The 137,097-nt window shown below is 44.0% G+C and overlaps 2 protein-coding genes across 3 annotated transcripts; one reads left to right on the top strand and one right to left on the bottom strand.

Moving 5' to 3' along the window:
* The first annotated feature begins 2,045 nt into the window (after positions 1-2,045).
* Positions 2,046-4,824, top strand: LOC147633280 (small ribosomal subunit protein eS26y-like). Its single transcript, XM_086806314.1, has 5 exons — positions 2,046-2,418; positions 2,506-2,598; positions 4,131-4,215; positions 4,299-4,429; positions 4,531-4,824. Exons 1-5 carry the CDS (start codon positions 2,416-2,418, stop codon positions 4,582-4,584), a joined length of 366 nt encoding a protein of 121 aa, XP_086662440.1. The 5' UTR covers positions 2,046-2,415; the 3' UTR covers positions 4,585-4,824.
* Positions 4,825-29,528: 24,704 nt separating this feature from the next.
* Positions 29,529-129,946, bottom strand: LOC147633279 (uncharacterized). 2 transcript variants are annotated; one of them, XM_086806313.1, is made up of 13 exons: positions 129,770-129,946; positions 81,609-81,697; positions 75,547-75,661; positions 74,649-74,854; positions 74,425-74,542; positions 73,120-73,293; positions 41,252-41,363; positions 40,756-40,841; positions 40,213-40,332; positions 39,958-40,089; positions 39,751-39,878; positions 39,527-39,662; positions 29,529-30,121 (listed from the first exon to the last, which is right to left on the bottom strand). In XM_086806313.1, exons 1-13 carry the CDS (start codon positions 129,827-129,829, stop codon positions 30,104-30,106), a joined length of 1,494 nt encoding a protein of 497 aa, XP_086662439.1. In that variant the 5' UTR covers positions 129,830-129,946; the 3' UTR covers positions 29,529-30,103. The 2 variants fall into 2 exon arrangements, with proteins under 2 accessions (XP_086662439.1, XP_086662438.1); XM_086806312.1 differs by having other exon boundaries at positions 39,399-39,662; positions 129,770-129,945.
* Positions 129,947-137,097: the final 7,151 nt, after the last annotated feature.

The following is a 137,097-nucleotide window of genomic DNA, read 5'->3' as shown; positions in this document are numbered from 1 at the left end:
TATATATATGTGTATATACATACATGTATGTATATATATATGTATACATATATATATATGTATATGTATATATATATATATATATATATATATATATATATATATATGTATGTATATATATATATATGTATGTATATATATACATGTATATGTATATATATACATGTATATATATATATATATATATATATGTATACATATATATATGTGTATATATATATATATATATATATATGTATGCATATATATGTGTGTATATACATACATGTATGTATATATATATATGTATACATATATATATATGTATATACACATATATATATGTATACATACATATATATATATATATATATATATATATATATATATATATATATATATATATAGATATATATATATATGTATACATATATATATATACACACATATACATATATATACATACATATACATATATATATATACACACACACACATATATATACATACATATACATATATATATATATACACACACACACACATATATATATATACATACATATACATATATATATATACATATATACATACATATACATATACATATACATACATACATACACACACACACACACACATATATATGTGTGTGTGTGTGTGTGTATAGCCTCATGTTTCAATTTATCACATTTCATGTTCTTTTCCATGGCACTGTATATGGTATCATTGTACTATTCATGTGTGTGTGTGTGTGTGTGTGTATATATATAGAGAGAGTGGCTCGGAGTCATTAGTGAGGAAAAGCTAGTACATCACATGGCGGCCATGTGGCCATTTGTAAAGTAACTTTGGTAATATATCTTCTATTACGCGCGCGCGCGCGCGAGAGAGAGAGAGAGAGAGAGAGAGAGAGAGAGAGAGAGATCTCAATGGCTACAAAAAAGACCTAAAGAGCCTATGAGGACATGAATAGTGCAATGACATCATACACAATGCCATGGAAAAGAACATGAAATGTGAAAAATTGAATCATGAGGCTATAGGCTTCCAGATGGTAGATCTGGCTATGGTGAGGGCATGTCATGTCATCAAAGAATCTTTTTTTTGGGTGGAGATCTTCAGTCTTTATCTAAGATGTGAATAGTGCACGGCAGGTATGAGTTGATGTCAATGCTCATGCCATCATGAAGAAATCAATGCAGGAGTGTTAGGCATGGGTGGCTAATGTGGATGCTTATGCCATGAAGAAATCAATGATGGATCTGTGGGCAACATCTTATATGGGATCTTAGCGTCTCCTTTAATACTATGTCCCTATGTTTTTTGAGCTCTATTAAGTACATCGTGTATGGGCTGGCCTTATCTCTCAGCATGTCTTTTAATACTTTGTCCCTATGTTGTTTAAACTCTATCAGGTACATCGGGAGATATATTTACTCCTCATACTGCACCACCTAGGCCAGTGGCTCGAACCCCTCCCAGAAGAGGTGAAATCTCCCTTGTATCTCATAATATGCTGGGCATATGAACATATAGTCGAGCCTCCATCCCATATGGTTTATACTCTTCGCTCCTCTAATGAGATGTTTTCATCTCTCCCAATGTTCTCTACTCGAAGGCAGTGGTGGGAGGATACTCTGAGTTGGTCAATTGCATAGCATGTGACATGTGGATGTGCATGTACCTTGGGATCTCAAAGGATCCATCCCTAGTGAGTCTAAAAAAATGCTCTCTGTAAAATTCATATTTCATCCCAATCTTTGATGATGACATCCAAGTCTAGCAATTTGGCATGTCTCTTCTACTCCTGCTCTCGCTTCCTCTCCCTCTCCTAACCTTTGATGATGACATCCACGTCTCGCATGTGTGTAGGCCCAATCCTGTTCGATCTCAAGTTGTGAGAGGTCGAGAAGTCGAGAGTCCGGGCTGTACTGAAATGGGGGAAGATGATCCATCTCTCACAACATGAGATCAATCGAATTATGGAAACCTTAGCAAATTATAGGTTATGGAAGCCTTAGTAAATTTTAGGTTATGAAAACCTTAGTAAACAAGAGTGCTCTACCTCTGCCCTTGACATTTCTACTCTAACGTCACTAAGAGAGGCACTGATCCATCTTCCCCTGCCTCCTCCCTGCCTCCTCCCTCCCTATGCAGATAACTATGAAAGCATGATGGTGAAAGGAGAGGCGGGTGAGAGAAATGCGTCCTCCACATCAGAATGAGAGGGGGAGGGAAGCATCCTCTATGGCGGGCAGAACGAGAGAAAGGGAGAGGGAGAGGGAGAGAGACGACGACTCCTCAAATTAGAAGAGACAGAGATCAAACAAAAAACTCACACCTAGCTTTAAAACCTTGAAAAACATTGACTCGTTCTTTTTATTTCGAAAGGGTATTACTAAGTATCACTTGAGTGAACCCACACACACAGCCATGGTGAGTCGCCGTCTTGCTCATGTGAAACCCTAACCCTAGCCTTAACCTTTGCTTTTTCTGATCTCGGCGTTTTGGGTCTTGTTTCAGACGGTGAAGCGTCGAAATGGAGGCCGCAACAAGCATGGGAGGGGCCACACGAATCCCATCAGGTGCTCCAACTGTGGGCGCTGCGTTCCCAAGGTGCACTTGTCTGCCTTCCGCCCAGTGTCTTTAGAGTCTTTTACGCAGTTTTGGGGTTGTGACTTTTCAAGCCTGCCAAGAATTAGGGTTTAGGTTTTTCTATTCTGACATGCAGGTTGCCAAGTCTGGCAAGAATGAGGGTTCCATCTATCAGTCTGACGGGAATAGGGGTTGGGGTTTACCAGGCTGAAAGAATTTAGGGTTAGGTTTTAGTGTATTTCTTTGTTTCTAGGGTTAGGGCTTACTTGCATCTGGACGCTTGATGGTTGCATTGGTAAGGGCAGTCACAACCCTTACGCCAACTGATGTCTGCAAAAGGTAAGCCGGGTTCGTTCATGCTACTAACAGGAAATTATGGTTAGGGTTTAGGGTGTGGCATTCCCTTTGTGTCATCGCATCGGCAAAGTTCAAGCATCAGCATTAGTTGCACTCTGATCGCTCTAGTTTCCATTGCTTAAGAAAATATTATCCATGTAATGCACACCTGCATTCACGGTATTCCCAGATTTACAGGAATTTCAAACGTGAGCATGGAGAAGCTGGGGTGGTTAACTAGACTTTGTAGGTCACTGGCTTGAATGTCAGGCGCAGGTGTCTCTTATATGACAGGATATGTATAACACTTGTGCCTATGTGCCAGGGTTTAAGAATAGAGAGAAAGGAGATAGCAGCGGAACCAAATAATGCACAGCAGACACGAGTTAAGAAAATACTGGTCTGTATTATGTACACGAAAGAAGCATTACAACTGAAATTCAAGAACAAATGATGGCTGTGAGTGAAGATGTCAACTCGCAGCCGACTCTGCTCAAAGATCCCCTTGGCTAGGCCATGCGGAGTAGAGAAATGCTATGTAGAGAGGCTAGCGCTGAGAAACCGCAGATGGATTTAACGATTTTCCAATATATGTATATATTGTACATACTGATGCAGGTTGGCCTGCTGCTGTCCTGTTGGCCAGGTCAGAGGACCGTCCACGACTGTGTCCAGTGGCTAACTGCCATGCAGCACCTGGGCCTGGGCTGCGCATGCCGCCCACTGGCCTTGTGCTTGGCTATAGGGCTGTATGTAGGTGAGTTGTGTTACAGGCTAGTTTTGTGGGTGGATCGTGCCTATCTTGTATGACCCTGTATGTGAATTGTAATGGTGGTCTTAACAGGCTGAAGGACGTGACATGGAGTCAATCACCGAATATGTTTTGTGACATAAATAACTTCATTAGTGTTAGCTATTTTCAAATGCAAACTACGTGGCAATGAGCTAGTGGCATGCCCTACTATTTGCATCTGATGTCCATTGTGGAGTCTTAAATGCTGTATGATTGTTGACCCCTCAGTGGTGGGTAGGAGTCTTCCTTAATTATTTGAGCTGCTGCATAAATGTTGAGTATGCATGGTCTTCTGTGTTTTTTGAGCTGAATGTTTCATGTGGTCGAACTAGTGAGAAAAGGTCCTTTGTCTATTAGTATGATTCAAGTGAAATCTGGTGGTGATGATCAGGCCTTCATTCTTTCGATTTGATGGTTGTCCCAGGACAAGGCAGTGAAACGGTTCCTTATCAGGAACATTGTGGAGCAAGCTGCTGTGCGTGATGTTCAAGAAGCTTGTGTTTATGATGGTGAGTGGCAACTGTATCTCTTTGGGGTTTAAAGCCAGACTGAACTGCTGCAAAAGGTTTACTAGAATACGCTGGTGTTTCAGGATACACTCTTCCTAAGCTTTATGCAAAGATGCAGTATTGTATCTCCTGTGCAATCCACTCTCATGTTGTGCGTGTAAGATCCCGGACTGCCCGGCGGGTCAGGGAGCCCCCACAGCGCTTCAGGCGCAAGGTATGTTTGGCTACAATTGTGTTTTATGGCATCTGTAGTTGGTTTTGATGTCATTGCTGAAGGTTTTCATGGCATTGCTGATTGTTTGACTGCTTTTACAGGAGGATACACAGAGCCAAAACCCTCGGCTTAATGTGCCTGCTGCCAAAAAGTGATAGTCATGCCAAATTTTTCAACAAATCTATGGCAGGAAATACTGGCCTTGGTCTTTTGACACATGCTTCTGCTTTTATCTAGTGCAGATAAACTTTTTGTCATGCGGCTCTTAAATAACTATATGATGAACCTTGAGCAAGCGCATTTAAAAAATGTTGTGCTACGGTTTCATATGCTCCGTAACAATATGGCTGCAGGTTGGTACAGCTCATTATTAAAAAATGACTGGATTTGTGTGATTGTGTGTTAGCTGATAAACTAGTTGTTAGGATCAAATGTGTGTATAGCTGAATTTTTGGCTTGTTCTGGGAGGTGCTCGTGTTAGTTGACAAACTTGTTCAAATTTAGGTGAGATGTGACTCCTTGGAGAGGCATTTCTAGTGCTCCAGCCCTGGTTGCTTTTTCTGCTCAGTAACATGTATGCATGTGACTGCTATGTTCCCAGTTTGTTCTAAAGATTCTGTCTTACAAGAGATTAATCTCCAATGGTTGTTTTGACATTTGTTATTGGTATGAGGGTCTTCAGCATTTCTTAGAAAATCAGGTTCATGTGTTTTTTTTTGTATTCAAATGGTTTGCAATTATGGCAATTTCTTTTGTTATGGTTTGTGTTTAACTACAGGTGTATGTTATGCTTACGTGATGCTTTTGAGCCAAAAGTTTTCTTTAGAAGGATATATTCTGTCTTCTAAATTCAATGATTGCAACTGATTGTTCATTGTGACAGTTTGTGGTTGTCTTTCCACATTGGTATTTTTGGGAGACTATTAAATGGTTTCTAAACCTGTTATTACTATGTGAACCCACCACTGGGCAACACAGCCTCTAAAGGGTGGTGGACTTGCGGTTGTAGTGTGTAGGACCAAGAGATCATCAAACATGTTTCACAGGGAATATACAGGTATGATGAGAAGAATAGCTTGAGAATTTGGGCAATCTGCAACGCTACACCAACTATTAGTATGGTAAGAAGTTAAGAACGTCTGCTGTGATACTCCAGACTCTACTTGAGCAATTGCATGGAAAATGTCGGTGGTAACAAAATGAAGAAAAAGTGGCAATCATGTAGTGCTTATGTAGGTATTACATACAATACAAGGTGGTCAACATACAACACAAGGTCCCATGGGTCATGGTAACCTTGGTCATGCTTACCGAAGAGAAAGTCCACATACAAACAACACAAGGTCTAGTAGGGTTGTAATCTTCGAGTAAACTAACAAGCATAAGAGTATGGATTTTAGAGTTGCTTATCCCCATATGTTAGTGTAAAAGCATTGAATTGGCTAAAATTCGGGTGGCGTGTGATAAAGGAAGATGGGTAGTTTACATGATGGAAAAGCCCTTCATTAAGATTAAAAGGCACATTTAATCTTTTGAATGTCACACAGCCTCACTAGTTATAGACTCGTAATTTTCGATAGTACCATTGATTGAACATGTTGGTGACCCGATTTTGAGATAAATAGACCTTTGTCATATGCAAGTGGAGAATAATTGTCGTGAAAAGGCCCTTTAAAAGATTACCTTTATAGGAGTTTTGTCACACCCAAGCTCAGTAAGTGGACTCGGGAGTTTGGAGTGTCCAAATTCAAACTATGTTAAAGTTTCACACCCAAGCTCATGTAGTGAACTTGGGAGTGTGAAGAGTGTAAACAAGGGTGAAATGTATGTCAGACATAATCTCATAATGAATGGGCACAATCTCTTTTCAGCCACACAAGTTTCTAGGCCTTTTGCTTGCTCTTTGCTCTTGTTGTACTTGTATGTGTGTGGAGTGTTAGTTCGCTTTTTAGTGTCTCTATTAATCAATGGTGTGAGTAGATGAGAGTGAGTCCTTACAACAAGAGTTGAAGTTGTTTCCTTGATGATAGCAAGGAAGAGAGCTTGTAGGAGTAGACAAGTTGGTAGTGATTGTTCGAGCTTGGATGGTTTTAGGAAACTTGAACTTTGAGGCAAGATAAGTTGCCCACAATTGTTGGTCGTTTTGTGCTATATTTAGTTGTGAAGGAAGGTGTTTTCAAGAGTTGCAATGGGCAATAAAATATTTGTTGCCAATGTTGGGATTCTTGCTTCCTCCACTCTTTTTATAGCATATGCTCTCTAATGTATGTATCTTAGTTGTGTAAGTTGAGATGATAAAAGAGATGATAAAAGTTAAATATTTGGTGTGATAAAAGAACAAAAAAGTTTGTTTTTTGTGTTTTGTCTAGGTTTAAGAGTACTTTGAATACCTTGAGGATTTGAAAATCTCTAATTTTTGTACACATCTGTGTACAAAAAGAGCGGCTCACATGGGACCAAATTTTTTTAAAAAGAGCGGCTCACATGGGACCAGTTTCCACTCTAGGTTCTACTCGGAAAACTTGGAGGAAAGAAAGCTTTTTATTTTCATATACGTGCATATTTTGATTTTTGTAAATTTACATTGTCAAAGTGAAGCTTTTCTACATTTTGTTTGTTCACAAAATCATTATCATTAAAAGGTATTAGATTGAGTTACATTGAAAGTAAAATTGGATAATTTATGCTTAGGAGACTAAATTTGGAAACTATGGATAGGAAAGGCACTCAAATATCTCTCAAAATTTAAATTTATTGTTTATTGATTTTTTTAATAAATTTTCATGCTCATGAAAATTGGTTTTCATGTTTGTGAAAAACTCCTTCAAATCATGTTGTGATTATCTTGCCAAAGTCCTTATCTTGAGAATCTTATCCTTCTCCCAAAAAATCCAAGTTTTCCACGATCACGAAAAAGTAAAACATTAGCCTTTGATTAAGAAAAGATTCATGATCTAAATCATCGTTGAACATCAAAGGATGTTAGCGTGCATAAATATAACCTGGATTAAGAAAAAAGAGAGTGCATAGTTTTTCATGTCGTGAAAATCTCACATTTGTGAAAAATCAAGTAAAAATTCGAGACCAAGTCCATATTTGGATTATTGGACTATAGTGCATCATACTTCCTACATTGTGAAAAACATCAATTTTGTTGGACTATAGTGTGTCGTACTTCCTACATTATGAAAAACATCAATTGAAAGGCAAAGTCATCACTATGAAAAACTTTGGATTTTTGCATATGTAAAATATCAAATAGTTTTTCACGATAATGAAAAACTCGCTTTTGTTAAAAACAAAAAGTCGATGAAACATTAAACTAGGTAGGTGAGTGAAATTTGGCTTATCTAGATGAATTTTCATGCGCTTAAAATATGGGAGAGTGATTGGTGACGATACTGCATCTAACCACCTAGGATTCTATTAGTTAGTGTCGAGTCTGTGGCCACTCATTAACGCATTGAAACTAGTAGAGCGGAATCTATGGAAAATGCTCTGAGGATTGAGGAGAAAGTGGATGAGAAGATTGTATCTTCTCCCACAAAATCTAGTAGCCTTTTGAAATATGCCAAAGGACTATTTGGGTTAAACAGAGACTAAACAAGAAGCTCAAGCATCTGACTAAGGTCAAGTAATGAGTAGGGGATCAATGTGTTGAGGGTAGAATAATTACTCAAATAGTATCTCCTTGAATAGTATTTATGCAAGGACAGACTCTTGCTAGTACCTCTAAACAACCATAATTCACTCCTTGCATTAGGAGAGATGTTACCAATGGTCTTAGAACTGGAGAAGCGTCCTTTTCTTCTAAAGAGGAAATAGAAGTAGAGAAGTACAATTGCAAATACAAGTGCTTAGTCATTGAAATGAAGGCTTAGATGTGTGAAGAGCCAATCTTGAGTGGAGAAACAATGAGAGACTACGAGCTTTAGAATCAATTGAGTTTCAGCTTGTGTCGACGAGAAGATGCGGCTACATAAGCCTCACGATTTGGCCCAAGCCCTAAGATGGTATGCTATCTTTAGAGCCAATTTTAGAAGGCACGAAGGGAGAGAGCTATGTAACCTGACATTGTGGAGCCTAACCTTGACATGATGAAAACACAAAGGAAGTTATTGTTTGACCTAAAGTTCCTTGCACACATACAAACAACGTTGTCACAAAATCATGCGACAATTCTAGTCAAGGATGTCCAAGAACTAATGGAACACACTCTTATTATGTAATAACCAATGGAGTATACTCTTATTATGCCTAGGGGCCTACACCTCTATACGTGCTTGACCCAAGAATGGGTAGAGGACAAGGAAGAGGGGTGTTTAACTTGGCAAGACTTGGTCAAAAACCCAACACATCTGGTCTTCTAGGACCAACCGTGCCAATGGCCACATTTACCCTAGCTGATTTATGGAGAATGGTTGTTGAAATAGGAAGGAGGGTGGCTACGGAATTGGGAACGTCTCATGTATCAAGGCTAACACAAATGAAGCCACATTGTAAGATTCCTCTCTCCAGCTTTTGAGGTGTGCAAGTGAAATAACCTCCCCTTCTGATCTTATAATTATTCCCCTCTCTGAAATAAAAGAAAGATCCTGTTTTACCCTGTTTTGGCCTGGAGAGAGAAAATATCTAGAGAGAGGTAATTCAAAATTGAGATATTTTTGGATATAAAAATCTTCCTAGTGTCTAAAATGGTTTCCCCTGAAACAGAAATTCAAAAAGAATTTTCCAATGTGCAATTGGAATTAATTGAAAATAGGTATAAAGGACCTTAGCCTAAGGGTCTAGATTTTCAAATTTTTTTGAATTATGGTCCAATTAAGGTTCCTATGGGGGCCAATAGGATCAATCCAAGTGTAGGGAGGAGATAAATTGAAGAACAAAAGAAAAACCTCCCAAAAATGAGTAAATGCTCACATAAGATGAAGAGTGGATTAACGACCAAAGAAAACAATTAAAAAAACTGAATTTCGACACCTCAGTGTGGGGATCTCCCCTCATGAAGTAGGTGCCTTTTTCTCATCATTATGCCCAATTCTTAATCAATAAAATGAGATATTTTTATCTCTCCTCTCTCCTATTTCAAAACTAGATCCAAAAAGTAAGTTGAACTGACCAAAAAATGGTCAAAAATTGACCAAACTAATTTGGAAAATTCTAGAATCAGTTTGCTTGGTTAGAGGCTCACTTTTTCCTATAAATAGAAGCCTCCCCCTTTGTAAAAGCTTAATGGTGTTTATGCACTGTTACTTTGCTCCTGTCCTGAGCCATCTACATTGAATTTTTTAATAATTCAATTGTTTTTGGCCTAATTCTCTCCAAAGTGGATTGGTGGCCACTCTTGCTTCAAACAAGAGTAGAACCCTCAATCCCTCAAGACAAAGGAGAGCTTACAAGCTCCATAAAAGCTATTTTTCTTACTTGTTTAATGAAGAATCTATGGTTTTCTTAATTTTTATGTTTTGCAGATATTGAATTAAATTCAAATGCTACGTCTTTGATAAAAAGGCCACCCCCTTCTCCTCTTTACATTCCAACCTTTCTCAATCCTAGAAAGATTAACTAAAGGATTAATTAAACTCTTTTTATTATTTACTCTCTTGAATTTAGAAAATTATATAGATTAGAGTTCTATAAATCTAATTTGGGTTAATTTAAGTTAAATAAAGAATGATAAAAATGAGAAATGGTCAGCCATACAAAGAAGGTTATGGTTAAATTTTTTAAAATTTTATGGAAAAGAAAGTTACTTTTATGTTATTTCAAAAGAGTAATTCCCACCATTTTTGCATCTAAAAGAAATATTCTAATTACTCCATGTACATATTCACCTATGAATATGCATGGATATCACTGATATTAATTATTAAATTTTATTTTTATGCATAGAAAGATACATAAAGGAATTTTTTTACTTACAAAAGTGTTATTCTCATTAAATTTGTTTTTTATGCATAGAAAGATGCATAAAGGAAATTTTTTTAATTACAAAAGTGTTATTCTCATTTAATTTGATTTTTATGCATAGAAAGATGCATAAAGGAATTTTATTTATTACAAAAGTATTATTCTCATTAAATTTGATTTTTACACATAGAAAGATGCATAAATAAAATTTTTCAATTACAAAAGTGTTATTCTCATTAAATTTGATTTTTATGCATAGAAAGATGCATAAAGGAATTTTTTTTAATTACAAAAAGTGTTATTCTCATTAAATTTAATTTTTATGCATAAAAAGATGCATAAAGAAATTTTTTATTGCAAAAGTGTTATTCTTATTAAATTTGATTTTTATGCATAGAAAGATGCATACAGAAAAATTTTTATTATAAAAGCACTATTTTTATAAAAATTAAATTTTATGCATAAATAGATGCATAAAGAAATTCTTTTTATTTTAAAAGTGTTATTCCTATTTAATTTGATTTTATGCATAAATAGATGCATAAAAGGATTTTTTATATATAAAAGAGTTATTCCCACTGAAGTTGATTTTTATGCATAAATAGATGCATAAAGAATTTTTATATCAAAATTAGAATTCTCTTAAATTCTATGAGTATTTGATAAATGAATAATTAAATACTCTAAGAGAGAAATTTCTATCGTTTTATATTCACTCGGATTATAAAAAGAGAATTCAAGAAATCTACCGAGATCGAAATATTCAGATAAATGATTAATCTATTTCTCATTGGAATTCGTAACTAATTTAGAAATCAGTTAAGTGAATATTCAAAGAAAGAAATTCAGTAAAATAGTAATTGAATTATCAAACCTTTTCGAGAAAGATAGATCAGGAAAAATCTTATCCGACTAGAACCTTGAATCAAACTATGACCAAGACCAAACTCTTTCCTCAGTTTTGAGGAAAGAAGGTGTGACTAGTTTAAAAAAATACACTCAAAACTCCTACCAAATTTGAAACTAAGTTTGAGACCCTTCGAATTGATCTATGGATTAAGGTTATAGAATTCGAGGAATTCTGGTATGAAATTCAAAACTCTGATCAAGAAGTTTTGGGGATATCGATTCAAGAAATACTCCTTGTATTCAAAAGAAAATCAAACTGAAAACTTGCATAAAAAATAGATGTGATGTGAATCAGATAGATGTGAATGAATGGATGTGTATGTGAAGAATGGATGTGAATGTGTATGTGAAGAATGGATATGGATGTGTATGTGAAGAATGGATGTGAATGTGTATGTGAAGAATGGATATAGATGTGTATGTGAAAGAATGGATGTGGATGTGTATGTGAAAGAATGGATGTGGATGTGTATGTGAAAGAATGTAATGTGATGTGACATGAATATATGTGGATGTGAAGTGATAGATATGAATGTATGGATAGATGTGGGTAGTCATACATGTGAACGATTGGATGGATGTGGATGAATGAGATGAGATGTGTATGAATGAGATATGATGTGGATAGATGTGATGTGATGTGAATCGGGATGTGAATGAATGAGATGTGATGTGAAATGGATGTGATATAAATTGGGATAGATGTGAATGGATGATATGTGACCTGAATGAATGTGATGTGATGTGATGTGAAATGGGATAGATGTGAATGAATGAGATGTGATGTGAATGGATGAGATGTGAATGAATGTGATGTGATGAGATGTGGATATGGGTAGATGCGGGTGGATGAGATCTGATGAGGATAAATGAAGAAAGATGCGGTGAGATGAAAATGATGTGATTGGATGAGGATGGGAATACATATGAAATGGATGTGGATTAAATAATGTGGATTGATGTGGAACACTGTGGAAAGACGAGAGTTCGTTATAGAAACTGTATTTATGACCTATTTTTAAATGACTGTTTTATGTCAAGAATGCTGGGGAAGCATTTTGATCGTCTTGTGAATGAGGTCGTGGAGACCTAACTGATAAAGTTGCAATAGCTGACAGAGAGTCAATGGAGGACGTCTCGCGTAGCAAGGTTGGCCGAGGTCTTGACCAGCCTTGGTTCGATTTAAATGGTGAGCTTCCGGTACGGTGGATGAGGGACCAAGGAAGCGGCCTATGAGTGAAGCGCTAGGTGACCTGCGAAGGATCCTAGAGCGTGCTGACCATACGGTGCTCGGGCTCTGGGTCGCCGAAGATACCCACACGTGCATCGTGGAAGATATTGGAACAAGGAGTAAGAGTTGTTTTCTGAATTCGGGCATGGATCTGGTTGATTGACCTTGCTGGTCCTCAACGGATGAGTCCATGGCTCTTTTATATGGATCTGTTGGTTGATCTTGCTGATCTTCAACGGAGATTCCATTTTGATTTTTATAAGTGAATATATTACCGGGTACTAGAGCTAGGAACTATCGAAAAGGCCCCTGAGTGGACAGGCCGTGAGTGTTCTGGTTGCCAATGATGCCATAGGTACACCGATGAAGGAAAAATTGGAAATTAGGATTCAACCGGATATTTTGGAGGATTATGATCAGTGATACTATAGTTTCATTAAAAGATTGTTTTAAAGACAGCTGAATGTGTGAAAAAGGCAATTTCATATTGGGTGTGTAAGTGGTGTGACTAGTTTTAAGTTTGCATAAATATCCGGCTAAGGGGCGTGGGAACTCTTTTCCCTGGTTCTCGAGACAAAACCTAACCAAATTCTTAAATGGATCCATCACTACAGTGGTTGGGCAGTTGGCTAACCCACAGGACTGGATGGGGTTAGGCTGGACTGATGGATCCCTAAAATGAGACTCAATTCTGTTATGGTACGATAGATGAAGTAAATCCCACATAAAAATTGTTCTATGGAAAAGAATCAACGGCTGTGCCTCTCAATGAGGAAAAAAGTGTTGGTCTCTATGATGTGCAAGTCTTTTCCTTGATCTGACTATGGGACTTACGGGTTCGGTCAAATCAGTTCAGTTAGTTAAGGCTCTTGACTACGTTAGAGTAAAAATATCCTGGAGGAATCGCCCGTGCTTTCCGGGCGAGGGAAGTTTTTCGAGTGTTCTGGAAGAACCGAGGGATTAGTCTCTTGTCCGGATATATGTGGGCGAGGCCTCGAGTGAGGGACCCTGTCCCGCGCAGCAAGAAGTGCTGCTTACGATGCTAGCACCCCAGAATTCGTTGCGGAGTGGGGACAGGAATCTTTTTGCTGGTATCAAAGCGAATTGGCTAAAGTGAATCAACCGAGAAGCCAAAAATGTCAAAAATTTATGAAGTAACAATAAAAAGTTAGAAATGTGTGATGAAATTCATATAGATTGATATTCAGACTGAAATTCATAAATTAGTAATTGGGTCTTCAGATGGAAGTACCGCAATTGCATGGAATCCTTGACTTGCTTGAGGCCTAGACATGATGGTATTTACCTTATAATTTCAAGGACCATGACTACCCGTATATACCGAGGGTATAATTGTAGCTCTTTACTGGCAGTATATACAAGTAAATCTAGGACCTTGAAATTATAAGCATAAATGCTATCTAGATAATGAATTCGAATGTGGTTGATATGATTTTAAAACTCTGGTTGAGAATTGATGAGTTGATTTGGATTCTGATTGAAAAATGATGATTTCTGAATTTTGGTTGAAAAGCGATAAGCTAAGCAAAACCACAATGAGGATCAATGGGACGAGTCCCTGTGATGATGTTCGTAACTGGAATGACGATAATGACTTCAACAAATCACTATGAGATTAGTGGATTGTGCTGACAGATTGCTACTATTAACACTTGTTGACCCAGTGGATCAAGTTAAGGGATGACAAATTAAAAACCTGTATAATTCAAATTCCCATGGAGGAATGTTCAGATGGAAATTTTGGTCTAATGGACCATTATTGTGTTAAGGATATGAATGATATGATCTAAAAGAATTGTTATCTGATGATGAGTTCTATATAAGGGATCTTTATCCCAGGATTCTGTTGGGTTCACCAGACTATAAGGAACCCCATAATCAGTTGGATCTTAAGGGAAAGAGTTGTTCTCTAGTTTGCGAGATGAGGACATCTTGCGTTTTTTAAGTGGGGTAGGATGTAAGATTCCTCCCTCTAGCTTTTGAGGTGTGCAGGTGTAAGAACCTCCCCTTTTGATCTTATAATTATTTTCCTCTCTGAAATAAAAGAAAGATCCTGTTTTACTCTATTTTGGCTTGGAGAGAGAAAATGTCTAGAGGGAGGTAATTCAAAATTGAGATATTTTTGGATATAAAAATCCTCCTAGTGTCTAAAATGGTTTCCCTTGAAATAGAAATTCAAAAAGAACTTTCCAATGTGCAATTGGAGTTAATTGAAAATAGGTATAAAGGACCTTAGCCTAAAAGGGTCTAGATTTTTAAAATTTTTTGGATTATGGTCCAATTAAGGTTCCTATGGGCCAATAGGATCAATCCAAGTGTAGGGAGGAGATAAATTGAAGAATAAAAGAAAAACCCCCCAAAAATGAGTAAATGCCCACATAAGACGAAGAGTGGATTAAGGACCAAAGAAAACAATTAAAAAAACTGAATTTTGACACTTCAGTGTGGGGATCTCCCCTCATGAAGTAGGCACCTTTTTCTCATCATTACCGTCAATTCTTAATCAATAAAATGAGATATTTTCATCTCTCCTCTCTCCTATTTCAAAACTAGATCCAAAAAGAACTGACCCAAAAATGGTCAAAAATTGACCAAACTGATCTGAAAAATTCTAGAATCAGTTTGCTTGGTTAGAGGCTCACTTTTTCCTATAAATAGAAGCCTCCTCCTTTGTAAAAGCTTAATGGTGTTTATGCACTGTTACTCTGCTCTTGTCCTGAGCCATCTACATTGAATTTTTTAATAATTCAATTATTTTTGGCCTAATCCTCTCCAAAGTTGATTGGTGGCCACTCTTGCTTTCAACAAGAGTAGAACCCTCAATCCCTCAAGCCAAAGGAGAGCTTATAAGCTCTATGTAAGCTAATTTTCTTACTTGTTTAATGAAGAATCTATGGTTTTCTTAATTTTTATGTTTTGCGGATGTTGAGTTAAATTCAAATGCTATGCCTTTGATAAAAAGGCCATCCCCTTCTCCTCTTTACATTCCAACCTTTCTCAATCCTAGAAAGATTAACTAAAGGATTAATTAAACTCTTTTTATTGTTTACTCTCTTGAATTTAGAAAATTATGTAGATTAGAGTTCTATAAATCTAATTTGGGTTAATTTAAGTTAAATAAAGAATGATAAAAATGAGAAATGGTCAGCCATACAAAGGAGGTTATGGTAAAATTTTTTAGAATTTTGTGGAAAAGAAAGTCGCTTTTATGTTATTCCAAAAGAGTAATTCCCACCATTTTTGCATCTAAAAGAAATATTCTAATTACTCCATGTATATATTCACCTATGAATATGCATGGATATCACTGATATTAATTATTAAATTTGATTTTTATGGATAGAAAGATGCATAAAGGATTTTTTTAATTACAAAAGTGTTATTCTCAATTTGATTTTTATGCATAGAAAGATGCATAAAGAAAATTTTTTATTACAAAAGTGTTATTCTCATTTAATTTGATTTTTATGCATAGAAAGATGCATAAAGGAATTTTTTAAATTACAAAAGTGTTATTCTCATTAAATTTGATTTTTATGCATAGAAAGATGCATAAAGAAAATTTTTTATTACAAAAGTGTTATTCTCATTAAATTTGATTTTTTTATGCATAGAAAGATGCATAAAGGAATTTTTTTATTACAAAAGTGTTATTCTTATTAAATTTGATTTTTATGCATAGAAAGATACATAAAGAAAAATTTTTATTATAAAAGCGTTATTTTTATAAAAATTAATTTTTATGCATGAATAGATGCATAAAGAAATTCTTTTTATTTTAAGTGTTATTCCTATTATATTTGATTTTATGCATAAATAGATGCGTAAAAGGATTTTTTAAATAAAAGAGTTATTCCCACTGAAGTTGATTTTTATGCATAAATCGATGCATAAAGAATTTTTATATCAAAATTAGAATTCTCTTAAATTCTATGAGTATTTGATAAATGAATAATTAAATTCTCTAACTGAGAAATTTCTATCGTTTTATATTCACTCGGATTGTAAAAAGAGAATTCAAGAAATCTATCGAGATCGAAATATTCAGATAAATGATTAATCTATTCCTCATTGGAATTCGTAACTAATTTAGAAATCAGTTAAGTGAATATTCAAAGAAAGAAATTCAGTAAAATAGTAATTGAATTATCAAACCTTTTCGAGAAAGATAGATCAGGAAAAATCTTATTCGACTAGAACCTTGAATCAGACTATGACCAAGACCAAACTCTTTCGTCAGTTTTGAGGAAAGAAGGTGTGACCAGTTTAAAAAAATACACTCAAAACTCCTGCCAAATCTGAAACTAAGTTTGAGACCCTTCGAATTGATCTGTGGATCAAGGTTATAGAATTTGAGGAATTCTGGTATGAAATTTAGAACTCCGATCAAGAAGTTTTGGGGATACTGATTCAAGAAATACTCCTTATCTTCAAAAGAAAATCAAACTGAAAACTTGCATAGAAAATAGATTTGATGAGATGTGATGTGAATCAAATAGATGTGAATGAATGGATGGATATGGATGTGTATGTGAAGAATGGATGTGAATGTGTGTGAAGAATGGATATGGATGTGTATGTGAAGAATGGATGTGTGTGTATGTGAAGAATGGATATAGATGTGTATGCGAAAGAATGGATGTGGATGTGTATGTGAAAGAATGGATGTGGATGTGTATGTGAAAGAATGTGATGTGATGTAAAGATATGTGATGTGACATGAATATATGTGGATGTGAAGTGATAGATATGAATGTATGGATAGATGTGGGTAGTCATACATGTGAACTATTGGATGGATGTGGATGAATGTGGATGAATGAGATGAGATGTGTATGAATGAGATATGATGTGGATAGATGTGATGTGATGTGAATCGGGATGTGAATGAATGAGATGTAATGTGAAATGGATGTGATATAAATTTGGATAGATGTGAATGGATGATATGTGATGTGAATGAATGTGATGTGATGTGATGTGAAATGGGATAGATGTGAATGAATGAGATGTGATGTGAATGGATGAGATGTGAATGAATGTGATGTGATGAGATGTGAATGAATGTGATGAGATGTGGATATGGGTAGATGCGAGTGGATGAGATCTGATGAGGATAAATGAGGAAAGATATGAGATGAAAATGATGTGATTGGATGAGGATGGGAATACATATGAAATGGTGGATGTGGATTAAATAATGTGGATTGATGTGGAAAGACAAGAGTTCGTTATAGAAATTGTATTTATGACCTGTTTAAATGGTGAGCTTCTGGTACGGTGGATGAGGGACCAAGGAAGCGGCCTATGAGTGAAGTGCTAGGTGACCTGCGAAGGATCCTAGAGCGTGTTGACCATACGGTGCTCAGGCTCTGGGTCACCAAAGATACCCACACGTGCATCGTGGAAGATATTGGAACAAGGAGTAAGAGTTGTTTTCTGAATTCAGGCATGGATCTGGTTGATTGACCTTGCTGGTCCTCAACGGATGAGTCCATGGCTCTTTTATATGGACATGTTGGTTGATCTTGCTGATCTTCAACGGAGATTCCATTTTGATTTTTATAAGTGAATATATTACCGGGTACTATGAGCTAGGAACTATCGAAAAGGCCCCTGAGTGGACAGGCCGTGAGTGTTCTGGTTGCCAATGATGCCATAGGTACACCGATGAAGGAAAAATTGGAAATTAGGATTCAACCGGATATTTTGGAGGATTATGATCAGTGATACTATAGTTTCATTAAAATATTGTTTTAAAGACAGCTGAATGTGTGAAAAAGGCAATTTCATATTGGGTGTGTAAGTGGTGTGTCTAGTTTTAAGTTTGCATGAATATCCGGCTAAGGGGCCTGGGAACTCTTTTCCCTAGTTCTCAAGACAAAACCTAACCAAATTCTTAAATGGATCCCATCACTACAGTGGTTGGGCAGTTGGCTAACCCACAGGACTGGATGGGGTTAGGCTGGACTGATGGATCCCTAAAATGAGACTCAATTCCGTTATGGTACGATAGATGAAGTAAATCCCGGATAAAAATTGTTCTATGGAAAAGAATCAATGGGCTGTGCCTCTCAATGAGGAAAAAAGCGTTGGTCTCTATGATCCAAGTGCAAGTCTTTTCCTTGATCTGACTATGGGACTTACGGGTTCGGTCAGATCAGTTCAGTTAGTTAAGGCTCTTGACTACAATCGCTCGTGCTTTTCGGGCGAGGGAAGTTTTTCGGGTTCGGTTCTGGAAGAACCGAGGGATTAGTCTCTTGTCCGGATATACGTGGGCGAGGCCCCGAGTGAGGGACCCTGTCCCGCGCAAGAAGTGCTACTTCCGCTGCTAGCACCCCAGAATTCGTTACGCCGTGGGGACTGGGATCTTTCACACATCACATTGCAAAGTCGATACAAATATTTACGGGTGGTGGAGACCCAATTCAATATATAGAAATCTTTGAGGGAACATGTGGTCCAATAGATGACCGAGGGATTAGTCTCTTGTCCGGATATACGTGGGCGAGGCCCCGAGTGAGGGACCCTGTCCCGCGCAAGAAGTGCTACTTCCGCTGCTAGCACCCCAGAATTCGTTACGCCGTGGGGACTGGGATCTTTCACACATCACATTGCAAAGTCGATACAAATATTTACGGGTGGTGGAGACCCAATTCAATATATAGAAATCTTTGAGGGAACATGTGGTCCAATAGATGACTTAATGAGGATTCATTTTTTTCCTAAGGTTAGATGTGAAGGCTCACCAATGGTATAGAACCTTGAAGCCTAAGGATAAAGTTAATTTCACTCCGCTTAAAAACGTATTCGTGTCAAGTTTTGCATGAAGTGATGAGAAATGGAGTTGAGTGACACATCTCCATAATATTAAGTAATAAGAGCATGAGTCAATGAGAGATCACGTTTCTTGATTAAAACATATGAACTCTTAGTGTAAACTTCGGGAGAGGTTGACCAATGATTAATTATTACCATGTTTCTATGAGAGAGTACGACAACCGAAGATGTATGATTATCTGCTCTTATCTAGACCAACTTCCCTGGATATTTGTTGCAAAATGGCCACATAATTTTGAAGGTAATATGTTGGAGTTACCCTAGACATTTGATAAAAAAAATTATCCAATGATTGTACTATCTCAGTTCTTGAGTCATCACTCATGACTCTAGAATACAAGAAAACTAAGTAAATAATATGATAGTTGATGAACTAAGCACGACCATACTAGAAAAGCTAAAGTTAAAAGACATAAGAGAGCCACCATGTAACACGCATCTTTACCCGCAAAGAGAGCTAATTTGGTTTTCAATATACAGATAGATTCACACAAGTCTTGAGTGCCCATGCCACCCAAAAAAATGCTAAATTATGCTCATTGCATGCATTTAGGGAATCATGATACCACCATGTGTGGGTTCTCTCAATCTTAACCATTAGTTTAATTTCCTACACCAAGGCAACCTTTAGCTTTTCCAACACCACTTGTTCATGCTAATAAGGCTAATGGCCATATACAAAAAGGTGCACAAAACTATCCAAGGGGTATGTATAGGGAGTACCCAATGTACCTATAACACCACCGATCTTACCACCATGACCACCTCCATCTAAGCTAGTATCGGTTAATCAAGTTTTGATATAATTACCAGCCCTAACAAATTACAAAGGAGTACAAAGATTTATGGACCACGTTGTGTATTATTGAAGGTTCATTATATTCTATGCCAAAATTGTAAGGCCATTTTATCGACTATTAATAGTCTTTGAATTTATACAAGAATGTAAAAAAATAAACTTAAGAATGCACTAGTAAGTGCACCTATCTTGAGACCACCTAACTAGGACTTGATCTTTCCATTGTTGATGTTCTAATTTTGTAATTGGAGGTGTGTTGGCACAACCAAGGAATAGAAATTGGACTATCCTATTTATTTTGCCAACATACAACTCTATGATGTCAAAATGAACTATACCACCACATAAAGGGGAATTATTCACCTTGTGAAGAAAAATAGTCATTATCTTTATGGCCAATACGTTATTTTCTTCGTAGATCATCAGACTTTATTGTATCTTTTAACCAAGCCTTGTACAGCAAGACATATCATGCATTGGTTGCTTTTACTATTGGAATTAGACGTTACGATCTCTATAAGAAAATGATCTCAACATGTTTTAGTTGTGACCATTTGTCTTGAATTACGAAGGATGAACCTACCATCGGTATTGATGATGACCTTCTAGATGCTTGTTTATTCAAGTTAGATTTGGATCTTAAATGGAGTGACGAAATATTGTAGTACCTTGCATATGGTTTTTCATAAGATCACCCATTGAATAAAGATAAAATGCGATGACTTATCAATATAGTAGCACCTTACCAATTAAAGTGGAATGAAATATTATAGTACCTTGCTTATGGTTTTTCATAAGATCACCCATTGAGTAAAGATAAGATGCCATGACTTATCAATATAGTAGCACCTTACCAATTAAAGTGGGACAACTATATAAGCTCGGTAAAGATAATGTGCAAAGAAGATGTGTACAAGAGGATGCATTTATGAATGTCTTATAAAGATAAGATGCGATGAATTATCAATATTGTAGCACCTTACCAATTAAAGTGGGACAAGTGTATAAGCTTGGTAGTAAAGATAATGTGCAAAGGAGATGTCTACGGGAGGATGAATTTATGAATGTCTTAGAAGAAGCACACTCTAGAATAGTTGGAGGACACTTTGTCGGGGGGAGGGGGGGGAGGTAACTGCTCACAAGGTTCTCTGAGAAAGATTATGGTGGCCAACATGAAGCTCACAGTAGTTTTAGTCACACAATCTTTTGAAAAATAGAGAATTGACTTTGTAAGACCTATCAATCCTACCACACATCAAACCCAAGCACGCTGCATCATTGTGGCAAATTGACTATTTGACAACCAGAAGCAGTTGCTTGCTTGCAAGTCATGACCTAGATGACCCAAAAAAAACTATCGAGGTCAAAACCTACAACTTCACGAGGTCAAAACTTGCAAATTCACAGAATTACAATTCACGGAGTTCCATCTCACGGCTTAAGAACCCGCACTTTCACAATTTAAGCCTCATCACACGGATTAAGCCATCTCACGCATTAACCTTTTCCAATAATCTTCAATAGCCATTATATATCTGTTAGCTTATTGCTTACTATTCTTTTGGCTAAATTAATGTAGCAATTGCTCCATGAGTAAATACCCATATTCATGCACTGGAGAACATTTGCACCAAAGCCCCACCACTTCCAGGTACATCTCTGGATGGGGGGACCATGGTGGGCGAAAGCCTGGGGCAATGGAATCGGAGTTGGACCGCCAACTCCAAGAATTGTTGCAATCTGGCTTCATCCGCCCCAACGTGTCACCATTTGGAGCACCGATCTTATTTGTCAAGAAGAAAGATGGGTCTTCCCGTTTGTGTGTCGATTATCGTGCACTCAACAAGCTGACTATCAAGAGCAAATTCTCGATGCCTCGAATTGACTATATTCTCGAGAGGCTGAATGGAGCAAAGGTGTTCTTGAAACTGGATTTAAAGAGTGGGTACCACCAGGTGCGGATTGTGGAGGGGGACATCCCCAAGACAGCCTTCCGTACGGAACGGGCACACTATGAATTTGTGGTCATGCCAGTATGTATAGTGGTTGTACAACCCATACATGTGTATAGACCTTTCGTATATTTGCAAATTTGATTATACATTATCCAAAACATGCCCACCTTGCTAGTTATATATCGACTATATATCGACGATATCTTCACCTTTCGTATCGCTCCTTTTATAAAACTATTAATTGATGTGCAATATCTATGAAGGATTGAAATAGGGCCAATCTAGTTATATGTGTTGTGGGTTATTTTTTTCCATTACTTTTCCTCTTGCATTTTTACTAATTGCTTTTCTTGTTGGTTGGTGGTGTTCCACAAAGCCCAAAGGGGATGGTACTATTGGGAGCCAGAAAGGTTTTCGGGCAATGGTCCCAAGGGAGGATTCTCCAAGGGGTGGAGTGAGAGTGCCAGACTCATTTCTCAGGAATGAAGACCAAGACGGTGTTCAGAGACAGGGCAAGAACGGATTGGAGACTAGATGGAACAGATGCATAGATCTTATTCAGAGTCAGACTGGATTTGGAGACCGGGCCGGGTTTTCAGTGAAAAGGGTTGCCAGAGATGGATGGGATGACAGCGGGACTTTGTGAACAGACTGGGATGATGACAGTCATCCAAGAACAGGTTGGAATCCCGTCATCAAGTTTAGTAGAGGGGGATGTCATGTGCAAGATTTGCCATGGACATTCTCTGAGGCTAGTCTTGAAGGGCAGCAGATAAAGAAGGAATTAAGAATCAATTAGAACCAGAATTTAGGAGCATGTTATGCTGTCTTGGGCAGGAGGATATCTGATGGAATTTGACCAAAATGTCAAGAACAAGGAACTTAAGAAAGGGGATCTAGACCTTATGTATAGGGTTGGTTCCAATAAGAAGAAAAAGTTAAAAGGCCGAGTAGATGCAGTGATGCCTATGGATACCTAGTATCAAAAGTTGAGTAGATGCGTGATGCCTATGGAATACCTAGTACCAAGTTGACTAGACGTAGTGATGTCTATGGAATACCTAGTACCAACAACAGGCTAAGTAGATGTAGTGATGCCTATGGAATACCTAGTACCAAGCTTGGTATTGCAGTTAGTGAAAACACAATGGCTAAAAGGTTGATAGATCGCAAGAAGTTAGATGAAACCATATTGGTATCATCACATGGGCTAATGGTAGAGTTCTGTAGGAAAAAGTAGTTTGACCAAAATGTCAAGAACAAGGAACTTAAGAAAGGGGATCTAGACCTTATGTATAGGGTTGGTTCCAATAAGAAGAAAAAGTTAAAATATCAGGTATGGGATCATTCAAAGTCGCGGAGGTCACTCCACCCAAGGATAGGTGAGAATTGAGACCCTTGATAGTGTTGAAATGGAAGGATATATCAATGGGAGTAAGCTAAAAAAGTAATAAAGACTTGATCCAAGATATGCTAGCCCGACTACATAGGAAAAGGTTATATTTTTTTTTTGAAAATAAGCTAAAGATGAAGCTAAAGCCAATGAGGCAAGGCTAAACAATGATTTCAAAACAAAATGCCATCCAATGGGTAAACAAAATTACTCAACTTAAGAGGGATGATGATACAATCATAGTACCACTCTAGAGCCCCATCAAAGTTGTGGACTAAGTTATCCTAAAATTCACAAGACACTACTTCTCCCTCATCCACAAGATGGTCAATAAACACAAGGGGAACTGCTTCCAAGATGCTAAAAAATTATAGCAAATGAAACATCACTCTTTAATCCAAAGCCTCGACCATCTCAAAAGTAAAGGGCTAGGAAATACTCAAGGATACTATGAAGGAGGAAAGAAGATGTGGATACCAAAATAGAAGGCCATCACCACATAGAACACATGGAGTACCAAATAGACCTCAACACCGACGATCAAGCCCATAACATGATCTACAACCACAAAAAAGTGCACATCTTCAAAAGAATAAATCAAGGTGGACTAAGCAATGCTAGGTGCGAGTGATGGTACTAGAAGCTCAAGGCTATGAAGCTAGACTAACCAATGTTGGGGGTGCTAATGATTGTACTAGAAGCTCAAGGCTATGAAGGTATCACTCAGTTCTTGATACCTAAGCATAAGAAAAATCAAATAAGGAGTCACTATAGCAAATGTACAACCAAGGAACCGAGACGTAAAGCCAACCTAGAAGAAAAGAAGAGTGTTGCCCACAAGAATGTACAACCAAGGAACTGAGACATAAAGCCAACCTAGAAGAAAAGAAGAGTGTTTTCCATAAGAATTCAAAAGATACAAAAGCTCACAAGAACCCTCTTGAACCTTCTTTTGCAGCAGACACAACAATAATCCATAATCAAAGATTGGAGTAAAATGGGTAATACCTTTAAAAACCTACTCCAAGGGAAAGAAAAAGGTAGCAGAAACACAGGAACCCATTGTAAACAAAGAGATGGATCCCCAAGAACCTACAACAATATCTATGGACATCCTCATACACTCGATAGGATGCCAAAGAGGCAATCTAGAAAAAAGAAAAATTCACATGTAAAACATACCAATAAGTTTTTACCACCGTAAAAAACTAGAGGATTTTCATGCCACAAGGAGGAACACTAAAAACCAATGTTGAAGGCCTCTATAACCTCTCCATCATATCCAAGCCACGTAGAAGCAAAAAATGAAGAAGATGTTCACACGTAAAAAACATTAGTTTTTTAGGCTATGAAAAACAAGGAGTTATTCACTCCCTAAAATACTATCTAACAACATAACTATAAAAACTCAAAATTTTTAAAAAACTGATGGTTTTTCATGTCATGAAAAACTCCTATGTAGTTTCACGTCTTCTCTTATTCATTTTGACACATGTGAGCTAATTGCACTTCTTGAACATCAAGGACAAGGTCAAGATGTGAAAGGAGCCAAACTCTTGAGTTTTTGATGCCGTGAAAAACTAGAGTTTTCCAAGGTTGTGAAAATACCTGGTTCCGAATGACCTATCACATCTGAGACATGTTAGCTATTTCAAAAAAAGCACCTACCATGCATTAAACCTAGCCACCCTATTTGCATCATCATTCCTAAATTTGGTTTTTTGGATTCTCCTTCTTCATTCTTCATTTTCTTTTTCTTGGCATATCCATCTTGCTTCATAGCTACTCATGATTTCTCGCTTTCTCATAAACTCCAATGCTGTCTTATAAAAGATAAGCTTTCACTAAAAAAAGAGGCATAATGCCTCTTACAAAAGTAGAACATGTAAGTCCATGTTAAACCAGAGTGGTTAACATCATTAAATCTCTATCCTTGCTCACAAGGCCATAACCACAAAGTTGGTAATTGCATCAAACCCATAAGTACTTTCCTTGGACATGCATCGAACACATCAGTACTTTCCAATGCTACCTATTTCCATTTGAAATTTACCTATAGCATTTTGTAAGGCATTTTAGGGAGGCATAAAGGTATAGCACTAGTAACTAAACACTTTATTAAGAAGAATACTATGAGTCAAGGTCTAGGACTTGATGAGTCCAAGACCACTTATTCAACTAAATTTGTAACTCCTCTTCTTAGAGACAAGGCTTGGGCCTTGAATCCAAGAACTACACTCCTCTTCTTAGGAAGAAGGTATGGGACTTGAATACAAGAACTATAGCCCAAGGAGACCTTTAACGATTAAGGTTTTGGACTCAAGTCCTAAACCTCTACTCCATAGTGTCTTGAACTAGCTCATGGACTTAAGAGCAAGAACTAGGGGACCATTAATTTTAGGACTTGAGCCTTGACCTATCCTCCACACATAAAGGTCTATGAATTTGAGGCACTTCTTATTTTTGACATAGGGAAAAACAAATGATGCCCATAATTATAGAGAGGAATAAGATGTTTGCATAGTTATAATAATACTTCCATGATTCGATCCAATATTGGCTCCATATAGACTCTATCAATTATTTGCACATAGTTTTCCCAATTCATGTCATGGGGGTAGAGATGGGATTAATATATATTTTTTTACTCCATGCTTCAATGGTCTATGAATTTGAGGCACTTCTTCTTCTTCTTGACATAGGGAAAAACAAATAATGACGATAATTATAGAGAGGAATAAGATGTTTGAATAATTATATTAATAATTTTCCATGATGAGATCCAATATTGCCTCCATATAAACTCTATCAATCATTTGCACATAGTTTTCCCAATTCATGTCATGGGGGGTAGAGAAGGGATTAATATATTTTTTGTATTTGAAATTTGGTTTATTTGTACATACAACACTCCAAGAAAATAACCAATGCTTAGCTATCCACATGGCATTTTGGTGGCCTTGTGTTTTCCAAGATTCAAGTTTTTACAATTGGGTTGTCCAAGTGGCCGTGCTATGATTTGTGTGTGATTTTTCATCATGAATAACAACCCCCAAATAATGTAGGAATAAGGTCATGAGAATTCAACCTATCCCACTGCTTGCAAGTAACACATGGAATAAATGTGCGCTTTTACATAGCATCAAGGCTCTTGGTTCATTAATCCTTAGAGAGTTAGGTGTGACCCTAAGGTTAGTATGAAACGTTAGCAATAAATTAATTAGCAAATGCGTATGTGGCCTCTAAGGTCACTTTTCAAAGGTAAAAGAAGCAAGAAGAAAATGGCATTGCTACTATAAGAAGTGGTCAAGCTAAAGAAGGGGGTCTTTGCAATACTTCCCTCCATGAGAAAGGGTCCTTGAAGAATTTCTAGTTAGAGAAGGGGGGTCTTGGAAGAATCCTAGCCTATGGAATGAGTCCTTTTTTATAATGAGTCTATACCCACTCATGTTTATAAAGGGTGGTTTACCCTGATGAGTTTATTCCCACTCATGTATATAAAGGTTGGTTTTTTAATGTCTATGAAAGACCCAAAGGGTTTACGAGACCAAAAACTTTGTTACCCATTATAGGAATTTACATATTACAAAGCTTTGAAATCAATTTACTCAAATGAAACATCACTTTGATTTGTTGACTGCACATTGTTGACATCCTACATACAATATCCCACTATTACTAGAAAAGAACTTTCTTTCAAGCCAACCATCGAAAAAAATAGAGGGCAAGGCTAGAATATAACCTCTTTAATGAACCCTTGATATTTGTGGTTTTATTGGCGAGAACCTTTTTAAAAAATAATTCTCATAAAGATAAGACTAAATTTCAAGCGACTTTATAATCAACCACATAAAACAAAATGTTATTTTTTCTCAACCATGTAATGTTGGAACAAGGAGGGGTACTCCTTTGTATAGGTTTTTGGCAAGAAAGAAGAATACATGGAGGACTGAAAGGGCTAGCGTTGGGGTAGTCCACCCCTAGTGTATATACATGATGTATGTAATGGTATGAAAAAGTGTATCTATGACTAAGGGGGAGACTCATCCAAGAAAATCTTATGTGGCACTCATGATGGCTTACTTTGGATCATGCCTGATAATGTCATCATTGTAGTGTTCCTAGATTTGTCTTCTAGAAAAGGGAATTTCAAAAAATGAGAGGAAAAATAGTCAAAGAAGTTCAACATTCATGTCCATTAAATTCTTGGACGAGAGAGAAAAGAAGTTGAATACGATTCAAAATTTTTAAGGTCGAGAAGTTATGTTCTATAGATTATTAAAAAATTGAAAGAGTATAGAGCGAAGAGACAACTCACCATGGCTCAAACGCTATAAAAGGATAGATTAGAATGTAAAAAAAAGGTGATTTATAAAGCAACTTAATATATGCTCAAAGGAAAAGCTTTACTCAATGCTTTTTGAGCAAAATCAATAAACAATGATTTGAATGTTGTAAAGAGAAATGATGTAAAAGCAACAATGGGGATGATTTTACATTTGAAAGTCTTTGGTTCTGACTTTGTACCTCTAATGATTGTCACAAAAACATGTTTTTGATTCTTTTCCATGCTATTTAAACCTAATGCAAAGGACCTTAACTTTATAGAACACCACCTAGGTAATCAATGCAACAAAGAATTTGATGTGACACCTACGATGGCACTCTAATTAAATTTATTATCAAGGCTGGGACCTTGATTCCAAGGTATGTACAGGTCTACAACTTGTCCCATGTGCGTGTGAGTGAGAGGTGGCAAGACAAGGATGAGTTATTATGCTAAACAAATTAGGAGTGGAGATGGATTGAAAGGTGTTAGGATAGAAGTGTATCTCCATGTGCACTTGTCAACTCTATAGCTAAATATACTAACTATACATTTGCATGTATACATATAATTCTGCTCATGCAATTTGTATTCAATGCATTCAAGTGTTTCTCAATTACATGTTCTGTCCTTCAAAAAAAGCGTCACAACAATTTCCTAGGTGCTCTTAGAACTTGTTGTCAAGAAGTTAGCATGTTCAATACACATATTGTTTGCAATGATGTTAACTCTATGAAATTACTTGTGTTTTCCTTACTTTGCTTATTAACAAGACACTTTCTTATCATCATTTTCTTGATAGATATTGAGTGATGTCCATGACAGCACACACAAGGATGCCATGACTTCTGTGTGGTAAAAACAATTGTTCTCCCCCATGTCTAGAGTCAATCCTGTAGTCTTTTGATTGTGTTTAAACTTTTGGTTGTATCATACTTATTTGCTACCACCTTTTGAGAGATTTGCTACACCGAGAGAAAAACAACAAAGCAAAACTTATTGCCGTGCCATTACCAACACTCAATGTTGGCAAGTTGCAAACTTGCAAACAAAGACTTAATAAATGAAAGATAGGCATAACAAAGCATACTGTCATGACGATATAAATGAAACAAACAACCTAGCTAAGGGGACGTTCCCATGGGGTATCATCCTGTCCAATGAAGCCACCCTCATCAAACTTTGCCAAAAAGGCACAGTTGAGAACCCGTGAAGAAAACAAAGCCTTCACATGCAATTTCCAGCACCTTTATCTCCTTCATTTCATGCTTGTACCCACATTAAATGCTTGAAGGCTTTGTTAAACAAAGCCTTTATGGGAACTTCCCCTAATTTGCTTAAACTTTATGATGCACTCTTTACACTTTAGCCTTCAAAACATGAGTGAAAGAAATTGGCCAATTACAGTAATTTAAAATGTTTTGCAAGTAGTAGTCACATGTTTGCATATAAGATGTTTTTGCAAAATTTCATTCATTTACATTAACAAGAATGTTTAACATTGCATTTTTATTAGAGCACTCACTAACCCTATAATAATGTGTTACATGAGCACCAACTGCAAAATTCATCTAGAAGGTCCCTTTCAATAATGTAAGATTACTTTAAAAGATCATTGTATCCTAAAAACTTGCTGTGATGTTGCCAACATCTGATGTCAACTTCATTTTCCTTGTCTCAAGTTCTAAATCAACACTTGCTGATACAGTATGAATGTACCAATGGGAAATTTAAATTATTTCTTAGACTTGACAAAAACTTTTAGAGCGAGAGGAATCTACTTACAAAGCTTCAAAATATCGACTACATCATGCACAGCATAGACTACATGCTATGACATCCCCAATCATGTCATCAATGCCTAAAAGTAGGAGCAAGTTCATGCACAAAAGATACATCACCATAGTAGACAAATCTTCACAGATACCATCAAACTGTATTCCTATCACTTCTCCGGAGGTGAAGAGCAGACTCAACTGTTATGAAGGCTAGCACTAAAGAGCGAAAACACGCACACGCACCTGCGGTAGCTGGCACTAAAGAGTACTTCAACTTCTCCTTTTTGTGGGGAGAAGATAACCACAACTACAATCACCCTCACAAGTGGCCAAATCGTGGACCACAATTGCAAATAATACAACTAAAGACCTTGTATCAAGTTGCAGAGACAGCGTAACACATTTCTTTAAACCCATAATTTCGACAATCAAGTGTACGCTTCATGTATATGGCCTCCCATCAACGCAGATCTCAACCAACGGTCTTTGAAGATGATAAGAATCCATTGCGCTAGTAGTTAATTTTGCCCTGAAAAGATTATAAGTTGGTAGGAAGACTAATCATACAGTAAGAAAATGCTTTTCCAAAAAAGAAACCAAGCTATAAAGTATTTACAAAACCAAATACCTCACAAGTAAATGTGCTCCCCCACCACAACCCTCTCTCTCTCTCTCTCTCTCTCTCTCTCTCGGCAGTGGATGTAGAGAGTCTCTATGAGGACATGCCGAGGAGACACATTGATCCCTATTCCCAAGATAAAGGAGACACATTGATCCCTATTCCCGAGATAAAGGGCATGTACCTAACATGCTGAGTCCTCTGTTTCTTATAGCTTGGCATTTTTTCTCACAACATGTTTCAGCTACTTCACGGATACATTGTAACATCGTCATACCCATAGATGTTCTGTTTTTTAGCTAATTTGTTTTATGTTTATGACATGATACAGTTACTTCATGGATGTAATGTAACACTTTTGGTCTCATAGACCCTTTGATCTTTTGTACGCATTCATATAGCTCTCTCTCTCTCTCTCATACTTCTTTGGCATGCATCAAACTGCCACAACATTAGAGACGACAGACAGTTCATGGGAGGGGCACTTCATGGGAGAGTACAACCCGAGCTTGAGGCGTCATGCTGGCCCTGTGTACATGTGGAGTCCAGAGAGAAGAAGAAGAAGAAGATATATTAATGTCTTGCAGAAGTCCCAACGGGTCTATGAGACAGAAGGCGTACAATGTGTCCATGGAATCTCATGATGGGAAAAAAAGAAGACAACATAACAAAAAGAACTAACACTAATCCCTAGGTAAATGTAGATATGTTGATCATCATCGTCATCCTCATCATGGAGGATCATCCTCATCATTGTGGATACAAGTGGGTGTCAAGGATACGGGGGTGTGAGTGTGGAGAGGGAGCTATCCATCGATGTGTGGTAGGGGTCCATAAAGGATGTCCCAGCATCGGCGAGGGGGTGAGGGCCCCTAGACTTGCAGGGCCGAGGAGAAGTGGGATGAGGTAGCAGCTACAGATGCTCAGTGGCGGGCGAGGATCTCATCAATCTGGGGCTGGTGAACCTGGAGTGCTTGAGGTCCAGGAAGGTGGCACGGTGCAGGGTAACTCTGGTTGAGGGGCGAGATGGTTGGTCCCTCCTCGCTAATGTCGTGGCTTCATCCATCTAAGTGTCCTCCTCACGTGGGCAAAAAAAACTGGTGATGGTAGACTGAGATGGGTGCTGGGGTCGAGCATCTCTGAGTAGTACCTCTCTATGTCGTCAGATCTCCAACAGGAAGAGTCCGAGACAACGCTGATCTGGATACTCCATAACCCGAGATTATGGCCCAAACCCCTCTCTGAACAGGCAGTGGAATCTCCCCCTGATCTCATAATACACTGGGCACTGATAAATATAACTGAGGCTCTACTCCATGGCACAATCTATAGAGTCTGCTCTCTCTAGGGATCCTTGCTCCATCCCGTTGTGAGTCTGTTGCTGAATCTACTACTCTTCTTGACTTGATTCTCTCTCTCTCTCTCTCTCTCTCTGTCTCTCTCGGCTACTCCCAAAAGGCTTGTAGAAGATTTGTAGAATGGGGAGAGAGGGGTCCTATTTTTAGGATAAGTACGCTAACTAGCTGGCTAACTTTGTGTTAATTTGCATAAGTTGCAGTAGCTTGCTTTCATGTGTTTTTTGCATAAATTGCCTTCATACATAGCCTCTTTTGTCCCTTTTTAGATTAGAGCTCACAACATGGGCTGATTTTTTACAAAACCTTGACTGATAGCCTACAGTACACATGCATCCAATGACTGAGGATGACGCATCTGACATCCATAGTTGCCAAAATGCTGATGCCAAATCTTTTGTAAATACCGTTGATTGTGTGGAAGATTCTTTTTGGATATTTGGTTGAAAATCATCATTCACCACTGCATGGAGACTATGGTTCTTTGCCAATAGCAATATCGCTAGCATAAGTTCACCTCAAATGACTCGTTGAAGTTTGGAAGCTTTAACATAGGTTAACAAGCAAGTACCACCTTTAGCTTCTCAAAACTACTTTGACATTTTGGTGCCCACATTGGAAGCGTAGCTCCTCCTTGAGCTAAGAAGTAAGTTGGTATACAAGATTCGACACCATCCTCTTAAATCCAAGTAACTTTGAATATCCTTGGTTGTAGCTTGGATCTTAGCAGGATCTGGAATCAACCCTTCCTTTGAAGCTACATGACGAAAATATTCAACCCTGTATGTGAAGAAGGTACATTTACTCTTCCTTGCATATAACTATACTACCTTGAGTGTCCAAAACCTTCCTCACATGCATTTCATGCTCCTATTCATCCTTTGAATACACCAAGATATCATCAAAGAAGACAAGCACAAAATCATCCAGTTGCTCATGCTTGTCTTATGGAGAAGCGCCCGTTGGAGCTCGTGAAAGTGATCCCCAAATAGACATGAGTTTGCTATGGGAAGTATAGAAAACCGTGACCTTGGTCTTCCAAAGGTTAACTAACAAGCCTCTCTGCAAACAAAAGTCCTGTAGGGCATCCATGTGCTTTTGTAGTCCCTCTTGTGAGTCTGCAAATAAGCACTATATCATCAGCATATAAGAGAATAGACATGAGTATGCCATACTAGGGATGTCTCTCCACCTCCCGCTTTGTCAATAAAGTCTGAGATCTCGTCAATGTATAGCCCGAAGAGGGCGGGGGATAGCGGGCAGCCCTGTTTCACCCCAATAATACTAGATATCTCCTCTGAGAGTCCTCCAGGGCATCTCACCCTCCCAATCACTAACTCATATAAAGCAATAATGCCCCAAATCATGTCTGATGGACCCCAAGGATATGTAGGCAATCACGTGGCACCGTATCAAAGGTGTTGCAGAAAATCCACAAAGCAACAGTAGAGGCGTCGGCCATCAGGCTTGGCCTACTCAATGAGGCTTTTGAGTGTGAAGATGTGATCCAGGGCGGAGAAGGTCCGCCTGAACCTTGCCTGGCCTCGTGTTCTATGCCCCTCTCTCTGCCAATGAGCTGAGCTCTGTCTCCAACATGGATCGATATAGCTTGGCCAAGGTATGGCCGATGATGATGGTCCTGTAGTTATTGGGCTCCATAATGTCTCCAACATTGTGTATGGGTGAGATGTTGTGTGATGACCAAGTGTGGGGAAAGCCTTCCGCCAATACCCTGCTTATATATGTAAGCCATGTTGACTCAAGAGCTATTGCGGGTGTGTGCGCAAGAGAGCAATGGCTAGAGAGAGAAGGAAGAGAGAGAGAAAGTACAAGATAAGACAGTAGCTTGGGCACAAAGTACATTGCTTGATTGATTAATTTGTGAGGACATTGGTGCCCCTTTTATGGGCTGAAAGTACCACCTCTTCTTTGACCTTATCAAATGAGGTGTGACATCACTGCTTACCTCAAGGGAATATTCCTAGGCTAAGAGACTGTTCCCACACTTAACTCCAGGTTTCCAACAAACCCCCCTTCCGAGTGAAGGAGTGGTGCGACCCTTACGCAAAAAAGTTTCATTACCTACTCTGCTTTCCAGTCCCCCCTCGGCTGATTCACCACTCAACACCTCCCGTGTTGTGGTAACAGAATCCCGAGTAAACCTAGGCAAAGTATAGCGACTAATCTTTGTCACCCCCCCTTACTCCTGGCTAGGATTTATCAAATCTTAGAGTTTGGAGCATACAAAATAAGGGAAAAATACACATTTTGGGGGATGACCCGGGCAGAGGACCCTTGTTGACTCAAACACACAAAGCTAAAACATAAAAATGTGGAAGTTGCAGGGATTTCCTATGCATGATGTTTTGCTAGTGTAGATCCTCTTTCGACAGCGATGCCAAGCAGTGGATGCTTGGCTCGTAATTTTAGGCCCGAGGACCAAGGCAAAGCACCTGACGGACTCTCAATGTTTGGTGGAGGCTTCAATTTGATAAAAGAAGAGTTAGATTAAAAAAGCCCTAAAATCTGTCAATTATAGTGGTTTCAATTGAGTGCCAATGCCTCAATTTCTCAGAAAGCCCCAAATGTGAGAGTATGCAGGTACCCTTAATTAGCCAATTTAGGCTTCAATTTTGAAAACCCCCAAATTTGGTATTTGCAAGGCCCTTAATTAGGGGTTAATGGTACAATTATCGAGCACATGGACAGGCTGGCTTCAGGAGAGGATTTACTACCTTGGATCACATACTGACACTTCGGGCACTTATTGAAGAGGGCAGGGCACAGAAGAGAACGATATACTGCTGCTTTGTGGACTTCCGCAAAGCCTTCGATACCGTACCACGTGCCAAGCTTATGCACAGATTGCATGACATTGAGGTACCCGAGGATATGTAGTGGGGGATATATGCTTTGTATGAGTCTGTGAGACAGGCAAAGTCCGAGCTCCAGGCGGACTATCTGATAGGGTGACCAGCACGATAGGGGTGAAGTAGGGATGCCCGCTATCGCCCACCCTCTTTGGACTGTACATTGATGCGGTCTCTGATTATGTAGACAAATTGGGAGGCCCAGGGGCATGCCTGGCAGGGGTGTTGATACCCATCTTGTTATATGCTGATGATATTGTTCTAATCTCAGACTCTCCAGGAGGACTACAAAGACACTTGGATGCATTACAGGCTTTCTGTGCAGATAGAGATTTGACAGTGAACCTTGGAAAAACCAAGGTTATGGTGTTTAACACCACACAGGCATGGGTGACGAGATCAGAGCCTCAGTTCACTTTTCGAGGGGAGCCGGTAGAGTACATCAGGTCATATGTCTACTTGGGAGTAACTTTCACAGGTCTGCGTTTCTCCCTGAAGGAGGCAGTAGCAACTAGATTAGCTCGAGGGCATGCAGCTTTGGGGGCACTTGAGAGGCAGTGTGCACACATACAGTTTCAGGAGCCACGCACCAAATTGTGGCTATTTGATACGCTTGTTACAATGACCCTCCTGTACAGAGCTCCAATTTGGGGGCCCAGTATACATCACAAATCTCAGAGAGGGACAGATGAGGGATGGAGGCAAATGGAGAGACCACTGATTATGATGATTGCCCGCATGATTCGGAGCAAATCATCAGTACCACATGAGATTGTTCGGGCTGAGTTGGGTGCCCCACCAGGAGTAACCGAGGCCCTATTCCAGGCAGTTACCTTTTTACAGCGGCTATGGGAGCTTCCTCAGCAGAGGTACTCTTGTTTGGCATTGACCTCATCCATACAGTTGGCAGAGGATGGAGATACTCATTGTTGGTATGCTCAGATGAGATCATGGTTTGACCTACATGGTTTGCGGATAGAGGCACTACCACCCTTTCAGTACAGTCTGGATTGTCCATTTTTGGATCTCACCCGCTCCGAGCAAAACCGCGTGATCAGGATGGATATCATCAGAGCGGACACAGAGAGGACATGGACTAGCCCCCTTGAGCCCTTGGGCACGAAAATGACTCATTACAAGAGCCATTTTCTACACCTCACACCGGATGATTTTATCATCCGCCCGGCGTACATGGATGTACACCTATCACATGGGATACGTTGTGCCATTGGACAGATCCGGACCTCATCACACCAGCTGCGGATTGAGACAGGGCGATATGTGCATCAGATCGTGGATGACCGCATTTGTCAGCTATGCTACCAGGAGGTAGAGACAGAGGAACACCACATTTGCCGATGTACAGTCTATTATGAGATCCGAGGAAAATATCATTGCCTCTTCCGAGAGGGTTTTGGGCCGTTACGTAGGGTCATGGAGTTTGAGGATCAGAGATGCCTCGGATTGTTTCTACTTGAGCTCAGGAGACATAGAGAGACCCTCTTGGCAGACAGGAGGCCGAGCCATGATGTACCTAGACAGAGGACCCTGACAGATTTCTTCGGCACCAGCACCAGCAACCCAACCCACACACCTCCTGATACCTCCTCCATTGGGCCATCAGAGCACCGACCACGCTCCCAGGGAGTCACCACTGATAGAGCAGTTATCTTATGTCGTGCTCGTCGGCCACGCCCACCAGGATCCCGACCACAGCATCCTCACCATCGCCAGATCAGAGCCATTATTGCTCGGCATCGGAGGCGCCTACCTCGCTTCTACGACCTCTCCATTCTAGACAGCCCCATGGCGGAGATACTTGATCTAAGGAGAGGGCAACACTTCAACTGATCAGCATACATGGATCTACCTGATATACATTTTCCAGTATTTTCTACTCAGTATCATCTCGGAGTCTTGTAGTTCTGTTCTTATAACTGTAGGACAATCAGTTTATTGTACTTTTTTAGTCTTGTTCTCTTTGATGAGACACCAACTTCAGATGTACTCTCAGTTTTGGTCTCATAGGCCATTATGGCCTCTTAGAGACGTTAATATATCATTTCATTTCATTTCAGTTCTCTCTCTCTCTCTCTCTCTCTCTCATAGGTCGAGTTCGGCCTCTAGTAGACGTTAATACAGCTTTCTCTCTCTCTCTCTCTCTCTCTCTCTCTTTCCCCCACCTTATTTGGGATGTATGTGGATGAGGTTTCGGACTATGTAGAGCGGGCGGGTGACAGAGGAGCACAGCTAGCAGGGACATGGATTCCGCTGTTATTGTATGCTGATGATATTGTGCTGATCTCAGATTCTCCAGAGGGGATGCAGCGTCATTTGGATGCATTGCACATGTTTGCAGAGGACAGTGGATTGTCTATTAACCTTGGTAAAACCAAGGTGATGGTGTTTAACACCACAGCACAGTGGGTTAGGAGGTCAATGCCCACCTTTACATATGGTCAGGAGATAGTGGAGTATACAGATGCATATACTTACCTTGGTGTGGTTTTTAGTGGCCCACTATTTTCCTTGAGGAGAGCAGCGGAGACCAGATTGACCAGAGCTTATGCAGCATTGGGGAGACTAGAGAGGATGTGTTCGCAGGTTCAGTTTCAGGAACCTCGAACAAAGCTCTGGCTCTTTGACACTTTGGTCACTTCAGCCATGCTGTATGGAGTGGAGATATGGGGACCCTCGGTGGATCACCACAGCCGAGCTGGTAGCACTGATGGATGGAGACGTATGGAGAGGTCCTTGGTTTCTATGATTTCCCGGATGATTAGGGCCAAGGCCTCCGTACCACATGATATTATCCGTGCAGAGATGGCTGCCCCCCCATTGGTAGTAGAGGCACTCACTCGATCAGTCTCCTTTATACATAGCACTTGGGCTCTCCCTAGAGACAGATATGCTCGCTTAGCCCTGGAGTCTTCACGACAGTTGGCATCACAGGGAGACGGATCATGTTGGTATGCACAGATGACAGCTTGGTTCCAACTGCATGGCTTTAGTATGGACAGGCTACCTCCATTTCAGTACTCCCTGGATGCACCCTCCCTCTCTCTCACACGGGCAGAGATTACCAGACTTATCAGGCTAGACTTGACTCAGCTGGACACTAGGAGGACATGGATACAGCCGACACACGAGCTTGGTACGAAGATGGCTTTCTATAGAGATCATCTTCTCCAGCTCACGGAGGATGGGTTTGTGATTAGACCCAGCTACATGGATACTCATCTTTCTCATGGGGTACGGTGTGCTATTGGTCAGATGCGCACATCCTCACACCAGCTAGAGATTGAGACTGGCAGATTCAGAGGAGTACCAGCTGAGGCCAGGATTTGTCAGCTGTGCCAGATGGAGCCAGAGACAGAGTTACATTACATATGTCACTGTCCGGTATATTATGAGATACGAGGCCGTTTTCACTGCCTGTTCAGAGAGGGCTTTGGACCACTTTCTAGAGTCATGAGATACCAGGATCAGAGATGCCTCGGATTGTACTTGCTAGAGCTGCGTAGACATAGAGAGGGTCTCCTGAGAGGGAGGGGATCAGAGAGGGAGAGACACCTACAGAGGCAGATTACAGACTTCTTTCGACCAGAGATTGAGCAGTCAGGTCAGCAGGCATTGCAGCTAGCCCCAGAGTACAGCCGCACCAGAGGTACACTGATTGATCGGGCTATAGAACTGGGGCGGTCCAGGCGCCCCAAGATGAGAGGTCCATCTCGACACCGGCGGAGACTACAACACAGGATCAGGACCATACTAGCACGGCATGGGAGACGTCCAGTCAGAGTACTCACCATGGAGGACATTGAGGATATCCGCCATCGACCGATGAGAGACATCTTTGGATAGTGATGTGTATGATGCTTACCTTTGTTGCTGGAGTTTTCCTCCCACATGTTATCCATTAGGAGCTCCTGGTACCGTACTTTTCCTCATAGTTGTTTCAGTTTCAGTTAGTTGTTTAATTGTTTTTAGCTTTCCTTACACAGACATTGTAATTTGTATCAGATCCACCAATTGTTGTAACCTTTTTGGTCTCATAGGTCATTTTGGCCTTTTGAAGACGTTAATATATCATTTCATTTCATTTTCATTTCTCTCTCTCTCTCTCTCTCTCTCTCTCTCTCTCTCTCTCTACCATTGCCTTTTCAGGGAGGGATTTGGACCACTGGCTAGAGTCACGGACTATTGTGATCAGCGATGCTTGGGTTTTTATCTCCTGGAGATCCACAGGCTTAGAGAGTCCATTATCAGGAGCAGACGCCTGACTGGCAGGGAGTCCACATAGAGACAAATTACTGACTTCTTTAGAGGGACTACCCGGGAGGACACACAGCCGCCAATAGCCCAGCAGTGGGCACCCCGTGGGACTCTAGTTGAGAGAGCTATCCAGTTGGGTAGATCCAGATGCCCGAGGGTTCGTGGATCCTCACATCGGTGACGGTGCCTACACCGGAGGATTCAGAGCATCATTGCGAGGCATCGGGCTCGTCCGACCAGGCATCTCACTATGGCAGATATCCAGGCCTATCGGTAGAGACCCATGCTAGAGCTCCTAGGATGATTACCACTCCAGCCATATACTGTTGTACTCACTGTCACTTTTGTACTCCCCCATATTCATGTATCCATGTACTCATGTACCCCATTTTGACTAGTAGCATTAGCTTCCCACTCTCCCTAGTTGCTGCTTCCGGATGCTCCCTACTACTGATGTATTGTAGGGCTAGATACTTACCTTCAGTTCTTTCTTTTCTTTTCCAGACAGTGTATCAGATGTCACATGGTTGTAACTTTGGTCTCATAGGTCACTTTAGCCTTTTGAAGACGTTAATATAACATTTCATTTCATTTCATTTCTCTCACACACACACAAACGCACGCACGCACATTGTTGTATTAAAAAGATAACCTAAGGCTCTTATGTATGATAGATGTCAACATTACCTTCCTAAATCAACAAATCTGAGAGACGGGGCAGACAGAAGATAACGAAATACGTCATCAGACAACTTCATACAATGTTGCATACTCAAATACCGCAACTTCTTATTTGTGATGGAAAGAATGCGCACAGATGGATTTGAAAGAAGGCGGCATCCATCCAGCCGAACCTTCAAAATCCTCGGGCACCCATTGGCCAATGCAATCACACCCGAGTCAGTTATATGCTCACAGTAGCTCAGAGAGATGTACCGAAGCATTGGACACCTACAAGTGAGCATCAAAAAATGCATAATTGTAAGATATATCTAATTTCCAACATGGAATTAAAAGTAGGCTTTAAAGGAATACAAACCCTTCTGCGATTTGCTTGAGCCCATAGTTTGTTATGCGTGAGCAGTTGTTCAAAGCAAGCTCTCGCATGTGTTTGCAAGTTGCAACAGATTTCAATGCTCTATCTGAGATTTGCCCATAGCCTGCAACCTACAGGATACATATGCAGTATCAATTCCAGAAGCCGCAGTCTCGGAGACCACTACATGTTGTACATGGCAATACAGACCAGAACTTTCAAGAGAGGGTTGCCACTACAGATGGCTATCAGAGCCCCGTCCGTCAACCCCGAGGCTTGTCCCAAGTTTATGGACACAAGGCTCCCACATTGATGCAGTGCCTTCAAACCTGTGTCCGTGAGCTGCACAGAGGAAAAGCTTTGTGTTAAATGCCCAGAAGCTGTTACAGGCACATGTCTGTTTCTCTCAGGTGTTATTTGACCTATAAATCCCTGTATAAGACAAAGTGCCTTATGATGGCCCACCTTTTTACAGCATTTCACTGAAATGCTTCGAAGATTTTTACAGTAGAGAGAGATAAGCTCCAGAGACGTGTCTGTGATTGGCGAATACTCCAAAGCGAGCTCAGTAAGATTTGTACATTTCTGTGATCAAAAAATTATGGATTCACTTTTGCAAGGGAGACAATCTACAGCATACAATTGTTTTTTCAAAAAAACTTGGCTCCACGACTGATAGCCTCTCCTATGCTCATTGAAGCCCTTGATTCATGAATTATCCTTCACCATGATATGTAGCGAAGATTTCTAGTAGAACTCAGGCTGGAACCATCCCCACCTGTCAATGGTGGGGAGCCATCATGGCTGACCACTAGCAGGTCCCACAGGCATACAGGGATGGGACAGGCAATCTTCGCCCATTTCAACTCCCTGCCGGTCCCACATTGAACCCTCCATATGCAAGTGCATATTTTATATTCAACCCAAGGAAGCCAAATTTTACCCCATATTTCACTATAAAAAATATGGCACCTCTCTCTACAACTGATGGACTAACGCAGAAGATACCTGGACTAGTTCGTAAATTGGAGGATCGCCAAGATGCCTGAAGTTGCTTAACTCCACCTGACTGAGGTTGCTGCAAAAATTTGCCACTGAAGCACATGGAAAACAAAAACTTACGCTGAGGACTTAAAAGTTGACTGGAGCTTCCTTTTAAATCCTTCAAATGTTGATACATGAATTGATAAAAATGTACACAGTGTGCAGCAGTAAAGAATCCCTTGCACACTTCCACCGCACAACCCCCCCCCCCCCCAAAAAAAAAAATAAAAATAAATAAATAAATAAAATTTGCAAGAGAGTGCAGTCAGGCTAGTCAAAACATGACCTCTAATGAGGTCCCTTGAGCCCTATTGTCTTTTCTATCATGATTCTCTCCTTTCTTGCACTTGAAAACACATGCCAAAAGTTGCCCCCAGCAACACAAATAAAGGTTCAATAACTGTCTTTGACATAAATACTATCACCAACACTTACATTGGTCTCTTTCATTTTAACCTACATTGCATGATGGCAACTTCAGAAGCCAGTGAGCATTGTGCTAGCTTCAGCTTAAGGATTCGAAGAGTGGATGATCTTTCAGCTAAATGTAAAAGTCCTGAATCAGTCACAACCTGCACCACAAAAACAAAATGCACTCAGCTAAAGCCCGAAACATTTGTTTCAAGCAAACGATTTTTTTCCCAAAGAAAGATCCTTCAATTAGTTATAAAGAAAAACCGTCCTATCCAGGGAGAACAGTGGAGCTACTTGGCACTATAGGTCCCCAATGTGGCTTTTCCCTCTGCCTTCAGTTGTGGCCTCCATCCAACAGAGCGGCCAGCTGAGAAGGGATCCCCCCTTATCTCATATGTATATTTGACTGCTTTTTAGAAGGAGAAAAAATCGTACAGCAGGGCCCGGGGTCCAGGCATGGAAGAAAGCCCCACGCTGCTGCTGCATACACTCTGAATCACCAGTCAAGCGTTCAAAATGGTCCCTGGAGGATGTGTATGAGATCCACCCAAATGGAACAGATGAAATCTGCTCTGGCACCGGCAGGGAAGGGGGGGGGGGGGATCAAGCCATCGATGGCCTCGCTGAATTGGGCTCACCAGATGTGCGAAGCTCCTATGCTGCTGATGATCTCCCATCCCGAGCTAGTGTGTGACTCTGGAGTCCAAGGCCGTATTATCAGAGCTGCTGCTAGTCATCACAGAGATGTCCATGTGAGTGAGACTCAAAGCAAAGCCTTGTCCATCATCCTTGTAAAGTAAGGCCTTGCCCGCCTCTGTAAACAAAGCTACAGCCCCCATGTGACAGTGTGGGCGGTGCTCAGATCAAAGGTGAATAGGTGAAAGATGCACGGCCATACCTGCAGTGCCTTGGGGCAGTCCCACAGGCAATGTCGCTGGCCTCCTCAAGGCTGCCGCAGCGGCAACAGCTCGCTGGTTTGTTTGGGATCGCTAGCCACGTGCCCACAGCTAAGCTCCAATGGGCTAAGAGCCAGAGAAAGAAGGAGATTTTCCGGGGAAGGAAGCTGCACCAGAGTATCCACCAGAAATCCTCAATGAAAGTTCCCGGGACTCCTACGCCTGTCAATGCTGCTGCATTTCTGGGGTGCCATTTGTGGTCTTGAGGAGCCAGAGAAAGAAGAAGAGCTTCCAGGGAAGGAACCTGCACCAGAATCTCCACCAGAAATCCTCGATGAAAGTTCCAGGGACTCCTGTGCCTGTCAATGCTGCTGCATTGCTGGGGTGCCATTTGTGGTCTCGAGGAGGATCTCACGGCCAAGCCGGGTAACTGGGAAGGCGTCCTCACGATCTTGAATTGATGGGTCTCTCCATTGCCACTCTCTGGGGTCCCACTATGTGGACCAACGGACTGTTCTCCCAAAGCCATAACTGCTAGGATGCGTCACGCCTCTGACTACAAGGGGCGGGGGGGGGGGGGTTCTTTCTGTTGCCCACTTCCTTCCCTTGCGGACCACCACACGGACCCCCTGAAGGGGGGGGAGGGAAGGTCATTACCAATCGACCACTGGGGCGCTGTCAGGAGGCCACCCAGTCTGAAACCATGAGTGTTGTTAAGGCTGCCATGTGAAAAATCAAAAACCACCAGAGGAACTCAGGTGTGGGTGAAAGAGGCCGTCCACGGGATATTGGGGGGATCATCAGGAGGAAGGAGCCAATCCGATGGAATGGCAGAGTCAATGTCATGGATCATAATGGAGGCTCCTCTTAGGGTGCCCAGGTGGTCCTCCTGTGTCAGCTTTGGGAGTCGATGGTGACTCAGCCAGGTGTCTAGAATCTAAGGTGCCCCACCCCCCCCCCCCCCCCCCCCCCCCCCCGAGCCGGCCCCAAGAGTGGTGAGATCGGGCACAGATCAGGTGTCCTGAGGGAAGGTGGAAATGAGGGTTCCAAGCCATGGGCCCTGGCAAGTGGGGGGAACCTGAACGAGGGTGGGAAGGAGAAGCTGCCAGGTGTGAAAGAGGCTCACTGCAAACCAGTCCTCAAAGCCAGTGTTAAAATTGCGGAGGGGGGCCTCCGAGAAGATCCATTGAATCCCCGATGTCCAAGCGCCAGAAGAGAGAGGAGATGGAAGCTCAAGCCATGACAATGATGCCTAGGGGGGAGAGAGAGAGAGAGAAAGAGAAAGAGAAAGCACAATGGAGAGTGATGGCACAACACAATGATGAATGAATTATGATAATACTTACACCATGTACATTGCTTTTATAGGCATCACTACTACACTCCGAAATACCCAACATGACCAACAAGACCCATATGAACAACAACATACTACGATCCCTATGGGTATCCTAAAGAGGCTTCACCCATTAACTATGCCTCTCTGTTCGAATCCATGGGTAACAAAGAGCAAGAACCTCCATAATATGGTACATAGGCCACCGATACAATGCTTCCAATGCTAAGGCCCACACCGCATTGCGGAGTGCCCTCATCATGTACATTGCTTTTATAGGCATCACTACTACACTCCGAAACACCCAACATGACCAATAAGACCCATATGAACAACAACATAGTATGATCCCTATGGGTATCTGTCAAATCCCCACCGGATCTCCTCATGATCGTTCCTGGTACGAGACTCGAAACCTGCAACAAACAAACAAACAACAAGGGGGTGCAGGCCTGACTCACCTCCCAACCATGACAGCCGTGGGCAAGCCCACAGTCTTGGCTGTCCCCACCGAGCCACGAGCTGAGCTAACTAGGTTGACGTACCGACCAATCTCCTCCTCGCGACATCCCATACCGCCACGAAGCTACCCTCGCGGGCCTCGAGATTGCTGCCGGCCTCGGCTGCGTAAAGCAGGTGCACGTCTGCACTAGATCCAAGCTCCAAGACCATAGAGCTCTCACAAACTCGCGAGACTCTCTATATCCCAATAACTAACCTTGGCCACCCTTTTATAGGCTCTTGGCCGGTCATCCGGCGTCCACACTTGGGCGCCCGCCCGTCAATACTTGGGTGCCTGCCCGTTAGTCTATCCCTAACTCAGCTCGCCAATCAGCCTGCATAGCTCCAAGCTTCCCCAAACCTCGAAGCTAGTCTTGTGTGCGTGTAGCACACGGTAGATACACAATGTGCACATGACATACTCCCCTTCCTCTAAGAGCTCACTAAAAAGCCAGGGTAATCTCTCTGAAGAGTAGTTAATGTCTCCCATGTAACGTCCTCCTCAACACGATCCTTCCACTTGATCTTGTATTCCGTGATAAGCGTATTACGCAATCTTCTTTCACGAAATCCAAGAATCTTTTCAGATTAGTGCGGAACAAACGTCATGTCCTCGACATCTATAATTTCTTGAGGAGTAACTAACTGATCTGTTCCACCCAGTACTTCCTTAAGTCTACTGACATGAAATACAGGATGAACTTTCACATGAGAAGGCAAATCCAATTCATATGCAACTGAACCAATCCGTCGAGTAATACGAAATGGTCCACAATATCTAGGGGATGATTTCGGAGATCGACCTGTCCGTAAAGTCTCGGAATCTTTCTGAACTCGCAAATACACCATCGTTCCTTCAGAGAACTCTCTGGGAGAACGATGTCTATTAGAATAAAACCTGTCTCGATCTTGAGCACTTCTAATAGATTCCTTTGCAACTTGTAACATTTCTTGCATATCTTGCAGAAAATTACGTGTTGCATCATGCTGAAGTCCTGAGAATCCTACTGTAACAGGTGATCTAGGTTGAAAACCATACATAAGCATAAAAGAACTAAAACCTCTACTCGTATGCTTAGTACTGTTATATGAAAATTCTAACATAGGAAGATAATCCTCCCATGAACTCTGTCTTTTGGAGACATATGCTCGAAGCATATCCTCCAAAATCTGATTAACTCTTTCAGTCTGGCCATCAGATTGAGGATGATCAGAGGAACTCAAATTCAAAGTTGTTTCCAACTTCTCAAAAACAAGTTTCCAAAAATCACTCCTAAACTTAGAGTCCCTATCACTAACTATGTCCTGCGGTAACTAGTACAGTCTACACAATTGCTCGATAAACTGCCCTGCTAATTGCGTAGCTGTAATAGTCTTCCGGGTCGGTAAAAATCTAGCCATTTTTGTCAAGCGATCTACCACAACCCAAATAGAATCGTGGCCTTGATGTGTTCTTGGCAATCCGGTAATAAAATCCATGGAAATACTTTCCCATTTATTACCTGGGATTTACAAAGGATGCAACAACCCAGCCTGTCTAAAGCGTTCAGCTTTATTTGCCTGACAAATTTGACACTTGAGAACATAATCTTCTACATACCCTTTCATCTTTGGCCAATAAAAAGTGTGCTTCACTAACGATAGCGTCCTGTGTATCCCAGGGTGTCCAGCAAAAGGGACGTCGTGACACTCCTTAAGAATCTTGGACCTAATGTCCGGGATCTGTGGTACACAAATTTTGTCATTACGGAATAGTAAACCATTTCGAATCATCCACTGGCCTCCTGCAGCCTGAATGGTAGACTGCTCAGTCATTGAGTCTTGGTCAATCAATGAGCTCCCGTCCTGGATCTTCTGCCAAAATGGACCAAAATAGCTATCAGTCCTGCAAAGCCCTCTCAATGACTGAAATAAGTTAGTAGAAATCTTGATGAACGACAAAGTATTCACCTCTCGAATTTGACTAAGTGCATCTGCAACACTATTCATGGACCCTTTCCGATAACGAATCTCAAAATCAAAATCTTGCATTAACTCAGCCCAACGAGCTTTCCTTCCTCTCAAATCATCCGCATCACACACATACTTGATTGACTGATGATCATTCAATACCACAAACTTGGAGCCATATAAGTAATGTCTCCAAACCTTGAGAGCATGAATCACAGCATAAAGCTCTTTCTCAAGGGTTTGCCAACGAGATTGAGTGTCGTCTAGCTTTTTACTTTCAAAAGCAACCGGTCTACCATCTTGAAATAGAGCAGCCCCGATGGCATAGTCACTGGCATCAGTTTCAAGAACATAAGGCTGACTAGGATCAAGTAATGCTAAGATAGGTGCTTCCTTGACTTTATCTTTCAAAAGTCTGAAGGCCATATCCAAATCGTTATTCCAAGAGATAGGCTAATTTGACTTACGTCCACGACCTTTCAATAAGTCGGTCATCGATAGTGTGAGCTGAGAGTACTCCCGCACAGATTTTCGAAGAAAAACAACAAAACCGAGAAAAGAACGAAGTTGTTTCACTGTTCGCGGTATAGGCCAGTCCAGAACCTTCTAAACTCGGTCATAGTCAATGCTGAATCCATCTCGAGTGATCTTGTGTCCCACGTAAATGATGTCGGTCATAAAGAACTCACATTTACTTAACTTAGCATATAGTCGATTCTGTCTTAAAATAGATAAGACAATCGTGAGGTGTCTAACATGATCCTCAAGAGTACGACTATATATCAAAATATCATCCAGGAACACCACCACAAATTTTCCCAAATGTTCACGAAAAAGATCGTTCATCATTTGCTCGAAAGTGGCTGGAGCATTGGTTAACCCAAAAGGTAATATGAGAAACTCGTAACCATACCTAGTCCGAAAGGCGGTTCTTTCGACATGCCTTTCATGAATACGTATCTAGTGATAGCCAGTACGTAAATCTATCTTCGTGAAATATTTCGCTCCTGTTAACCGGTCAATCAGGTCATCTGATCTAGGGAGAGGATAACGGTTCTTAATTGTCAGCTTGTTCAATCTCTTGTAATCTATACACATTCTCCAGGTATTGTCCTTCTTTCTCCTAAGCAACACAGGTGCACCCCAAGGTGATTTACTTGGATGGATTTGGCCCATCCTCAAATAATCTTCGAGTTGTTTAGCCAACTCATCTTCCTCAGCTTGGCTCATCCTGTAAGGTGAAATACTGACAGGATGAGCACCAGGGATCAAGTCAATACGATGATCTACGGCCCGTTCAGGTGGTAAACCCGATGGCAGTTCCTTAGGAAATACGTCTTGAAACGAATCAAGTATCTTCTGTAATTCTTTGCTTTCAAACACACTTAATTCATTTATATCCATGGAAGGGATGAGAAAGGAAGAAAGTGGAATCAATACACAATGGAAAGCGGTATACAAAGAAGAATCCATTATATTTCCAAAATCAATTGTATTTACAAGAGGTCCTTGAGAGGGATGTATACAATCACCTAAAATACTATATTGGGTGTCCCTATGCTGAAAAGAAAAAATATGACTAGACCAATCTATCTGGACTTAAAGAGTCTTAAACCACTCAATCCCTAATAACAAGTCTACATTTTCTAGGTGCATAACATAGCATTCTAGAGTATCTTTGTAGTCCTGAATCTGGATTGGAAGCATCTCCACCTTTCGATCCCATACTTGCCTTCCCACAGGTAGGCGTACCTCATAGGTATGATCGCTGGGTGTCGTATCAAGACCCAATTTCTGCACAAGTTTATAGTTAACAAAGTTGTGTGAGTTGCCAGGGTCTAGAAGAATGTGAATCTTATGGCCATTCACTTCTCCATAAACGCGGAGAAGATCATGCAAGCCAAATACTTTAGAGTTGAACAGACAATCAGAACAAGTACTAGGGCGAGAAAGTACAGTAATTGACGTACCTGTCAAAGACAATTGGTTAGCTGCCTTTGGCTTGGGTCCTGCGTTGGTCTTCGCACCCTTTTGCTTTGGGCACTCGTTACGCATGTGTCCTTTTTCTTCGCAGATAAAACGTCGTCCTTCCTTCTTGAGCTTTAAAGCCCTAAGGAGTCGTTTCTTCTTCGCTGGTGTCGAACTGGAATTCTTCGAAGGTTGGTCCGAAGACTTTCCTTCAGTCATGTTAGCCATAGGTGCCGAGAACTTTCTTTTATGCTTGTTCCCTTGCTCGGTAACGGGTTTCGACTTGGAAGAGACCATTGTATCATCATAGATACAAGCTAAATGAATGGCTTCGTCCAATGTTTTGCATTTGTTATTTTTAACCTGTAAACGGTATGAGTCTGGTAAACCAGCTACAAAGAACCCCAAAAGAGTAGTGGGATCCATCTTTGTAGCTTTCATCTACAAGTCCCTAAACTTCTCCAGGTAGACCTCATAAGTGAGGTGCTGCGAGGTTGGTCAAAGCTGAAAACCGGGCAACAACATTATAATCATCCTCTTTTTTTAGGAATTCTTTCCTGAAGACGTCTTCGAATTGTGCCCAAGTTGTTGGCTTAGGGTTGAGTTCCTTCCACCAAAGCAAAGATTTGCCGGAGAGGAAACCTGCTGCTAACTGGATCTTTTTTCCATCATCATATGGATGAAACTGAAAGTGAACTAACCACTTATGTAGCCATGTGTCCACGATCTCCTTGGTACGCTGCTTTTGCTCGCCTCCGAACGGTTCCGGAGTAATGTTGGGGCCTAAAGCAAAGGCCAAGGTATCCATACCCGATAGAGTAGAGAGGGTAGTGGTCAAGAGAGCGATGGAGTTTTGCAAAGCTTGCATCTGGGCTACGATTTGTGCCTGACGTTCCGACAAAGAAGCTTCGAGAGCTACTTTGAACTCTTGGAAATCTGATTTTGACACATAATCGTCAAAAAGATCGGCATCGGTATCTTCCGTAGCCGGCAAGCCAGTTCCAGAATGTGCTTCTGACGTGCTGCTGATTTCAGGCCCTCTCGCGTCATTCAACAAAGACGTACCACTCGAGGTGGTTGGTACATCATCTTCTCCTCTCTTTTTTCCACTTGATTCAAGAGATATCCTCTCTAAAACTAAAGCCACACCCGCACTCATATCCCGAGCGTGGGCTCCGAGGTCAGACATCCTGTTTTCTTGTGTTCGCAACCTCTAAAGCCTTTGGTTGTTCTGTTAAAAGTTTCCTTGTACCTGCATAAGAAGGGAATCAAAAATACACCCATGCTGACATGAAGGTGCAGGGCCTGGCTACATTGCACTCTCAAACATAACCACATGCACACACCCACCCACCTGGATGACGCCGCAGTAAAGCGTGACTTCAAGGACTCTGATATAGAAAGAATTTCAGGAGAATGCTGATCTTTGCTGATTTTCTTCCATATTCTCCGGATCTGTGCTGTATCTGTTGGTGAGAGCATACAATTACTTCTTGTCTCCACCAGCCCAAATATTCGCGTTCGACAAGGGGCTCCAACTCTGATTCTTGGGTTGACATCGTGAAGAGGACAAGTGGAGAGAAAATTCGATCTTTGCACAAGAAAAGTGCAAGGGAACTTGAGAGCTTGAGAGCTTGAAAACTTGAGAGATGTGTGGCAAGAAGCCCACTTAAGGGGTTTATAAAGGTTTCCCCAAAAGCTATCTTTAGCTTTTGCTTTTGTGTGTTTTTTTTTTTGGCTATATATATATATATATATACATATATATATATATTCTGTTGTCTTAAAAAAAACACCTTTAAGCATTAAGTAGGTTTTTTAAACCTTTTACTAAGGTTTAGGAAAAAAAACTCCTTGCTACGTTGCTTTTCGCTAAATCCATCGCCACCCTCCTGCCACCGTCGGACTGCGAGTATGGGCTTGGAAACTGCCGTCGCCTACGCATAGGCTTGGCTGCCCGCCCGTCCGCGTACCCCACATCGACTGCCCATGTGCGCCGCTTTCAGCGTGCCAGCGCACGAGGGGAACCTGTCGAATGCCCGAGTACACTCCTGCATCCGCCTAGCTGGTGCTGTCGCCTGCGCACTGGTCTTGCACACGTTTGTGTGCGTATGCGTATACTTGGCCGACTGCACCTCATAGGTGTGCCTGCCAGCTTGTGCACCAGCGCCTGGACACGTGCGTCGGATCATGCTAATCAGCCTGCCAGCGACTGTATAAGAGTACCCGCCCTAGCTGCGCATACAAGTGCTAAACAACACAACCGGCGACCTTCTCTCTCTCTCTTTCTCACAAAAAACAGCCAACATGTTTTTTTTAATGTTTTCTCTCTTCAATTCGTGCGACTGTATAAGAGTACCCGCCCTAGCTGCGCATACAAGTGCTAAACAACACAACCGGCGACCTTCTCTCTCTCTCTTTCTCACAAAAAACAGCCAACATGTTTTTTTTAATGTTTTCTCTCTTCAATTCGTGCGACTGCACAAACATCTTTCCTCTTCTTTGCAAAGCAAACAACCCTTTCTAGACCACAATAGCTATCATGACGGGTTCTTATGATGAAAAAAAAACATACTGAATCTGAAAACAGCAGCATGCACAGAAAAAACAGCAAGCTTTTTTTGAACACATACCTTTCTTCGACCTCATCTTCTCTACCTACCGACTTGCTCGTTCACGAGGCATGCTCTGATACCACTGTCAAATCCCCACCGGATCTCCTCGTGATCGTTCCTGGTACGAGACTCGAAACCTGCAACAAACAAACAAACAACAAGGGGGTGCAAGCCTGACTCACCTCCCAACCATGACAGCCGTGGGCAAGCCCACAGTCTTGGCTGTCCCAACTTATCACCCAAGTGCTCCAAGCACTCCGAATGCCATGCCAAATCCCAATGTAATTCCCTACAGAGGCACATGCTATAAATGCGGATTCAACCATGCTTACGCCCCCATGGCAAAAGCATTTGCTACCACTTCGGCAAGTCTTAACTTGTTAAGCATATAGGGAGAACTTATTCACATAGTCCCCCTTAATGCCATCACAAGGCTCCAAGCCAAGATGAGGGTGGTAGCCAAAGGAACACCCAAGGCTACCAATAACTAGAAAGCCCAAGGTTCAACTTCTTCGAAGCAAGCAGCCAAAGAGCTAGAAGCGCAAGCCCTACATTAGCCCCTCAAAATGATAATAAACCAAAACTAGAGGTCTAGAAGAAGACGACCTCTAAGAGTGTGTGTGAACGCAATGCACGATGAGTTGTCAAGGGCAATGACGTCATGAAAGTGGTTTGGACAAGATCTCCAAAACTGCCTCCCTTGCGAAGAAAGCGCGATCTCCCGCTCAGAACCACTCTTCCCAAGGAAAAGAAACCCATAGACTATGAAAACCTTTCAAAGAAACTCAAGGAGTATCCCAACCTTGTGTTGGAGAAAGAGAGAATGAGACAAGCCCAAGAGCTTGTAAGGAAGATACAAGCTGAACCAGAGCCAGCGTTAGATCAAGTGGTTGAGTGCAAACCACTAACCCTGCCTCAATGTATCCCAGACCCTATCCAAGTGCCGATCATAGACTTTACAAGGGAACCCCAGAGTTTGCCAAAGGCCTCAGATAGACCCATAACCATTCTTAAGAGATCGCAAACAGAACCAATACTGGGGAGCCTCAGCCTCTAGAACCAATCCATCCAAACCCCACATTGCTAGATGCAGTGAGGAAGGACTTAGAGAGAGATGAAAGTTGGCCTTCCATTGGTCATCATAGCTAGTGTAACATTTTCTCCAAGGTGATCGGCAACAACTTTATCCCGTCCCCTTTAAAGGCACCACCTCCTAGGGAAGAATCAATACACGTTCCTTACACATTAGCAGGTCCTAACCCGCCTCAGAGTGAGTATGAACCCAATAAGTGCAAGTGTCACCTGCGGAACATAGCAAGCTTCATAGCCTTCTTGTCGTAAGTTCAAGTTCCGATAAGTTCTCTTTTGCAAGGAAATTCATAACTTTGGAGAGACTTATCTCACTGGATGAATGGGAATTTAAGAGCCCACACAACTGAGCCTGAACCTGAGGAGAGGAGGACGAGCCATGCCCCATTGAGCATCCTCCCTCCATTACCAAAACCAAAGAATAGCCAAAAGTACCCATGAACAAGCTAGGACACTATTTTGAAAGCGATGAAATGAACGCCGTGTTACTTCTCATGTACAAGGACGTGACAACCTCCACAATCTTGGATGGTGGTGCTGGTGTTAGCATAATCACCCAAGGATTGTTGGGAGGCTTGGGGTGGTAGCCCACCACTCATAGGCACAAGCCTCGTGGTCAAGCTTGCCGACAGGAACACAACCAAACCCTTAGGCGTCCTACAAGATGCAAGAATCAAGACCTTTGGACTAAGCTTTGTGATGGATTTTCAAAGAAGAGGATCGTACACGATGATCCTCGGAAGGCCTTACATGAAAGAAGCAAGGCCGTCCATGATTGGAAAACCAATCACAATTATATATGCAAGGGCAACCAGTCCTTGAAGACACACCTCAAACAAAGAAGACGCATCCCATGGATCAAGGCATTCTCACCAATGAACTGCTTCAGCCAACATGTGTAAATGTTGTAACAAGGTGTAGGATAGTGAAGATGAGAACGAGGACTACGAGCCTCTCCCAAAGCATGACAACTCTAAGGATTGGGTACATATCTTGGCAACATGGACTCTCTTCCACAAAAGCTTGGAACAAAGTTTGCACGATTAGACAAGACGGAAATCACCTCCATGTTCATGCTTAGTGCAACAACCCTTTTGGGAGGTAACGATAACTTTGAACCAATAGTAGCTAGTGATTCATTTAGCAAGGAAGATCAACTTCTGTGTTATCCACAGTCACTCGGCCAAGAAGAAAACAACCACATAGAAAGCCTAAGAAGTATCTTCTCACCATGGAGATGGAACTTCATCGGCTTCGCTATGTTGAGGCCGTAGGTTCACATGAAACCTACACTTGATAGTGGGAAGCTAGCCTAGTAAGGTCACTATTCAAACAAAAACAATGGGAAACCCACCAGCTCCGAGCAAGCCACGCTCTACCGAGTTACCAGATGCAAGCTCGATAAGGTAAAGATTGAGTCAGAGAAGGAAGTGAAACTCAAAGAGCTCGCCAAGCCTCAAAAGGAAGATCTGAGGTAAGTGCTCGAGTATTTTAAGTCTTGCAATATTGGGGACAGAGTGGTACATGGCGAGGAGGTTCAAAAAAGCCAGGGCAGAGAGCCACATGCTTCATATGACGGCCCCACTGAAATCAAAGAAGTAAATCTTGCTAGCCTAGGTGAAGAACCAAAGCCCATGTTCATCGTCAAAGACCTCGCCCTTGAGCAAGAAGAAGAATAGATAGTCTTTCTCAAAGAATTTCAAGATGTGTTTCCCTAGAAATACACTGACATGAATGGAATTCCTCCGGAGGTGCTGAAACACACCAATCCTCTCCATGAAGGCGCAAAAGAAGAGCTAGACAAGCCCATTGATGTGGGATTTGTGTATGAAATCGAGCACACTGAGTAGGTGTCGCCAATAGTGATCGTTCCCAAAAAGAACGAAAAGCTTAGAGTGTGTGTTAACCTCAAAAAGGTTTTAATGCCACCACAATCCGCAATCACTACTCCTTGCCTTACACTGCCACATGTTGGAAAGAGTCACTAGAGCAGATGCTTGCGGTTGCTTGGATGGCTTCTGTGGCTACAATCATGTGACAATGGACCCACAGTGGCACCCGGTTCGCGCACTGCCTAGGCCGTCCAGTTCGATACGAACCGTTTTGTTCAATTCAGGCGGTTTGGTTCCAGTTTGGTCGAATCCAGGCGACCGTTTTTTTCCATGGTTTTTTTGGCCGTTTTTTTGACAGTTTTTTTTCCCCCTTTTTTGACAATTTTTCTCGCCGTTTCTTGGGCATTTTGGGGACTATTTGAGACTTAAGCCTTTGGCCCTTTGCTTGCAAAATGTGCATGATGCATGCAGGACACTTTTCCAGGGACATGACTGCCCACAGGTTTCTCCAAGATGGACTTTCGTGGCCTACACTCTTTGGAGACGTAGTTTGAGTTTGTCAAACGCTACAATGAATGCCAAAGGTACGCCATATTCTAGGTGATGGACCAGATGCCCCCAACCCTGGTAATTCCAGAACAACCATTTGAAAAATGGAATTTGGACTTTGTGGGTTCCATTAGCCTAGATGCTAAGGGAACCCAGGCGTGTTTCATCATCGTCGCCGCAGATTACTTCACGAAATGGACCAAGCCTAAAGCCACGCAAAAAGCTAACGCAATAGCTATCCCCAAGTTGCCCACTAGAAATAGTGAGTGATCACAGTACACATTTTATAAATGAAGTGGTGGAGTTCTTGATCAAAGAGTTTCTTGTGGTGCATAGAAAGTCGAAACCTTATTGCCCACAAGAGAACAGCCAGGCCAAGAGCACAAACAAGACGACGTGCACTATTCTCACCAAGACAATAGAAGCATCGAGGAGCAATTGGGAGCATAAGTTGCACTCTGCTCTATCCCTGACATAATGATAATGAATCTCGATGTGCTTAGTGCATGCATGAAACACTGGGTTTCGTGCCCTTGCTATAGCACTCTCACTGTCAGTGAGTGTGGTAGTGGGTGTCTGTTGACACTCATGAAGATCGGTCACTCATTAATCTCCTCAGCCATACACAATCAGGGTTTCCTAAAGATAACGAAAGATCCACTTCACTACTTGTCAATGCTTGCATAAATTTTCTACACTGGGAAACACCAAACTGAATATCTGAGCGCGTGTTGCATAAGTATATAAGGCAACCTACTGCTTGGCTGTAAACACTCATATCAAAAGGCTCTCCAACATCATGCATGCTCAATTTGAGCCTTGGTTCCATTGGAGTAAAGATGGGCTTACAATCTTCAAACCCAAACTTGTGCACCAGCTTGTTAATGTAGTTTGATTGTTGTATATATATCCCAACATATGTCTGCACAAATCGTATGTAATGACTATTCCAAAATCCCTAGCTGGTCAAATAAGTATGTATCTTCTCATACCAAGCTCGGGGTTTGAGACCATAAAGTGCTTTTCGAAGCCTGCATACTTTGTTTTCTTGACTAGGCATCTCAAAACCAATGGGCTGATTAACATAAATCACTTCTTGCAAATCCCCATTAAGAAAAGTTGATTTAATGTCCAACTAATGCACTTTCCATCCATGATGGGCAGCCAATGCAACAACACATCTAACTGTGGCCATACGAGAAGTAGGTGCGAAAGTCTCATCATAATCAATGCCCTTTTTCGGGGCATACCCTTTGGCCACAAGCCTGGCATTGTACCTGTCAATGGTACCGTCTGACTTTCTTTTCAACTTATACACCCACTTTGTGTCAATTGAGTTCTTGCCAGGAGGCAAGTCTACCAATCCCATGTGTTAGTTTTGTGGATAGGAATCATCTCATTTTACATGGCTTGCACCCAACGCTCATCTTTTTTTTTTTCCAGAAAAAAGATCCTTCTATTCGTTAAAGAAAAAAAAGGCACAAAGGGCTAGATACAACCACGAAGGGCTAAATACAAACTCGCCTCATTTAAGGATGGGAATCAAATGATCATAAGGGGAAGAGACGCTTCTCCTCCGGCTGGCTACTCTATGAGGAGAAGGCTATCTCATACAGGGGGAGGAGGGGGGAACAACCACACAGGTGGTCTATAATGCCAAATGGGGTCACCGCCTCTGTTTGTGAGGAAAGGGCTTGGCCTCCAAAGCCTCAAGAAAGCTTCCCACCGCTTCTGCATGCGGTCAGAACCTCCCTGTAACTTCCCCCACTAACCGCGGAGGTTGTGAATGATATCAAGCCATATGCTCCTAATGGTCTTAGCCGGCGGAGTGTGGGTACCCTCGATGGCCTCACTACATCTAGCATGCTAAATGTGCCAGGCTGCTATGCTACTGCAAATCTCCCATCTCTGGCATGAGCCTAGCTGCCAGTTGCCTGTAGGTGGAGCTGTGACTGGTACTGCTGCAATACGATGGTGAGAGACCTGACGGCCTAGCCCTCCCCCATCCTCCTCATAAGCCCTGACCACTCCAATCTCTGTGGTCCAAGCGACAATGCCCCATGTAATGATCCGGTCGGTGCCCTGTCCATAGCGAAGATGCGGAGAATCTGTTTGTCAAATCCCCAAAGGATCACCACGTAGAACGCTCCTGATACAAAACTCGCAACCTGCAAAACAAAGCCAAGCAACGTGAAGGGGGTGCAAGCCTGACTCACCTCCCTACCTTGTCAGCTGTGGGCAAAACTCACAAGTTTTGGCTGTCCCCACCGAGCCACGAGCTGAGCTAACTAGCTGGACGTACCAACCAATCTCTACCTCGTGACGTCCCATACCGCCATGAAGCTACCCTCCCAGGCCTCGAGACTGCTGCCGGCCTTGGCTGCATAAAGTAGGTGCACGTTTGCACTAGATCCAAGCCCCTGACCATAGAGCTCTCACAAAGACACGCGAGACTCTATGAACTATTGACTAACCTTGGCCACCCTTTTATAGGCTCTTGGCCAGTCACCGAGCGTCACTGGGCATCCATACTTGGGTGCCCGCCTGTTAGTCTATCCCTAGCCTAGCTCGCCAATCAGCTTGCCTGGCTCCAAGCTTCCCCAAGACTCGAAGCTAGTCTTGTGTAGCACACGGTAGATACACACTGTGCACATGACATACTCCCCTTCCTCTAAGAGCTCACTCCTGAGCTCACTAAAAACCCAAGGTAATCCCTCCGAAGGGTAGTCAATGTCTCCCATGTAGCGTCCTCCTCAACATGATCCTTCCACTTGATCTTGTATTCCGTGAGAAGCGTATTTCGCAATCATCTTTCACGAAATCCAAGGATCTTTTCCGGTTCGAGTGAAACAAATGTCATATCCTCAACATCTATGATTTCTTGAGGAGTTACTAATTGGTCTGTTTCACCCAGTACTTTCTTGAGCCTACTAACATGAAATACGGGATGAACTTTCACATGAGAAGGCAAATCCAGTTCATATGCAACTGAACCAATCCGTCGTGTAATCCGAAATGGTCCACAGTATCTAGGGGATAATTTCGGAGATCGACCTGTCCGTAAAGTCTCGGAATCTTTTGGAACTCGCAAATACACCATCGTTCCTTCAGAGAACTCTCTAGGTAAATAATGTCTATTAGAATAAAATCTGTCTCGGTCTTGAGCACTTCTAATAGATTCCTTCGCAACTTGTAACATTTCTTGCATATCTTGCAGAAAATTACGTGTTGCATCATGCTGAAGTCCTGAAAATCCCACGGTAACAGGTGATCTAGGTTGAAAACCATACATAAGCATAAAAGAACTAAAACCTCTACTCGTATGCTTAGTACTATTATATGCAAATTCTAACATAGGAAGATAATCCTCCCATGAACTCTGTCTTTTGGAGACATATGCTCGAAGCATATCCTCCAAAATCTGATTAACTCTTTCAGTCTGGCCATCAGATTGAGGATAATCTGAGAAACTCAAATTCAAAGTTATTTCCAACTTCTCAAAAACAAGCCTCCAAAAGTGACTTGTAAACTTAGAGTCCCTATCACTGACTATGTCCTGCGGTAACCCATACAGTCTAAACAATTGTTCGATAAATTGCCTTGCTAATTGCGTAGCTGTAATGGTCTTCCGTGTTGGTAAAAATCTAGCCATTTTTGTCAAGCGATCCACCACAACCCAAATAGAATCGTGGCCTTGACGTGTTCTTGGCAATCTAGTAATAAAATCCATGGAAATACTTTCCCATTTATTACTCGGGATTTGCAAAGGATGCAACATCCCAGCCTGTCTAAAGCGTTCAACTTTATTTGCTTGACAAACCTGACACTTGAGGACATAATCTTCTACATATCCTTTCATCTTTGGCCAATAAAAGGTGTGTTTCACTAAAGCTAATGTCCTGTGTACCCCAGGGTGTCCAGCAAAAGGGGTGTAGTGACACTCCTTAAGAATCTTGGACCTTATGTCCGGGATCTGTGGTACACAAATTTTGTCATTACAGAATAGTAAACCATTCCGAATCATCCCCACTGGCCTCCTGCAGCCTGAGTGGTAGGCTGCTCAATCACTGAGTCTTGGTCAATCAATGAGCTTCCGTCCTAGATCTTCTGCCAATATGGACCAAAATAACTATCAGTCCTGCAAAGCCCTCTCAATGACTGAAATAAGTCAGTTGAAATCTCGATGAACGACAAAGTATTCACCTCTCTAATTCGACTAAGCGCATCTGTGATACTATTCATGGACCCCTTTCGATAATGGATTTCAAAATCAAAATCTGGTATTAACTCGGCCCATCAAGCTTTCCTTCCTCTCAAATCATCTGCATCACACACATACTTGATTGACTGATGATCAGTCAATACCACAAACTTGGAGCCATATAAATAATGTCTCCAAACCTTGAGAGCGTGAATGACAGCATAAAGCTCCTTCTCAAGGGTTAGCCAACGAGATTGAGTGTCGTCTAGCTTTCTACTCTCGAAAGCAACAGGTCTACCATCTAAGATAGGTGCTTCCTTGACTTTATCTTTCAAAAGTTTGAAGGCCATATCCAGATCGTTATTCCAAGTAATACAAAGAATGAGCACCAAGGCTTGCGTAGCTCGCTGAAGCTCCCGCCTCCACCCTGCACTGCGCGCGCCCGCCTGTCCCCCCTCTCTCTCTCGCCTTTTCGCCCCCCTCCTCTCCGCCTTTTCGCCCCTCCACCCCCCGCTTGCCTTCTTCTCGCCGTTGCGCCCCCCCCCTCCTGCCTCGCTGCTGCGCCTCCCCCCTCATCGCCATTTCGTCCCCCCCTCCTAGCCGCCTCTTCGCATTTTCGCCCCCATCCTCCTCTTCGCCTGTTCGCCGCCTCCCACCTCTCCGCCTGTTCTCGCCCGCCTCCCCTCAGCAGCGCCCTCCCCTTTCGCTTCTTTTTTTGTTGCCGCCCCCCCCCCCCCCCCCCCTCAGGGCTTCTCCTCCGTTTTCCCCCCTCCCTCCTCTTTCGTGCTGCGTTTCACCCCCAGGGGGTTTTTGTTTTTCTTCATTTTCATCCGGTCTTCCGCCTCTTTGTGTGCAGCCCGTTTCTTGCAGGTTTCCCACATTCGCCTCGCCTTCGCCTGAGCTTCAGACTCTGATGGAGACTCCTCCCGCCTCGCCTCAGAGGGACTCATCCGCAGCCCCCTCGCCCGCCCCCGAGGACATCCCCATCAGGCTTTCTCTTTCGCCGGAAGAGGAAGCGAGCCTCACCGCAGAGGTGGAACGCCTCCAGGCTCATTCCACCATCTGCCGTATAGTCGGCACTCGCCCCAGCAGAGGGGAGATCAGGGATCTTCTTCAGGCTCGCCTTCTTGCAGATGTGGGCAAGATCCTGGATGTACAGCTCCTGGGCCGGGGCCATTATCAGATAGAATTCGAGGCCGCCCAGAGCGTTGCCAAGGTCCTTGCCATGAGTCCTCTGGACATCAGGGGTGCTCGGGCTTTCTTCAGACCTTGGCAGCATGGATTTGACCCAGCAGCGGCGGAGCAGGGAGAGCGCCTCTTCCATATTACAGTTTGTTTCCCTGGTCTCCGCCGGGAGTATCTTCCGCTCCTCTCTAGGCTCGGAGCATTGGTGGGCTCGATACTAGAGACGGGCCCCTCAGCAGCTTCAGTGGTGGCCAGAGCAGCTGGGCTACCTTCGGTCAGAGTGTTGGTGTCTGACATCTCCTCCCTTCCTAAGGTCATTCAGCTACCTAGGATAGGGGGGGGGGGGGGTGGATAGATCAGAGAGTGGAGTTTTCGGGGCTCCCGAACCAGTGCTTCATTTGCAGGCAGGTCGGTCATCTGGCCAAGGCCTGCCCTCGCAGGAGACCTCGACCCGCACCACAGCAGCAGGCTACTGATGGCCCGCCCACAGATTCGGCTCGGCAGGCTGCCTCAGGGACACCTGCTCAGGCCACAGAGACCTCGGAGTGGCAGCCTGGACAGGGGCGCCGCCGAGGGAGACAGCCACAGCAGCACGCACAGAGACCGCTGCAGCAGCAGCCACAGTCTCAGCCTCACTGGGTTCCTGTGAGGAACAGCTTTGCTCCCCTTCAGGAGGAGACCCCTGCAGCGACCGAGGACCAGGAGATGCCAGCTTCCCCTCCTTCACCTCCCCCACCCCCGTCCCCTCCCACTGCCTCGCTTCCACCTTCGCCTCCTCCCGCCCCCGCTCCGGTTTCGGCAGCGGCTCCCTCTCCACCTCCCTCGCCTCCCCCTCCTCCCGCTCCGCCCGCCTCACCTTCCCGGGAGACCCTCGCAGTTCCCTGGCGCTCACCTGCAGTCCGGAGAGCGCTGAGCACTGACCTCGCTCGAGCATCACAGAGGAGACCTATGCCGATTAGGGCCTCACGGATTTCATCTATTCGCAGTCGGCTGAGTCGCCTTGGCATTAGACAGCGCTCAGAGGCCTTTGATTATACCTTTACACGGCTTTTTGGAGCAGAGGGCCCCCATGAGCCAGCACCCATTCGAGTTCATGTAGTGATACCTCCGGCCCGCGGGGAGGAGGCACTAGACTCAGCGGTGGCCTTCTCGTTCCCTCTATGTGGACCTTGTGATCGGGAGTGGACTCTAGAGCTCGCTCTCAGCACTTTGAAGACTCAAGCAGTTGAGTTTTCTCACCACATGAGCGATCTGGAGGTGACTGATGTGATAGGCCGACTTTGGGAGTTGGCTCATTTTTTCTTGGATCCCGGGAGTGTGGATACCTCAGGGATTCGGCATTTGGTCGTGCGCATAGTGGCAGACTTGGCACGCGACCCTGGATATGTGAGTATACACGAGGTTTCTCTGTCAGAGCAGGAGGCAGTCGCCATGGGCCACAACCACTGGCGCCTGATCCGGGATTCTTGCAGTACAGCGGGTGGGCAGATTCGCAGCCGTTCGGATGGGGACTGCTCTCCATCCAAGCCGCTTGCGAAGGCCCGCCGTACAGCTGAGACAGCATCCACCTCAGCAGGGCATCCATGAGGATCATCTCATGGAATGTACAGGGCCTTGGCGGAGCACACTTTATACGCTATCGAGGTTGCTTGAGGCAGGAGCTTCAGAGATGCCTGGTTGGTGGCAGCATTGACATTTTGATGATGCAGGAGCACCACTTGGGTGAGAGCAGGATCCGGAGATATGGTTCGGTGATGCCTGGTAGATGGGACACTTTTTGGTCTGCAGGGTTTGGTCCTTTGGGTGGACAGGGAGGAGTATGCATGGTTATTGCAGATGTATGGCGGCAGGCCATTGTGGATCGAGGGATCATTGTGCCAGGTAGAGCACAGTATGTCATTCTGAGGATGCATGATGAGCTATTGGGTGTGCTCAACATCTATGCGCCCAATCATGCTAGTGCCAGAGCAGAGTTCTGGACTCAGGTTACAGATGCATTGCCAGAGGCCGCACATTGGTGTGTTGGGGGAGACTTCAACATGCTTGAGGACCCGGCAGATAGGGTGGGAGGCAGTCATGTTACAGTGCACGGCACGGAGCTTGCAGCTTGGGACCGGTTTTGCATGTCACTGAGGATCACTGATGCATGGCAGCATGGGGCTTTCTCCCGGTCTCAGGACAGTCTTAGTTTCTCTCGGTCGGATCGCCGGCAGGGAGGGACTAATCTATCACGGATTGATCGCTTTTATGTGGGCGATTGGTTAGGGGAGCGAGGGGGCTCCGTCGGCATTCTCGCTGGCACCTCATTTTCAGATCATGCACCAGTTATATTGACATTGGAGGAGGGGACACGGGAGCCCAGCTTGCAGTTGAGGATCCCAGAGAGGGTACTTGCAGATCCCAGTCTCGCTGAGGACATTGAGAGGATCTGGCATGATAGTCAGTGCTCTGACCAGGATGCAGCGGGCCAGTGTGCCCAGGGACTCATTGATCTTAGCTCTTTTCTACACGCTGCAGCTTTGACTCGACTGGGAGAGATTCGCGAGCGGGAGCAACGGCTGAGACGCAGCCTTGCTTCGCTACAGCGCCTTCAGGAGCAGCAGCCTGCATGTGAGTGGGTGGCGTCCCAGCTGAGCCAGGCACGCCAGGAGGTTAGAGAGATAGAGGAGCAGAGACATGAGTTTTACTTTCGTCGTCAGGCCTCTCAGTGGACGCAGCTTGGTGATAGAGTGACTGGGGAGTTTTTTGAGATCACTGGACCCCGTCATGCGCGAGCAGGAGTCCGTTAGCTTGGTAGACCGGATGGATCGGTAGCTACTGAGCTCGGGGAGATCAGAGCCATTGCCACTGCTTTTTATAGTGACCTGCTTTCAGCAGAGCCAGCCACTGAGGATCGAGATGTTTGCAGACAGACTGTGTGGGCCCATGTGCAGAGGAGGGTCACAGACCATATGCGTACAATTCTAGGTGCGCCTCTGTCAGAGATTGAGCTTGCCGAGGCCTTGAGGGTCCTACCGCGACATAGTTGCCCAGGGGAGGACGGACTGACGCCGGCCTTTTTTATGCGCTATTGGGACCTTTTGGGGCCAGGCCTCCGCAGGGGCTTTCAGCATGTTTTGGACACTGGGGTGATGCCACAGAGCTTTTCAGAGGGCTTGATCTATCTTATCCCCAAGGGGGAGGGAGCATCAGATGACATTTGGCATTGGAGGCCTATTACGATCCTCAATACTGTCTACAAGGTCTTAGCAAAGGCCTTGAGTTTGAGGATCCAGCCCTTCCTGGGGGAGTTGATTCATGCTACTCAGACAGGATTTGTCAAGGAGCGCAGTATCCTTGACAACATCTTTACTTTCTGGGAGGCGACGGCCCGAGCTAGGTTTCTTGGCGAGGACTTGGTCGTGATGCTTCTCGATTTTGAGAAGGCATACGATAGAGTTGATTGGGGATTCTTACAGGGCACTATGCTTCGCCTGGGCTTTGAGCCAGGATGGATCAGAGGGGTGGCAGCTCTGTATTCCACAGCTCGCAGCCAGGTGCTGATTGCAGGAGGTCGGGGGCCGAGTTTTGAGCTGACCAGATCAGTCCGTCAGGGGTGTCCTCTCGCCCCTTTCCTTTTTCTCTTCTTTGCGGAGGCTATGAGTATGTACTTGACGGCAGAGGAGGTTGGTTTGAGAGGACTTCAGCTCCCAGTCCGGGGGGAGGATTTGCTTGATGCTGAGTTTGCAGACGACACGGGCTTATTTTTGCATGGCCAAGAGGCCAATCTTATTCGGGCTGAGCAGTCGCTCCAGGTTTTTAGTGCAGCTTCGGGAGCATTGATCAATTGGCGCAAGACAGTGGCCTTTTGGATCAGTAGTGCTCCCACTCCGGCATGGAGCCCGGACCCCGGTTTTAGATGGATTCCTCCAGGCACAGCAGTGCGGTATTTGGGATGCCAGATTGGCCTCGATTTGTCACCTGAGCAGCAGATTGCCCCGCTTCTTCTGAGCATTCGGAAGAAGCTATTGTATTGGAGTACAGCTCGACTATCCTTGGCTGGGAGGGTGGTGGTGGCAAATCAGGTGCTGTTAGCGACCATGTGGTACATTACGTCTTGCTGGATTTTCTCGAGCTCTTGCATCAGCCAGGTACAGAGGCTGATCAGGAACTTTCTGTGGTCTGGGCGGGACGGTCAGCCAGCTCGGGCAAAGGTTGCATGGGCAGTTATTACACTTCCGCTGGCTCAGGGCGGTTTGGGCATTATAGATCCAGTCGATCAGAGTAGAGCCTTATTGGGGAAGCTTATTGTTCGGGGGTTGCTTCCAGGCGCTGAGCCTTGGAAAGAGCTCCTCTTGCAGCGACTGCAGGCTCGGGCGCCCCCTGCAGGGGGTACTTGGGCACCAGAGATTCGCTGGATCTTCATAGAGATGAGGAGGACAGGCCTCAGTAGAGGATAGGAGGACAGATTTGCTTTGAGTATCCTGAGAGCTTGGGAGCTGCTGAGACCGGGGCTCTCTCAGCGGCCTCCTTCTTGCGTTGAGGAGCGGGCCAGGCAGCCGCTCATCTGGAGCCCAGCGGTTCGTACGGAGCAGGGTCATATGCTGGGTTCTCGGCCTCGTCTAGCCTGGGGACCTTTAGCGGCAGGCCCAGCTCGTAGTTTTGGAGATTGGCAGGCTTTCTGCAGTCTACCAGAGGAGATCCAGGTGGAGAGGCTGAGTCACTTCAGAGGGGGGTTGATTATGAGGGATGATATTCAGGAGGCACTTACAGAGGAGTGGTTCACACCTCTCCAGCCAGTGGCCCCACGGTGGATGGGAGCCTTTACACAGTTGGAGATCCTGATTGCTGTCAGAGCTAGCACTGAGGATGGCAGATGCCTCTACTATGAGATTCAGGATGAGGGCAGACTCCAGAGAGTGGAGGTGGAGTCGCCTTTGGTTGCAGAGTGCACCTTTCAGAGGATTCGGGTAGTGGCTGCCGCTTCTCGGAAGTGGCATATTGACCCCGACCCTGCTGATGTGCTCTCGGATTGGCGCATATGGGCATATGCAGCGCGCCCCTTGGCCCGGCTACAGTGGGACCCCGGGGAGTACGAGTGGCATGATCCTTATGCATCTCTTGAGGCCACAGAGATCACCTTTTTCCAGTATACTGTTCGGCTGGGACGGCATATTTTGACGGCGAGGAGGGCGGTTTCTCCAGCGGCAGCGGGGCATTGGCGATTGCAGGGACTCTCACAGGAGTTCCTGGAGGATTTCTGGGCTCGGCTCTGGGCTAGTCGACAGGCCCGCAGGATCTCGGCTTTTTAGTGGCTGGTCGCCCACAGGGGCTCAGCAGTTGGCACTTGGCTTGTTTACAGCGGTCTTCCGGCGGCCTGCGTCCGATGCGGCCACCCTATGGAGACACAGAGACATTGCCTTTGGGACTGCGCTCAGGCACAGCAGATTTGGCTGCGGATGTTGCGTATTCTGGCCCCCCTCTCTCCAGAGGGTATGTTTACGTGGGGTGCCGCTGCTTGGTCGACTTCGTCAGGGCCTGCTATGGGCTATGAGATGGAGCAGGGCAGTCAGGCCATCAGATTTATTAGGGGCCAGCCTCGCCTGGTTCCGGCACCGGATTTCTCGTCCGCCAGCTGGACACAGGAGAGGGATTTACGATGGGAGCTCCTCAGCAGCCTCACCATCTGGTTCACCTGGAGGGCTCGGTGCTTTACGGCCTTCGAGGGGAGATTAGAGCCACCAGCAGAGACTGTTCGGGGGATTTGGCAGGAGTTGATCCACACCCTGCGAGGACAGTACGACCGCATCCGGGGAGACTCGGATGAGGCGATCTTACGACGCCAGGCCTTTCACACCACTTGGCGCTGCGGCCCGTTCTACACCCTACACACGGGATCCCCCGTTGGCACTACAGGCCACCTGTTTGGCTCTTCCCCCCCCCCTATTGTATGATTTAGCCGCTCAGTTCTTTATACTGATGCTTGTATTTTGCAGCACCTAGGGAGAGTCTCCCGGACTGCCATGATGTATTCACTGCTCTTCTCTCTCTCAGGAGCAGGAGAGATCTTTTGTAGCCCTACGGGCGTTTTTATATAACTAATGAAAGGATCTTTTCTCGGAAAAAAAGAAAAAAAGAAAAAAAAAAGATCGTTATTCCAAGTGATAGACTGATTCGACTTACGTCCACGACCTTTCAACAAGTCGGACATCGGTAGTGTGAACTAAGAGTACTCCCGTATAGATTTCCGAAGAAAAACAACAAAACCGAGAAAAGAACGAAGGTGTCTCACAGTCTGCGGTATAGGCCAAGCTAGAACCTTTTGAACTCGGTCATAGTCAATGCTGAACCCGTCTCTAGTGATCTTGTGTCCCAAGTAAATGATTTCTATCATAAAAAACTCACATTTACTTAATTTAGTATACAGTCGATTCTATCTTAAAATAGTTAAGACAATCGTGAGTTGTCTAACGTGATTCTCAAGAGTACAACTATATATTAAAATATCATCCAGGAACACAACCTAAAATTTCCCCAAATGTTCACGAAAAAGATCGTTCATCATTTGCTAGAAAGTGGCTGGAGCATTGGTTAATCCAAAAGGTAATACAAGAAACTCATAATGGCCATACCTAGTCCGAAAGACGGTTCTTTCAACGTGCCTTTCATGAATACGTATCTGGTGATAGCCAGTACGTAAATATATCTTTGTGAAATACTTCACTCCGGCTAAATGGTCAATCAAGTCATCTGATCTAGGGAGAGGATAACGGTTCTTCATTGTCAATTTGTTCAATCTCTTGTAATCTATACACATTCTCCAGGTGTTGTCCTTCTTTCTCCTAAGTAACACAGGCGCACTCCAAGGTGATTTACTTGGACGGATCTGGCCAATCCTCAAATAATCTGCGAGTTGTTTGGCCAACTCATCTTCCTTAGCTTGGCTCATCCTGTAAGGTGGAATACTAACAGGTTGAGCACTAGGGACCAGGTCAATACGATGATCGACTGCCCTTTCGGGTGGTAAGCCCGATGGCAGTTCCTTAGGAAATACATCTTGAAACGAATCAAGTATCTTTGTTAATTCTTTGCTTTCAGATACACTTAATTCATTGACATCCATAGTAGGTATGAGAAATCAAGAAATTGGAATCAAGACACAGTGGAAAGCATTATACAAAGAAGAATCCATTATATTTCCAAAATCAACGTTATTTACAAGAGGTCCTTGAGAGGGATATATACAATCACCTAAGATACAATACTGGGTGTTCCTATGTATTGTATGGTCTTAAACAAGCTCCCAAGGCTTGGAATCAGAAGATTGATTCTTTCTTTCTTAGAAAGGGTTTCCAGAGATCAGCTGCAGATCCGAACTTGTGTCTCTTTCGGGAATGCGGTATGGTCACCTAGATTATCCTCTATGTGGATGATCTTTTTCTCATTGGCGGTCATGTGGAGCATATAGCAGTGAAACGAAGGTTGCTTTGTCAAAGAAGTTTGAGATGACAGATTTGGGCTTACTCCATTTCTTTTTAGGATTAGAGATTTGGCAGACCCAGAGGGGGGTTCTTTGTTTTAAACAGTATGTTCATGAGTTGCTAGAGGCCTTTGGTATGGAGAACTGCAAGCATATTTCCTCTCCGACGGACCTTGGATAGAGCCAGAGATGGAGGAGCACTACATCTGTCACTGCACAACATATTATGAGATTCGAGGACGCTACCATTGCCTTTTGAGAGAGGGATCTGGACCACTGGCTAGAGTCATGGACTATTGTGATCAAAGATGCTTGGGTTTTTATCTCCTGGAGATCCGCAGGCTCAGAGAGTCCATTATCACGAGCAAACGCCCGACTGGCAAGGAGTCCACACAGAGACAGATTACTGACTTCTTTAGAGGGACTACCCGGGAGGACACAACCGATAGCCCAGCAACAGGCACCCCGTGGGATTCTAGTTAAGAGAGCTATCCAGTTGAGCACATCCAGATGCCCGAGGGTTCGCGGATCCTCACATCGGAGACAGTGCCTACACCGGAGGATTCAGAGCATCATTGCGAGGCATCGGGCTCGTCCGACTAGGCATCTCACTGTGGCAGATATCCAAGCCATCCGGCAGAGACCCATGCTAGAGCTCCTAGGATGATTACCACTCCAGCCATATATTGTTGTACTCACTGTCACTTTTGTACTCCCCTATATTCATGTATTCATGTATCCATGTACTCATGTACCCCATTCCCACTCTCCCTAGTGGCTACTACCGGATGCTCCCTATTGATGTATTGTAGGGCTAGATACTTACCTTCAGTTCTTTCTTTCTTTTCCAGACAGTGTCTTAGATGTCACATGGTTGTAACTTTGGTCTCATAGGTCACTTTGGCCTTTTGAAGACGTTAATATAACATTTCATTTCATTTCTCGGCCAAGAAAGGGAAAGGTAAAGAATCGCCACCCATCCCCACTCCCACCATCATCAACATGACCCTTGAAGAGGAGCAAAGGAGGAAGACCCGGGCCTTACATGTACGAGTGTCCGGTCTAAAAGACCGTGATGAGGCGGGGAAACCAAGGAGCTCTTCTCTATGATGGGCATTGAAGCCACGCACACAAAGGCATGGAGAGTGGGAAAGAAGAGAGAAGGTAGTGGTGGCGAATCTTCTAAGGAGAGAGCGCTTATCATTCGTTTCCCCTCCATGGAAGCGAAGAAGGACTTCTTGAAGAGACGTCCTACACTCAAGAAGATGGGAATATTTCTTGGAGATGACCTCACACTCTCGCAACTTGCCCACATGAAAGAAGTTATGCCAGAGATAAGGGCAGCCCGAGAGAAAGGGAAAGTGGCCTTCTATAGAGATGGTAGGGTGGTGATTATGGAGAGGCGCTCTTCATGACGGCGCGAGACCTATGGGACTACACTCAAAGTTGCTACTTGGAATTGTAATGGATCTCTACGTCTTGATGTAGGGGCTTTTGAGGATAGTTTCACTGGGAGGGACATCATCTTCTACTGTGAGACGCATCAGGCTCCTGGACAGTCCATGCCACATGTTAGTGGATACCGATGGGAGAGAGCTTGTAGACAGGAGACTCGTTCAGAGCATAGAGGACAGGGCTCAGGAGGAGTGGCAGTATTGTTTAGAGAGGAGCTACAGCCACTGATACATATAGTCCGCATAGATGAGCAGGCTAGGTACATGTCGGTTAGACTGAGGGCAGAGACGGGCAGATATCTCTACATTGCTATATGCTATTTTGGTAGTTCTCCAGGGATGGTGACATCATTCTCCTGGGGGACTTCAATGCCAAGACCGCCCATAACCAGACAATATTTTATGATACCTCAAAGGAGATGTTGAGGGAGCTTGATGTTAGGGATATAGGCCTATCTAGACTCTCACAGGATGAGAAACACACTGAGTATGGGCGCTATTTGATAGACATGGGGACTGCACATGGATTGGCCATCCTGAATGGCCTACAGAGATTCCCGGTAGCGGGCAGTTTCACGTGCTTTCCACATCGGCATGGTGCTAGTACAGTGGACTATGTTATGGCTCAGCCCAGTCTCATTCCCTCTTTTCAGGATTTTATGGTAGGCACTAGGCCGGTTGGAGTAGCAGTGGATCATGCTATCTTGTCCTTCACTCTCACATTTCAGTTCAGCACAGCTCCATTGGGACAGGTCTCCACACACACTCGTTATACCTTTACGAGGGAGACCGACACCGTGTACACGGATGAGATATACAGACGCTTATGTGCCGAGGAGCCAGGACGGCCATTAGATGAGCTCACTCAGATATTGATAGAGACGCTTCATGCTGCAGCATCAGCGGCATATCCCCATAGTCAGCCTACACGGAGACAATCTGGGAACATGCCCCATAATAGCTGGTATGATGAGGAGTGCAGAGAGATGAGGATCAGATTATAGAGAGAGGTGCTCATGGGTGTTACCACTCACAGACAGTCACGGATTACCTTCCGGCACCTAGTGCGACGGAAGAAGAGGGCTTATCTTGCTCAGTTAGAGAGGGATTTGTATCAGTTATTTATGAGTCAGGACTCAGGCGAGGCATGGAGACTATTCCATGAGCATTCACCATCACCAGCCATTACCTCCACATAGATTTGGGGTGAGTATGCAGCATCCCTGTACACAGCACTAGGACAGCCACCCCTGCCAGACCCATCGGAGCCATGCCGAGAGACATGTGCTTTCTTTACTGCTGAGATGGTAAGGAAAGCTATTGACAGGATGAGGACTGGGAGAGCATATGATCATGATGGTTTGGTAGCAAAGCACTTTATTCATGCCAGAGATATGCTTGCAGAGCTTATTGCCTTGATGTTTAACCGAGCCATGTGTGAGGGTTTTCCTGAGACTTAGAATATGTCCACGATTGTGCCTATCTTCAAGTCAAGGGATCCCATGCTTCTTGGGAATTATCGTACCATCATGATTGGTCACACATTGGCTAGATTATATGCATCTATTCTTGAGCAGGAGTTGAGTAGATGGGCAGAGAGAGAGGGCATACGTGCATCAGGGCAGGCAAGGTTCAGGAGAGGTTTCTCCACTCTTGACCATATCTTGACACTCAGAGCTATTATTGAGGAGGGCAGATCATATGGCAGGAGGATTTATTGTTGCTTTGTGGATTTCCGCAAAGCTTTTGACACAGTACCGAGAGCCAGACTGATGCGCAAACTACAGGAGATGGGAGTGCCCACAGAGCTGATTTGGGGAATCATGGCTGTTGTGGAGTAGGTACGTACTAGTATATCTGAGATGGTTCACTCCACTATTGGGGTGAAACAGGGCTGCCCCCTTTCTCCCACCTTATTTGGGATGTATGTGGATGAGGTTTCGGACTATGTAGAGCGGGAGGGTGACAGAGGAGCACAGCTAGCAAGGACATGGATTCCGCTGTTATTGTATGCCGATGATATTGTGTTGATCTCAGATTCTCCAGAGGGGATGCAGCGTCATTTGGATGCATTGCACACGTTTGCACAGGACAGTGGATTGTCTGTTAACCTTGGTAAAACCAAGGTGATGGTGTTTAACACCACAGCACAGTGGGTTAGGAGGTCAGCACCCACCTTTACATATGGTCAGGAGACAGTGGAGTATACAGATGCATATACTTACCTTGGTGTGGTTTTTAGTGGCCCACTATTTTCCTTGAGGAGAGCAGCGGAGACCAGATTGATCAGAGCTTATGCAGCATTGGGGAGACTACTGACATGAAAGATTGTATGAGCTTTCACATTCCAAGGCAACTCTAGTCTATAAGCAACCTCACTGATCTTATCTAAGATCTTGTAAGGTCGACACAATACCTAGGGAATAACTTCCCAACCTTCCCAGTACGTAATGTCTCAAAGCTCTTGGGAACTCTCAAATAAATTTAATTGACTCATGGTAGGACACTCTAAGTAGCTCTATATGGTTATAGGCATTTGAGACACCGGCCGATCCTGAAATTGTGTGCCTTGACGGCATGTCAACACGATACTGGTGATCACTTGGCTACATCTCCACTCCCTACTTCTGCACAAGCTTAGCATTCATGAAAATGTGAGTACTCCCAAGGTCATGGAAGCCCTCTTTTTATACTAAAAATTGAGGCCCCCATGATTTTTTATTTTATTTTTATTTTTTTGTGTTTTTTTCTTTGCTTGTGGCTTTCCTCGTTTTTAGCCTTTCTAAATATACAACATCGAATATTTTTAGTGGAAAAAGATCTTTAAAAATGGGTGCTTTTAGTCTCAAAAACATCCACTTTTTCTGTCCAAAAACGTATGAAGCTTTTCTCAAAAAAAAAGTTTCTACTGTTTTCCTACACACACGGCCTGTTGTTTTCCCTCCGCCATGAGGTTGTGCCAGTCATGGGCTGGTGTAGGCAGCTAGAGGCGGCCATGCTTGGCTGCCCTATGGCCTATGGCTGGTAGCCTGCTCAGCCCTCTACCCCACCACTTCCCCACCTTGGGTTTCCACCCACAAGCCCTTCTCTATGGGTGCTCGCCCCGAAGCCAACAACGCATTTAAGAAAAACAGCACTTCTCTCTCTTTCTTAACATCATGCATGCCTTTCACGCTAGCAAATCCTTGTAGCTATGAACTTCACCAGAGCAATTTCTTTAGGGATATAGAAACGATAAGAGTAATACCTAGAATCCCGACATCTACGCCTAGCCACGTATACCTCTTCAGCCTGTGTTTGATACCAACTTAAAGTACTCCACAAGATCTGCCCTAATCACACCTAAAACAAAGGTTAGCCAAGTCATGAGGTTGCAGGCTAGCTCACCTCCCAACCACGACTGGCATCCACCATCAGTCTCCCCCGAGCTAAGGCTAGCGCTCGGGCACAATCCCACAGGCCCATGTAATGTCCCATACCACAGAAGGCATTCGACACACCAACCTATGTACTCGCCATGTGAACGGCACGAGCATGTGTGCTCTCCTGCAGGCCTTTAATTGGGCATCGGCACAACTATGTCTCATAATAACCCAAGCCCTCACCTATATAATGATAACTATGCCATAAATAGCTAGCCTCCTATAAATAGCCATTAGACCTCTTTTATGAATCTAGGAACCCCAGCGAAGTATATGCCTATTAATCCCTAATCCCCGGCCGCCCTAGTTCCTAATCCGTAGATCAATGTCCAGGTATATAACATTTATAATTAGTGAGGCACCCGGGTACTTTAGTCTAAAAGACCGTCCACTATATTAATGTGTGTGGAAACCAAAGTTGTAATATTTGCTCAAGCTTTTGCTGTTATTGATGTGTAAAGACTATTTGGGGAAAAACTAATGCTTTTTGGCGTCTTTCTGCGTGGAGGACGAGGGTACGGTTGTTAGGGTGTATGTGACACTTGGGCTGCCAGGACATGGTTCCACAGTCCCAGAGAACAAGCCCAGGATTCTAAACAGGAACTGTTTGAAGATGTTGCTGTACTTTACATTTTGTACTTTGTACTTGGAAATCTCGTGACCCAGCGCACATGCTTGTAGTCCTTTTGTAATACAGAATTGGGACACGGCTCCAATGTGGTATCAAATTTCTTTTGTAATATGGAATCGGGAGGGGTCACCCCGTTCTGGCCCCAATGTGATGTCAAATTTCTTATGCCATTATGTTGTTTTTATTGTGCTGTGTGAATCGTATTTCAATGCTTTTGTTATTTTATTCAATTTAGTAGCTAAGTGGTTCACTATTATTCCCTAGACGGGGTTTCATGTGGGACTGCATTCCCAACCGTGCAAGTGCGCAAGGATGATCCAAATTAGTGGCTACCGTAATCTCTTCCTCTTTGCTAGGTGGCTCTGGAAGAAGGCTAGTTGAAATTCAACCCAGGCTAAAAGGAGGCTGGCCACAAACCATGAAGTGGAGAACTCAAGCTGTCGGAGCTTTTTAGCCTTGATGAATGATACTAACTCTCAATAGACATGCACAGGCCTTCGCGTATCATCTCAAGGAGTAAATCGCTCAGCAAAAGATGGTTGTGAGCAATATCTGTGTAGTAAATGTTTTGGGAGACAATTTAAAAGTTTTGCTACTAACCCAAAAGCACGATGGCTAATTTTCAATGGTCAATGCCCTCCTCTCATATAGAAAAACTTTCTTTTTCTCAAAATCAGTACATAAAAACTTTTCCATTCAAAATAAAAGAAATAAAAGCCTATTCCAAACAATAATAAAAACATATATAATTTTCTTCTCTTTGAAAATTTTTCGAGGGAGGAAGCATGCACATTTTCTTGGTAACATAAAATAAGCAGTGTCTTACCAAATGTTCATCTGCACTGGTCTTGTCAACAAGATGAAGTTCTTTAAGCAGTGGGCATTTCTCAGATATCAGAGTTAGAGTTGCGTCTGTGACATGGAAGCTGCTTCCCTGTCTTTGTTTATGGCGGAAACGTTGCAAGGAAATGCTGCAATCGAATATATAGAGCAAAGTCTCCTGTAAACAATTAGAAATACAGGTAAGCGCATTCAAATTTGGGACGGCAACATATCATCTTAGATTAACCACCTGAACTACTCTTCTCTGGCCAGCTTATCAAAGAATTGCTGCTAAAACACACATTTCAAGAGCAAGTTGCTTGCTAGAAGATTGTGGCTATGAACAAATGTCTTTAATAAGAATTCAATTTTGCGTCAACTCTGTCAGAAGAGGGACACCAATGGAAGGGAGGGAATGGGGCGTCCTGGCCTTTGGGTGGGGGCAAGAGAGGGGGAGTCCTGGCCATTAGGATCCAGCACCGGTGTCGTGTGTTGTATCTCTCTATATGTTTTAAGCAACTTCTTTCAAAATCATTCCGAGCATCAAGCACTTGTTTGAGAATAATAACTTCCACCAGAGTATCTAACATGTTTTCTCTTGGGGAGATATATGTTTCAATGGGGTTTTTCTAGAAACATTTTCAATGAGATTCTTTCTCATGCTCATCCAAGGAGCATGGAGGTACCCTTTTGCCATCTCCTATTCAGGGCATCACAACAGCAGCCTTGCCCCTTACCTGCCATGAGACTGTGGCGTGGAAATTGATATGATGTCATTCAGATTGCATACCATGCTTTCAAGGTTTCACGTTCTTCATTCACCAACTAAAGCACTATATTTCTCTTGCTATCCACTGCCTAAAAGTCTACTTCCATATCCCCTATATTCTCTACTCCAAATATGGCTGTGACTACAATTGTCAGGTATTGCAGTAGTATATGCCGAGTTGATTTGCTCCTCTGAAAAACTAAACATCCTTGCAAAGGGCATATCTTTATACAGTTCATACTTTGCCAAAAATTAATCTTGATATTCCCATTGACGAATGCAAGATATCAAAATCCTTTAATTGATCACTTGTCACTTGAGTATGCATGCATGTGTGCCTGTGCACGCACTGTATGCGCATACAGTGCGTGCGTGCGTGCGTGCGTGCGCTGCTTGTGTCCTTACCAAAGCAAGTGCAGGTTGATTTATGACCCTTAAGAATGCATGCCACATTAAAAACAACTTGTTAGTGAAGGTCCTGGTAAGTTCTCTTGTGTACATACCCAACCAGATTTTGGGTCATAAGGAGAAGAAATTCACCATTGTCAGATTACAAGCACTTAACTCCTTCAATGATGGGCAGTTCCTTGCAACAGTACAGACAGCTTGGTTTGTATCCACAGTAGGCCCACTATCAATCATAAAGGAGGTTAATGCCCTGCCAGAGAGAGGCACAGAAAGCTCTTCAGTAGAAGATAATAAAATTCTTCTGATAGTACTACTCCAAAATTGTAGCCCTTCGCACATGATAGTCAAACAAAAACCTGCTATTTAAGGCTAGATCTTCGAATCCTCTAGCTGAAATGGTTCCTCCAAATCCCGACCACGCAAATATCCGAAGCTTCCCATTCAATCGGTGAGAGACATGAGAGAGGATTTGATTGCTATGATGATCACATCCACACAGAACAAGCTCTTCCACACTTCCCGGAAGGCACTCCAATGATGAATCAGATAAATGCCAGCAATCCTGATCAAAAAACATTAGACTTTATTTAAAAAAAGAAACAATGAAGCTGCCTCATCAATTAGTTCAAAGCATGCAAAAGGTGCCTGCCAGCATGAAAAACCAGAGAAGTCCAATGTCACGTGCATGCCTTAATCGGAAATCCAGATGCACATGGACATGATCTTCTACTGCAGCCGCCTAAAGGGCAAGTTTTGACAAGTCGGGCAGCGTTTTGAGCACCCGAACAAGGGGCAGCCAGGCACCCATGGTCAGGACAGTGTGGACAACATACAAAGCACTTTATGGAGTCCTGGACCAGAGTCCTATTGACCGAACAAGTCCTACCAGCCGACCAGCTTTCAGATCCCTATTTAAGAGTAGATCAAGGGTCATTCTTGGTGCAGGAAGACCAGTATTGCAGAGCCAGATTCACAGGCAGCAGACAGGGCATCTCATCATCAGTTTGCAGCTTGCATGAGCATTACTCCTTGCTCAAGTGGAGGACAGCGTTACATCAGTTTTAGGATATGCATTATAGCAGGTCCTTGCAAAGCATACAATATAGACCTTTGTTTGGATATGTGTTCCCATTGCATATTCTCATTCACGCAATATAGCATAGTTAAAGTCATATCTTGCCTTGTCTTTCTGTGTTTGCATCAAGCACCAAAACTTTAAAACAATTTTTTACAACAACAAGAGGACGTATATACCAGCTCCAGCCTTCGAAGCCTTGTCCCAAGCCTCTTAGATAAGCTTGTAAAATAATGGTCATTCAACAAGAAACCACCGTTCTTTAGGTCCAAAAAATTTATTGTTTTCAGAGCACTGCCATCAAAACAATGTAAAAACAGAATCATCTTCCTTGCAAGCAAAACATACCTGGAAGAAGCTTTCAAAACATCTTAATTCACCTAAGGTCAACGGTTTTTTCATCTACATCAAAGCCTGGAATTTTACACCACATGTATGCACACATATATACATACACACATGCACACACGCACACACTCACATATATATGTTATGTGTGTGCACATATCTGATAAATGGCAGTGTGTGCACGAGCACGTGTACATGTGTGTGTGTGTGTGTGTGTGTGTGTGTACAAACACACACGCTCACACACACACACACATATGTATGTATGTATGTAAATCAAAAGTGTTGGCCGATAAACCAACACAAAGTTTGCAGTTTACGCACAGAACAAACATACAGAAATGAATAACGAAAAAAGACATTAACACTCACTAATGCAAAGCTTCATGACTGAATCGTAACTGTACTCTTTCATTTACATTCTCTTCTCTTATTGTAAGCGCTTAGTGCACAGTTATATATATTAGTTACCAAAATATGATTCAAAGCGTTTTCTTAGGATTAGAAATGACGATTCGTATCTAAGACTCCTGAACTACCCCTACCTAAGGTATTTTAAGAATACGATTGACTATTGGTATTCCCAATGTTACCTAAGCTAACACCTGCACACCCGATGGGTTGTCCGCCCCGCCCACAAAGATCAGACCCACATAGTTGCACGAGTCACCAGCAGGGTATGAAATAACATAGCCAGAATGGCCTGACCTTGATTTAGCATGTGAATGACTAACCTAAATATTTATGACATCATCATTTGGATGAAGATTTCTGTAAGAATAAAATTGACTATAAAGATAATTTGAAAAAGATTTTTTCTGATGTAGAGGTAAATGATCCGGTTCTGGATCTTCATTGATGTTCCTGACCTGGATCTTCAGTGATGTTCCGGAAAACTGCACGACATCAAGAAAACCCTAAGAGTGCAAGCAATACCAAAGAAGGTGAGGCACTACCTCTCTAGGATGGGAGCACCGCCTACAAGATGCAATCGCAATATGTCTCCATGCCAAAAGAGTTCCCGTTGGGAATACCCCAACCATACATCTCCATAGAAATAGACGTTGCTTGAGGGACAATCCGCTCTTCCAAATTCTTTTCCATGCAGCGTTCCACCAGGCAAGAGACCATTTTCATCCATTATGTCGCATATGTGACGAATCCCCAATGTAGACAGATTGTAGACCTTTCTTAGATGAGACAATTGGACTCTATAAGTATTTGGTGATGCCTTTTGGTCTTACCAATGCCCCGGCTACTTTCAACCGAATGATGGAAAGAATATTTCGAGCACATAGAAAGTTTGCAGCTACTTTCTTTGATGACATTATTGTGCATTCAAAGAATGAAGATGAGCATCGAAAGCACTTGGATATGGTATTTCAGGATTTGCGGAAGCACAAGTTATATGTGAATGGCAAGAAGAGTGGGTTCTTTTTGTCAGAGATTCACTACTTGGGCCATAAAGTGTCCAAGGAAGAGGTCAAGATGGACCCAGAAAAGGTCAAGGCTATTATGGAATGGCTAGAGTTAACTAGTGTGCATGTGTTGAACATATGCCCTACCAAAGCATTGAAAACCATCACGCCATATTAGGCCTGGCACGAAACTTCAGTGGCACCCGGTTCGTGCACTGCCCAGGCGGTCCGGTTCGATACGAACGGTTCCGTTTGATTCAATCGGTTCGGTTCCGGTTCGGTCGAATCCAGGCGACCGTTTTTTTCAATCGTTTTTTCCCCGTTTTTTTGACCATTTTTCTCGCCGTTTCTTGGGCATTTTGGGGACTGTTTGAGGCTCAAGCCTTTGGCCCTTTGCTTGCCTTTGCTTGCAATGTGCATCATACATGATGCATCCTATATAATAGCCCCTCCCCCAACCCCATCCTCACAAGTGCTCATTGCTCAACCCTCCCCTCACAAATGTTCATTGCTCAAGATCAATCCTCTCCCTCGAGCTTTCCTTCAAGGCTCAAGCCTCTCTCCCCTCTAGGCTCTCTCAAGCATCTCCCTCTTCCTCAAGACTCCCCCTCCCTCTCCCTCTCTCTCCCTCTTCCTCAAGCCTCTCTCCCTCTTCCTAAATTTCTATGTTTTGGGTAAGTTGTAACTTCTCTAAGTTTTGCATCTATGTGTATGTGTGTATAACAATATATATTTATTATTTATATTTTTAAGTAATTTTTTAAATAGGCCATACCTCCATGATATTTTTATTTTCAAAATCTAGCGATGCATTCCGAGACGTATTTGAACGTACCGTACCGAATCGAACTTTTTATACCTAACAACTATGCGTGACGAAAGGAAACCTAAAGTTAACCACTTTAGAGTTTTTGGATGTATAGCATATGCACATGTACCTCAGCAGTTGAGAGGTTAACTTGATGACAAAGCTACTAAGTGCATATTTGTGGGTTATAGCAGTGGCAGTAAAGGCTGCCGTCTCTTTAATCCTTCCACACAAAGGATTTTGGGCAACAAAGTTGTTGTATTTGCTGAAAATTCAGACCAGCCATTGGCTAAATTTTTTGGACAGCCACCTTCGGTCCCACATAACATGTTTGAAGGACTTCTCCCGTTGGGAATTGATGGCTCTACAGATCAGCCATCAACTTTGCCCAATGGACAACATTTGGGTGCTCCAAATCAGCCCATGAATGAGCTCATTACACCTCAAAATGTGGAGGATGTAGTGGAGCAAGAGCAGACAGCAACGGAGGAGGCTAGAGTTGTGCCTCGTTGACTGCTCCGTACTTTACAGGAGAGCAAACTTTCAGCTCCACCTGGTAGCAGGACACGGGCTGGTTCACGTAATGCAAGAGAACACGCACATGCATCACAAATGAGCCAGATTCATTTGAAGAGGCTCATGAGAATGAGCATTGCATACAAGCCATGCAAAATGAGATGGATTCGATCCATAAAAACAGCACTTGGGATTCGGTAGACTTGCCTTCTGGCAAGAAGCCCATTGGCTCAAAGTGGGTTTACAAGTTAAAAAGAAAGTCTGATGGTACCATTGATAGATACAAGGCGAGGATAGTGGCCAAAGGATATGCCCAGCAAAAAGGCATTGATTATGATGAGACTTTCGTACCCACTTCTCATATGGCCACGGTTAGATGTGTTGTTGCATTGGCTGCCCATCATGGATGGAAAGTGCATCAATTGGACATAAAATCAGCTTTTCTCAATGGGGATTTGCAAGAAGAAGTGTATGTACATCAGCCCATTGGTTTTGTGATGCATAGTCAAGAAAACAAAGTATGCAAGCTTCAAAAAGTACTTTATGGTCTCAAACAAGCTCCTCGAGCTTGGTATGAGAAGATACATACTTATTTGACCACGCAAGGATTTTGCAATAGTCCAACAGAGAGCACCCTCTATGTGAAAGAGGATCATGGGACTTTGATTATGCTCATTCTTTATGTGGATGACATGTTGCTAACTGGGAATGATATGGATAAAATTTCAGCATTCAAAGCTGAATTGCAATCGTCATTTGAGATGACAGATTACGGTTGTTGCATTATTATTTGGGCATACAATTTGTGCAGACAGATGTTGGGATTTATGTACACCAATCAAAGTACATTCAAAAGTTGTTGCACAAATTCGAGTTTCAAGATTGTAAGCCCATCTCTACTCCGATGGAGCCCGGGCTGAAATTGAGCATGTATGATGTTGGAGAGCCTTTTGATATGAGTGTTTACAGCCAAGCAGTGGGCTGCCTCATATATTTATGAGGCACACACCCAGATATTCAGTTTGGGGTTTCCCAGTGTAGCAAATTTATGCACAATCTAGGTACAAAGCATTGGCAAGCAGTGAAGCGGATCTTTTGCTATCTTCAAGGCTCCCTGGATGTTGCGTTGGTATATCCCAGGGGAGGTAGCTTGCAGTTACATGCTTACAGTGATTCAAACTGGGCTAGTGACTATGATACACAGCAGTCCACCAGTGGGAATTGTTTCTTTTTGAGGCATTCATGCATATCATGGCTAAGCAAAAAGCAGCCCACTGTTGCCACATCTACTTGTGAGGCTGAGTACAGGGCAGCCTTTACAGCCACAGTAGATTGTGTATGGCTGAGGAGATTGATGCCTGATCTTCGTGAGTGTCAGCAGACACCCACCACTATACTCACTGACAGTCAGAGTGCTATAGCCGTGGCACGAAACTCAATGTTTCATGCACGCATTAAGCACATAGAGATTCATTATCACTATGTCAAAGAGAGGATTCATGCAAGGGAGATCACATTATCTTACTGCTCTACACAAGACAATGTTGCAAATCTGTTCACGAAGGCGTTGCCTCAAGAGAAGTTTGAAGCTTTCCGTAAAGCTTTAGGCTTACTCTCCTACACAGAGTGATCTACTATCGACCTTGTACAGGTTCACATTGCCACTACAGGGGGGTTTATTGGAATATATGCTATAAGTTATGCCACATATGCTATGAGTACTGCCACACGTGAACATGGGCTAACCCAGGGCACTTTTCTCCCTTTGGGTTTTTCCCCTTGGATATTAGGTGTGAAAGGACACCACACTTATTTTATTGTATTATGATATTGTGGAGTCAACTCCCTTGCTCCACACATCTTGTATCTATCTACTTTGAGTAGCAATCACCATCTCTCTCTCTCTTGAGAGCTTGCTGCTGTGTACCATCTTTGTGTGTGTGTGTGTGTGGGTCTTTGTTGCTCTGAAACCCTAATCCCCAACAGTAAGTACAATAAGCTTGGACAACAAAATGAAACACAAAACCATTCATGTACACGACACATCCCACTTGCACAGTATTTGCTAACTGACATGGAAATGGTTTCACAAAAGCTAAATGTCATTGGATACCTCACTCGTGCTCTCACAATCACCAAACTGGGAACTTGTCCAAAAATTCCGTCCAGTGCCATGGGGCTACTTCCATCCATCATTGTACCTCTACTTCCATCCTGTTCCGTCCATCTACTCTAGTATGCTACTGATTTTCATCTACTAGGCTACTCTGTGCTCTCCACTGCTAGGTCTGCAGTGTGCACGTGAACAAGGGAGGCAAGAAAGAGATATGAAGAATAAGGGGATTTGAGGCCTATTTCTAGGAAAATTCTCCTCCAACTAACACTAAATCAACTAGCCCTTAAAAGGAGTGATGGAAGTCACTTAATGTGTTCATAATGGACAAAAAGGGTGCCCAACCCTTGGTCCCTTGACAGGTTGGTCTCCACTTGCTTACACATCCCAAAATAGGTCTAAAACTGCTCCAAACCTGTCCATTTCTGCTCCATTCGTCCTGGGCATAAATTAGGCCCTTCTGGCCTGATTCCCCTACTTTTAAGGGGTCTTTCACCTGCAGCCACGCCTTCCCGAAATGGAATCAATGGACAGCTGTCGGGTCTCTTCCATGGTATCTGAAAGTCCCTTCAAGTGCAAAGCACTCGGTCTAACATGATCTATTCTTTCCTTTGGTTTTTTTAATTTTGTCCTGCAAATCACTCCAGAATTTCAGTTTGTAAGGGTCATGAATTTCCACATAGAGAATAGTTCTGGCTTCATTTTGTCTTCTAGAGTTCCAGCTTGTCCATCTCCATATCGTCATGTACATTAGGGTGGCTATCTCCCATTACTGGCGTCCACCTGCTGCTAGCTAGTGTGTGCAAACCATAACTTTCTCTCACAGTCACTGAATCAACTGCATCCCTTCGTGAGAGCTCACAAAGGGTCTGCCTGCATATGTCCTCAATTGTCTTGGCACATGCATCTGAGGAATGATGCATGTGGCATGTACATATACATGTGTGTGTGCATGTGCATGTGTGTGTGTGCACACAAATTTTTCTACGACCCCAATTTTGATAAAATCACAGAACTTTGGAATCAGGACTTTCATACCTATTGCATTCTGCACGAAGAGCCTTGCATGTTTGTGCGACCTGGGCCCAATCATGTGGTTGCAAAAGGGCCAACACTCTCAACAGTATCTTCACAACACAGCACAAAAAGAATTAATTGGAGAGAAAAAAAAAAGCTGTTTATCTATCATTTTGTGAACATGCCTAGTAAAAGATCCAATTGATGATTTTACACCGAGGGTGTCACTCCCACGTGATCATAATTAAGCACATGAATATATTGCACAATAAATTGCTAAAGCAATGAAAACCTCACCACCATTTCTACATGCTTTAGGGCCCAAGAGTAGAAACACTCAATCTAAGAGTAAAACATGACCTAATAGATGTCCCCAAAAAAGGCTAACTCTGCATTTCAACCAGACCTATTTATACATGCAAAATAGCTTTACTTACTGCCACAGGCATGCTGTTATAAGATTGTGATATGTTACCAGGCTAGGAGTTGGTCTTCAACATATTCTCTAGGTATCCAGGGGGATATACTGTGAAAGTGGCCAAAAAAGTTGAGCGGAGGTTTGAGACACCTACCACCCCAAGCGGGAATGACCTTATAGAAACAAGCCAGGAAACAAGAACAGCAAGATCTATAGCACCAAAGCCTCTTCAAGAATCTCACGACTTCACAACCTTTTTTTTTCCTGGGAATCAGATCCTTCTATTAGTTAAAAATCAAACAGCCATAGGCTCAATGTACATTCTCAAAACCCTTCATAGAGGCAAAGTAAGAACTAGGGAGAGCGGTTTCCTCCGTGGCTGGCCACTCTCGGAGGGAAACTACCTCATACGAGAGAGAGGCGGGGAGGGGAGAAGAAAGGGGGGGGTTTTGTGTGCAAACAAGAGGCCTGTAATGCCAAGTGAAAAGGGAAGTGGATGGATGAGTGAATAATGGGGAACTCCTTCTATAGTCCATGTGTGAGCTGGCCAACTGCTCACAAGACAAATAAATAGGAGAAAAATATATAAAATACCCAATAATAGGTTCGACCCCAAAACATTGAGATGGATAAATTCTAACACCCCCTCTGCAGCTCATAGTGTGCAAGAGTCGAAAGAAGATAAGGCGATGAAGATGCAACCATGGACCCTCCAGCACCGCGAATACTAGAATCACCTCGGAGAGAGCACCCACCAACCTATTTCCTCAAAACAAAATGCCACCACGAACAGCAAGGAACTTTGCTTGGCCACGAATTCCTACACAAGTGTGCAATGAACTCCAAGAATAGATGATGAGCTGCTGGACACACCACGCCCATAATCCCCAACAGTGGACGGTGAACACATCACGTCCCAAAAGCCTCGAACAATGAACTCGGAACAGATCCAGTTCATAATCTCTACCATACAAAAGATAACCATGTCCTACCAAATGCCTAATGCTTGGAACTCCAAATCACGGTCCCCATGCACCAGTAAGTGGAGTTGCAATCAGCCCCCTCTCTCGCCCACAAGCCTCCTCTAGCTGGAAGCACATGGGGGAAAACTGCATGTGTACTAGAGAAGTACACCATTTGGGTTCTCCTGAGTTCGAAGCACCCTGGGAACCCTAGAAGTGGTACTAGAATCTGTATCACTATCCTGTGTCGTGTCTTTGCCTTTTCTCTGAGATGAAGCCTTGCCCTTGGTCTTGTCCACAAGCCTCCTCTAGCTGCATGTGTACTAGAGAAGTACACCATCTCTGTTCTCCTGAGTCGGATGCGCCCTAGGAGCCCTAGAAGTGGTACTAGAATCTGTATCACTATCCTGTGTCGTGTCTTTGCCTTTTCTCTAAGATGAAGCCTTGCCCTTGGTCTTGTCCTTCTTAGACAAACGATCCTTGGACAGATGTCCTCTTTTCCCGCAAGAGAAGCAATGACTCTGACCTTTCTTCTGAACTGAGGACAGTGCCTCGTTAGAACTGTTGTGACTGACACCTTCAACTTACCCTGTGAGACGAGAACGGAAATCACATCATAGTCCGGAGGAAGCTTGGTGAGGATAAGAGCAGCCAGCTCAACACCCATAGCCAGTAACTGGTCATGGATAACCTAGGCCTTCATGAGAAAAGACTCCATGGAATTGTTTTCAGGAAATAACAAGCCGTAGAGCTGCCCCTGCAAGGTAACTGTCCTCATCAATGAATCTCATGTAAAGAGATCCTCCAATTTTGACCATACTCCATGAGCACTGGTGAGAGTTTGGACTGTCGATGAGACCTCCTCGGTAATGGTCTGCACAAGCACAGAATGCACCAAGTCCCGATTCTCCCAGTCTTGTAATTCCACAGCAAATTCATCCCCCTGATCTTGAGTCCACCACCTAGAGTTATGAGGACGCTCAGGCTTCCTTTCAGTGCCCTGAACAATGTCCCACAAGCCCTTGTGGATGAATCAGATCTGCATTTGAAGCTTCCAATGAGCATAGTTGGGTCCTTTCAACTTGTCATCCTTGTTCATGCAGGGGGGGGGGGAGCCATATCCACAACAACAAGAGACACAGATCTCAGCTCTCAAAGACTTCTCTCAAGTGCTTTCCAACGAAGTGAGGCTCTAGAACCAATCAGCCCCCTCTCAAACTTGAGAGAGAAGAAGGCTGGACAGCAGCAAAACAGTCCAAGAAACCACCGGGAACCTCCTACCAGAAGGGTAGGGACTCGTGGAGGAAGAAGGAAATGTACAGCCACTTGTCTGGCAAGCCGCAACTCCACATGCAAGAGAACTCACCAACAACTAATGCCGATGCAGAATTTGCAGCCAAAATTCCAACGCTTGCCTCTTTAGAAGAAAACACAGCCAAGTACCTGGCCGGCTGGCCTCTATAGGAGAAAACGCAGCCACCAAACTGGCCGGCAGCAAGTGAAAGACTGGCTGGACCAGAAAACGCCGCAGTGTATGAAAACGCAGCCACTGTTTAGGATTGAATTGCAGCCAAGAGGAGGTAGGGCAGAAAACGCAAGGCACAGATGAGAAGGCAGGCAGATTTGCAGAAGATGGAGCAGCCTGAACCTAAGCGAATGATACCATGATTGAGAATGCACAGGCGGAAGTATAAACAAGAGGAGAGAGAGTAGAGAGCTTGTGGACAAGATCACCTTTTATATTAGCTTGAAGCTTTACAATGGCAATAGGCCAGCAACTGAGTGTTGAACAATGTGCAAGGGAAGTGGATGCATGAGTGAATATGTTAGAAATAATGTCCTGACATTATTATGGGCAGTGGCCAATGTATTAGGACCGGCCGGGCACTTTTTACTCACTTTAAGTGAGGTTTTTTCCCCGCGCCCAATAAGGCGCCCAACTTACCGTTATGTGAAACGGGCACCAGTTAGGGTTATTATATGCCCTAAGTTTTGTAACAAACTGATCTTCATTATTTTTGAGCTCCGTCGTTTTGCTGCTTGCCTCCACACGTTTTGTTCTGTTTCTTCGTGTGCTCCACACCGTCTCTCACACTCACAATTGGTATCAGAGCAGGTTATTGTTCCTGCTCCCGCCTTCCCTACTGCTGGTGAAGCACTTTCGTCGCGAAGAAACAGGTCTATTGTGCTGGTCGCCTGCTTCTGGTGCTGAAAAACAGGTCGCCCTCCTTCTACAGACCTGGGCGACTGCTTTCTGTGTGTCTCGGGCACTGATCTGGTGCAAAAAGCAGTGCTGGTCGTTTTTCTACAGGCCGTACAGCATCTGTGCAGCACGTGTGGCTGCTGGTTGCTGTTTTTCTATACGTACAGGTCTGTACGACCAGTTTTGGTGCTGTTTTCTGATAGTACAGCAGCCGTACAGCAGTCGTACAGCCCTATCTGCTGTTTTCTGTCCGTACAGTTCTGTACAGCACCTGCTGGTTGCTGTTTGCTGTCCGTACAGCCTTCTGTACCGTCTTCTGCATCAGTTCGTACCTCAGCAATCTGCAGCAGCAACTCGGGTGAGTCTACCTGCTGAATTTTGGAGCTTAACTGTGAATTTTGTCAGCAAATCAAGTCAGAAATTTGGGGCTTTTGCTGTTTTTGTGTTGCTGCACAATCTGTGACAGCTCCCACAGGTTTTTTGTGGGAATCAGAGAAATTTGAGCCACCAGAAATTTGGGGCTTTTGTTGCTGTGCTGTCTATCTGTGTGAAACAGACAGTCTCGAGCAATATTTGTGGACTCTTGTGCAGTCAGTCTCTTTTGCAGGTTACAGTTTGCTCTCATGGCACAGAATACCGCTGATGTGCTTGGGTTTTTAGCCCAGGAAGATAAGTTGGATGGAACCAACTATTCCCTGTGGAGCTTTATGATCAGGAATCTGCTAGTTGCAAAGAATTTGTGGAATTATGTAAGTGGAGCTGAGGCAAGGCCTATGCATGTGGCCCCAGCTACCCCTCCACAACATGGCAGGCAGCAGGTTGTACCACCAGCTCCTCAGGCACCTACACAGGAACAAACTAGGTGGGATTCCAGGGATGCTCAGGCACTCTCTTTGATTGCACTTTCAGTTAAGAGGTCCATTATTCCGCATATCCGTTCATGCAGGACATCTCAGGCTGCATGGGATACTTTGGAGCACATGTATCAGGCTCGCAATGAGGCTAGAGTTGCCTTTTTGAAGCGGGAACTATCACACTTGTGCATGGATGAGGGTGATTCTATGCAGGATCATCTTACGAAGATTCAGGATTTGAGAGAACAGCTCTTGAATATTGATGAAATCATTTCTGATGCTGAGATGGTCACCACTACACTTAACTCTTTACCGAGCTCTTATTTGGGTTTTCATACATCTCTTCACTTGTCCATGAGGGGTAATCCAGTCCCTCTATCCTTTCAGGATTTGGTTGGACTTTTGCTGCAGGAAGAGCAGACTCGGAAAAATGTCATGCAAAGAAGTGGTGAGCAAGCACTCTTTGCCAAGAACAAGGGCAAAGGAAAATCTGGTGCATATAAGCCTAAGTCAGAATCAGGACAGCCATCTAGTAAAGAGAAGGATGATGCACAGAAACCTAAAAAGAAGGGTAAGTGCCATTACTGCAAGAAAACAGGTCACTATATTCATGAATGTCCTAAGAGGATAGCCAAGGAAAAGAAGAAAGAGTCTGGTAATTCAGTTGAAGACTCTTCAGATGTGGATAACAAGAAAGATGATGCCACAGTCAATCTTGTGGAAGAGGATTGGTGCTTCTTCACTTGCAGCTATGATCCCTCAAATGAAGTTCATTCACTCAGTGTGAGTGAAAGTGGTGATGTATGGTTCTTTGACAGTGGTGCCTCAAGGCACATCATGTCCAGAAAGGATTTGTTTGGCAAGATGGTACCTTCTTCATGTGGCAGAAAGGTTACGTGTGCAAATAATGCTTCTTATCCAGTTCAGGGCACAGGGGATGTTATGCTTACAGCCATTAATGGCTCAGAATTTCTCCTTCAGGATGTATTGTATGTGCCTGGGATAAAGAAGAATCTTCTCTCAGTGTCTTCTTTTGCAAAGAGAGGGCTGGTTGTTTCCTTTGAGGATACTAAATGTATGGTCCGTGACAGGGAAAGTGACTTTGCTTTGGTTGCTACAGGGACCTTATGTCGCGGTTTGTACCGTCTTGATCCTTATGAGAGGCACAGTGCATGTGTTGTTTCTACCTTTACATCTGCTATGCAGGATGCAGAGTTATGGCATGCCAGGTTTGGGCATGTAAATTATGGCAGTCTCATGGCACTTCAGAAGCTGAAAATGGTAGATGCTCTACCTAATTTAGAGACTCCTCCTAGACATGTGTGTGAGGGATGTATTTTGGGAAAGATGCATCGTCAGGCTTTCAAAAAGGATAGAGTTGTTAGAGCTGTCCGCAAATTGCAGCTCATTCACAGTGATGTATGTGGTCCAATGAGGACACAATCCTTGGGAGGTCATTGGTATTTTGTTACTTTTATTGATGACTTTTCCAGATATGCCTGGGTGTATGCTTTGAAGAACAAATCTGATGTCTTTATGCATTTCCGACATTATGTCAACATGGTTGAAAATGCAACAGGACAAAAAGTGCAGACTCTCAGAACTGACAGAGGGGGGGAATACTTATCTAAAGTATTTGATGCTTTTTGTTTAGAAAAGGGCATAGTACACCAGTGTACTACACCATATACACCTCAGCAGAATGGTGTGGCCGAACGAAAGAATAGGTCACTCATGGAGATGGCCAGGTGTATGCTGAAAGCAAAGGGATTGCCACATAAGTTTTGGGTGGAAGCTCTTATGTGTGCCACTCATGTGTTGAACAGGTGCCCTACAAAGGCACTCAGATCTGTTACACCCTATGAAGCTTGGTTTGATCGGAAACCTAGTGTTGCTTATTTTCGTGTGTTTGGTTGCTTGGCTTATGCACATGTACCACAGGAGCTTCGTGGGAAGCTTGATGATAAAGCCATAAAGTGCATATTTGTTGGCTACAGCAGTCAAAGTAAAGGGTACCGTCTCTATAATCCACTCACACGGAGGATTTTTGTGAGCAGAGATGTTGTTTTTGCAGAGAATTCAGCACAACCCATTGCTGAATTTAAATTTCAGCAACCTCAGGAGTCTTTTGATGTATTTGAAGGGTTGATACCCATTGGCATAGGAACCACAGCTGATATACCGGCTGAATTTCAGAATTTGCAGCCACCACCTCGTGTGTTTGATGCTTTAAATCAGCCCCAGGCTGAGCCTGACATACAGCAAGCAGAAGAGGATATTGTTGTACAAGAGAGGACAGCTTTGCAAGAAGCTAGAACCATTCCTCGTTGGGCTATACAGACTCTTCAAGAGAGTAGACTTGCTGCTCCATTACCAGGTAGGACACGTAGGAGTACACGTGAGGCTGAAAGCTCTCACTTTTCAGAGTCAGCTTGGGTGAGTTCTATTATGGATGAAGAGGAACCTGAGAGTTTTGAAGATGCAAGTGAAAATCAGCATTGGATGCAGGCCATGCAAGCTGAATTGGATTCTATTGTTAAAAATCATACATGGGATTTGGTGGATTTGCCTCCTGGCAAGAAGGCAATTGGTACAAAGTGGGTTTATAAGGTTAAACGCAAACCAGATGGTACCATTGACAGGTACAAAGCAAGGCTGGTTGCTAAGGGCTATGCTCAGAAAAAGGGCATAGATTATGAAGAAACTTTTGCCCCCACTTCTCGGATGACCACCATCCGTGTTGTTGTTGCTATGGCTGCACATTATGGCTGGTTTCTACATCAGTTGGACATAAAAACAGCCTTTTTGAATGGTGATCTTGAGGAAGAGGTTTATGTGATACAACCTCTTGGTTTTGCTATGTCTGGTCAAGAGCACAAGGTGTGCAAGTTGAGGAAAGCTTTGTATGGCTTAAAACAAGCACCGCGTGCCTGGTATGCAAAGATTGATGCATTTTTGACTAGCCAGGGGTTCACCAACAGTCCAACTGAAAGCACCCTCTACATCAAGAAAGATGGGGGGGATATTTTGATAATCATTCTTTATGTAGATGATATGCTGCTCACAGGTACTGATGCGGATAAAATTTCAGATTTTAAGTCCGAACTCAAATCTGCTTTTGAGATGTCAGATATGGGTATGTTGCACTATTACTTGGGCATACAGTTCATACAAAGTGAGAAGGGTATCTTTATGTTACAGTCGAAGTATGTACAGAGACTGTTGGAAAGATTCAAATTTCAAGATTGTAAGCCTATTTCCACTCCTATGGAACCAGGGCTGAAACTAACAGTACATGATGGCAGTGAATCTTTTGATGCTATTCTCTATTGTCAGGCTGTTGGGTGCCTGATTTACTTGTGCAACACCAGACCGGATATTCAGTATGCAGTATCCCAGGTGAGCAGATATATGCACAGCCCACGGATGCTTCATTGGCAAGCTGTAAAGCGTGTGTTTCGTTACTTGCAAGGCACCAAGTCTTATGGCTTGATGTTTCCCAGGGGGGGTGACTTGCATTTACATGCATACAGTGATTCAGATTGGGCTGGTGACTTCGACACAAGGCAGTCTACCAGTGGTAATTGTTTCTTTTTGGGACACTCATGCATTTCATGGTTGAGCAAGAAACAATCTACAGTAGCTACCTCGTCTTGTGAAGCTAAGTACAGGGCAGCTTTCACAACGACAGTGGAATGTGTTTGGCTACGCAGACTCTTGGCAGATCTTCATCCTTTATTGGAGGAGCCTACTCCGATTCTCACTGACAGTCAGAGTGCTATTGCAGTAGCACGGAATCCTGTGTTTCATGCACGAACGAAACACATAGAGATACATTATCATTATGTCAGAGAAAGACTTCATGCAGGGGAGATCAGCATGATCTATTGTCCAACACATGACAATGTCGCAGACATTTTCACCAAAGCTTTACCTCGAGAAAAGTTTGAAGCTTTCCGCAAAGCTTTAGGCTTACTTTCTTTTGGTGATTGACATCATGCCTTGTACCCACATTGGCACTGCAGGGGGGTGTTAGAAATAATGTCCTGACATTATTATGGGCAGTGGCCAATGTATTAGGACCGGCCGGGCACTTTTTACTCACTTTAAGTGAGGTTTTTTCCCCGCGCCCAATAAGGCGCCCAACTTACCGTTATGTGAAACGGGCACCAGTTAGGGTTATTATATGCCCTAAGTTTTGTAACAAACTGATCTTCATTATTTTTGAGCTCCATCGTTTTGCTGCTTGCCTCCACACGTTTTGTTCTGTTTCTTCGTGTGCTCCACACCGTCTCTCACACTCACAGAATAATGGGGAACTCCTTATATAGTCCATGTGTGAGCTAGCCGACTGCCTCTAGGGCTGGCTGACTGCTCACAAGACAAATAAATAGGAGAAAAATATATAAAATACCCAATAATAGGTTCAACCCCAAAACATTGAGATGGATAAATTCTAACATCTGCTTGGGGGGGGGGGGGGGAGTGCCCTCAATGGCCTCGCTGCTCCAACGGGCCCTCCATATATGCCAAACAGCAACGATGCTGATGATCTCCCATCTCTAACTAGTTCTTGGAGACCAGGTCTCTAACAACAGGTCAGGAGTGGGTACTGCATCTATCCTACAATGAGATACTTGGAGAGCCTAACCTTCCGCTGCCTCCTCGTAGAAGCGGTCCGGGACAATCTCTGTCACCCACGCCACTCCCCCCAAGGTGATAATTAATGGCGAGCGCAAATCTCTAAAGGCTACCTTCCTCTCCTCAAAGATATGCAGTTGTGTTATCAACAAATTCAGAGTCAATACGGTCCTCCTAGGACCTGATGGGGAGACAAAGGACCTGACGTCCTGTCGCCTGCGCCTGCTTATCGCCTCGACAAGAAGCGGAAGAGGAAATGGGCTAAAGAGCAACCCTATCGAACTAATCTAGTGATCGGAGACCAGTCCCGTTTGGCCCCCTGAATGAGGACCTGACAGTGGGAGCTAAAATAAAGGTTGAGACTTCCCTAATCCAACTCACCGGGATTCCCATCCGAAGTATGGTGCCCTCGAGGAAATCCCAATCTACTCTGTTGTAGGCTTTCTCGAAGTCTAGGATGAGCACTACCATGTCCTCCCTCCAAACGATCACCTCCTTCCTTGGGAATCAAATACATGTGGCCAAAGGCCATGATCTTGTTGAAGGCAGCCGGAAACAAATTAATAAAGCAATGAAGAAGGGTCTTTTTGTGTACTTCATTTTTGTTCGTTATAATGTTGAACATAGTGATGTGAATATGAATACTCTTACTCAAGAGGCTGAATTTTCTTGTTGAGTTTAACGATTGTTTTGCCGATGTGTTGCCAAGGGAGCTACCTCCTCAAAGACCGAAGGATCATCCATTGATATAGTGCCGAATAGTTCGCCGCCTAATAGACCCGCATACCGTGTGAGTGCCCCGTAACAAGACGAGATTATGAAATAGGTAAACAAGCTTGTAGAGAAAGGTTTGGTTTGTTGGGATTCGGAGTCTCATGTGTCCCCCCTTGTGTGTGTGAACCTTTGTTTGTGGGGGTGTGTGTGAACAACCCCTGAGAGGGTTATTGTTCTAGTATTGTGTGAACACTCTCTTTTAAGTGAATGAGATAAGTGTACCATGTGGCATCCACCTATTAGAGATATTTGTATGGGTCAAAAGATAAGGTTGTAAGCCAACCATGCAAGTTCATGCAAGCCCATGCAACCATACAAGCAATGCAAGCTCATGCAACCTCATCTTTTTGCATGTAATCTCATCCACTAGCATGTAAAATACCACATGCACTTTGCACTACTGTAGTGCATGGGGACAAGATGGCTCATCATCATCAGTGCAACATTGTACGGTATTAGTACCCTTTAGGATGATAATTGTCGTACGCCATGACTCCAGAGTCCAAAATATGTCAGGCACGAGCTACATAGGTCATTCCTCAACCATAGTGAGTCAGTCAGTCAGTCAAGTCCCTTAACCCACTTGCAGAGATTCATTCATGCATGTAGAGTCAGTAGAAACCTTAGGGTTTGCATTAGAAAGCACTCTGCATATTGCATATCATTCATCCATTGCATATAGACCATTGCAAAAGCCTTGAAATAGCATCTCATATTTTTAGGATATTTATTAGCATTTATCTGGCATTTTTTCCATAATTTCCAACATTTAATACCATTTATCATCATGGACAAGTTGTGTAGCAAATTAGCTAGAACCGACCAGTTCTAGCAATCATATAAAAAGGCTTGCTTTTACACCCTTCTTTCAATCATATCATAATTCAGCAGTCAAGCATCAAGCATTGGAGCCTTCAGCCTAAGGAGCATCAACAATTGACCATTCAGCATCTAGAGTACTTCAGCCCTCTGCATTTTCAGCCAGCATTTCATCCTTCAGCAGCTAGGAGCATCAACACGTGCATTCAGCCTTCATCAACAAAACGCATCAGTATACAGCATTCAGCCCATCAGGAGACTTTGCGTTTTTTGCATAGAAGCAATTTTCAGCATACATTTAATCATTGTTTTGCTACAGCACTTCGGTGAAGGTAACTTGCATTCATTCATTCATTTTCAGCATTCAAACATAGCTTAGAACAGTCCCAAACAACCCATACCTCAGCCTCAAATTTGCAACCTTCCCTCATTCCATTGGGAAGAGTGCATAGGCTCGAGATTGGTCATCATTGGTGCTTCTACAGCCGTGTCCAGTTCAGCCCGACTCTTGGTCCTCTGAGATCTTGTGTTTGGCTTATCATCAGTCCAAAGTCATCTCTTCAAAGTAATAAAGCAAATACTATTCCGGTAACGGGATAGGGGGCCCTTCAGTGGGTAATTCAGGACCCCATACGGTGTACAGTTTATCTCTCTCTCTCTCTCTCTCTCTCTCTAAATCTCTTAAAGTTTGAAGTCATAAAAGTGGATTTCTAAACTCGCGAAAATCAAGATATAGAGGGCGGTGTGAGACTTGTGTGACAAGATCCTTAATTACCAATACTTCCGCTGCATGTTACATAAAGCTATCTACCCCATCCAAGTCTATAAAAGAGCACCTACCAGCTAAGAGAGACTCTTTCATTCCATTTTCCTCACGTCTACTTGATGCCTAGATCTGGGCGCCCTACTTCAGCCCTCTCCTCAGCTAGGCGCCCTGTTTTCAGCCCCCTTCTAGCGCACCAATAGCTGTACAACCTAATTTGGCATAGCTATTGCTGTACGACCTGTTTTCAGCCGTTTTCAGGCAGCCCAAAGCTGTGTGGCAGCATTAGAGCTGTACAACCAGTAAGTCCAACCGTTTCTCTACACATTTGCTATGCCTAGGAGCTCTCTATTGCTGCCAAACTGCTGCTGAACCTGATTTGTGCCCCTTTCTAGCATGAAACCACAAGAGAAGGATATTATCAAAGCCTGGAGGTGTACGAATCAAGCAGGGAGATTGAGAAGTGCTAGGCACTTGCCTAATGTGGTAATCAGCTATTGGATAGTTGGATCTTGGGAAGCTGGGCTTCCATCTCTTGAGGATTGCTGGGCAATCCTTGAGGGCAGTGTTGGGTACCTTGTTGCTTGTGGTAGTTGAGCTACTTGCAATCTAGCTGATTGATTGATTTGTTTTGATTCAAAGTTTTTGGAAGAAACGGTGGTGCATGGTTGGGCCAGGCTACGTGTTCAATGTACTTGTGTAAGAATACTCCCTTAAGGCAATAGAATTTAGCTTTGGGGGGGGGGGTTGCAGCCAATCGTCTAGTTCCTAATGTTGTGTCATCACTATAGTTTTGTGAAGAGTTTTCATGTGGATGCCTTGCTATGTTATCTTAGAGATGTGTTTCTTGATTCATGGCTATGTATATGGTAAATTAGCCATGCTTGATGAAGAATTCAATCTTTTAATTGTGTAAGCACACTTTCGTCTTGTGAAAGTTCACACCTAGATAGGTGTTCTATAACATCCGTTTTAGAAGCAAGTTCATGATTAACGCTAATCAAAGAAGATGAACGCTAATCCTATGTTTAGCAAAGACACAAAAGAGAAGGAGAGAGAGACCTAATCTACTGTATATTGTCAAAACATGCTATATATACAATGATCTTGCTGATTCATAGCTTCGTGCAAATGATCTTGCTGATTCACAGCTTCGTGCAAATAATCTTGCTAATTCACACCTTCATGATGCATACCAAAGAGCCCTGCAGCCCTCTACTTTTTGCAATCGAGCAAGAGAAGCTCCTGCTGATCCACCATTGTGTCCTTGTTGCCTTACAAACTCTGACAAATGGATCCTCTTGATCTTTAAATGATGATTCTAATGAATGCTTAATGATCTTATTTATAGGGAAAAGATCTGAATTCGAATCAAGTCGGTTTTGCCTATTTTTCCCATAGAACATTATCCAAAAAGTCATATTTTGTATCAAAACTATGCCCAAAAGGTGTCCCAACCATTGGGCTATGTCTTGGGCACTTCCGGAAGCCTGTAGGGCTGCAAAATCCGCTCGAAATCTGGCCCTAAATCTACCCGTATATTTGCTAATGAGAATATACACGTCTATGAGCATTGGGATTAATGGATGCACATGACATGTTCAAACCTATACACTTACACATTGGTGGACATACACAAGATGGACACAGGAGATCGACATGCACACATACAACTCCAAACCCCAACAGTCCCCGAAATTGAATACATAATTCTCTGTGTATTTTACATCTTGTAATGAAAGGCTTCATCAGGGGGGCTGTATTTTTCAGAGGGCTGATGTATGTTATAGATATATGGTGGTTCCCCCATGAATCGGACCCGCTTTGCTTTAATGTGGATGCCCAACATTATTAAAGTTTAATAATAATAATATAACATGTATTGTATAAAGAAATACTTCTTCCCCACACGTGGATGGTTGGGGAGAGGGTGATTGATGGAAAGTACCCGCCTGTAATTGTACCTGCCTCTGTTTTTGTTACCTGGTACCCGACTGTATCTGTTGCTGCTGTACCAGCCTGGATTGCCTGTACCCAACTGTACCTTCTGTCCTGTACCCGATTATACCTTCTATCATGTACCTGATTGTACTTGCAATTGTACCCGCCCTGCTGGTGTACCCGATTGTACGTGCAGTTGTACCAGCTGTTGTCCAGCACTTGTTGTTGCCAGTACCCGCCTACAAAGTTGTACTAGTTGCTGCCCTGTACCAGCTGCTGCACTATCCAACTGTACCTGTAGCCCATGTACTCGCCTACAGTTTTGGAGTGCATTAGAAAGGGGAAGAGCTACTCTACTGAGAATTGAATTTGAATCCTTGTCAGGTATTTATTTCTTTCAGATTCAGTTATTATTAAAATTAAATGTTGTTTGCACAAGTCTTGTCAGGTAAAACTATCACATTCTATTGCCTTCATCTAGTAAGGCCACCGAGATGGTGACTTTTCCTATGATTACCCTAAAAGCGCCCTCACATTTTGAGGAGCCAGTGAAGGTCATATGGGTATGAGCAAAACTGGGAGCCAAAATGACTCAGGAGCACCAGGTATTACTCCCTCCGTGGTGTTTCACCTTGCCAAGCGTTAGTACGAGCGTGTCTGTTGGTGCACGGTCCCGAAAGACCAGTGAGGACAGGTGTTCACCCAGTGAAGGTGGGAGACTACCTGTGACTTGGTCTACTTCGACAACTAATTCTTCATCGACAAAATCTTATTGTCTACCGGTTGTACTCACTCTTTGTTATGGAGAAATCTGGCCTAGGACCCGTGAACACTTGTATATATAAATACTCCAAGAAATACAACTGTATTGAGGGGGGAGCCAGCCCTTTCCGGCCCCAGTGATGGTGTCACGTGTTCTTTGTTATTTTCAGTTTTAATGTTTCAAGTATTGTCCATTGTTTGAATTAGTTAAATGATCTAAAATATGTGTATTTTATCTTCCGATTTGTAGGCCTCCTATAGGGAGTGGTTACATTGGTATCAGAGCTCAGTCGTCTCTCTTTCTCAAGAGGAGACACGGTGTTTTGAGATCGGAAGCAAACACAGACACTTGACTCAATGGACAGCCAAGGCAACCCTTTGGAAGTGCCAAATTCAAGAGGCCAGTCTAGTACTTCTCGCGATTCCAATGTATTGCATGGAAGGCACAAGCCTCTTGAGAGAGTTTATGACAGTGCATTCATGGGACAGCCATCCCGTGGAAAAGAGCCTGTGCATGAGGATGAGCCCAATGCATTGAGGGTTGAATTGGAGCACATGAAGAAGCTTTTGCAGTCAAAGGAGCAAGAGCTGAAATTTTTGCATGAAGATCCCCATGTACAAAGTGTCACTGAAGCAAGGAAAGCTGATGCTATGGTGGATATGACCTTTGAGTCTATGGCTTGTGAAGTGAGCAAGAAGCCAAGGGAGTTGGCACTCTCCTATCTCATCCAAAAGGGTGATCTCAAAGAAGGAGAGGATGGGGAGTTAGTATTCAAGAATTCGCCTCGTTTGAAGCATGGAGACCTAGCATCTCAACGGTTGAGGTCTTTTATACACAAGGAAGAGGTATCAGTCACTTCTCGCCATGCATCTACTCCTCATGGGACAAGAGGAAACAAGTATGTGCATGTTGGAGCTAGTGGGTGACATGATGGCCTTGTGGATTCAAAGAATGTATATCATGGAGAGAGTGGTCGGCATGCAAGCCGAAAGACTTTGCCCATTGAGTTGTCTCATGGTGAGACATTGCATCATTTGGGGAGGTCACATGCATCTGGGCCACATATTCATAATGCACATGCCACCATGCCTCATTAAACATCTTTGGTTGCCCATGCATAGAGGGCTGCCCCGTTGGATAAGTGGAAGAGAAAGAGAGAAGAACATGAATCACATCCCAAAAAGCTCAAGGAGTTCAAGGCAAGGGACAAGTCCGTGAAGTTTGATGCCTTTCATGGAGAGTATGATGCCTCCAAGGTGCTAGCTTTCGTGGCACACTTTGACATTCTTTTAGTAAATGAGGACTTCAATAAGAAGTCTAAAATTCGTCATGCAAGCATGTTTTTGAAGGGAACGGCTGCCCATTGGTGGATCACTAAAAAGACCACCAAAGATCCCATTTGCACTTGGAAAGAGTTCAAGGACAGATTTTACGCCCAATTTTTGCCTCCAAATGCAGAGCAAACTCTCACACAAAAGTGGGATAGACTTGAGCAAAAAGACAATGAGAGTGTGCAGTAATATGTCAACAAATTTTGGAAAGTCTTGCGTGAGGTAACTCCCTGTATGCAACTCTCCGAAGGTGAAAGAAAAAGGAAGTTTCGCTCCGGATTGCAACCAACTTATCGTTCGGGATCAAACTGCACCCGAAACACACCCTTCAGCAGCTCATAGCATCTACTCTTGCTACGGAGCAATTGGTGCTCAAAATTAAGCAAGACCAGGGAGGTTCTAAGGACAAAGAGAGGGCTGTCCCAAACCTGAAAAAAGGTGGACAACCACCTAAAAAGAGCTTTCGGGAAGCCCAAAAGGGAGGTAAAGCTGAAAGTACCCCATCCAAGGACATTGCACCAAAGAAGAATAAGTTTGGCTTGACCCCCGAGCAAAGGGAGCAATATACAAAAGAGGGAAAATGCTTTTCTTATGGCAGTAAAGAGTACATGTTTAGGTAATGCCCTACCCGCAAGCAAAAGCAAGAGGACAAGCCACCCAAGGCAAATGTGCATGCCATTCCCAATGTGCAAGGTAACACTGAGCATGATGGCAAAGAGAGAGTGGTATGCAAAGCTTGGGGACAAATCAAGGATCAGCCTGCCTTATTCATGTTTGATGATTCTGCAACAGATAACTTTATCTCTACACAGATGGCAGCCGCCTTGGGCATAGAGATTGGGGCCATGGGACCCCAGATTAAGGCATAGGCTGCTTTTGTTGGCAAAGAGGTGCAGGTCACTCCTCTTATCGGCAAGTTGCGCATACATATATAGGGTTATTTGGATCATGAGCATTTCTTGATTGCCCCTCTCAATGGATGTGATATATTGCTTGGCAAGTCTTGGCATCATAGGCTTGAGCCCCGCAAAGAATATAAAACTAACAGGATCACTTTTATGCATAAAGACCGCATGCATGTCATTGATGCTGGCAAAGAAGGGGATTCTATCCCAGTTGTATCTCACATCCAAATTAACAAGGCAATGAAAAAGAGTCTTTCCGCGTACTTGGTTTTTGTTCGTAACAAAATTGAACAAAGTAATGTGAATGTGGATGTGGATGTATTGACTCAAGCAACGCTGAATTTTCTTAATGCTTATAAAGATTGTTTTGCTGATGCATTGCCAGGAGAGCTACCTCTTGAGAGACCCGAGGATCATCGCATAGATCTTGTGCCAGGTAGTTCCTCACCTAATAAGCCCGCATATCGTGTGAGTGCCGCACAACAAGAGGAGATCATGAAGCAGGTTAATGAGCTTTTAGAGAAGGATTTGGTTTAACCAAGCTCCTCACCCTTTTGTTCTCCTGTGCTTGTTGTGCAAAAGAAGGATGGATCTTTCCGTATGTGTGTGGATTATCGAGCTCTAAACAAGCTCACCATCAAGAACAGGTTTCCAATCCCACGCATAGATAACATTTTGGATAAGCTTGATGGCTCGGCTTGTTTCAGCCGTATAGACTTGAAGAGTGGCTATCACCAGATTCGTGTGGTACCCCAGGATGTCCATAAAACCGCATTCAGAATAGCTTTTGGATTGTATGAGTTCTTGGTGATGCCTTTTGGCCTTACCAATGCCCCAGCAACATTCAATCGTATGATGGACAAGATATTTTGACCCCATCGTAAATTCACTGGTGTATTCTTTGATGATATCTTGGTTTTCTCCAAGAATGAGGATGTAACATGCAGCGGAAGTATTCGTAATTGAGGATCCTGTCACACAAATTCTCACACCGTCTTCTGTATCGTGAGTTTCGTGAGTTTAGCAATCCACTTTATGACTTCAAACTTTAAGAGATTTGAGAGAGAGAGAGAGAGAGAGAGAGAGAGAGAGAAACCATACACCGTATGGGGTCCCGAATTACCCACTAAAGGCCCCCTACCCCGTTACCGGAATAGTATTTGCTTTATTACTTTGAAGAGACTGACTGTGGACTGCTTTATTACTTTGAAGAGACTGACTGTGGACTGACGATAAGCCAAACGCAAGATCTCGGAGGACCAAGAGTCGAACTGAACTATACACGACTGTCGAAGCACCAATGATGACCAATCTCGAGCCTATGCACTCTTCCCAATGGATGTAGGAAGGCTGAAATCTTAGGCTCAGGTATGGGCTGATTGGGACTGTTCTAGGCTATGTATGAATGCTGAAAATGAATATGAATGCTGAGTTTTACCTTCACCAAGTGGCTGTAGCAAAACGATGCAGATAAGGATGCTGAAAACTGTATGTATGCTGAAAACGCAAGGTGATCTGTAGGGCTGAATGCTGTAGATGCTGCGTTTTGCTGAATGAAGGCTGAATGCTCAAGCGTTGATGCTCCTATATGCTGATGGATGAAAGTTGAAACTCTGATGGCTGATATGCTGAATGCTCCAATCACTTACGCTCCTTGGGTTGAAGGCTCCAAGCGTTGAGGTCTTCTTGGCTGAATATGATATGAATGATGGAATGGTGAAATGCTCAACTATTTATATGGACTCTAGGTGCTGGTCAATTGGCTGAAGGGCTGGCCGACTGTAGCTATTTATCCTACACGACTTGTGCATGATAAATAAATGGTATTACATGCTGGAAATTATGGGAAAAATGCCAGATAAATTCCAATAAATGCTAGATGTTATTTGAAGGCTTCTGCAATGGATGAATGATATGCATTATGCAGAGTGCTTTCTAATGCAAACCCTAAGGTTTCTACTGACTCTACATGCATGAATGCATCTCTTCAAGTGGGTTAAGGGACTTGGACTGACTAACTGACTGTCCAAGGTTGAGGAATGACCTACGTTGTCAGAATACACAGCGGAGATGATGACCAAATCTGGAAACACAAGAGCAAGTGCAGAAGATAGACAGCAATGGAGAGAGAGGCATATAACTCTACTATATATACACAAGAAGATCCCGAATACAATACAACAAGTGACAAGGGCTCTGGGGCCATTTTATATGGCCCCCAAGTGGCAGTCGGCCAGCTCCACAGGCAGCCGACTGGACCATATATCCCATGACCAGCAGAAATCACCAGTCGGCCAGCATCTAAAAAAAGGTCCACGATCTGTCTAAGACAGTTGGCCACCTCCAGCATAAACAGATGCAGTCGGCCAGCATCAGAGGTCCACCTACCACCACAGGACTGCCCCCCAAGCCACCAAAAAAATGGGAAAAATATGGGGAAAAATACGGGGAGTGAGGAAAAATGAGAACAACACCTACAAGGGCGAGCACACCCACAACAGAGGCCTTGGTGTCTCAGTAAAGACAGGCGATGACTTCTAACAACCCCTTTCAACTCCTGGCTGTGAAACCAACCACAAGGAGGTGGGGTGCCGCCTGAGCAAATCCTGAGATAGCGACTTCGTGAAGAGGTTCACCGTACTGTCCTCCGTCGAACAGAACTCTAGCAAGATGTCATCAGCCAACGAACTGTTCACGAACAAAGTGCCTCTGGATGACCATGGGTTCCTCTAGTGGAAGCCCAATCCTACCAAGCAACCTTTGCAACCTTACCACCTCACAAGCAGCATCACAAGCAGCCCGGTACTCTGCCTCTGTCGACGACAAGGCAAAAGATGACTGCCTCTTACTGCTCCGTAAAACTGCTCCTGGGCCTGAAGTAGATCTCCTCGTGTCCGGATCTCCTCCCCAATCTGAGTCACTCCAACCGTGGAGTCGGACTCCATCCAACAATCCCCCTCCTGTGTAAAAGAGTCCATGATCCTTCGCATGTTGCAGAAACCACAAGATACGCAATCCTGCCTCCCAAAGAGTCATCTGCAACAACCATGAGCTCAACTGCCTCATTAGGAAGCTCCCGTCCAATCTGGTATCCATCAACCAAATCAATGAACCATTCGGCTTCCGTGTTAAAGAGGCATCACACTGCTCACAAGGATCAACACCTGTTACGGTGAGAAGCCAAGTCCTGGAAACCTACTGAAGACCACGCAAGGCCTTCTGAAACCTGTCAACCACCCCCTCTAAATCTGGAACCACAAAGCCGCGAGAATCCACCTCCTTTTGCAAGTAATCAACTGCCACCTGCTTGGCTTTCCGAGAGGTCCCCGTGGAAAGAACATCCTCATCTGCAAGAATTTCTTTGCCCCGAATGCTACGAGACATCAGAGCATAAGTTACCTGTTCAGTTTCCTCTAACTGACGAACACAAGAACCACCAACATCAGTACTGAAAAGTTCCTGCCAACAGCTGCCTTCAACTAGCAAGCTATCCTCCATCTGGTCCCGGAAAGCCTACACCTGCAGCATATCCACACTTAAGTGGCCATTACCAGACTGCCACTCATCACAAACCTGACGACCTGGGAGAGAGAGTGCTGAAAGTTTGTAAGCTCCATTCTCCACTCCGCCTTCCCAAACCACCTGGCCTGTTGCCTTGTCCTGGAGAGCAACAAAATGCTCATCAAACTCCACCCTTGCAAACCTGATGCACTGAAACCAGATAAAAACCAAGTGACGGAACATACAACACCTCGGAGGAATCCTTCCCCCCTCTGCCATCGGGAACTATCTCCAACCTGCCCTCACTGTGAACTGGGATAGTGGATGTATCCCCAGTAAGAATGTGACCACAATACCTGCAGAGATCCTGTAAATCTGAACGGGAAGGAGAATTGTGCCTGGAAGCACCACTGTCTAGAATCCACTCCCGAGTATCCGTTGCGGCGAGTCCTCCAACCTCCTCCCTGCCTGAAGAAAATGAAACATCGGTGTCCATCACCTCCAAGTGCACAAAAGCCGGAGTCTTCATGATTGCTGCTGAGGAATCTTCACCCTTCTCGGTCTTCCGCTTGGGACACTGCCTCCAATAGTGGCCTTTCTCGCCACAATCATTACAGGTCCTCTCTGCCTTTAGTTTCTCGCGGTTAGCGTCGGACTTCTTCTCAGAAGACTTCTCCGATGAAGCCGTCCCTTTGCCCGTGTTACGGCCTTTCAACCGTTGGCCAGTTAAGGCCTCCAAACCTCCACCCTGAGGAGGGTTCGTGAATCGTTCCTCCTAGTCCAAGACCATGGGCACAAGCTCCTCCCACGTGATGGTGCTGAGCCTACCACTGGTAATCAAAGACAAGTAAAATGCTGAGTACTGAGAGGGCAAATGCGACAACAACGTTATGGCCATGTCCTCTGACGATATCTCCTTCCCAACCTAGAGAACTTCCTGCTGAAGAGCCTGCAACTTGTTAATATGCTCCCGCATCGTCGACGACTTTGCAGGGCTCACAACCCACATCTGTGCTTCCAAGGAAATCCTCTTGATGGGGGCGATACCCTGTTGTAAAGAGAAGCCAAATGCTGCCATATACCTCTGGCCAGCGTCATATGCTTTACATGATTGATCACCTGCGGTGTGCAGTTGAGGAAGATAAATGAACGGACCCTGGCGTTGACACGATCCCACAACTGTGCCTGTGCCTCCCGGTCCTTTCGGGTTGACGGTAACTCCCCTTCCTCTACTTCCGGCTGTGAAACCCCCACAACGATAAAATTAGCAAGGTCGTAAGACTCCAGAACAGATTCCATCATAACCTCCATACGCCGTAGTTGTTCCCGTCCAATTGACGGTCCACCGGGAACGTGGGGAGTGTAGGGATCTTCACATGCCTCTCAGCCATCTCTAACAAATCTGCCATTGCGGGGATGTAATCTGAAAAAGGGTGGGTGGGTGGGTGGGTGGGAACAAAGAAGAACTTACACCTGCAAACAAGTAGCTGTCCACCAATCAACAATACAACAGTCCCCCTCTTGCTCACACAAATCCCAAGAACTATCAAGAGCCTAGGGCTCTGATACCATGTCAGAATACGCAGTGGAGATGATGACCAAATCTGGAAACACAAGAGCAAGTGCAAATGATAGACAGCAATGAAGAGAGAGGCGTATAACTCTACTATATATACACAAGAAGATCCCGAATACAATACAACAAGTGGCAAGGGCTGTGGGGCCATTTTATATGGACCCCAAGTGGCAGTCGGCCAGCTCCAGAGGCAGCCGACTAGACCATATATCCCACGACCAGCAGAAATCAAGGCACACCCACAACAAAGGCCCTGGTGTCTCAGTAAAGACAGGAGATGACTTCTAACACGTAGCTCGTGCCTGACTTATCCTGGACTAAGGATTACAATGGGATCATGGCGTACGATAATTATCATCCTAAAGGGTACTAATAATATACAATGTTGCACTGATGATGATGAGCCATCTTGTCACCATACACTACAATGCAGAGTGCATGTGACATTCCCTCCTGCTTAGCTTGGCGGCAAGTTCATGACTTCCGAGTAGTCCGCCAACAACTGGGGGTACTCTTGAAAGAACTCCTCGTCTAGCGTATAGAATTGACGTATCCGTCTACCGGAACCATGCTTCAACGATGAAGAAGGATCTGCACAAGCTCGATGACTTCTGCTCCATCTACCACGTCTAGCTGCTGCTCATCTGAAACATCAAACACTTCTGGTTCAACATAAAGTTTTAGCCAAGAAACATGGAAAACATCGTGCATTGTCCAACTGCTAGGCAACTTCAACTTCATGGAGACATCACTTATCTTTTTAACTATTGGGAAAGGTCCAAAACTACTGAAAGAAAGCTTGGGACAACGTTTGCCCACTTGTTTCAATCTCTGTTTCATGATGAGCAGATAGACCCAATCCCCTTTCTTGAAGTGGATATCTCGTCTAAACTTACTTGCCTCTTTGTGAACTGAATAATGGCTAGGCTCAAAATTGAGGACCAAACTGGGTTGAGCACCAAACTCTGCGGAACTGACATGCGGATTAGTCATGCTATCCAAGTCTTTTCCAAAGATTTTGAGAACGGTAGACTCCTCAATGGTCTGGATGTTGGTCTTTCTACTAAGGAATGCTGGTCTTTCTACTAAGGACATCTGCTACTGGGTTATGCTGGGTTATGCTGACCAGGGATGTACTTGATCATTTCTCCAAATTGTTGGAAGAGTCGACTCCACCTGGCTCGCCGATCACTCCACTAGGCACTTGGCATGGTTTGAAGCCTTTTAAGCGCTTGGTGGTCTGTTTTGACTGTGAAAACCTCTCCATAAAGGAAAGGCTTCCAATGTTTGAGCGCTGTGATCACACCCAAAAGCTTTGTCATAAACCGAATAATTCTTTTCGGCAACATCCAACTTTCTATTGTAGTAGGCCACAGGTCTATTGTCCTGCTGGAGAACTGCACCTATGGCTACATTGCTTGCATCGGTAATGACCTCAAAAGGTTCATCCCAAGATGCTAACTTCAAAACATGCGCTTCTGAGGCAGCTTTCTAGAGTGCACAAAATGCATCAAGCGCCTTGCCTATGACTAAGACTTTTTGTCTACGAGTCTTCACCCCCTTGAGCAAGTCGGTGAGAGGTGCTGCAAGTTGGAAAACTGGTGAACATGGGTGCTGTAGGCTTGACAAAGACCTACGAAAGAACGGATCTCTTGGGCAATCTGAGGGATGTTCCAATCCAAGATCTCTTGAACCTTTGAGGGGTCCACCGTCCAATCGAATCCCATCGAAACCGATGATATAGCCCAAGTATTAAACCTCTTTAACGCCGAAGATGTTTATGTAGAGCCCGTTATCTTGCAAAAGTTACAAGACTTTCTCCACATCGTTCTCATGCTGCTCCGCAGTGGCTGAGAATACAAGTATGTCATCAAGAAAGATGAAGACACACTTACCAATGAGGACTGCGAAAATCCTGGACATCATTTTATTAAAGGTTGAGGGTGCATTTGTAAGCACAAAAGGCATGACTATGAACTCGTAGTGACAACGCTCTGTCCGGAAAGCTGTTTTTAAAATCCCAGCTTCGAAAATGTGGACCTGATGGTAACTACTCTTGAGGTCGATCTTAGTGAAAAAATTTGCACCGTAACTCCTCCAAAATGTACTCAATCCTTGGCATAGGAAACTTATTCTTACTGGTGAGTTTATTCAATGCCATGTAGTCTACACAAAGGCATGTAGACTTGTCCTTTTCGACAAATAGGATCGGTGCAGGAAATGGTGAGAAAGAAGGCCGAACGAATCCGGCTCGAAGGAGCTCGGATAACTATCTTTCTAGCTCGCCCTCTAAAGTCTTGGAAAGACGATAAGGGAACCTGCTGCTAGGAGGTTTTGATCCAGGGACCAAATCGATATGATGGTCTTCTGGACGTGATGGAGGGAGATTGGGCGAAAGATCGTCCCTAAGCATATTGTCCTGATGTCTGGACAGGAGGTCTGCTAACTGTGGGACTGAAGATGAGATAGGTGCTACCGATGAGATAAAGGCTATCTGAGCACGAACATAAAGTAGTGCCCCTTCCGCTCCCTTGCGAATAGCTCGTCGTCGGGCCTGGAGGTGTGAAATCAATGGGATGCCAAGAATGCTTCTATCCCCACGAATCATGACGGGCTCAGGAAAACCTTTATAGATAGTAAAAGTGTCATGCCCCCAATCGGGAATAGGCTCATATTGACGAAACCACTGGATTCCTAAGATCATGTCACACCCCAAAAGAGACGAGACAATGAAATCTCGTTGGAATGAGGCCTTCTGAACTTCAAAGGCAAACTGTTGTGCCTTCTGAGATATGTGGGTGCAAGATGGCGTCCTCAGAACTGCCCATGTTAAATAGAACTACAAACTGCTGGCCCTTGGTAGAGCCATAAGATCGGATGAGGCTTTTCTGTGCAGCATCGCTCTCACCCTCCTGCTTAGCATCAAATACCACAGATGGCATAGGATGCATAGAAGGTAAAAGCTGAACTGCATTTGTGGTAGTAGGTGGGACTAGAGGAGCTGGAGATGCAGTGGCAACTGTGGCAGAAGGAGCTTTGGAGGCTTGCTCCGCTTGCCATTTGTGGCAATCCTTCTTACCATGCCCTATGGTATACAGAAAAAGCATTTGTTTTCTTACTGGTATTTCCTTTGCTCCTCTGGAGGAAGACAGCCTCCAGTGATGCCTGCTGTAGCCTTTTCCTCAGGGGTTTTCTTAGGCTTGGATTCCTTATCCTTCTTACCCCCTTAACTAGAGCTATTACTGCCGTCCTTCTTAGCATCTTTAGACTGGCTACGCAGCAAATTGCTGTTGCTGGGGTTTGGTACTGGACTGTGACGTCTGCTTGGGCTTGCCTCCGTTCATCTTCATTTCTTCATTTTTGAGCAAGAGTCAAAGCCCGGTCATATGTACTAGGTTCAAAGCTGCGAACTGTGAACCGGATGTTGGGATCTAATCCACGAATGAATTGATCCATCTTGGCTTGCTCAAATAACCCTAACTGTTGTGCTAAAGTTATAACCTTTCCGGAAAACTGAAGCACTAGAGACCCGTTCTGTCTAAGTCCATAGAACTCATCTGCCAGGCCGGTCATATACTGGGGCGGGAGAAATCTGGTCTTAAGATCATGAACAAATGTATCCCAGCTAAAAGCTGTGACACCTATGGTCTGGTCTGTATGAAGACTAGACCAATGCTACCACCAAGTGACTGCCTCACCCGTAAGGTGGGGGAGCCGCTACGTGGACTCTGTCCTGAGGATCTGTAATCCTAGCTAATGGAAAATGAGCAGTAAATTGATGAATGAATTGATTAACTGCTAAATGATCACACTTACCATCATACTTACTAAAATTCGGTTGACTTCAAATGACGGTAGTTGATGTCGCCAGCTGTTGGCTGGTGGCACGTAAGGCTGGGAAAACTAAAAAGAGGTGTTGATATCTAAGATGCATGGCTTCCTTTTCCCTTTGGTGCTCAAGTAACATACATTCTCGATCAAGCTCTCGTTGGTGCTCTCGAGCGGCGAGTTCAACCTAATGCCGGTCTTCTTCGATCCTGTGTTGGGCTTCCTCATAGTCCCGTCTATCTGCTTTTTCTTGTTGCTTTCTTGCTTCAGCTTTTGCTTTTTCTTCTCTCCATCGAGCCTCGTCTTCTCTTCTTTGTTGTTCCTTCTGAAAGAAGAGGGAGATGTAGTCGGGGATTACTGGAGGCGGAGAAGGATGTGCTGTTGTTGTCTCCAAGAGTTGGAGACGCTCCATGAGAAGCTGGTTCTAAGCTCTGAGTGGAGCTATGGTGTCCACGGTAGTCGGAAGAGCAAGGTCTCCTTCAGGGGAGACGTCTTCCAGTTGATGGGTACTCTCCTCTGTAGACATGATACTGAAGTCGGTGGTCGTGCCGGAACACAATCTGACCATCCAAAGATGCCCTCACACTAGGACACGGTATGTGTGGACAAGCTGAATCTGATACCAATGTAACATGCAACGGAAGTATTCGTAATTGAGGATCCTGTCACGCAAATTCTCATGCCGTCTTCTGTTTCCTAAGTTTCACGAGTTTAGCAATCCACTTTATGACTTCAAACTTTAAGAGATTTGAGAGAGAGAGAGAGAGAGAGAGAGAGAGAGAGAGAGAGAGAGAGAAATTGTGAACCGTATGGGGTCCCGAATTACCCACTAAAGGCCCCCTATCCCGTTACCGAAATAGTATTTGCTTTATTACTTTGAAGAGACTGACTGTGGACTGACGATAAGCCAAACGCAAGATCTCGGAGAACCAAGAGTCAGGCTAAACTGTACACGGCTGTAGAAGCACCAATGATGACCAATCTCTAGCCTATGCACTCTTCCCAATGGATGTAGGAAGGTTACAAATCTGAGGCTGAGAGAAGGGGCTGATTGGGACTGTTCTAGGCTATGTATGAATGCTGAAAATGAATATGAATGCTGAGTTTTACCTTCACCAAGTGGCTGTAGCAAAACGATGCAAATAAGGATGCTGAAAACTGTATGTATGCTGAAAACGCAAGGTGATCTGTAGGGCTGAATGTTGTAGATGCTGCGTTTTGCTAAATGAAGGCTGAATGCTCAAGCGTTGATGCTCCTATACGCTGATGGTGGCTAATATGCTGAATGCTCCAATCGCTTATGCTCCTTGGGTTGAAGGCTCCAAGCGTTGAGGTCTTCTTGGCTGAATATGATATGAATGATGGAATGGTGAAATGCTCAACTATTTATATGGACTCTAGATGTTGGTCGGTAAGGGCTAGCCGACTGTAGCTATTTATCCTACACAACTTGCGCATGATAAATAAATGGTATTACATGCTGAAAATTATTGGAAAAAATGCCAGATAAATTCCAATAAATGCTAGATGTTATTTGAAGGCTTCTGCAATGGTCTATATGCAATGGATGAATGATATGCATTATGCAAAGTGCTTTCTAATGCAAACCCTAAGGTTTCTACGGACTCTACATGCATGAATGCATCTCTTCAAGTGGGTTAAGGGACTTGGACTGACTGATTGACTGTCTAAGGCTGAGGAATGACCTACGTAGTTCGTGCCTGACTTATCCTAGACCGAGGATTACAATGGGGTCACGGCATACGACAATTATCATCCTAAAGGGTACTAATAATGTACAATGTTGCACTGATGATGATGAGCCATCTTGTCACCATGCACTACAGTGCAGAGTACATGTGACAGAGGAGCATAAGATTCATTTGGCTACAGTGTTTGAAGAGTTCTTCCTCTCAAAGATACACTTTGGGGCATATCGTATCCAAAGAGGATGTAAGAATGGATCCTGCTCTAAGATTGAAACCATTCAGAATTGGCCAGAGTTGCAAAATGTACATCAAGTGCGTAGCTTTCTTGGGTTATGTTCATACTATAGGCGATTCATAAGGCATTTCGCTAAGAGCCATTGCATGATCTTACAAAGAAGAAAGCCACCTTCCAATGGACTTCGAATGAGCAAGATGCCTTCTTGCAACTCAAAAATGCTATCATTTGTGGGCCCGTTTTGATTGTTCTTGACTTGCAAAAACCATTCACAGTGGAATGTGATGCATGTGGGAATTGTATAGGAGTTGTCCTAAATGAAGAGGGTCATGCAGTTGCTTATGAGAGCCGTCGATTGCATGATGCCGAGATCCATATGGACATGAAAAAGAGCTCTTGGCTGTAATTCCTGCCTTAAAAATATGGAAGCATTATCTTCTTGGGGCTGAATTTGTAGTCAAGATAGATCACCAAAGCTTGAGGTACTTTCTATCTCAAACAAAGCTCACGGAGAAGCAAATGAGAATGGCAAACTTTCTTTCTATGTTTCATTTTCAGATTGTACATACTCCAGGAAAGAAGAATCTAGTGGCAGATGCTTTGTCCAAGAAGCCTTATATAGCTGCAGTTTCAGTGGCCTCTCATGGGGACTTATCATCTGCCATGCGTGATTTGTATCATTTCGATGTTGATTTTTCCCATATATGGACTGATTTGATGCCTGGTCAATCACATGCCTCTTATGTGATCAAAGAGGGTTATCTTATGAAGAATAATTGCCTGTGTGTGGTGAAGGATACGCGTCCAAAGGGTATGGAGGAACGTCACGTTCCACCTTATGCTAGTCATAGAGGTATTTTACCTACGACACGCATAAAAGAAAGATATTTCTTTTGGGCCAACATGCATAAAGACATTGAGGCTTATGTACACGCATGTATTACCTGTCAAAAGGTGAAATTTGATAGGCAAGAGCCTCCAGGTTTGCTTCAGCCATTGCCTATTCCCTCGCAACCGTGGGAAAGCATTACTATGGACTTCATTATGGATTTGCCTAGATCCCAGCACGGGAATGATGCTATTTGGACCATAGTTGACAGGTTTAGCAAGCAAGCTCACTTCTTGCCCGTCAAGAAAACCATTAAAGTTGATCATATGGTCAAGCTTTTCCTTGCTCACATATTCAAGCATCATGGTATACCTAAGTCCATTATTGGGGATAGAGATCCCAAGACTACAAGCCTCTTTTGGAGGGATTTATTTGATAGCATGGGCACTAAGCTTGAGTTCTCATCTGCTTATCACCCCTAAACAGATGGTCAAAGTGAGGCTGCAAATTCCGCTGTGTTGGATTTGTTGAAGTGTTATGTGGCAGATCAAAAGAGTGCCTGGGAAAAGTATCTTCCACTTGTAGAGTTTGCCTACAATAACACAGTACATGCCTCCACGGAAAAGGCCCCGTTTGAGATTATTTATGGTAGAGTGATCTTGCCACCCATCCTTCGTACAAAGGATGAGATTTTTGCAGCCGATGAGTATGTACGTGACTTGGATGTAGCCTTTGCTCAGGTGCGGACAGCCATTGCAAGGTCACAAGACAAGCATAAGAGCGCTGCCGACAAGCATAGAAGGGACATGCAAGTCAAGGAAGGTGATTGGGTATTGTTGAAATTTCAGAAAGCTAGGCTTCGGAAGAGGCCAGGACGAAAGGGATCGTATCCAAAGCTTTCTACTCGATATTATGGACCCTTCAAAGTGATTGAAAAGATCAATGAAGTGTCCTACAGGCTTGCTTTACCCAGCCATTGGAAGATTCACAATGCTTTTCACGTGAGTCTTTTACGGAAGTATATGAGGCCAAATCCGGAAGAGCCTATCACGGAAGATCTGCCCGAGATTGATGAGCTTGAGAAGATCCTCCAGCCAGAGCAGATTGTATTTCACAAGGAGAGAAAGCTACCACATGGGAAGCTTTCCAAGAGATACCTTGTGAAATTTAAGAACTACTTGCAAAGTGGGTAGATGAGGATTACTTCGTTGATTACTCCCAGCTTTTGCAAGCATATCTTGAGGCTTTTCAGTTGAGGTCAATTGTTTAGAAGCCGAAAGGGATCCCTACACGAGGCCTACAAATCGGAAGATAAAATACACATATTTTAGATCACCTAACTAATTCAAACAATGGACAATACTTGCAACATTAAAACTAAAAATAACAAAGAACACTTGACACCATGACTGGGGCCGGAAACTTGAAAGGGCCGCCCCTCCCCCTCAATACACGTGTATTTCTTGGAGTATTTATATGTACAAGTGTTCACGGGCCCTAGGCCAGATTTCTCCATAACAAGGAGTTAGACCAAGTCACGTGTAGTCTCCCACCTTCACTGGGTGAACACCTACCCTCACTGGTCTTCCAGGACAGTGCACCAACAGGCACGCCCATACTAACGCCTGGCAAGGTGGAACACCGCGGAGAGAGTAATACCTGGTGCTCCCGAGTCAGCTTTGCTCCCAGTTTTCCTCATACCCATATGACCTTCACTGACTCCTCAAAATGTGAGGGCGCATAGGGCACGGTCAGGGTAATCATGGGAAAAGTCACCATACCGGTGGCCTTACTAGATGAAGGCAACGGGATGTGATAGTTTTGCCTGGCAAGACTTGTGCGCAAACAACATTTGATTTTAATAATAACTGAATCTGAAAATACAGAAATAAATACTTGACAAGGATTCAAATTCAATCCTCAATAGAGTAGCTCTTCCCCTTTCTAATGCGCTCCAAAACTGTAGGTAGGTACAAGAGCTGCAGGTACAGCTGGTACAAGGCAACAACTAGTACAACTCTAGAGGCGGGTACTGGCAACAGCAAGTGCTGGACAGCAATTGGTACAACTACATGTACAATCAAGTGCACTAGCAGCAGGCGAGTACAATTGTAGGTACAATCGGGTACAAGACAGAAGGTACAATCAGGTACAGGCGGGTACAGTTAGTACATGCAATTCAGGCTGGTACAACAACAAATACAGTTGGGTACCAGGTAACAAAAACAGAGGCGGGTGCAATTACAGGTGGGTACAAGCTTCCAGGCGGGTACTTTCCATCAACCACCCTCCCCCCAACCATCCACGTGTGGGGAAGAAGTATTTCTTCATGCAATACATGTTATATTATTATTATTAAGCTTTAATAATGTTGGGCACCCACATGAAAGTAAATGTCCAGCCAATGTTTTAACTATGTGTGAACACCCAACCTTATAAACATTAAGGTTGACATTACTTAAGGGATTTTACATTTGAAAAGGCCAAAAAGGTTAATACTTACCACCTATTCACACGCCACACCAACTCGTCAGCAAACAGCACACCCACAGTACACTAGGGGCGTCCAAGTCCAGTGTACTGGCACGACATAGCAGGCAAACACACGAAAACAAGTCATGCGAAAACAAGTTTATGCATGCAAACATAAATGCATGTGATGTAATTGTCATGTGCATAAGCAATGCCATGGACCTTCTCAAGGATAAATCCAAAAGGGGGGCAAACAGATAAAGACCATAAACCTGTAGAAGATAGGTAGAACCAGAATGTAGGAGCTTCAGGTGTAGTATCTGAGGTGGGCATGGAGCAAGACAAGTGGGATCATGGAGGGAAGCAGACGGCTGAAGCGCATGATCCAGATAAGGGCTGTCGGCTGATTTCAGAAGGGCCAGGGGCTGAAGCGCATCATAAAGTCAAAGGAATCTAATAAAAGAGCATGCGTTTTGGTATTTTCTTGCAGGGATGCTGGCCGACCAGCAGTCGGCCAGTTTCCCATGGATCCCAAGGCCTATATAAAGGCGTACTTGCTCCTTGTGTTAGGATTCTCTCCCACTAGGGGATTGGATCATTAGAGGTCCCATAGGGGACAGATTTAGGTGTCATCACCTTTTATGTAAGGCAGCCCATGGCTGCAGATTCAGATACCTTTTTGTATCATAGAAATATACTGAATTTCCAGCACATCTCTCTCTCTCTGCTCTCTCTATATCTGCGTTTTGCATCAGATGGTTTCAGGTGGTGTTTTAATGTAACACGCGGAAGCTCTGGGTAGTCTTCTTTCAGCCCTAAACACCACCTGAAACCATCTGATGCAAAACGCAGATATAGAGAGAGCAGAGAGAGAGAGATGTGCTGGAAATTCAGTATTCTATGATACAAAAAGGTATCTGAATCTGCAGCCATGGGCTGCCTTACATAAAAGGTGATGACACCTAAATCTGTCCCCTATGGGACCTCTAATGATCCAATCCCCTAGTGGGAGAGAATCCTAACACAAGGAGCAAGTACGCCTTTATATAGGCCTTGGGATCCATGGGAAACTGGCCGACTGCTGGTCGGCCAGCATCCCTGCCAGAAAATACCAAAACGCATGCTCTTTTATTAGATTCCTTTGACTTTATGATGCGCTTCAGCCCCTGGCCCTCCTGAAATCAGCCGACAGCCCTTATCTGGATCATGCGCTTCAGCCGTCTGCTTCCCTCCATGATCCCACTTGTCCTGCTCCATGTCCACCTCAGATACTACACCTGAAGCTCCTACATTCTGGTTCTACCTATCTTCTACCGGTTCATGGTCTTTATCTGTTTGCCCCCCTTCTGGATTTATCCTTGAGAAGGTCCATGGCATTGCTTATGCACATGACAGTAATGGACGAAATCTCCCTTTCATGAAACTTGTACAAGGATTTCTTATCGGGCACAAAACTGGCGCGACAGAAATGTGAAGTCCTGGTTTTCCTATGGAGAGACAGTCCCATAGACAAAACACAAGTCTTGGCACGGGCCTTCCTATGGAGTGACAATCCCATAGACAAGGTCGGCACGAATATCAGTCCTACCATGGAGTGACAATTCCATGGATAAGACGCAATCCTGGTTATACACGGGTGGCAGCAAACAGGCTCCCGTCCATATGGCGCAATACTAGTCACACATTGGTGGCACAAAATTGGTTCCCGTCCATGTGACACCAAATGACTAACCCTTTCACATGGGACACTAGCCTGGCCACATATGAACATGGTACAAATCTGGCTGCTCTATGGAGTGACAATTCCATAGAAGTGGCTCCAGAAATGGAGATGGACCAAATGGCGACACTTACTATCAAGAATGGTTTTCCACACATAGATGGCATTCTTAATAAGACAGCATTCCAGACAACATTTGGACTTTATGAGTATTTGGTTATGACACACAAATGCCTAGGCAACATTCAACAGAATGATGGATCACATTTTCCGAGCACATCCAAAATTCACAAGTGTGTTCTTTGATGATATATTGGTAATCTCCACAAATGAACACAAACATAGAGCTCATTTGGCCATAGTTTTTAGGGAGTTTCATAAGCATAAGCTCTTTATAAAGACCAAGAAAAAAGAGTTCTTTCTTTCGAAGATACACTATTTGGGACACATTGTATCTAAAGATGGCATGAGGATGGATCCCACCAAGATAGATGCCATTTGTAATTGGCAAGAGTTGACATCCGTACATGAAGTACGCAGCTTTCTTGGTCTATAATCATACTACCAACATTTCATTAGGCATTTTGCTTGGATTGCCTCACCATTACAAGAGCTAACAAAGAAGAAAGTAGTGTTCAGAATGGACAGTGGATGAGAGGGATGCATTCTTCCATCTCAAGAAAGCTATCATCAGTGGACCCGTATTGAGAATTCAAGACTTACAGAAGCCTTTCGATGGTGCATGTGGGAATTGTATTGGGGCTGTCCTAAATCAAGAGGGACATGCCGTAGTTTATGAGAGGCATTGTTTGCAAGATGTCAAGCTTTCTTTGGGTATCTATGAGAAAGAGTTGTTGATTGTAGTTCATGCTTTAACCATTTGGAAACATTACCTTCTTGGGGCTGACTTCATAGTGAAAACAAACCACCAAAGTCTAAGGTACTTGTTAGAAGTCATCTCCTGTCTATTTGTATACACCAGGGCCTCTGTTGTGGGTGTGCCGCCCGTATATCATTTTTCCACACTCCCCGTATTTTTTCCCTATTTTTCCCATTTTTTCCTAGTGGTAGGAGGGCTGCCAGGTGATGCCAGGAGCACCCCAATGCTGGCCGACTGGACTTTCTTCAGGCGTGGGCATCTGGGCTGCTGGCCAACTGCTCTTGCACCAATCGTGGGCATCAGGCTGCTGGCCGACTGCTGTTTTATCAGTCGTGGGGTTTTTTCTCAGTCGTGGGCACTATCTGTAGCTGGCCGACTGCCCTCATGGAGTTGTATATATTGCCCCTCAGCCCCCACCACTTTCTCATTCAGTTTTTCGGGATCTTGTGTATAGGGAAGGGTTTACACACCTATCTCTCTGTGTTTCTTGTGCTGATTATTTTCTGCAGTCTACTTGCTCTTGTCTACCCAAGTTTGGTTATCATTTCCGCAGCATATTCTGACATGGTATCAGAGCCCTAGGCTCTAACAGATCTTGGGCGTTTTTCTGAGCAAGAGGGGGAGCAACAGGTTGCTGATTGGTGGACTGTTTCGGGCTGAATGGGAAGAGAAGGTGCAAGAGGAAGGCGGGCAAAGGTGCTGGACAGCCACTTGCAGATTTTCAGATTTTTTTTCCCACCCACCCACCCTTTCAGGTTACTCTCCGCGATGGCAGATTTACTAGAGATGGCTGAGAAGCACGTGAAGATTCCGACTCTCCCCACGTTCCCAGTGGATCGTCAGTTGGACGGGTCCAATTACGGCATCTGGAAGGTCATGATGGAGTCAGTTCTGGAGTCATATGACCTTGCTGATTTTATTATCATAGGGGTGCCACGGCCGGAAGCTGAGGAAGGGGAGTTATTATCGACGAGGAAGGACCGAGAGGCACAGGCACACATGTGGGACCGTGTCAACGCCAGGGTCCGGTCGTTTATTTTCCTCAATTGCACACCACAGGTGATCAACCATGTGAAGCACATGACACTGGCGAGAGGCATATGGAAGCACTTGGCTTCTTTGTACAACAGGGGGTCACCCATGAAGCGGATATCCTTGGAAGTGCAGATGCGGGTTATGAACCCTGCAAAGTCCTCGACGATGCGGGAACACATTAACAAGCTGCAGGCCCTTCAGCAGGAAGTCCTTCAAGCTGGGAAAGAGATCTCATCCGAAGATATGGCCATCACGTTACTTTCCCACTTGCCTGGTCAGTATTCTGCTTTCTATTCCTCGTTGATCACGAGTGGCAGGCTCAGCACCATTACTTGGGAGGAGCTTGTGCCAATGGTCTTGGACCAGGAGGACCGTTTCACGAACCCTCCTCACGGCGGAGGTTCGGAGGCCTTAACTGGCCAACGGTCGAAAGGCCGTAATACCAACAAGGGCAAAGGGAAGGCTTCACCGGAGAAGTCTTCTGAGAAGAAGCCTGATCCAGAACGAGAGAAGCTGAAGGCCGAAAGATCTTGTAATGATTGTGGCGAGAAAGGCCACTACTGGAGGAAGTGCCCTAAGCGGACTGGGAAGAGTGCTGATTCCTCAGCCTCAGCTGCGAAGACTCCGGCATTTGTGCACTTAGAGATGGTGGACTCCGATGATTCATCATCTTCGAGCGAGGAGGCAGTTGGCTTCACCGCGAAGGATACCCGAGAATGGATTCTCGACAGTGGTGCTTCCAGGCACATGACTCCATCCCGTCACTTCTTTCTGGATCTGAAACGGCAGTCAGGTCGTATCTTTATTGGCGATAACTCCACTATTCCGATACATAGTGAGGGCCGGATGGAGATTATTCCCGACGGCAAGGGGAGCAAGCATGCTTCCCGTGTTCTTTATGTCCCTGCTCTGGGTTTTCATCTTCTGTCAGTGCATGAGGTATGCAAGACTGGCTTTCGGGTGGAATTTGAGGAGCATTCAGTTGCTCTAAGGGACCGTGAGACAAGCAAAGTTGTTTGGGAAGGCGGTGTGGAGAATGGCATCTACAAGCTCTCTGCACTCTCCTCATTGTGACAGGCTCTCAGGTCGGAGAATTGTGGCACTTTCGTTTTGGCCACTTAAATGTGGATGCTTTGCGGCGTGCCTTCCGGGACCAGATGGTGGTTGGCTTGCTAGATGTTGGTAATAGGCAAGGACGCTGCAGTTCTTGCATACGTGGTAAGCAGCACAGGGAATCCTTTCCGAAGCAGGCTTCCAGGCGGGCTTCGAAACCTTTGGAGTTGATTCACACTGACTTGTGTGGACCACAGCAGATACCATCCTTGGGAGGATCTCTCTACTTCATGTGCTGCTTGATGATTGTACCAGATTCACGTGGGTCTACTTTCTTTCCCAGAAGGACCAGGCTTTTGCTCGGTTCAAGGATTGGCACGTGATGGTGGAGAAAGAGTCTGGATTTCAGGTCAAGACTCTCAAGGCTGACAAAGGAGGTGAATTCTCCTCGACTGTATTTTTCCGGTTTTGTGCAGATCATGGCATCAAGAGGGAATTGGCCAATACCGGATCGCCTTCGGAGAATGGAGTTGTTGAACGTAAGAACAGGATTGTGGTAGAGATGGCGAGGACCATGCTGGAGCATCGTGATCTTCCTCGTCCACTTTGGGGTGAGGCTGTGGCAACAGCTGTCCATACCATTAACCGCTCTCCGACGACTTCTGTACCCCATATGACTCCATTTGAGGCATATTTTGGCAGGAAACCTGATGTCTCGCACTTCCGTGTCTTTGGGAGTGACGCGTATGTACATATTCCGAAGAAGCAGAGGGGGAAGCTTGACTCCAAGTCCCGCAAGCTGGTATTTGTGGGGTATAACTCTCTTTCCAAGGGATACAGGTTGTATGATCCAGAGAGGAACGAGATTGTTGTCAGCCGGGATGTGGTCTTTGACGAGCATGTTCCAGCATCCACTGTCGAGGAGCCGCCACTTCTTGGAGATCCAGGAGTCTGATGATGATTCCCAGAATACTACTCCAGTTGATCCACCTCAGTCATCACAGGAGGTTGAGCCCGCAGCTGGAGTTGAGCCCCCGCGATCACAGGAGGCTCCACGATCTGTTCGAGTACCTAGGTGGTTGTTAGACACCCTTCGGGAGTCGGGTGTCACGGAGCTACCCTCCGAGTGGACCACAGAGGACGGCCCTCGAAGATCACATCGAGTCCGAGATAAAAGCAACACGGCGGAGCTTCTTTAGGTGAACTATGCTCTGATGTCTCGTATCATGCGAGATAAAGAGCCCACTTCCGTAAAGGAAGCCCTTTCACAGGATACTTGGAGGAAAGCCATGCAGGTGGAACTTGATGCCATTGAGAAGAACAACACTTGGGAGTTGGTACCGAGGCCGTCGAAGCGGTCAGTCATTGGTGTCAAATGGGTCTTTAAGACCAAGTACACGTCTGATGGGTCAGTGGACAAACACAAAGCCAGGCTTGTGGCTAAAGGTTATGCTCAGCGGCCAGGCATCGACTACGAGGATACCTTTGCACCGACAGCGCGGATGACCACGATTCAGACCGTTCTTGCCCTTGCTTCTTCTCAGAGGTGGCCAGTGTACCAGATGGATGTAAAATCTGCGTTCCTTAATGGTGACCTGCAGGAGGAGGTGTACGTTGAGCAGCCTCCAGGCTTTATTGTTCCAGGATCGGAAGGGATGGTTTACAGGTTACGTAAGGCCTTGTATGGTCTTAAGCAGGCTCCCAGGGCTTGGAATCAAAAGATTGATTCCTTCTTTATTTGGACTGGATTTCAGAGATCGGTTGCAGATCCGAACCTGTATCTCTTTCGGGAACGCGGCATGGTCACACTTATCATCCTTTATGTGGATGATCTCATTCTCACCGGCGGTCATGTGGAGCACATTGGAGCGAGGAAGGCTGCCTTGTCAAAGGAGTTTGAGATGACCGATTTAGGCTTACTCCACTTCTTCTTGGGATTGGAGATCTGGTAGACCCAGAGGGGGTTTTTCGTCTCTCAGCAGCGGTATGTTCATGAGTTGCTTGAGGCCTTTGGGATGGAGAACTGCAAGCCTATTACTTCGCCGATGGACCCGAACACAAAGTTAACCGTTACAGATCCTTGTGAGCCAGTTGATGCCTCGCAGTACCGGAAGTTGGTTGGTTCATTGATCTGGTTGCTGAACACCAGATTGGACTTGAGCTTCTCCATGGGGCTGTTGAGCTCTTTTATGCAGACGCCATTGAAGACTCATTGGGATGCAGGATTGCGGATCTTGCGGTATCTGCAGAGTACGAAGAATCTGGGACTCTTTTACACAGGAGGGAATGGAGTCAAGCTCCAAGGTTGGAGTGACTCAGATTGGGGAGGAGATCCAGACAGAGGAGATCTACTTCAGGATATACTTTTACCCTCGGCTCAGGAGCAGTTTCTTGGAGCAGCAAGAAGCAGCCAACTATTGCCCTTTCTTCGACAGAGGCAGAGTATCGGGCTGCTTGTGGTGCTGCTTGTGAGGTTGTATGGCTGCGGAGGCTGCTAGGCGAGATTGGGTTTCCACAGAGGGAGCCCACAGTCATCCAGTGTGATAACCAGAGTTGTATAGCTATTGCTCGGAACCCGGTTTTCCATGCCCGGACCAAGCATATAGAGATACAGTATCACTTTGTACGTGAGAAGATCTTGGCGGGTGACATCTTGCTACTTTATTGTTCGACGGAGGACAATGCGGCGGACCTCTTCACGAAGTCTCTACCTCAGGCTACGCTCAGGCGGCACTCCAACTCCCTGGGGTTGGTTTCACAGCCAGGAGCTGAGAGGGGGTGTTAGAAGTCATCTCCTGTCTATTTGTATACACCAGGGCCTCTGTTGTGGGTGTGCCCGCCCGTATATCATTTTTCCACACTCCCCGTATTTTTTCCCTATTTTTCCCATTTTTTCCTAGTGGTAGGAGGGCTGCCGGGTGATGCCAGGAGCACCCCAATGCTGGCCGACTGGACTTTCTTCAGGCGTGGGCATCTGGGCTGCTGGCCGACTGCTCTTGCACCAAACGTGGGCATCAGGCTGCTGGCCGACTGCTGTTTTATCAGTCGTGGGCACTATCTGTAGCTGGCCGACTGCCCTCATGGAGTTGTATATATTGCCCCTCAGCCCCCACCACTTTCTCATTCAGTTTTTCGAGATCTTGTGTATAGAGAAGAGTTTACACACCTATCTCTCTGTGTTTCTTGTGCTGATTATTTTCTGCAGTCTACTTGCTCTTGTCTACCCAAGTTTGGTTATCATTTCCGCGGCATATTCTGACAGTACTCTCTCCATAGACTAAACTCTCAGAGAAGCATATGAAGATAGCAAACTTCCTCTCTATGTTTCGTTTTCAGATTGCACACAATCCCGGGAAGAAGAATGTGATGCAAGATTCCTTGTCCAGGAGACCATATGTGGCCACAGTTTCACTTGCATCTCATGGGGACTTATCTGCCATGTGAGATTTGTATCATAAAGATACAGATTTTGCAAGTTTATGGACTGGTTTGATGGCTGGTCATGCACATGCTGTGCGACAACCAGCCCAATATGGCCCAAAACAGCTCCCAAAAGGCCCTCATTATAAAGGCCTAAAAAGGCTCTTTATCAAGTCAGCCAGGCTGGCCGACAGGGCCAACCGACTTGGTCGGCTGGGGGGCCAGAACTATATAGAGCTGCCCCTCCTTCCCATCAACCTCACCAACAAATATCATCATCGCATATTACGGGCATTCCACCTGCGCAGCACACCACAGTAGCAGCCCGGTGATCATCAATTATCATCATCATCATAGATTCATCACTGCATATCAGCAGCCGATGCTATACCACCTGCACAGCACACAACAGCAGCAGCCCGATGATCAACACCTCATCTTCATCAACCTGTGTTCAGCAGTGGCTGCAGCAGCCCGCATCAACACACCATCCGGCCTGCTTCCGCAGCATCTTGCTTCACCATCGACAACAGCACCCTGCCCTCACACATATCTGTGTTTTGGCAGCCACCTTCCTCGGGATCCCTTCTCAGTACACTGCTCTTGTGCAGTCCTGCGTTCGCGGCCCTCGACATCACTCGGAGTGCCACCGCTATCTTCGATGCAAGCCTTCATCATCAACCGAGCCTCTTGCACCGACTTCGTCTTTGCTCCTTCGCCGGTCTACTTCCTCAGGGTCACCTCACATCAGAGGTCCTCTTGTACTAGATTACATTCACCATTATTCATATACTAATTCATCCATTTCATGCTATGTTGGTTTGCTCTGATCTCTTGCACATCTGGTCCTTTCGTCCTTTTTCCCTCACACATGCTTTATATGTGATCAAAGATGGCTATCTTATGAAGGATAATTGCCTATGTGTTGTGTCTAACATGAGGCAAAAGGTTATGGATGAGTGTCATACTCCTCCTTATGCTCGTTATCGATGTATATTGCCTGCTGCGCGCATGATTGAGCGCTATTGATAAGCAAAAGGCTCCATGTTTGCTTCACCCATTGCCTATTCCCTCACAGCCATGCGAAAGTATATCTATGAACTTCATAATGGATTTTCCAAGGAACTAGCACGATAACGATGCTATATTGACAATAGCAGACAGGTTTAGCAAACAAGCCCATTTCTTACCCGTCAAGAAGACCATTAAACCCGAGCATATGCTGAGGGTCTTTCTTGCAAAAGTGTTAAAGCATCATGGTATGCCAAAGTCCACTGTGGAGAATAGAGATCCCAAGACTTTGACCCTCTTTTGGAGGTCCCTCTTTAATAACATGGGCACAAAATTGGATTTTTCATCAGCTTATCACCCACAAATAGATGGCCAAAGTGGGGCTGCAAATTCAACTATGTTAGATCTTCTCAAGGCTATGTTACACATTAAAAGACCACATGGGAGAAGTATCTGTTAGAAGTCATCTCCTGTCTTTATCAGACACCAGGGCCTCTGTTGTGGGTGTGCCCGCCCTGTATAGGTGTTTTATCATTTTTCCTCACTCCCTGTATTTTTTTCCCATTTTTTCCTATTTTTCCAAGGTGTGGGAGGCAGTGTAGGACCTGTCGGCTGTACCAAATGCTGGCCGACTGGTCACAAGCAGTCCCAGTTGCTCCCTGCTGGCCGACTGCACACGAGTGATGGCCGACTTTGATATGCTGGCCGACTGCTGTATTTTCAAGTCGTGGGCATTTCAGGTCCAGTCGGCTGTCCATCTACTACTGGCACTCATGGGGCCATATAAATAGGCCCCATTGCCCTCGCAGTATCGGAAGTTGGTTGGTTCATTGATCTGGTTGCTGAACACCAGATTGGACTTGAGCTTCTCCGTGGGGCTGTTGAGCTCTTTTCTACAGACGCCATTGAAGTCTCATTGGGACGCACGATTGCGGATCTTGCGGTATCTGCAAAGTACGAAGGATCTAGGACTCTTTTACACAGGAGGGCATGGAGTCTGACTCCAAGGTTGGAGTGACTCGGATTGGGGAGGAGATCCAGACACGAAGAGATCTACTTCAAGTTACAGTTTTACCCTCGGCTCAGGAGCAGTTTCTTGGAGCAGTAAGAGGCAGCCAACTATTGCCCTATCTTCGACAGAGGCAGAGTACCGAGCTGCTTGTGGTGCTGCTTGCGAGGAGATCTACTTCAGGTTACAGTTTTACCCTCGGCTTAGGAGCAGTTTCTTGGAGCAGTAAGAGGCAGCCAACTATTGCCCTATCTTCGACAGAGGCACAGTACCGGGCTGCTTGTGGTGCTGCTTGCGAGGTTGTGTGGTTGCGGAGGCTGCTAGGCGAGATTAGGTTTCCGCAGAAGGAGCCCATAGTCATCCAGTGCGATAACTAGAGTTGTACAGCTATTGCTCGGAACCCGGTCTTCCATGCCCGGACCAAGCACATAGAGATACAATATCACTTTGTATGTGAGAAGATCTTGGCTGGTGACATCTTGCTACTTTATTGTTCGACGGAGGACAATGCGGCGGACCTCTTCACGACTGCATGACCTTCTTGCATTAGAGCACCGCCTAACTAAGGCAAATCCACTGGCATCAGTAACTACCTCAAAGGGTTTGGTAAAATCTGGCAATTTAAGGACAGGGTTGGTTACTAAGGCTGTCTTCAGCTTGTCGAAGGCACTCTGACACATTGCAGAAAAAGTGTACTTTTCTTGAGAAGGTTAGTTAAAGGGGATGCTATCTGAGCATACCTAGGTATAAAGATCCTATACCATCCGGTTAACCCTAGGAATCCTCTGACTACCTCAGGCTACGCTCAGGCGGCACTCCAGCTCCCTTGGGTTGATTTCACAGCCAAGAGCTGAGAGGGGGTGTTAGAAGTCATCTCCTGTCTTTATCAGACACCAGGGCCTCTGTTGGGGGTGTGCCCGCCCTGTATAGGTGTTTTATCATTTTTCCTCACTCCCTGTATTTTTTCCCCATTTTTCCCTATTTTTCCAAGTGTGGGAGGCAGTGTAGGACCTGTCAGCTGTACCAGATGCTGGCCGACTGGTCACAGGCAGTCCCAGTTGCTCCCTGCTACTAGCCGACTGCACACGAGTGATGGCCGACTTTGATATGCTGGCCGACTACTGTATTTTCAGGCCGTGGGCATTTCAGGTCCAGTCACCTGTCCATCTACTGGCCGACTGCACTCATGGGGCCATATAAATAGGCCCCATTGCCCCCACATTGTATTCATTCAGTTTTCCACGGGATCTTGTGTATAGAGAAGAGTTATACGCCTATCTCTCTCCTTCTCTTGTGCTGTCTATTTTCTGCACTCTACTTGCTATTGTGGTCTCAAGTTTGGTTATCATTTCCGCTGCGTATTTTGACAGTATCTACCCCTTGTAGAGTTTACCTACAACACCACGGTACATGCATCCACGAGAAAGGCCCCGTTTGAGATCCTTGGCACCAAGGATGAGATATTTGTTGTCGATGAGTTTGTTTGAGATCTTGATGTCGCCTTTGCACAAGTGCACACAGCCATTGCTAGGTCTCAAGATAAGCATAAAAGGCTACCGACGAGCATAGAAGGTATATGGGCATTGAAGAGAATGATTGGGTATTGTTGAATTTTGAGAAAGCAAGACATCGCAAGACGCAAAGGAAAGAGGGAGCATGCCCTAAACTTTGTACCAAGTATTATGGGCCCTTCAAGGTGACATTACCTAATCATTGGAGGATTCGCAATGCATTTCATGTGAGTTTATTGCGGAAGTACGGGGGGCCACATACACAAGTGCCTATCACAAAAGAGCTACCAGAGATTAATGAGCTTGGCAAGATACTTTAGCCAAAGCCGATAGTATTTCACAAGGAGAGAAATCTAGCTAATAGCAAGCTTTCTAGACGATACCTTGTAAAATTCAACAACTATCTGCCAATGAGGTGATAGCTCAAGTGGAGAAGGTGTTTGCCTAGGACCAAGAGGTCCTGAGTTCAAAACCCCCCTTCGTGCTTCCTCGGCGGCATCGCCTACGGGCGGCTGTCTACGGACAGTGAAATTTGGTAACTATGGAAGGACCTTGGGCCAAAGGCCAGTTGAAAAATAATAATAATAATAATTATTCAACAACTATCTTCCTATTGATACAAAGGGGGTTGACGAAGAATACTTCACCAACTATCTACACCTTCTTTAGGCGTACCTCGATACTTTTCAGTTGAGGACAACTATTTAGAAGCCCGGGGGGGATGTCACCATTTGACCAGCCCAATGGTCCTCTCCAATCTCATGCCATTTTACGGGTGCTAGGCAACCTTCGTGCCACCTATTTTGAGACCAAAGTGTGGATCTGAGTGTTCAAAATCCCAATTTTTGTGCCCGTTTTGTGGCCAATATGTGGATCCGAGTGCCCAAGATCCCAGTTCCGTGCTTTTCAATGAGCTAGGCTTGTGCCCAGAAATGCCAATGCTTTACATGTTCCATGACCGAGAGATTGGTTCATAGCAAGGTTGCACATGCACACACGTTTGCATGTTTAAAACATTTTCCACATGAATTGTTTTCGTGTGATTGCCTGCTATGGATGTCCAATTCACAGGCCTGGGACGCCTGCTTGTGAACCATGTGAATCTCCTCTATTCTAACATATTTTGTGGCGTGTGAATAGGTGGTAAGTGCACCCCAGGGCCTTGTTTTAATTTATTAAAATGCTTTGTAATGTTTATAACCTTTGCATGTTCGCACATAATAAATTTGGGTGGACAATTTTTTTAAGTGCCGAGGTCCAACACCCTGTTTGGGCTCCCTGGTGGCCATGGAATGTGGGATGGGCACCTAGTAAGTGGGAGGTGACCTCCCAATTGGCAAAGGCTGGGTGTGGAAGCTCAAGTAAGCATGCACAATTCTTTTCTCCCGCTCAGCAAGCTTAATCGCCATCTTCCTTGCACACAAGCTCTCCAACGTTTTTGCTCATACAAGAAGCTACACTCATCCATTTGTAAAACATAGCACATATTGGTGATCCCCATCAGAAGGGTGACCTACTACACCCAGTCACGCTTGTTTTTTATGCTATTTCACAAAGAAAACCTATACGGCTACCATGTCATCATTCGACAGTTGTTCTGCTCCTGTACAGCCTCCTTCCGCTGCCCCTAATCAGCCCATGCTGTATGCCATCCTTCTGGGACCTAGTCGATTCCTTCTAGGAGCTAGTCAAGCTGATTTAGGGCTGTTCCAAGCATCCATAGTGCCTCTTTATACCTATGGGAGGTGCCCATGATCAATCCAATGATGTTTACGCAACAAAATTCATCTACGACTCCGTCGCTGCTTGGTTTTGTCCCCGAAAGTGACCTCTTGTGCCAATTCCTAATTTTCAGCATTCCCATCACCGTGAGGCTACAATTCAAGCGCTAGTATGGGCACACCAATGACACGTGTGGGCCTGGAACATCAGTTTTGAGATTGCTTCACTCTAGTGAGAGTTAGGGAGTTGCTGGAAAGGCTCTACATCCACCAAATCATCACCGAATATATTGTTTTGTACATGCTTTGACATTTCTTGTTTATGGCAAATCTAGCTTAAGAGCCCTTGGAACATTGTACAAAATAGAACACTCCAATAATATATTTGGTATTGAGGGGAGGCTCAGCCTGGTTCCGGCCCCAGTGTAGTGTCACTCTGCGATGGTTCATTTTCAGCATTGTCTTTTCATAAGTGCTACATGGACAATCGTGGACAAGTTTAGCAAGCAAACCCGTTTCTTACCCGTCAAGAAGACCATTAAACCTGACCATATGGTGAGGGTCTTTCTTGCACAAGTGTTAAAGCATCATGGTATGCCGAAGTCCATTGTGGAGGATAGAGATCCCAAGACTTTGACCCTCTTTTGGAGGTCCCTCTTCAATAACATGGACACAAAATTGGATTTTTCATCAGCTTATCACCCACAAATGAATGGCCAAAGTGGTGCTGCAAATTCAACTATGTTAGATCTTCTCAAGGCTATGTTGCACATTAAAAGGCCACATGGGAGTATCTACCCCTTGTAGAGTTTACCTACAACACCACGGTACATGCATTCACGAGAAAGGCCCCGTTTGAGATCCTTGGCACCAAGGATGAGATATTTGTTGTCGATGAGTATGTTTGAGATCTTGACGTCGCCTTTGCACAAGTGCAGACAGCCATTTCTAGGCCTCAAGATAAACATAAAAAGGTTGCCGACAAGCATATGGGCATTAAAGAGAATGATTGGGTATTGCTGAATTTCGAAAAAGCAAGACTTCGCAAGAGGCAAAGGAAAGAGGGAGCATACCCTAAAATTTGTACCAAGTATTCTAGGCCCTTCAAGGTGACATTACTTGATCATTGAAGGATTCGCAATGCATTTCATGTGAGTTTATTGCAAAAGTACGGGGGGCCACATCCACAAGAGCCTATCACAAAAGAGCTACCAGAGATTAATGAGCTTGAAGAGATACTTCAGCCAAAGCAGATAGTATTTCACAAGGAGATAAATCTAGCTGATAGCAAGCTTTCCAGACGACACCTTGTAAAATTCAACAACTATCTTCCTATTGATACAAAGTGGGTTGACGAAGAATGCTTCACCAACTATCTACAGCTTCTTTACGCGTACCTCGATACTTTTCAGTTGAGGACAACTATTTAGAAGCCCGGGGGGATGTCACCATTTGACCACCCAAATGGTCCTCTCCAGTCTCATGCCATTTTATGGGTGCTAAGCAACCTTCGCACCACCTATTTTGAGGCCAAAGTGTGGATCCGAGTATTCGGAATCCCAATTTTTGTGCCCGTTTTGTGGCCAATATGTGGATCCGAGTGCCGAGATCCGTGCTTTCGATGAGCTAGGCTTGCGCCCAAAAATGCCAATGCTTTATATGTTCCATGACACCGAGAGATTCATTCATAGCAAGGTTGCACATGCACACACGTTTGCATGTTTGAAACTTTTTCCACATGAATTGTTTTCATGTGATTGCCTGCTATGGATGTCCAGTTCACAGGCCTGGGATGCCTGCTTGTGAACCATGTGAATCCCCTCTATTCTAACATGTTTTGTGGCGTGTGCATAGGTGGTAAGTGCACCCCAAGGCCTTGTTTTAATTTATTAAAATGCCTTGTAATGTTTATAACCTTTTCAAGTTCGCACACAATAAATTTGGGTGGACAATTTTTTTAAGTGCCGAGGTCCAACACCCTGTTTGGGCTCCCTGGTGGCCATGGAATGTGGGATGGGCACCCAATAAGTGGGAGGTGACCTCCCAATTGGCAAAGGCTGGGTGTGGACACTCACGTGAGCATGCACAATTCTTTTCTCCCGCTCTGCAAGCTTAATCGCCATCTTCCTTGCACACAAGCTCTCCAACGTTTTTGCTCATACAGGAAGCTACACTCATCCATTTGTAAAACATAGCACATATTGGTGATCCCCATCAGAAGGGTGACTTACTACACCCAATCACGCTTGTTTTTTATGCTGCTTCACCAAGGCTGCAATCCAAGCGCTAGTATGGGCACACTAATGACGCGTGTGGACCTAGAACATCAATTTCAAGATTGCTTCACTCCAGTGAGAGTTAGGGAGTTGCTTGAAAGGCTCTACATCGACCGAATCATCACCAAATATATTGTTTTGTACATGCTTTGACATTTCTTGTTTATGGCAAATCTGGCTTAAGACCCCACGGAACATTGTACAAAATAGAGCACTCTAATAATATATTTGGTATTGAGGGGGGGCTCAGCTTGGCTCCGGCCCCAGTGTAGTGTCACTGTGCAATTGTACATTTTCAGCATTGTCTTTTCATAAGTGTTAGTGTTAATTATTTACGAGGCAGTGCCCAAGTAGTGCACACACCCAACTAGGTGAATTACAAGGGCCGACGCCTCCGAGAACTCACTCAATCTGGGTGAGTTGAACTCCATCTCAAAGTAGCTGAGTCCAAGAAAATGAATGTCAGTGATCTTCTCAGGCTCACCAATGAGGGCTGCCTGGAGCAAATCCCGAATGTGACCACGTGGTGCCAAGAAGCTCCCAACTATCTTGCAAACCAGTGAAGAGGCCACGAGGGAGGAGACTGTAGAAACCAAGAGCTGGAGATCTGCTTTGGAGAATAGAAGACTAGAGAAGCCGTACCTCGCCGAAAGAAGAAAAAACCCCAACATTGGAACCTAAAGGGAAAAGGAAGCAATGGGCGGACAAGGGAAAAATAAAAGGAGCTAGAGAGGTTCCCAGGAGGAAGGGCGACTTCGGGACCGCTGGGGGCTTCAATGGCAACGGAGGGCTGGCGGAGAAGGGCGAAAAGGAGGCTAGGGCGCGGAGGCCAGTAAATGGGGGAAAGTGGGCCGACAAAGGGAGGCTAAGGGACACACAGGCACGAGGCCAAAGAAGGAAAAGCACAGAGGCAGACAGCAGGTGCGCAAAGGTGGCAAGGAAGGCGGGCGGGTGGAAGGCAGGTGGGCAGCGGGAGCGTGAAGGCGGCAGAAGGCAGGAAGTGGGGGCACGAAGAGGCCAGCAGGAGCAAAGCAGGAAGGCGGAAGGCGTGGGAGCACAGGCAGGGCAAAGAGGGTGGGCAACCAGAGGGAGAGAGGGAGAGAGAGAGAGAGAGAGAGAGAGAGAGACTCCGAATCTTGTTCCTCCAAGACACCTCTTCACCACCTTGGGTGGAAGTACACCCAGAAATTAGGCTGTTTGTTTAAAAAAACATAAGTAAGCTGAGCTCAGAATGTCATTCAATTCAATGCTACTGCGCGGGCACATCCCACGATCCAGAGTTTGAAAGCCATAACTCCTTGACCAAATCTTACCACTTCTCTGTGGAGCTAATCGTATGTGACAGGAGCAAGAGAACTCTGGAGCATTGCAGATATAAACAGTCATGGATGTTGCCTTCACTATGAATATCATTAGTTTTTCCTCCTGGCATGTCTCCTGCAGTGATTGGTATATTGGCAGAAGCAGAAAGGAATAGATATATACAACTGCAAAGTGAGGATGAGGAGGAGAAAAGCTCTAATTCACAGGATGAAATGGTAGTGTGAACCCAACATCCCCACAGTGCAACTGTCATTCAGCCCGCCTCTACATGAGAGAGAGAGCGTGTGTGTGGATGTGGGTGTGCTATAGCGCATGCGCTCGTGTGCATGTATGCATGTGTTCTGTGTGTGTATATGTATGTGCGTATATGTGTGTGTGTGTGTATGTGTGTGAGACCTCTGACGTGTATGTACATCTGACGTGTATGTGCACCTCTTAGCAGGTAATTACTTGCAACTTAAACATCAATGCTCTCTGATGGCCGTACCAAACGGCTGGTGAATCTCATGTAATCCATTCTTTGTAATAAAAGATTAGTCCAGAGATTCCAGAGATAAAATAAATTGAAGTGAGAAACAAAATTGCTGTAGTTATGAGCTCCCAAGTCGTGGAAATAAAAGGCAAAAGAGCATCCCTAGCTTTGCAGTGGTACAATGCAGAGTAAACGTAACCTTCATGACATGCCCAAAGCCTACATACCTCGCTCGGCAGACAGAGAAGAGAAACAGCATACGGTGGTACTCTTGGAGGAGACTCCATCGCCAAACTACGGTGGTACTCTTGAAGGAGACTCCATCGCCAAACTCTTCCTTCAAAAATTATTATTTTTATTTGGCTAGCACACACTCTTTTTTCATCCTATTGTTAAGAGCAAGGGTGCCACCTTACCCACCATGCTATTGGCTCCAATTCATCTTATAATAGTTCATTTGTTATTGATTGTTTTCTATTGATAAAAGATAATAATAGTTGAAGTAAACGTTAACACTGATTAAGTATTTTAAAAAGTTTAATATGGTGTTAACTAAATCATTTATTAAATGAAATGTATTAATAGATATTAGATTAATGGATTGTAAGAATAAAATAAGAGAAGGGAACTCTTAGAGAAGGCTTTATGTTTTCTTTTCCACGAGAGAGAGAGAGAGAGAGAGAGAGAGAGAGAGAGAGAAAGTTATATTAACGTCTACAAATGGCCAAAAGGATTACATCATGTCCATGGAATACATCATCATGGTGGGTACTAAAATGAAAGAAAATGCAAAAGCTAAGATGCTAAAGGCTGATCCATGTACAAAGACCATAAGGCTCGCATATCATCCTAAGATATCCTACATGGGGCTCCGCAACATGAAATTCTACCCAAAAAACCAAGGCATATATAATGAAATAGGCAAATCCCATTGAAGTCGCATCAATCAATCCCAACTAGATCATGAGAAATAGCCACAACACAATAAAAAATACAACACCAAATAACCAAAATGTCAGCCTAAACGCATGGAAATCCATCCACCACTGATTATTTAACCGCGGTATTAATATATATTCCCATTGGCATAGTTCACATGGGCATCCCTGTCAAGAACAAAAAAAATATAATATCCCCAATAAACACATGTATGGATAACTCGTCACATTCCCTCTTGATGCTTGGGTTGCAAGTGTCTCCTTAGTTGTGTATTTGTATGAGCGGATGACTTCGTGATAAATTTAGAAAACGTGATCATGTATTTCAGTAAACATATACTCAAAACCCAATCAAGTAATCATATGTGAAACAGGTCTAAGTGTCCCATACCACAAAGGTGCATCCCACATACAAACGCTTGTTAGTACAAGATAAGAAACATAAATGTGTATAGAGTAATCACATGAAATCAATCTAAGTGTCCCACACCACCAGATTAATGCTATATAAGCTCATTAAGAACATAAGTTTGAGACGAAAGGGCCAGTCCCCCCTGGGTACCAAAAAAATTACTGCAAGCACAAGGGTACTACCAAAGCTTGGATTCCCAAGTGCATCAAAAAGTCACCTAAGCTTGCACAAAGAAAGAAACCTCAGCACTAAAAGCATCAGCCCACCACAAATTATAATGTTCATCAAAGATGGGTGTCGTGAACGTACTTCAACAACAAGGATACTATGATGGTAATCCCATCATATGGTTGCCAAAATCGAACAAAGTGAAGAAAGACTCACCACCAACGTTAACCCCAACAACTTCACCTAAAGTTCGACAAGAATAGAAACCCAACAACTTCACCTAAAGTTCGTACTTCAACAACAAGGATACTATGATGGTAATCCCATCATATGGTTGCCAAAATCGAACAAAGTGAAGAAAGACTCACCACCAACGTTAACCCCAACAACTTCACCTAAAGTTCGACAAGAATAGAAACCCAACAACTTCACCTAAAGTTCGTCACCTAAAGTTCGACAAGCAACATCAAGCAAGCCACTCAACCACTCTCGTGCATTTAGCACCTACACACAAGAGCTTGTGTGTTCAAGCAACCCCATTGGTAACCAACCAACAGTCTTACCTACCGCCTCAACAACATTTGAGCCAAAAAATCAAGAATCAATTCCCACGTCTGCAACACGGAGACTTATGAGCGCATCAAAGACAAACTCACAATGCTCTTTTCACCCCTCTGGATATGACGTATAAGTGCAGAATCTACGTAGCAGACATAAGAACCTATTCTCTCAAAAAGGAGAGTAGCCACACGAACCTGTTGCTTGCAAGGTGGTAACAAAAAAATTTAAAAAAAACGATTAAAAAAAGAAAAAATAAAAATAAAAAGAAAAAGAAAAAGAAGATAAACACCAGGGAGTCACACATATGGTCTACCTAAAAAAGTTGCTCCATGAGTGCATATCCATACTCATGCACTAGAGGACATTTTCACCAAAGCCTCACCATCAACAACTTTCCAGGTACATCTCTAGATGGGGGGGCCACGGTAAGCAAAAGCTTGGTCAATGGTACAACCCATCGCCAGGAAATTTCCTTCAAATTACAAACCTCTCTAGACGACGCTACCATCTTCACAAATTAATGATCTCCAATCCTTAGTGAATATATCTATATTAGCCTCGCAAGTCAACGTAATTCTTTCAATCCTCGCCAACAAGTGGCTACTTCAACACAGAGCAGTTCAATAAGAGTCTATATGACTCACTTCTTGTACTTCATGTATATTTGCTTCATAAGAGCACTCAAATATACATAAAACATAAAAAGAACATGGGAAGAAGCATGCAAGAATAGGCCCTACTCTCAACAACATTTGACAATAATCCTGCCACACAAAGGGATATCATCAAAGGCCAATTTCTTCAAATGATGAATGTCACTTCAATGAATCAAATGAGGAACTGAGAAACACAATCTCATTCTGATGATTTTGTCTACGCTCCTCTAGATCCTTCCTTCTCTTCTCCCCCATTCTTAACATATCTTAGCTTCCCCGCCACTAACACAAATCACATATAACCTTGCTTATGATTGCCAAAAACAAAGTGAGCAAAAAAAAGAAGGTCACACAAATATAAAATTGCAATCATTCGCAAAAAACCCCACCAACCCACCCGTTAGGAATTCCCAAAAAACCATTAACCTTTTCATTTACTAACTAACCCTTCTTGTTCCTTCCAAGGAACAAAAGACCATTGAACGTCAATCAACATCAAAGCCATCTACAAGCATGTCAATTCTCCCCACACAAAGGTCTTCAATGCCATCACGAGGACGCGATCGCCATCACGAAGGGGGGAATGTTAACCCATTCCTAGGGTTGACAAGAGCTACTACCATTATCTTATATCAAGGAGTTAAGGTAGATACACCAAAAGGTCATACATTCAAGATATGAAATAATGGTGTCCAAATCTACAACTTGGACGGGCGCCCGTAATGGTGTGACGAAGTATTTATGGTGATTCTCGCTTCAAGAGCATGTAGTAGTAAGTTAGGATGAATTCCTAAGTGATGTACTTCATGGATATATTATGAGAGTAGTCATTATAATAGCATTAGGCCTCTATGAGCCTAAAGTGTCAAGCCGGCCACCACAGTTTAAGTGAGTGTGAACACTTATGGCCATGTATATAAGTGAATATCTCTCATAATGCAATATACTCTCCCATTATGCAATAGAGCCTTGCTCTTGTTAATCTCTCTCTAATACATGCTAGTGTGTGTGTGTGTGTGTGTGTGTGTGTGTGTGTGTGTGTGTGATGTGAGGTGAGAGGAGGGATGAGTACCCGTAGTGTAACGCGGCGACGTGACAACACTCACGTCATAGGAGGCGTGGTGGAATTGCTTCTCAAGGAGTTGTAGAGCTTAGAGAACTCAAGGGTTATGAGCTCAGCTATTGGAAAGATCCTCACGACAGTTGCAGTTCACCACAGGAAATCTCTTGTTGGATGTGTTTCAAGGGCCATAACACTCCTTTAGCATGGTGTATGCCTTCTACTACTCGGCTATTGTGGCTTTGGTAGTGGCTACATCAGTTGGGTTGGTAGTGGCTACATCTAGCGCTTCCTTGATTTGTCTTGTTTTTCATTCCTAACCTAGTCCCATTGTCAGCTTTAAGGTCTTAATTTATTTTTCCATGCCTTTGTTGGTTTCCTACAACCCCAACATTTGCATTTGGATCTTTTCATGTTGCTAGCAACTCTGCCTTCGTAGGACTAGCAGCTCTTTGCGGACCTCTTTCGCTTTGATTTCTATTTCCTTTAAGGCCTCCCTAAGCTTTTAGATCTCCTTAGGTCCTTTTGCTAAACATATTTGCAAATAATCGAGGGCTCTTTGAGCCCAGTTTGCATCCACTTGTTCTAGAAAAACCTCACTACCCTGCTAGGAGTTGGCACCACTTCTTGATCTTGAAAGAGAGTGAGAGACACTCCCAAATGCATGAGGGGATCCTTCTTGAGCACCCTACACAATTTTTTCTTCCAGCCTTGTGGCATCCAATGCAAGGAGATCTTTGGGATGTGGCATGGGCACTTCCAGCCTTTGGGTCTACTCCACTTCCAGCTTCTTGGTTGGTTGGCTGCTTGATTTCCTGTCTCCAAAATTAAACTTCCTTTTTTGGGACAACCTAGAGTTGGCAGATGTTATCTATTATGGAGTTGGTTTGGGTAGCAGGGGGGTTATACTTACACTCTCAGTGGGCTCCGTCTCAATATGCTCTACTTTCCCTTGTCCTGCTTCTCACCACTCCTCTTCCTTGTCATGTTGCTATCGTTCACATCGTTTCTCGGCACATTCAAGTTCTTCCTTGTGTATTTCTACAATTTGCTTTGCCAACTCCTGTTCCTATGCTTTTTCTTGTTTGTCTGGGGACTACTCCTCCTTGGAAGAGTGCCTTGGAAAAGAGGGCCTTGAGATAGCCTCCAATATTTATTTTGTTGCTCTATTTTTCCAACTTCCTTGAGATAGCCTCCAACTTTTGCATCTCATCTTTCAAATTATTGTATAGGATTTTGACCAGGCCATCTTGGATCCTACCTTTTCTCACTTCACTAATCCATAGTTCTTCCTAGACATACCGTAGGTTATGTGGACAAGATTGATCATTTCCACCATAAACATCATTTGTTTATGTGTGCCCTCATCTGGGTTACCTATAACCTTGTATTCTTTTGTTCTGCCCTCAAGCGGCCCAAACTTTTGGATGAGTTCCTCCCTCCTCATTAATTGGCTTGATCTTGATCTTGATCTTGATCTCTCTTTTTGCAAGAAGCTTAAATACAACTACCACATATCTAGGGAGAAATTCACTAAATTTTATGAGATGGCAACTTTACCATGCTTGATTTATGCAACTTGGCTAGCTACGATTTTTTTGATTCCTCCCATGGCAGCTTAGCAAACTCTTTGAGCCCGACTTTCTATAGCATTTTGCATGCTTTTCTCCTTCTTTGGGGATAACGAAGCACATGTTTGAATTCCACCATCTTGCTAGGAAAGTTGATAGAGTTGGTTGATGATAGAGAGCACAAGACGTATAGAGCATAATTGCAGAGAACAATAGTGCTCAATAGTCCTAATGTCACAGTACTGAAAGGCACAAGGCGATCTACCCAACTCAAGAGAGGGCTATGTTGGGCTCCGGATGCATTTGTCGATGACCTAGCCGTGCAACACTATTGAGACCCTCATTATTAAGCTTCATCTTTAGCTTTTGGAAAATTGTGAAAAAGGCACAAAAAACAATAGAAATCATGAGGGGGAAGGGGGTGAGAATTCATTGATGTGACCTCCATACTCTTTTCTTGATACATGCTATTTATGGCCATTTTCTTCAACACTGGCATCGCAAACCTTACAACTGGCTCTTTCTCTCCATACACACATTTACCATATGCACACCACTCCCAGGGAATTCACTTTCCATAGAAACGGGACGCCACCTGCATGCATGAAACTCATGAAAACCCCTATTTAAGTTTCTCTAAAAAATAAACTATGTCCCTTTCTAAGCATCCGAGTCCCAATTATGATCCCAATAGTTATTACATCTTGTGAATACCAAAGCCTCTAGACTCAACCTTTCTATAGTGACTATAATCCTAAGAGGCTGTGGGCACCAAGAATTCCATTGGCACATAACTTCCTCCAATCCATACACCAAGCTAAAAGGTGAGGTTGTGTTTTTATAAGTTGTCTTGAAGGCCCCAAATCAGAGTGCAATTTCCTATCCCAGCTTGTCCTGTTCTTATTGACATTCTTGATTAGGATTCCTTTCAAGGTTCTGTTGGACTTAGCTTGGCCATTTGGATTGAGGGTAGTACATAGTGGACTTCTTGTGCATGACCATATGCTATTCACTCAACTTCTTGATTACCTCATTCACAAAATGTGTGCTTTGATCATTGACCAATTTAATTAGGCATCCGAATCTAGTCATTGATGGACTCATACAAAAACTTGGCAATTGAAGAAGCTTTACAGTCCCTCATTACCTTCGCTTTCTCCTCTAGTCCTCAATGACTTGAAATAGATATGGCTGCATTACCGTTTTATGCCCATTCTTTTGGCCAAACTTTTTGGTAGTATGTTGACCCCTGATCTTCCATCTAGAATCACATGAGAGGTATGACTTGTCCTATCCTATCATCTTTGACCATCACATCTAGCATGATTATATAATAATATACAACCTTCTCTACATTGGTGAATTAGCCCCCTACAGCTTCTAGCACCATTCTAGCCATCTCCACTAGCTTCTCTTTGGGTACCAATTTTTGGAGCAGTTTTTGCATATAATTTGGCACTAGAGATAAGAATTGATCTAGAGAGATATATCCCATTGCATTCCCCTCTTCTTTATGAGACATGTTCTCCTATTCCTTGTCTCTCCCTTTTCCACTTGCTCTTTCTTTTCTCGAGTAGCACCTCTCACTTCCATCTTGGGGTACTAGTCTTCATCCAGAGTGTGAAATATCCCTGCCCCCTCCCGGCAACAAAATCGGGGGTGCTAGCAGTGGAAGTAGCACTTCTTGTGCAGGGCAAAGCCTCTCACTCACCTCGCCCACCACCACGGATATTTGGTCAAGAGACTAATCCCTCGGTTCTTCCAAAACCGAACCTCAAAAAACTTCCCTCGCCCAGAAAGCACGGGCGATTCCTCCAGGATATTTATATTCTAACGTAGTCAAGAGCCTTAACTAACCAAACCAATCCGACCACTGAACCCGTAAGTCACATGATCAGATCAAAGAAAAGACTTGCACTTGGATTATAGAGACCAACGCTTTTTTCCTAATCAAGAGGCACAGTCGTTGATTCTTTTCCATAGAACAAAGACTATCTGGGATTTACTTCATTTATCGTACCATAACAGAACTGAGTCTCATTTTAGGGATCCATCAGTCCAGCCTAACCCCATCAAGTCCCATGGGTTAGCCAACCACCCAACCACTGTAGTGATAGGATCCATTTAGGAATTTGGTTATGTTTTGTCCTGTGTACTAGGGAAAAGAGTTCCCACGTCCCCTAGCCGGC

This window comes from Cibotium barometz, chromosome 12 (assembly GCF_041138505.1).
Source record: "Cibotium barometz isolate CiBa-2024 chromosome 12, ASM4113850v1, whole genome shotgun sequence".
Classification (NCBI taxonomy): Eukaryota; Viridiplantae; Streptophyta; class Polypodiopsida; order Cyatheales; family Cibotiaceae; genus Cibotium; species Cibotium barometz.
This window is presented reverse-complemented; position numbering and strand designations above follow the sequence as displayed.

Coding starts and splice junctions, on each gene's coding strand:
- LOC147633280 (XM_086806314.1), top strand. Junction 2,599..4,130: donor GTGGGCGCTGCGTTCCCAAG/GTGCACTTGTCT, acceptor TGGTTGTCCCAG/GACAAGGCAGTGAAACGGTT. Junction 4,216..4,298: donor AGAAGCTTGTGTTTATGATG/GTGAGTGGCAAC, acceptor CTGGTGTTTCAG/GATACACTCTTCCTAAGCTT.
- LOC147633279 (XM_086806312.1), bottom strand. CDS start 129,829: ATGGAGTCTCCTCCAAGAGTACCACCGTATGCTGTTTCTCTTCTCTGT. Junction 81,698..129,769: donor TTCTCTGTCTGCCGAGCGAG/GTATGTAGGCTT, acceptor TGTGTTGTGAAG/ATACTGTTGAGAGTGTTGGC. Junction 39,663..39,750: donor CTCAAGCAAATCGCAGAAGG/GTTTGTATTCCT, acceptor GCTCACTTGTAG/GTGTCCAATGCTTCGGTACA.